Source organism: Denticeps clupeoides, chromosome 16, assembly GCF_900700375.1.
Source record: "Denticeps clupeoides chromosome 16, fDenClu1.1, whole genome shotgun sequence".
In the NCBI taxonomy this organism is placed as follows: Eukaryota; Metazoa; Chordata; class Actinopteri; order Clupeiformes; family Denticipitidae; genus Denticeps; species Denticeps clupeoides.
In genome coordinates, this window is record NC_041722.1 from 10,274,513 (window position 1) to 10,418,691 (window position 144,179).

The following is a 144,179-nucleotide window of genomic DNA, read 5'->3' on the forward strand; positions in this document are numbered from 1 at the left end:
AAGACACAGCTTCCTGGTGTTCCATCTAGGGTCCGGTCCAGGGACAATGACCTCTGGCTGACCAACGTTGAGACTAAGAATGACCCTGTAGCACACAGCCTGTGACAGCCAGGTTACACTCCTCCTGGGCTACTCAGTGACCTGCGTGCCTGAGGTTTACACTGGATTCACACAGCGCCGGCATGTCCCTCCATTAACTGCAGGGGAAAGCGACACCACACCCGGTTATTACACGATTATGACATGACAGTTCTCATTTTTCACCATTAAGAGTCGAAGAGGAGACAGTGTCAGGTTTTCGGCCGAGATGGATAGAATGATACGGACTGGAGGCAGTGGGAGGGAGAGTTGTAGAGATAGATCGACGCGAGAGAGAGAGGGGGAAGAAGCTTGGGGACAAACACTCACAGAGCAGTGCTGAGCTTGCTAATGCGGTGGCTCGACACAGGAGTCGCTGTAAATACGATCTCGCCCTGGAGCACGCCAGACTTTACCATGGAAACGGGGGGTCAGATACACAACAGAATCAATAAACCACCCTGTGCCCAATGCCTTTGGCACGCAGGCAGACTTGAGCACACAGTGGTCCAAAATAAGTTTCTGGCTTTCAGGTCCAGCATGTGGACTGCAGAGTGTACGGTGGGGAAAGGCCATAAAAAAAGAGACTTAGATGTACCCTGCTCAGAGCAGCCTTCAGTGATCTAAGGTTTGTTTTAACCACACATTAAAAAACAAGACCCAACAGGGCTGAGAATAAAAATGTGCACTTAGATCTTCAACGATCTGTAGACAAAACTAGAATCATAGGTGATGTCCAGAAAACTATATGTTTGCTGTTTTCAAGCTTGTATATCTTTCACATTTTCTAGTGCAGTTCAAAAAATATAATGAATATAATGAAAAAGTTCATTTTTTCTCATGGAATAATTCAGAAAATGTTACATATCCACGCATAACTTTCAGATGGTTGATATTTTTGTGTTGTTTAGGTTTTTTTTTGTTATTGATTGTGCCAGATTTCGGACTTCCACGGGCTTTCGACCATAATAAACATAAACCAAATATATTTGTTAAAATGTAAAAAAAAATGTAAAATGTGTTATGTCATGAATATAGCATGTGCAATGATTTGACTTTCTGAATTAAATTACAAAAGGTAATTACCCATGAATTCATGATAACATGATAATATGTTAAATAATAATAAAAATATTGCCAGACCCACTTCTCAATACCTGAATTCAAACTGAATTCAGAACAGAATTCTGAACAGAAACAGAACTGGAACCTATGCTGGAAGCAAGGCTTTTCAGTTTCATGTGCATGGTGTATGTGTGTGTGCTCGTGTGTGTGTCTCTGTGTGTGTGTGTGTGTGTGTGTGTGTGTGTGTGTGTGTGAGACTTACTCGGTTACACAGAAGCTCTCATCCCTCATCACAGTCTCAAATGTTGTGTAAGCTCAGCATTTTTTATCAGATCCCGCAGAAATTAACCTTCAGGCATAATTACATTATTAACACCTCACCTTACCAACAATTACCAGGGAAAATATATATCCACCTTCTGCTTCTATTAATTGCGGTTTGAAGCAAGATGTCATGGCGTATGGATTTTCTGCCAAGCGAGGCGTGTGCAACTGTCCTTATCCCGTTCAGAGAGGATTCCGATCTGAATAATTCATTACAAGGTATGAGCCAGGGAGGAAGCTGGGGCTGCTGGGAATTTAAAGGCATTTATGTTTGTCACCCAAATCAGGTCGTCTCTTCACCATCTCAGGCAAATCCGAAGCGACTAAGGGGAGTGGACGATGACACTTCTCACAGAGGATTCAACGCCTAGAGGATGCTTACACTGCCTGCCTAGAGTTGCTAGTGGGGGGCAGGTTTGGTGCATGAGTCCCAAGACAAACAATGTCTGGAATACTATAGAGAATATACAAAACTAAATAACAGAAAAATCAGGGTAATAAAATTAATATCAGAAGAAAAACGTAGATAATAAAGAATTGATGTGCTTTGTTTTCGCATGATTTCTAAAATGGTGCTTATCATGAAATACACACAAATGATATGACACAGCACAGCCCCGGATTCTCCGCACGTTTGCCATAGCTGTCTGGGGCTTGTCTTTCAGTGTGGAGGGGAATGGCGTGGCCAGGACAGCTACTTGCTGGCTGGCAGAAAAAGACGGGGGTAAGGGATATTCAGACTGGCCTTGCTGTGGGGGTGAAAGGCCACAGTGTCGCTGATGTGAGCCACGGAGGTGCAGACAGACATAGAGCAGATCACTCTCTCTCTCTCTCTCTCTCACACACACACACACACACATTTCATCCATCATGGAAAAACACAAACACACACACACAGTTCATACATTTCACATTTTAATAAAAACCCATTTTTCTGGTCCTTAGACCAGGCAAAATTTTGCTGAATTATTTTGGCTGTGAAAAACAACACATTTATTTAATGGTAGTCCATTTATGGAGATAATGTAAATTAATAATTATACAAATTACACATGACACACAAACACACATGACAACACATGGCCTGTGTGGTAAAAATCCTATCCTCTGAGAGAACTAACTGTGGGTCCTTCCCCCAGACACTGATCCACAGTCCCGGAAACACTCGGGGTGATGTGAAGGGTTAAATGATTATGGAAAAGCGGGAGAGTCGGTTCTAAACTACTAAACTCACTCTTCTGTCACACTGTTCCCCTTGTCAGCAGCTCAGTGGTGTGTGTGCCACTCTCTCACATACCCACACACACACACACACACACACACACACACACACATATATCTGTGGCTTTCATCTGAAGAAGGTCAGAAGCACTTAAATGACATCAGCACTTGAATCTTGACCCCGACTCTCCCACAGCAGCACAGACACCATCGCTAAGCTCCCCACTCAAGACGACCTTACTGATAAACACACTTCCCTTTCATTTCAGCTCCTGTTCTAACGGTTTATTTGTGGCAACAGTCTGGACCAACCGTCTGGACAGACTCCAGACGCTGCCTTTAGGGATGAAACATACAAGAAATAAACGAAATAAATACATATATACCGATGTGGTCGTTCTGACCCACACCCGGCGAGAACATCTACACAAGCCCAGCCTCAGTGTTTTGTCTGAAACTGTTGTCTACACATGTTAACGACGCACTGGCGAGAGGAAAGCGTGGTGTGAAGGTGGAAAAGAACGGGGGAAGAATGTGCGGGGGCCGCGGCGGTGCAGGGGAGGGCGAGACAGGGGTGGATACTCCTTATTTGAAGATTACAGTCTCTGCTGTCTGCTACAGATTTGCAGCACTCCCTGGCCCAGGAGGCCCAAGAAGCACTTACATTAGAAAAAAAGTTAGAAAAGAAATATATATATATCATAAACAAACAAAACCAGGAAAGAGAGATAAAAGGAAGGAGGGAGACAGAGCGAGGGGCTTTGAGGATAAGAAAAGGTGGGGTATCGAACAGCCATTGACAAACACAATAGAAATTTTATACGTGATGTGAGAGGCTCATCTATAATTTATCATCGGGCCAAATGTGAGTGACGGCAGTGTGGATGGGGAACACACAATATTGATTAGAGCGAGAGAGTGAAAGAGAGAGAGGAAGAAGGGAAGAAAAGGGGAAAAGTGCGGCCTTCTAAGAGAGCGCTGCCAGGGGGACGCAGCACAGGAAAGCCATTAAGGATGGCAGTGTTACCAGACACTGGCAGACGAGCCGAGGGTGCAGGGTGAGGGGGGAAGAGAGAGAGAGAGAGAGAAAAAGAGAGTGCAGTCACACAAGTCCCAGCCCCCGCCCTTCCACTCCCTCTTGTCCCCCAAATCAATACTACCATGTCAAAACATAAAATGCATGCTTTTGCTCTTAAGTAAAAGGTGTCTAAGATTTTTAAAAGCATTGATTTGAGACGGGTCGATGGAAATCAAGGCATATTTCCCTGTGCAAAGAGGGGCAATAACACTCGGCTGATAATGGCCCGACAGAAGGGTCCTGCACCGCCCTGTTAGCGCAGCTCTGTTCGGATTACTGCTGGAGGTCAAACTGACGTGGGGTCAAGGATTCAAGTGCTCCCACTCTCTGCTCATGCCTCTGCCCAGATTCGTCTGGGGAAGGTGGAGGGGGTGAGAGAGGAGGTGGTGCCGGATCTTGCACAGGTGCCTGGGAGAGAGACACTTTACACATTAGAGTAAGGAAACGTCTAGACGGCCATGTTCACCTTGGCCTCCGGGGACGGGTGAGGTAAATGGAACATGGCCGAAATGGATATTTACTCCTCTTCTGTTCACCTCAAGTAAGGAAAGACACCAGAGTTCTAAAAAAAAAAAATAATATTAATAATTTCAACAATATGTGTGTAGTCTCTAAATCAACGTGTTGCAGATTAATGCAGCATTAGTCATTAATAGTGCATCTTCACTGGGTGACAGGGCGTTGGCCTGCTTAGCATTATGGGCAGGCCACAGCCGCTAGTTTTCCAAATGGTGCAGAGAGATACAGCATCACATACATTTAGCTCATAAAGCATATAAAAACAACCTTGTGCAACACTACTTTTTTTTTTAAACTCAAATAGACAAATATAACACAAATAAGCCATTTATGATAGTATGTTCTCATCTACTTTACTATGTAATAGCAATAAACTGCATATAATAAACTTTTATATCATAACAATAAAATGAATAAAGGGAAAATATGATAAGATATAACAACAATAAAACATCTGTGCATCAAACAGCTGTAAGAAATAAATGGTATAATCATAAAAGATTAATCAACTTTAATGTTACAGTAAAAAGGACCTTATGGCCTGCTGGCCGTATGGAATCCTCCACTAAAATGATGGAGACCATCACCTATAAACAGAGGAGATGCTCAAAGAGAAAAAAAAAAGAGAGAGACAAACCAAAAAAACAAATCATGTCCCATAATCAGAAACAAATCTCCTACCAGCCACATCAAGCACTCTGCCAGCGTGCATCCATGTGCCTCTGGTTGCGCCGCCAGTTAGCGGTGGAGCCACAAGAGCCAGAATTTGAAGACAATGGGAAACATGGCAGTAACTGGCCGGGCCCTGGGCGCGGCTCGGCTCCAGAGCATGGCCGCCGAGGAGCATGACAGCATTCAGCAGTTCCTGGAAAACAAACGGCGGCAGGGTGCCCTCTGTTTGGTGGCTTCCTTTTCCAGAAAAGTCAGGCTGCGACCTCCTGCGAGACCCCGGCAGGGAGCGAGTGGGAGCGGGCGAAAGAGAGGGAGCTTTCTCCCAGCGTACCTAAGAAGGGACATGAAAAGCATTCTTGGCTGGACGCCTGTGCTTCTTGTAACCTGACCTTGTTTCGAGCGTTCGGACGGCTCGGAAGCGTTGTTTACTTCGGTGACCCCTGCAATTAATAGCTGTAGCCGCCGTGATTCGGCCAGCGCGCAAGGAAGCGGGAAGAAAGAAACGTGACTTTGAGCCATCTGACTCTGGACACCCGATCCGGGCGCGGGCGCGGTGATGACGGGCGGCTGTGCCACTGTGTTATTTGATGAGGGGCTTGAGCAGCGGGTTCCTGACTGACTCACCGTCGTCTCGGCAGAGAGATGACCAGAGCTGACAGGAGGGGAGGCGGGGGGGGAAGGACCCCGGGGGTGGGGTCTAGCTTTATTTCCTGTCCGCTTGCCGTGTTAAGTGTGGGTTTCGTGGCAGGGAAACGCCGCGCTCTTTCTTTCTCTTGCGCGCAGTCTCACACTCACACACACACACACACACACACACACACACACCAGATTTTGACAGCAAAGCCAGCAGGTACATAGAGGCCCAGTGTGTGTGCTTTATAATCATTACCACACACAACAGGGGAAAGCAAGTAAAGGGGAAATGGGTAGAAACTGGATTTGGAAAACACACGTCTCCAGTTCTTAAAGACGATCCTACGCAAATAGCTTAGCGGGTGGAGGGATAGAAGAAAAAAAAAAAAGCTTAAACAAAGAACAAAGCGTGCCAGGGCCCGTTTATTTCAAGAATGGACGTCTGACAGCCTGCAGCCGAAACCAAGTTCCACCATTTAATCCAAAGCAGAATGACAGTGGCTGCCACCGTCGAGTGGCTCCAAACTCCGTATCCATATTAATAGAAGTCGTTTCCAAAAAAGCCACAGCAGATAATTGCCCGGCCGCAGATAAAGGCCGCGTCTGCTAGCAGGCTCATGGATGCAGATGTTGCGTGGGCGATTTAATCGCCGCAGCAACAGACGCACTTGTGTTGCACCCCCTGTCATTAAAGCCGTGCCCGGTGGATGCACGAATCAAAGATTATTTGAGGAATTAGGATATGAAAAGCGAGTTAGCTCAATTAAGGAAATGAAATTGTGTACATTAGACGGCTCGTGTACTACCAGCGGTGAGCATTAAGCCGGCGAGCCCGAGCATAATAAAATCTGAGAATCGCTCTCTAATTGAAATACACTTAAAAAGGATCATGCTGACAAATGCGATTGTATCGGGGGTAGTGGGAGTGTGCATAATGCGCGCACACACACACACACACACACACACACACACACCCTCCTCTTCTACTCGTTAAACCCAATGAAATTGAAACAGCAGCTTCCTGATAGCATCTGCGGGCAGCGACGCATTCACGAACCAGGTAATCAATTTGGAGCAAGCTCATGAGGAGCAGCGTTAAAGAACACTTAAAGATCAAAGCAAATGAGGGGCAAAGTGCAGATAACAAGTCGTCACGACGTTATCAGCACGCACACTCCCACCGACTATTCGTTTCCCGGGTAGCTAATAATACCGAACATGCAGCGGTATTATAAAGTTCGCCGGCGTGGGGGGGGGGGGGGGCGAGGGTGTGTATAGCCTGTTCGGCACACTGGAGTAACATTTAGGACTAATATAAGACACGGGGCCTGCGGTGAGACGAGTCGTGTGGGGCTTGTATTATTTATGTGGAGGATGGCTGCGTGGCTGGATGGGGCCGTCTGTGCTCTTCTCCAGCAGTGTGGATCGTTCCTGGCTGTCTGAGCTCAGCGGTTCAGAACTACGGCTGATTTACTGCCGGGGCCACACCAATCTGACGAATTGGGGGGGGGGCATTGGTGTAGACAAAGAGAGAGAGAGAGAGAGAGAGAGAGAGAGAGAAGCATTTCTTACAGGCCATGGCTTGTTGTGTGTTATTTAATGGCCACCACCTATTTACTATTGTGTGTCGAGGAATCAAAACCTGCGTGAAGTGTGAATGGCAGAAATTTAGGTGTGGCGGATCTAATCATTTTCTCTACTTTACTTTTCTTGGCAGACGCTTTTATCCAAAGCGACTTACAAGAGGAAGACAACCTCTCTAGCACATTATCATTATTATCTTAAATCCATTTCAATGCCACAGAACTTCCTAAAGCAGTAAATGCTTTTATTCTGAGAAAATACTCCGTTATAAATAAGATATAATTTGTTTCTGGAAATATGTTCTGACTTGTCTAACATCTCTGTGAGTTCTTAGGTGCATTAAAAATGTGTTGCGCTACTTAAGGTCACCACTAGGGGTGCTCTTTGTTTTACTTTAGCGAGCCTGTTGTTTTTATTCCTGCTTATTCGATGCACACATAAGGGTAGAGCTATACAGCCATACTGTACAAAGGTCCTGGAAAACACTAAAAGGAAGAAGCATTTCATAAAGCACATTGTTTGCTCTCACATGAGAGAATCGCAGTCCCTTATTAATGAGCTTCAGCCTCTTTACACCCCCTCCCCGCCCGCCCTCCATTATATTACATTGTTTTGTGATGTGTAAGAGGGAGATTGCCAGACAGTACGCTACCGCATGTGCTGCTTGGGAATACTTCCCTCCAAAGTACAGAACACACCTCAATTATGCATTACACAACTAAGATATTTAAGCGCTTTGTAAGAGTTAAGTCTTGGAGCCGTGCGGTGTCATTCTGCTCGGATGATAGTAAGGTTTAGTAATGTCTGCATTAGCGGGATGACTTCCAGAGCTTCTGGGATGTAATGTTACAAGGGCTCTACATGTGCCATCCTCCCAGTGAGAAGTACTTGTCCCTTAATCCCGAGAGCAGAGCCAGCGCAGGCGAAGACTTATGGGGGATCAATTTTTACGACAGGGATTGCAGCGTGCTTGTTCAAGAATAAGGGCTCGGATCAAAATATCTTTTTTTTTTTTTTTTTTAGAAGGGTTTAATACGAAGTAAAAATAAACAAAGCCCACCTCTAAATAAAAGGCCAAACCCCTTGTCCAAAGCAGATTTAGCCGGAATAACGTCCAATATCGCGGCTTGCCGTGTTGGTTTGGCTTGCTCCTCTGTGCTACGCACAAGTCACACTCACAGGATTCCACGGCGAGCGTTTTCACACACGCCCCGCTCTGAAGTGGGAATGCCGTGTTTTCCTATTTGCAGAAACGAACATGATTATAATTATAAGATAAATTCGGCCCATCTGTCTGCCTCTCCAGGCTGCTCTGTGCCAGCTCAGAGCCCCTGCAGGAGACACTTAGGTCCGGGTGTATATTTTCGCAGTCTGATTGAAGTAAAACACAGCCTTTAATGTAGCATTTCAAGTGAACACAGCGCCCAAATGAAAACACACACACCTACAAGCCGAGCTTAATTGAAGGCTGCAGGTTTCCACATGGCAGCTTTTTTTTTTTTTAAGGGGAGAGGAGTCCTCTCTGAAATCAATATTCTCAGCTTGTTTTTCCTCTCTTCAAATTAAAGCTGCCATTCTCGGCTCGCCGTCGCCAGGGAGAGCTGGTGTGAGACAGGCGAGGGGGTAATAAGTCAGCAGCGAAGATTACGGCGCATTTTGTTGTAGGTAGAAATTAAAACTACCGTAAGGCTGATATATAGCCATGGCGTCACATTAACGCACATTAAGAATGAATAAATCCAGGGAAGAAAGAGTCGCACTGGCCAATAAGGAAAAGCGGGAAGAAATGTGAATCATGAGGTCCTTTTTTCCTAAACCCTGGTAGTCCGTTTGTGTCAACTCATTATCCTTTTATACTTTATCTCCATTATCCCCACAACTGTACCTGGTAACAATTACATGTGCTTACCATGTAAAACATGCAATTTACACATGGTAGCGCCGTCTTCCATTACACTTTAGATAAATGCTTGGCTTTGGTGAAGAAACACACATTTTCAGCAAGCATGTTGAACGTAAAGCTTCAATTAGGGTCATCAATATTTCATCCCGCTGTCTCTCATGAGCTTTCCCATCGAGAAGCCTTTCGCCCCACTCCAATACCCCACGGTGGCTGATATGTTTAATTGTTGGCCCAAAGCAGTGGAGGCAGACAAGGCTTTGTTTGCTCAATAATAGATGGCCCCGGTCCTTAACTAAATATGGAACTTGGCAGTTTTCAATTTGCCCCGGTCTTGCCTGCAGTAAAATGGAGGGAAACCTCCTTTAACACACATGCTCGCCTGGCGGCCCTGGGGGAAAGGCTTAATTGAAGGCCCCCCATACCCACTGAAGCAGGTGATGAGTGAAGGGACCGGCTCCCACCGCCCATCACTTCATGCACACATCTCACAAACTTCCCCGAGATGGAAACGAGACGAGAAGAAGAAGAAGAAGAAAAATACACAGGGGATAGAAATGTTCACTGCTTCATGACATGACTGAGTCAGACGAACAGGAAAGGGAAACAACAGAGAAGCATGCGCTCGAGTTATTTTCACCTTTGCATGCTGGAGGCACGACAGGACCGCTGACTCCTGGCTCCTCAGCCCGCTATTGCTTTCCTCTGCCGGCTAAATTGAATTTAATGGCGAGCACTCGCGGCCTCCTTTCATTCTGTGCAGGCTTCGTCACGCCTTGCCATATTCCTACACAACAGCGTCTGGGCTATTTTCCAAGGTTATTGGAATAAGAACTGACGAATCCCTTTCAAGGTCCCAAGGAGATAATCTCCCGTCATTTCTCATTTGCATAGCATTATTTAAAATTTAATGTAATGGCATTAAGCTATAGCCTCCCCTCCCCTCTGAAAGACCACATCTGTTTGTGCTGTGTTTTTTTTTTTTTTTTGCTGCTCTCTACTGGACAGCTCGGTTCGGGATTAACAGAAATAGATTGCGATGCAACTTTGGAGGTTCTGCGCACAAATTCATCTGGTGTGGTCGACTTAGAAATTAAAAAAGACAGAGGAACATGTGCACACACAGCTTTGTTTTACCTCTAATAAGTTAAAACAAAGCTGCGCGCCTTGTGGTGAGAAGCCAAGAGACTGCCCTGAGGAGCCAGCCCCGGATACCATTCCATTTGTCTGATTCAAATGTGTCCTACTTAGAAACTGCAATGGGACTCAATTAGGCTGGAACCAAATGGAGCTGATGATTAATTTATTAATGAATACAATCAGAATTGGATGTTATGATGAGACGTCTCATTTGTTAGGGCTGGTACGAGCCTTTACAAACAGGCCCTGGTTCAGTAAGGGGGTTAAGTATGCAGCCTGCATGGCGTTCGTCCAGACTGAGGCCATTACAGAAGGACCAGTAATATTGCAGCACTACTGACTGACAAACCACACCACCAGCCTCAAAACCTAGCCAGACATGTGTACATCCAGGCAACTGTGCAATAAAAAAATGTGCTCAAGCACACACACACACGCATATGTACACACTCCCTTATTCTCCCCGGCAGAGCGGTGGCATCACATTAAAAATAAATTCATTCAAAGTCAATTTGTGAAATGTTTGGAGATGAGGGGCAACAATCCCATCTCTGCTCGGGGAATTGCATATTTCTGCCCTGCTCCCCAAGGCATTTCTTTGTCTATCTATTTTTCTGTGATTAAAAATACAATGATGAATGCATATTTTTTCCAGATGAATAACTTGAATGAGTTGGCAGCAGATGAATTGTGCGGCTGCATTTAGCAGCGACCCCGCCAGATAGCTCCCATCCGCGTTCATACGTCCATGTGCCGCTCTCATTACTGCGCTTCCAGTTCATATGGACGGCAGCCGATGTGGCGACTCTGCAGGAAGCTTTGTGATCTGTAGCGTTTGACTCAGTGCGGTTGCCAGCATGTGAACGTTTTTACACCGCTGGCTGATGTGACTGAACTGCGTTCCAGTGCTTCTGGTCAGGCAGAGGCATGCTGCATATTAAGCACTGTTGTTAACAAATAGCTTTTTTTCCATTATATCAATCTATTTTAATGTGTGCCAGCGTGCCTTGTAAAACCCCTGAATTTGGTTTAAATTGGAGCATGCTGCTGTCAGGAAGAGCTCTAGGAATTCCCCCTGGAGAAACTGAGAGGTGTCCCACTGCTGCCCTGCAACCTAACAGTTAACCATCCAGCCAGTGTCTGCTCTGCAGCCAGAGCAGAACCAGAGAATGAAAGGAGAAGAGACGTGTTCGAAATAAGATGCAAGGTTACCACTCTCCACCTCGGACCGAACGTCAAGGGACACTTTAACCCCGGGAATCTCGACCTTGCCAGCCCAGCCTTTCCCTTGCGGTTCCCTGTAGACTGGTCAAGCCGTGGCAAAAAGGCCTGCGCCTTACAAGCCAACTTCAGAGAGTTAGGCCCTCACACACTTGAGGCTTTGAAGCCAAAAATACCCAGGCAGTTCCCATCCTGAGAGGTGCCTCACTGGACCATGAACCTGGGGAGGCAGAGTTGAGGAGAGGAAGCCACAAAGAATGGGGTAAAACAGAATTTCTGAGAAAAAGAGTGCAACGAGACCTCTAACAATGAAAGATATACTGTATAGTACAGCACATGTATAGGTAGCACTGATGAGCTCTTGCTGTAGAACTCATCCTCATTCCAGGATCTCACCATGCAAACACACTCCTCTAATCTTTCTTCGCTTTCCTGTCTGCCCATCCTTTTCTTCCCCTCATTTCCATTTTCCCATTACGGCATTTATCAGACGCTCTTATCCAGAGCGACTTACAATCAGTAGTTACAGGGACAGTCCCCCCCTGGAGAACCTTAGGGTTAAGCCTCATAGGTGAGTGTGCTCAGGGGTAGTAAGTGGGATTTGAACCTCTGTCTTCTGGTTCATAGGTGAGTGTGTTAACCACTAGGCTACTAACAACCAATTCTTTTGAAGCTATGGAAAACCGCCCCCACTGCCTAACTTCAGGTGAGAAGATGCCAAGAGGGTGAAAAAACTCATTGCTTTGGAAGAGTATTGTGTTATTTCATCAGTTTTTAGACTTCAGTGTTCAATGACGCAAAAAAATAGTCAGAAAAGGATGAGGAGCTGCACTGAAACTTTAGACTGGTAGTGTGAGAATGGCAGAAGACACCGACCGTGCTGAACCTTTGGTGCTGAGGTCATGAATGAGAAGAGGAAAATGACAAGGAGAAGAGGTTAAACATGACCCTCCTGCCCTGGAATGACCATTATGAAGGACAGAGGCCAGATAGCGGCTTCTGGTTCATTATCGGTGGCTGAGAGTTACATCTAAAAATCCTGAAATGGTGACTGTCTCTGTGTACTACTGAAGCTGAAAAGAATGTGTGTGTGTGTATGTGAGAGAGAGAGAGAACGTGCTCACCACGTAGCTGCAAGATGAAAGCCGCTGCACCTGTCAAACAAACTGCTGGAACTGTGATAAATTAATGATCAAATGGTTTGGTGAGATGAACAGTGGCGCTGCCGAAACCACCAGGCCCTGTGCTTTAGAGGTGGGGTTGGGGGGGAAAGACAGGAGAAGAAGACGACAAGGAGGAAGGAGCAGGAGAAGAAGAAATGCGACTGACATCAAAACATCCCAGTGCAGTGAGGAGTTTCCTGTGCCTTCAAAGGAAAGGGAGGGACAGGCCTGGCCTCCACAGGGATAGTGGCACAGCCGGGGGGGCGCCATTGAGAACCACTCTCCTCTATAGAGCAAACAGGAGACACGGGGAGCAGCAGATCTCGCTGGTGGAAACCGTATCCGTGCCCGTTTGAAGCTTTCCCGGTTCCTCGAACTCCACTGCGTGTGCAGTGTGGAGTAGCCTTCAACCGCCAGCTTCCGCCTGAGACACCAATGGCCAGTGCATTTCAATGGGGCTTGCCGGTAGAACTGAAGTTTGTCCATAATCAAGCGGATGAAGAGATAATTAAATTGCATGAATGTATGTAACGTGTGCACAAACTTCATAAGTAAAATGTTTTGTAGGTCTGACTCGGTGGGTGTTAAGGGAGAAAATGAGTGAGCAAGTAATGTGTCTGACAGCATACTGTGTATACTGTGCTACTGGCTGCTTTTAAATGTGGTTGTATGGTGAAAAAAAACACATATATCAGTTTTTCTTTAGTAAACAACGTGCACAGTTTTTCATTTTTCGGCTGCAGAAGTTGCTCTTCCCGTTGTTCCGATGTCACTTTCTTCCCCCACACTTCCATTGCTATTATGTAGTACAGGCAGGGTGACTGCAACACCTCAGCTAATCTCCCATGCAGTTACTCGACTAACGACGAGCCGTTCCGGTGCTCCTCCACTTCCTTTTGAAAGAACAGAGGGAAATTAAAATCACGGGCCTGAATTATGGATCCAATGACAAGATGGCCTTTGAGGCTCCTTCTCTTGCCTCTCCTAAACAAAGTTACTAAGGATCTGCCTGCTCGTGTATTCTCTAAGAGAAGGAGGGTGAGCGAGAGTGAGAGAGAGAGAGAGAGAGAGAGATGGTGAAAAAAAAAAAACTTTCAAATGAAGTTAACACACAGTTTGATAAAACCGACAAGGGACTCAATTACAGCTCAGTGTCAAAGCCGCAGTGATATTTTATTAAGTGGCAGCGTGCCGTTTGACGGGCACATCAAGCGACACATCTGCAGATGAGCTGTGTTTTTTTTTTTTTTTTTGAGGGGGTGGGGGAGGGGCGGGTTGGGGGTTCAGGATTAAGAGGGGACATGTGTTGCCACTTTCAGGAAACATCAGTCAAAAAATTCACTTCATCAGGTCCACTGAAAAATTAAGGAGCATGGTATTACTAAGTGCTGATACACTTTTATCCGCATTAATCGGTTTGTTTTGACGGCCTGCTCCTTTCGCCTTCATTACGACGCGGCTTGAGCGTTTCCTTTAAGACGCACTATTCTGCACTTATTTATACCCATGCAATCGTCTCAAAACTCCCAGTCATCTGATTAGTTCACACAGCCCCAGAAATTAGCACTGGAAATGGAAGCATGCTACTGTAAATGATCTTATGCTTCTTTGAGGCTCCACACTGCTCATAAAACATCTTCAACTTGTCCTCTATGTGTTTAAAACCTCCCTGGCGCCAGAGACGCAGAACTTTGAATGAAGCTCACATCTGGAACAGGCAGCAGGAGACGTCGGCACTTAAAATTCCAGGCAAACAGGCAGAGATGAGAGGGAGGCGATGAGCCGGCAGAGTTCTGACACCGCTGCCTGTCTCCGCCGACTCAGGGAGCGCAGCCGAGACACAGGTGCCTAACGCCATCAGAGGGCTCCGAGACGGAGGAACGGAGGCAGGGAGCTTGGGCACAGAGTATACATGTGTATGCATTTGAGTCACTCATACACTGTGTGTGTGTTAGTATGTGTGTGTGTGTGTGTGTGTGTGCGTGTGTGTGTGGGGTGGGGGTTGGATATAGAGTGAAAGTTAGCAGCTGTGACGGAGTTTGCTAACGTTGCACTATACGCTAGATCTGGATGGGTATCGATACCATTACTAAAAAGATATATTGCTAAGCTCCTGGACCAGTGGTGCAGCTCTTGGTGTTTCTGAAATGTTCATTTGTTCTTGTATGGCCTGTTATCTGTTCTCTAACAATGACCAACGCCTTTGCTTCTCGTTTACAGAGTTATTTTTTTTCAAGATAGAATGTAGTTCTATTTAGTTCTATGTAGTTCTATTTAGTCAGCCTACATTTCAACATGTTAATTTTACCTGTTTAAACAGCAGAGCTATCAATAATTTCAAATGACAAAACATTGAGGTACAAACAGGAGGAAACAACTCAAACAACTTTTGCAAGCTTCCGCATTGTTTCATTTCATGTCTTTTTAAAACCATGCTGGGGAAATCAGTCTTGATATGGTTGTGATAAGAATTAACATTGATGAGCAGATGAGCAGAATCAGTATCAGTACTAATGATTAAATGTCATACTTTTGATGTCTGGATTTACAGAAGTTCACGTAAACTCATCCGAAGTTTAAAAGAATGGAAAGCATTATTAAAAATTTATCTTAAATTTTCAAATTTCTCAATATTGTTTTTTTTATTATTATTAAGCATACATGTTTCTCTTTTTTGTGACTATGTACTTGTGAAAGTCAAAGGTTGTGATGTACAGCAAGCACAGCACAATGTCCACACAATGAAATGTGTGCCCTGCTTTTAACCCATCGCCCCTAGTGATCACTTTGTCCACTAAAAAATAAATGATCAGTATATATTTTTTTGTGGTAGGTTTATTTGTACAGTGAGAGACAGAACAATAACAAAAATTACATTACAAGAATGAAATTTTTATTTTTATTAATAAAATAAAAAAAAAAACATGAATAAAATAAAAATGCTACACACATCTGGGATGGGCTACAAGACCATTTCGAAGCAGCTGGGTGAGAAGGTGACAACAGCTTATATGATTATTCGCAAATGAAAGTAAAGTGAATGTAATTGTGAAACACGAAATGTGTCCTCTGCTTTTAACCCATCAGCCATAGTGAGCAGTGGGCAGCCATGACAGGTGCCCGGGGAGCAGTTTGTGGGGATGGTACTTTGCTCAGTGGCACCTCAGTGGCACCTTGGCAGATCAGGATTACGGGACAGCTTCCTTAACCACTAGGCCACCACTGCCCAAATGGAAGAATGATAATAAGGACAGTGTTGTCAAGGCGTGACTCTGTTGGCTGCTCTGCCTCCATGTTCACAGGTTCATGTTGTCTATGTTGTCTCCCAGACTTCTTGATTGTGTGAATTTTATTCCAGCATAATAATGATCACTGCCAAAGTAAGAAAGGATTGGCTCAAGAAGAAGCATCTTTGAGTGGCGTCATCAGTCTCCAATCCTTTAAAAATCTGTGGAGGGAGCTGAAGGTTTGAGTTGCCAAAAATAAGTTACAAAAAATGTGCAAAGAGGAGTGGAACAAAATCCTCCCAACGAAACCTCTGCAAACCTATTGTCACGACTACGGACTTACGGGGGAAGGAAGCGCAGAGGTTTGTCATGTTGTGAAGGGGGTTTTATTAACAAATAAACAATAAATACAAATAAAGACTGGCGCGGTGGCCGAAAACAATTTAACTACAATGAAAAAACACAAACTAACCCGTAGGCGTGTGGCGATTGCCAGAACTCAAATTACAAACACTGTTACCAACTGAAGTTCACGAAAATGCCGGAGATCTGGAAGGGGCGGGAACATCCGGCATTTAAGCGCTGTCAGGATTGGCCACCGGTGTTGAGCACAGCTGCAGTCAATCCTGACACCGATATAGTGTATGTAGATATGTAGCCAACTACAAGAAATTTCTAACCTCTGTGATTGCTGACAAAGATTTTGCCACCAAGTACTAAAGCACATTTTGCAAAGGGATCAAATACTTATTTCATTCCTAAAAATGTGAACTAGTTATTAATAATTAATTATTATTATCTGTTTTACAATTTAATGAAAGCATTTTTCTGGAATGTATTTGGTTATTGTTCTGTATCTCACTCTTCAAATAAACCTACATTTGAAATCATACAGTGATCATTGTTTTTTTTGTGGCAAACTCCACAACTATATGTTCACCAGATATTTAAATCCAGATTACTGCAAAAGCAGTAATCTGTAAAGTTTTTATCTGCTTGGCCAGAGTTGGTTCACATACTGCAGAGGTCAGAGGTCATTTTGTTATGTGAACTGCCTTATTAAAAGTGAATAAAATGTGACATTTATTTTAATCCTAACATGCACATGAAATAATATTTTGCCCAGGAGAGACACACCATCTCAACCTTCAACTGTATCTTGACTCCCTGATAGTGTATGAAGATCAGGTGCTTCCGCGAGCCTGACTCGAGAAGAAAGACAGCAAAGGAAGAAGCTGAGAGAAGCTGTGGCCCCAGAGAATCATGGGAAGTCATGATGCAGGTGTCACAGGGTCTTGCTTGCACTGGTGTGTCAAATAAACACAGGTCTCCCTTGGGTCTCAATTCCATCCCTAAGCTGAGAGGAGGATCGCCGGCCATCTCTGGGAAGCCAGCTCCTCTGCCTTCCCCGCTTCTCCTTTGACTGTCAGCCCTTGCATTGCCTGTTGGATATGCACCACCAACAGAACTTTTTTTTTTTTTTTTTTTACACACCGTGTATATTCATTAGTGTTGTACGGCTGTCACAGTGCAGTCTTCAGGAACTTTCCGGCAGTAGTAAGGTCTGCTTCAGCTCAGGGTGTCTATCTGAATAACACGTGTTCCAGCAAAACAACATTCTGTATGACCTGATTCTCTTCCGGCACAAAAACACTATTATATCAAACGCAGCTGAGAAAAGGAAAAAAAAATAAATCACAACAAACTTTTGATGTGCTTCAGTTTTAGTCTAGTGGGTGCAGCCTGTTTGAGGCGGCTGAAACCTTAATCTTGACATCCAACACGCAAATTAAGTTTGAGCTTCCTGGACGCGGCGTGTTGTGGAAATAGAATAATCAAAAGCCCTGTTCGGCCCAGAGTCCCACGCGAAGGTGTGTTTCTCTAAGCTCAACGGACTGGCACACCGGCCCAACGCTGACCATACATAGTCTGTTTCATCTAGAACAAAAGCACTGTCAGTGGACACAAAAGACAGAGTTCAAAAGGAGCGTGGACTCCAGGCTCGGCAGCCGAGAAACATGAAACAATCAGTGTAGGCTTGTTCACAGATAATGGTGACACGCTACACAAACTAACTGCAGTTTACGCAGCGCCCACGGCAGGCGACATTAGTGCCATTTAATTGTTTGCCTGCGGTTTGGCTCGTCCGTGGAGCGGGAAAGCGTACAGACACGGGAGTTGGATGTGTGGTTCACAGAGAAAGCAGCAAGGCCAGGAACAGCAGTAACGTGTCCCTCATCCCCTTGACCTGAGGCCCTCAAACGTTGATGCCAACCCGGTTAACTCTTGATCCATTCAGTCAGAGGGCCAAGGTCTGTTTAACAAGCTAGAGACCTGCAATATCATGCTAAAGTGGTCCCCTCTTTTCAGAAAAAGCCCACGGAACAACACGTTTCGGTGCAAAAGGGACAGGGACTGTTGTGACTCCAACCCACGACCACCCTGTGTGGCAGGCAGCCCAAAAAAAAAAAGACGTGCTGCTCATTTGAAGAGACATTTTGTGGTGACAGGCTCTGGTGAAAGCACGGACGGATTCGGCACCAAATGAGGCGAAGAGGCGCCGTAATGAAGCAGGAATAAGCGGAGGGACGGCGGCGAGGTTCTGGCGTTAGACTCTCCCCCTCGCACCTCCTGAGTCGAGCCACCGATATTCTTTGACTGATAGATCAAATTAAACCGGCCGCAGCTTTTATCGCGGTTCCGCCGGGCAGGATTGAAGTGGGCTCCTCTTTTTCCTGTGTACCCGCACCGAACTTGATTAGTTGCTGTTTGCAAAAAGTGACATTTCCATTCAAGCTGCTGGTTGTACCGAAGGCGCGTCACTTGATGAGAAAGCTGTCAGTTGGTGGGCACCCACGTTTTAATATATTCCCAGTCGTGCTGTGGTCTTCATTTCCATTTCTCTTCTTTGTCGTCGGCGTTCTGCTGTTTTCATTACTGAATATTAATGGAAGAAGTGGATGTTTCTGACGATGTGCATTTACCTCGAGTTATTGCAGACAGACTTCTCTTTAAAAGGAGGGAGAAAGAGTTTTGACTGTAACATGGTGAAAATGTATTATGCGCGTAGATGTGACAGGTTTGAGACAAAAAGCTTCTCTCCTCATTTTACTCAATCTATTAGGCAATTAAGTGACATTTTCTAATAGAAAATCTAATCACATGGGTTCGTTCCGTAGAGCTTCCCTGGTACCGCCCACCCTTCGATCTTTGCGCTCGCTCTCGATTTTATGCTCCTTTCGGGGAGCCCAGATCTGTGTTCACACAAGGGTGAATCCCGTTTCTATGGCATCTCTTCCTCCTGGGTCTCCAGTAAAGAAGGGAATAAATAATAAAAAACAGGGGTGCACAGAGAGAGAGAGAGAGAGAGAGAGACAGAGCGTGAGCACACAGGAGCACCGTGAGGTGTCAGTGCTGTACCCCCGTCAGATGACACACAACATGGCGGCGCCTCGGGGAAAGACCCAGACAACACAGAGAGAGCCGAAGCTGCACCGGAGTCGAAAATAATGCACCCGGCGCCGTTCTAGAAGCCAACGCGTGACAGGATGAAGTAATATCACACCCCTACACCGCCACTCGGATTTTCCTCAGCTCTGGAAACATCCTGGTCTGGGAGCAGAAGTCAGTTGCAGGGAGGATCGTGTCCCCCGAAAAAGACGGCCGCCCTTTAATAATGTGCAACGAGAGACTGAGGGTTTCAGCGGGTTTGTGTGATTAAAAGGTCTGGTTAAGCAGCAACTCATTTCAGCAAAGTAATAATAATTCTCATCTTATTTGTAAAGTTTCGCTTAATGAACGAACTAATGACGCCAGTAAAAAAAAAAGTGAGTTTGCTGGGAGAAGCAGCGGTGCAGACGGTTCGTCGGGATAATTGCGCCGTGGCCCAGGCGGCGCGGGCGGGTCAATTTGGCTAAGCTAAATAAACTGCAGCGCCGGCTAAGCCTGTCATCTGACCCTGTCAGCGCGTTGCCCCGTCACTGTCTGGCGGCGTCGGGGCACAAACACGTGTGTACCCCGACGCGTAAACAGGCTTAATCAAAGCGTTCCACTCCGGTTCCACTGACAGTTTATTTTAGCGAAGAGGAGCGGGGAGAGGAAGGCAGGACTCTGGCTTAGCATGCCTGGATATGAGCAGAGCGTCATCATCATCGTCGGAGGAGGAGGAGGAGGGGGAAAAATAACAAATAGCGAAGCGGTGATGTCACGTAGGCCGAGAGCGCTAATTGGTTACACATATATTTGTGGACTGGAACTTAACGGCCCCTTAAATTATGCATTAATCAAAAAGGTTCCTAATGTGAGGTGACAGCGAGCCGGGCAATCTGGCGGCCATCTGGAGGAGAGCGCTGTCAGTCATGGCGAGGTGAGAAAGAGGATTGGCTAAATCGCGGGTCAGCGGGAAGAAGCTGAGAACGGACCGACATGCACACGTCGTGCAGAGGGAAGCTTTCAGCGCGGCGAAGCCCGGGATGGATTCCACAGCCGCGGAAAACAAGGACGTCGAGACAGGCACGTCCCGACACTGGCAGCCAGATGTCTCGTATGATTTAATAAGGTTTACGAACACATGAAAAATTAAAAGAAGCAAGAAAATGTCAGCCGTCTAAAATATGGCATTATGGTGAAAAAAACCAGTAGGCGTTGTCATGCCCAGAGGACAGGAACATGTGTAGTGCACTTCTAGATAAACCACTCGGTTGCAGGCAGCCACTCTAGTCACGAGCGGAACAAGAAGGGAAGATGACAAGACTGTGATACACACTTCCACTAGCTCGCTGCACACTTTGATTTGTTCCCTATGGTGATTGTAGGGATTTTACAATATCTGCATACTTACATACTTCTCTCCCCACTCCTCCCATCTTAAACCAAGTACCATTGCTCATTGTTATCTGTGTTAGTAATGTATGACAAATGCCTGGGGCAGAATCACCATCAAAGAAGCTGATGGGGGGAACGCAGCTCCTCTAAGCTTCTTATGGATGACAGATGTCACTTTTGAAGTGAGGGAGGGATGAAAGTGCCTGCGAAGTGAAGGTCTCTGTACGGACAGTTATTCCTGGGCTCCAGCCATCACTGCTGCCAAGGTGTAATGGGGAGAGAGTGGCAGGCCAGAGCCACTGGTAGGTGTCTGGTCGTCTGGCTGGGAGCCTCTGATCTCTGGGGCCTGAACAGCAGACATCTGCCTCACCTGTCTGCTGCAACCAGATCCACAACCAGACACTGCTTCCCCATCAATTATTTTATCTATATTTTATATCGGTGTTAATACAGTGTTATATACAGTAAAAAAATAATAAAACAGAAGAAAATGCTTTGATAATATTATATATATGGGTTGAATGGCAATTAGCCAATAGTACATTCATACATAGTACAATAGTGCTCAATAGTACATTCTAAATGTTATTGAACTATAGATTAAAGGCAAGAACAGTTATTGAAATAACAACATTTTAATTTCATTCCACCAAAGTATTTTCACTGTAAAATTGATGTAAACGTGCACAATAGGTAGCTGAGTGGCAGGAATGAAAAAGGCACAAAAACAGACTAGTTCAGAACAACAACCTGATGTTAGTACCCAAAAAACTGTGTTCAATGTTGACCACGAGTAAAGCGGTAAAGCGACAGGAGCGATCTGGTGAAGGCACCCTGGTGCTCTGCAGCGCTGCTCTCTGGCGCGTGAAGACGCGATAATCCTGAAGACCAAAGGCCCACGCAGTAAAGGGACACTGGCATCCACTGATACCGTACACAGCTCGAGCGAGGAGATGCGGAGGATCATGTGGCAAACAAGGCACCGCGGCGCAACCGTTAAAAAGTGTCCGCGTCGCTGCACAACAACAAACTCTCGACTCGAATTCACAGCAGCCCCTCTCCACCGTGGCGGAGTCTTTATTGTCGCTTGATATGTCACCACTGTCTACAGTTCCCGCTCACTCTAGACTTCACATGCTTCTCTCTATATTTCTCAGCCATAAATTATTCAGAACGCTGAGTCTTCTTCAGTACCTGCAGATGCATTGTCTAGGTATGTATTCACTGTTATGAAAGGGCTTTTTCTTTGAGACGGAGTTTGCAAAAGGTGAAGTTACTTCGGCAATGACAACCATATTCTAAGCAGGAGCACTTACAAAGAAAATGTCATTTGCACAGCTACATGCCCACAAAAATAATTGATGACGTATTTAGACTCATGTGTGCAAATGTCTAAAAAAAAAAATTACACGTTTCTTTTATTTTCGCGACAAATTCTCTTTCAGAATTACCGGGACGTATTCGATTTTCCAGGCGTGGTACTGTACTGTGTGTTTTGCATTTCACAGCCCAGATTTTAACTTGTGCACGAGGCACGGGGAGACTATGTAAATAGCCATATGAGGCTGCATACGATTACTGTCCAGACAGAGAAGAGGTGACCTGATCCCAATTAATCACAGAGTCCCGGAGAGAGCTGTCAGCTCCCATCTTCATCATGACTCTTCTTCCCGCTCCTATTTTTTTTCCCTCTACACTCGCTCTACATTGCTTTATTAAAACCTAGTGTTTGACAGATAACCCAGTGCTAACTCTCCCGCCACCCCCAATCCCCCACCTGTCCCCAAGTTTTGTCCCTTAGGTGGTGGTGACAGGTTTGGGGGAGGGGCTGGGCATTCCTTGGAGGGCAAGAGCCACACCCCGAGCCCTTAACCCATCAAAGAACCACAGCCACCCACGCTACGAGCTGCCACGCTGGACCGACACATCACTAAAGAAGGGTTGAGATCAAGTAAGGACTTTCAACAGGAGCAGGGCCCTTTATTTATTCTGTCTGTGTCTCAGGGATTCCTCTTTCCCTTTGGCTCTCAGATCTTCACATGGAAGAGGAAGTCAAGGCGAGAAGCTGAGGCCCCCATGCTTCCTGGCCCTTATACTTTTTCATGCTCTCTGCTGCGTTGGGAAGCACTGATCCCAGACCAGCTCCATTCATGTGCTGGCAGCCTTACATGTTTTAGCAAGGGCTTGCCTCAGTGCTCAAAGATGGTGTGTCATTGCGAAAGTCATCTTGTGCTCTCGAAGAAACAATTTTAAAGGGCATACTGAACTGAAAGGAAGAATGGCATTTTTGTGAGGTCATATTCAGTAGAGGAAACAAGACAAAAAACATACAAAAACAATGCAAAAAGTGCTGAAATAAAGATATTCCTGTGTGCATTTCAATCACAATTTTGCATTCAAATAGATCATAGTTCATAACTTTCCCCACATTGAAATGTGTTACCGCTTTCACTATGCAACAAAACATTTGCAACAAAACATTTTTTTTTACTATGAGTAATTTTCTGGCTGCACAAGTTGCAACTAGTGTTTCATGGGAGTTTGGATAAGACAATAATAACTAAAATTCCAGTACGTGTTGGCTTAATTTAAGTGTAAGGGTTAAATGGTACAACACTTTTGGCACGTGCTAAGCTTGAACCTTAGTGTTGTCACTAAGTTTCTTTGCCCTAAGAGTATAGAGTCCACTTGTCAGATATACTGGTAATGTAATGTGTTTGATCGTCGTGGCTTGGGGGTATTCCGGATCCGTGTACTGGGCCGGGGTTTTGTGGTGTCGATGTTGTCTGTCTAAAATTCCAAATTGTGTTCACCTGTTGTTGCCTTTATATAAGTCGTACTTTGTATCTCGTCCTTGCCGGGTCATTGTTTGTCTGTCTGTGTTGATGCTTGTAGTCATGTATGATGTGCCTTTGTTAAAAGTACATCCCCTTTCCAGTTCCTGCCCCCCAGATCGCCATCCCCCATGACATTCTAGTATAATTTGTCCTGAAATTAGGACCCATTAGAATTTCATCCTGTCACGTGATGGTAGGAATGTGGAACTGGGTGGCGTGTTTCCTATTTAAATTGGTGGCGCCCGCTCTTTGGCGCTCAGTCATTGAATGCCATGTACTGTGCGACTCGGCTCCACTTCAAATCAAGTAAGCCCAATCCTTTTGGTTGTCTCGCTTCCTAGTCCCTGTTACCTGAACTGTGCCTTCTTGTTTTGTGTTTGTTTTGCAAGCATCCACATTCGTGGGTGTGGCAGCATTAGCTGTATCACGCTCGGAGATAAAACAAAGGTGATTCACCCTCTCCCTATGCGCTGCTCCACATCCGGTTATTCGTCTCACCTGCTCCTTTGTCCTGTCCCGTGTCAACCTGTGACACATCCAGAGTGACTTATTACACAGGTTCAGTTCCCCTGGAACAGCAAGTTTGATCTGAATTGACAGGTTAGTTGATTGGGTTTGTACGCTATCCTACAACATTGATAAAAATTATGATAAGCATGATATTTAGTCCTGCAAGTGGACTGAATATAAAGCATAACTGTGAAACCTGAACATAACAAAAAAGAAAACATTACAGCGTTAACTTTAACTGAAGAGTTCATCATGTCGAATGATGTATAAAATCAATCCATCTCTGTGTATTTAACTTTTGAGAGAGAAAAAAAACTTTTCCTGCAGAAAAAATATCAAGTTAAGTGAACTAAGACAGAACAATTCTTTTCATCTGACAGAGATGTACAATTAATGAGTGTCATATGTCCAAACATGAACAATGTGTTCCATATTTTTAAGCAGGAATTGATATTGCTTGAGATCAAAATAGTGCACATGCCGATGAAAGTGGCACACAGCATATAAAAGTCATGTTTCAGCTTTGTCTTGATTTAACTTGATATTACGATTTGAGTATTCCCTTTGAAATTGGAGAACTGGCATCTACAAAAATCAGAGCAGAAGTCAAGAGACTGTATATCATATGCAGTTAAATCTCTGGTGTTCGCACAGCTGTTCACAGACGTTCTCATCCAAACTATTTCCATTGTTCTGTGTTTCAGAGCTCAGAGCCATGACACGTGCAATCACTCCACAAAAAAGTTACGAAGAGCATGAATCTTAACTTGAGTTTTTTACTTGTTTCCATAGTCCCATATTTCAAATGAAAAGTCTGCACCAAGACATTCATTGTTAAGAATACGTTTAGATTTTTTACGTTGGTTTACACCAATCCTTATATCAAAAAACTGATTTTTTGACTTAAGTTGTAAGTCAAAGTAAGTTGTTCATTAGTATTTCTATAGGTGGAATGACTGCCCCCCCAAACTCCCTCTGTCCTAAAACCTCTCAAATGTTTTCACAGTTCCTCATTAGTGGTTGCATCTGTACATGATGACTTCAATAAAGGAGCTGTTAAGGCTGCAGAGTTAGCTGAGGGTCTGCCAGGCTCCTGGGCCAGAGAGTGACTCAGGGGGAGGAGAGTCCTTATTGTTGGTGTTCATCCCTAAAGAGAGCAGTGGGGAGGTCTGTACCCAGCAAGCCTCCATCTGAACAAGGTTGGTAGCCTCCTCAGCCCTCCACCCCCCCTTGCTGGGTCTCCTCCTCAAGAGCAGGCGTGGAGAGACAATGAGGCATGGATGTTTACCATGGTAATGAGCCCCCATGTGGCTTACAGCTCTTTAACTCTTCCTAATCATCAGGTGAAATCACGGCGTGTGAATACACAGAGGACAGAAAAACTGAAACAACATTCGCATTTTTAATGGGAAGAGGTTTTTTTCCAATTTGAAGGGCTGGCTGATGGTTCTACATGCTCATACATTGTCCTACTTCCTTTCTCTGTTCATTAGTCTTTGCTTTGAGTAACTGCTTTAGTATGGTTCAAAAGTTCCATGGCCATCTCAAGAACTCAACAGATTGCATTGTGATTTAAATGTTGTTGGCTTTTAAAGCAATGGCATGACAGCTTATTTTACAGTCCTGTTATTAATTTATTTCTGGGGGGTAGGTGTGTGGCCAACTGGCACCAACAAATCACAGTGAAGAAAGATCACTGCTCCAGGATAAAGTCATTAGATTAGTTCTAGAGATGTTTTGAAATGCCATTACGAGGGACCGCACTACCACTACAAGATGACTGTGATGCAATTTCCATTCAGATTATTACTTAAACACCATGACCAGTCATTTAACAGCCCAGTAGAAATCCAGCAAAATGCAAAGATGTCAACCCAGCACTGGTCTATGCTTTCAGCATTATGCCCGGCACTCTGCCATGAGGGGTCCCAGGTGTTTGCTAAAGCTGGTCAATGGACCTTGCCGGAGATGGAATTACAACGATCGAGAGCAATCAAAGCCAAAACGATTACAATAGTAACAGAGCTATCCAGAGGCATCTGGGGAGGGCTGGCTTTCAATTAGGGGGTCAATGAAGGTGCAGACTATCACAGACCGCCCAGCAGACATCCAGAGACAATGAACAGCCCCCACTTAAAACAAACACAGCCCCATACATCGCCTCAATCATGCACTGAACCCAAACTCACCTCATACACTGACCAGCATCCTGCACATTGACCTTGACCAATACGGTCGCACTGACCCAGCCAAGATTTTCAAAAAGTGGTGAGAATTACAGATGGCACGCGTATGCACATCATGTGAGACAACCAATTAAAATCACTTACGGATGGAGTCATACCCACGGATTTAGAGGCAGAACAAAATGGCTTTGGAGGGGATTATCCACACAGCAACCTGATCTCATTCTCTTAGGCCAAGATCACAGACTTGAATCGGCAGGCTGGCCTGGGCCGAGCTGTAGACGAGGCTAATGGGCGTAAGCCAAGGAGATGAGCACACTTCCACCCCGTTATCCACCCAGTTACCCTTCCAAACAGGGCTGATAAGGTATTGTCATTGTCTATAGGTCGTCCACCTTCTTCACAAAGAAGAATTAGCTGAAGAAACATAATGGAAATAGGTGGTCTTGCATTTGCAGACAGACACACCCTATAACATACAGAGCTACCAAGAATATACTTAGTTTGCTTGACTTACCACAACTGGCTGAAGCTTACAGAAGGCATGAGAGTGGAATTAGGTGGATTACTGCTAATGTTAGATCTGCACACAAGGGCTCAATGCACTAGCCATCCAGGTGACACCTGTTTGACACTCTGAAGTCCTCTTTGAGCTGCCTCATTGTGAGGGTGCAGATGTGGGGAAAGTGTTGGACAGGCAGCTCTATATTTAATAGCCTGCAGACTTGAGATACACATGACACAGTGGGCTTAAACTCCCATGGTTTCATTTCCTGCAAATTGCTGGCCTTCAAGAGCAGGGCTGAAATAGTTGTTTTAAGCCCCGGTCAAATAGTAAAACAAATTAAGAATAACGCAAAGGTTAAGAGTCGACAATGCCTCTGAGATCACTGGTGGCTTTAAAAAGCATTTAGGATCAAAAGTCACGCGCTGTAAAATGACATCACGTGGCAAGGAAAAGGAGAGCAGACACAGAGGTGGCTTTTTTCTCCTTTTTTCTCAGCATTTGCCTTCACAGCAGTATACTGGCAGGCCCAGTGGTCATGCAGAGTTCTAGTCCCGCTAACCAGGGACTAGCGGTATTTATTCACTTGACTGACAGCCCCAAACTGGAAGCCCCGCTTGCCTTTCACCTACTTGTGGCTCTGTGGTACCAGAAGCACTGGCATTAATTCTGCTGTTAAATCCTTTTTCAGACTTCTACACAAAGAAACCATCAAGAGGAAACCAAAACCTCAAATCGCCATGTCAATCTTGGCTAAGTTTAAACTGGCATTAGGGAATGTGTTTTTCTCATGCCTTCCTCCCTTTGAAGCCAAAGCTCTCCACACAAAGAGGGCACATTTGCAGTATGTCATCTCCTTCATCTGATCCATTTCAAACCTTGCACAGCATGTAGGAAGCATTGTCAGGTTGTTGTGGTGAGTGGTGTGGTAGCAGCAGTCAACGCGGCTCTCCTACACCATAATTCCATGGCGCTGTGGGGGTTATGGGAAGACAGCTTGTCCACCAAATGATTGGCTGTGGCTGAATTTTTTTCCCCATGCCAAAAATGCAATAAAATTTTAATAAAATGTGTGTCTGTAATTGGCCAGGAATTAATATTGCCATTCCAGCAGCCCAACTGATAAAAAATAACTCAGAAAAACAGTCTAGATAATAAGGGCCTATAAAGGTACATACCATCGTGTCAAATTTTCATTTCTATTTTGCTCTGAGTGCAAATGGCTGTCAGTCCAACGTTGGCAGTAGAAGGCAATCTGTGATTTCAGCAGAGTGCACAGGGGCCAACTTGGCCAAAACCCATCTGGAGCAGATGAAATGTCTGCTTTGCTCAGGCACAGGGCGCGTCAAAAATCATCCTAGCTGATGTTGCAGCAGTGGTCATGGTGGTGTGGATATAAATATAAACCCCTGCATGTTCCCCTATGTTCATAAACAGAGGTTTGGAGAGTCTGTGGAAACCCAGCACCGATCTCTCGCCAGCGGTCAGCTCCGGCACGTCCCAGAGGCCTAGTCTACCTAGTTCCCTGGAATGGATGGCAATCCAGAATAGACTCTGAAACCAGCTTTTTGAGTTGGGAGACACTAGCCTGCAGCCTTGAGGAAAGAACTGACCAATCAATACAGGTTTTCACCAAAGCACAAGAATGGATATGCAAGCCAAACAATGAGAAGATGTCTTGAGGAAGGCCAAAAGCAAGTCACACGACTGGCAGTCAAAGCTGAAGGTTTGTTGATGTCTGTATTGTAAGCACATTAACCTTCAGACTGCATGCCACCAAGGCTGCAACACTGCAAAGCACTTGGACATCTGGTGCTGTAACCTGGCAGCGGTGGGTTAGCTGGTGCATCCGTCTGTGGTGGCGATGGGCGCCCTCTCAGCAGATCCGGCCTCCACATTAATCCCGTTCCTGAGAACACCGCGCTGGCCAGTGTAGGATGCCCAGTCTCTGAATTACCAGCAGGGGTTGAGGCTGCCAGCTGTGCACTGCCTCCGTGCCAATCCCACCAGGGCAGGAGGGTGGAGACTGGGAGGGGTGGTGTTGGGGGGGGGTATTTAGGCCCCCTGGGGGTCAGCGTGATTGGGATGCCCTCTAGTGGGCAGGATCTAGAGAGTGGAAGTGGAGCGGGCCGGGCAAGGCTGTGACAGCGGTTTCGCTCTTAAACAGATAATTGGCCTTATTGATGTATAAAAGATGTCCCACTGAGCCCTGTGAAACACCATTAGTAGGGAAAGGCTAAATTGTTCATGAGCTGCCTGTGAATAAAAAAATAAAAGAAGATTAATAAGACTCCTCCTGGAGAGGGGAGATTTTTTTTCTTCTTCGCACCCATTACAATTATTCTGCTCACAAACCAGAAAAAAAATAGAAAAATGTTTCATTTGAAATGCAAGATGAAAACTGTGATGTCAATTAGTGTACAGGGCAGATTTAATGGTCAACATGTTTAACCCCAAGCTGTGATGCCTCTTTGACTTAAATGGCCTTTACACACATTATACATATTAGCTCACATACAGTACCATGACAGCAGTATCTATTATTTTCCATTTTTTTAACTTAATATTTATTATGAACCTAAAGGCAGGACTGGTCATATGCTAACATGAAAATTGGGATAAATAACTGATGGACAATGGACAACTGATGGATTTGTGAGCTTCAGTCTTGAAAAAAAAAAATCAAAGACTAAAGATTAATAATAAAAAACATACACATAAAAAACATACCTTTGGCAGAACAATCCATAGTGCACAGCCCCAATAAACCATTGCCCAAACAATCCTAATATAATTCCAAAAATAATTTACAAAATTTAGCTTGAAACATTCATGATTGGAATGAAAAAAAAAAACACATGTATCTGGTGTTGAGATCTACGCTTGTGTCTATATATTCAAATTCATTCCTCATAATTATTCAGAAAGCAGAGCGGTGGAAATGTTGATGGGGAGTTATCAATGAAAAATGACATCTTGTTAAGTTAGGAATTCTCTTTGTGTTAGCGCGGCTCCTCCAGTTAATCGTGCACCTTTCTCGCAATGTCGTAATTGGAAAGCGCGCTGAAAACGCCTGTCTCATTTCAGCTCTGCCAAACAATGAAAGAAATAGATATCACACCAGGCGTTAGCTTTCTGATCAATTCTGTGTCTCCCTGCTCAAAAGTAAAGATTGTACTTTTTAATGAGGACAGGGATCTTTTTTGTAACTTTCAGCTTCTGAACCAGGGAAGATTATAGTGCCAATTAAATGAACTTTCAGTTGAGTGGCGAGGGCCGCTCCTCTCTTGTTTTGGAAAGGCCTGTTAGTTGTTTCTTTAAGGTAAAATCTCGACAAACATGTAGCTGTGCATCCGGGATCTGTCAGTCTGAGTGAGGAAGAGGAGCGATGGAGGTCCCTGTAGAGCGCTTGTGTTTGCGGTGGTCTCGTTCTGTATTTCTCGTGCCTGCAGGACACTAATGCATGCACGTGTGGGTGTGTGTGCGCCTGAATGCCCGTGTGTGTGTGTGTGTGTGTGTGTGTGTGTGTGTGTGTGTGTGTGTGTGATGTTGTGGACGTGTGAAGGGCAGATAGAGAGAGGAGGAATTCATTGTTCTCACACAGAGGAAGGTGGACGGGGTCAGGTCAGTCCCAGTCGTGACCCCCTTAGGCTCTGCAGAGGGGTGTCAGTCGCTCCGGCAAAACCAAACAAACATGACTAGCCCTCAGGTGGTTCTGCTCCAGCAGCGTCCAGCGTGGACAGACCCGTCCAGTGATGGATGCTGCTTGTTGTTTTCGTCCCAGAATAGGAAGGCAATTAGAAACAGGACAACTGCATCAGAATGTAGGTCAAAGGTTAAGCCCAGCAACTCTTCATGTCTTACCCAGCACGGGAGGAGAGGGAGACGGGCGGACGTTCACACATGGCAAAAGGGCCGAGGACTGGGTCCAGGGCAAAGAGCAGCTTCAAGTCGGTCAAGGCCTCTCCTCTGACTGTCCCAGTCTGCTTCGTCTCTTACAGACCCTTGGTGGTCAGCGAATCCTGCAGTAATTCCAACATGACAAATCTGAGCGCTACTGTGACTTTATCAGATGTATAATCAGCGTGCTCAGGCTAATTGCTTTCAGCCAAAACGGCAGCACAAGCATAGGCACTAGAAACACGGCACTAAAAAAAACCGAAGATCCTTTTCTGTGTTCTTTTCCCCCTCTTTTTTTATTCTTTCCATATTTTTGGTGTGTTTTTGATAATTTAAACAGACTGTGAAGGAATGAGGGCTGTATGTCATAACAGCTCTCTGAACTACCTATATTTACTGGTGAAAGTGAATTCTTTATGAGTCCACAGATATCAAAGACAGCAGGATCAAAGCGGATTTAATAAGCTACCCACTGTTCTTAGAAAACTTGGACTTTCATGTAGCGCATTCTCCTTGGTTTTCCTTCATTGGGATTATGCAAAAGAAGAGACACTAAAGGCAAACATCTGTAGTCACATTGTCATCATCTACTCTTTAATTTGTTCATATGCGCACCTTTGTACAAGCAAACGTCCCAGCAGCATCATGTCCTCTTGACTGCTTTTTTAAAAATAAAAAAACAACACCGAATTTGTCATTTAGAAGCAAACCTATTACTTCATCCTAGGTGTGGTGTGTGTTTGCTCTGCTTCGTTCTGTCTGGGAATGTTATCGGAGGCTGTGATCTAGGGAGCCACATGAGAAAATGTGTCACCATACTTGCCAGGAACAAACTACAGCTTATTACACGTATTACAAACCCATTCATTTCCACATATAGAGCTGGATAAAACTTCACTGATCTGTGCAGTTGGGCAGTTTTGGAACACAAAAAACAAATAGTAACCTTTGCATACTTTGAAGCATGGCAAAAAAATTATTGCCTTTTTTGTTCATATATATTTTGTAAGCTTTCACACCCTTTTTTCCTGTGATGTTCACTTTGGTTCAAGTTTTAAACATGAGAAATAATATCAAGTTTGAAATCTTTGGCACGTTCAACTCACAAAGTATTTTTAAGCAAATGTGAGCATGATTTGTGTCACTCTTTGGAACATTCATGTGGAATATTTACAGTCTGCACAGCTGCAGCTCAAGACCACACTGCAAATACAAATAAATATGAAATTCATGTTATATTAAAGCATTAAGAAATATGTGTAAAAAAAAGTTGATCACGTCTGTAATTAAAGCACAATAAACATTTACTGGATGTGCTGCTTATTTCTGTTTTTCAAACATCCAACATCTGACAACTCACCTGACAAAAGTTTATTTCGACTGCCCTTCCTTACATGACCCCCAACATTTACCTGGGCTTGGGACCAGCACCGCTCACATTTAATCCCTATATATTACTAATTACTAATCTTCTGGAATTTCCAGAAGCTGTTTCATATTCCTTGTGCCATGCTCCGCCCAACACACATTCCAACTAGTCACTTACCTGCCACATTGTCTCATTCACTTGCTCTGGTCTGATCACAGTGGAATTCAAACATAATTGACTGTGCCATGCAGTCTTTAAGCGTTGTCTGTCGCAGGCGTGTGCGTGATTACGGGCATGGGTCGATTAGAGGCTGCGTGGCGCGGGGAACGCACCCTCCTCCATGGCTGCGTGGATGATTAAAATTTAATGCTAATGATAGGGTTATGCATGGGGCAATGTGCCGGGGTTAAGTAATGATAATAACAGTCCTCCCCCTAGAACCTCTCACCAAAGACATCTGTAATAATGTTGTCTGCTGCGCTACATAATGACAAAATTACTAGTTCTCTTCAGAGCATTTACAGAGGAGACAAGAGGATGGGCAGACCTACCATTTCACAGTGGTGATTTATCTCTGATGAGACGCGTGGTAATGATGAATGAGAGAGATGGCATATGTATAATGTACATATATATATATATATATATATACACACACACACACACACACACACACACACACACTTGATTATATTGCAGTGTACAGTAATATGCTAATGGTGTCTACTTGAGTAATCCTGTTCAAAACCTGTCCTGGTACTTCAGAAGAAGAGCCAGTCCTTCCCAGCTGAAGCAGCGCCAAGCTTCATACCCACAGCACCCTGAGGGCCTGTCTGCTGCTGCCCACTCGTCTCAGGAGCAGTGGCCCCAGGGCCTTCAGATGGGTTCCAGTCTGACCTGTGCCCCCCAAAACCCTAACAGACTAATTAATCCCACGGGCCACATTCATACGCTGACGCACAATGGAGACACAGAAAATGCACACAGCTTATGATATTTCAGCGCCAATCATTCATATCTCATGTAATCATGATACTACACGTACCCCCCAGCCACCCACCCACCCCCAAAAGCAAGCAAAAGGAGGACAGTCGATTTCCCAGCTGTCCCCTCTGCTGCTGTTTATTAGAGAAATGCCCCTGAGTAACTGGGTGAAATTGGTCTGCGCTCTGAGCGAGTATGGAGATGAGGAGGCCTATCTCTGCCAGTCAGCCTTTAATCATTCATGCCTCTGTTTGCTGGACGCAACAGGTCACACCAAAACAATAAGCAAGGGAGAGAAGAAGGGATGGGTTGGGGAGGGGTGAGACTAGAAAAAAAAAAAGGAAAAACGTTGCTGCCTCTGCCGGAATAATAAGCCGATGCTTTGTGATAATGATTAACTATGAAAAATTGATGAACAAAATTCTTTTTCTGAGCTCCTTGGAGAACGCCGACTTCTTGCATGGCGCTGTCACAAAGCTGTACCTCGGCTCAAAACACAGGGACTTCAATTGCTCGTTAATAATTAACACAGTCACAATTAGCTGGCAAAATACAATGTTAGCATGATTTATAAAATGAAAGCTAAACATTTTTGAAGATTTGTACAAACCGCCTATGCAAATTCATTAGGCAAAGATGAATGATGGCGCCAACGGAGAGTATATGCCACTCAAACGACTCCAACGCTGTGGCGTTCTCTGCTTTCGGCAGAATGCGCAAAGTTGAACGTTCCACTGAGGATGTGACATTTGGTTCTTCATCTGTATTCATCTGCTGGTGCCTCCTGCCTTCCCCTGATGCCACACGGCCTGTACTTTAATGATTACAGTGTTGCGCTTCATTAAATTTTACATATGAAAAACCAAAAGACTCTCAAGCTCGCCTTTGCCCTTAAACGGCCTTGGTCACAATTTCCACTAACCACCCGTCTCTACGCTGCCCTACACAGTGACCTCCAGCCAGACAGATCTGTCTTCATCGGAGGACGACTCAATGGCCTCTGGAGTCATTGGCGCACCACCTAGAACAGAGTTATCTATGGACAAAAAGCAACTGGATTTAAGTACATTATGGTAAATAAGCCAGTTGTTTTCTGTTCAAGGAAACGGATCCATTGTGAGGACATGAGCTTTTGAGAAGGCTTCATATCTTGCTGGAACTCAGCAAGGCTGTCAGTGCTGCAATCACGAACAAATGGTTTTAATTAAGTATCACAGTTTTGAGGGTTTTCTTTTTTGCTGGGTGTCCAGATGCAGAAGACCCTGTTTGAATTCAGTGATTACCTCATAATTAATTTATCCTAATTCATTTGTGTGACATACAGGAGGGTGTGGGGGTGGCTTAGCGACAGGGGCCAGTTGCCGGATGACAAATAGGTTTCCATCACTGGACCTCTTCCCATAAGTTGTTGATGTGGGTTGGGGACATGTGGGTGGAGCAGGAGTGAGAACAGGAGGGAGGAGTCTCGGTCATCCACTGTGGCAGCCCACCCCTCCTAGAGAACCGGGGAGGGAACTCATCAAACCCAAACGAGAGGGAGCGTGAGGGAAGCAGATGGGCCGAGCCAGGACAGGACAGGGGCGTAAGCTCGATCCCCCGCCCCACCCTGTCGTGCCTCCAGAGAAAGTGTCAGGAAGCAAAAAAAAAAGAAAAATACACAGACTGAAAGTGTGCCAACAGGAAACTCTGCTCATATATATTTTTTTAGTCTGTTCAAATCACGAGAGGACATCTCTGCTGAGCTAAAATCAAACAAAATGCAGGCCAGGAGAATTAAAACATGTTTGTATTTATTCCCTTTTTTTATTCCCTTCATTAAAAAACTAGAGGAATTCCTCCAGGTATATTTGCTTGTTTGTTGGAGTGACTTGTGAGAAGTTAGAACCAATGGCATGTTTAAAAGATAATTTGTACATATTCAGCACAAACAAGCAGGCTTCATTTAAAATGTTAAAGGCACACTTTGTTCCCTGGGTTTGTATACTGTCAGTAAGAAGATTATAAATATATTATCGCTCATTAATCACAGATTTTTTGATAATTACTGTATTTGCACATAATTAGTTAACAGGATCCAGTTAATTAATACATTCAGGATTGTCTAGTGGCAAAATACTAATAATGCAAAAGTGTAACTATATGTTTATAACACATTTATAAACAAATATTTTAAGGTAATAGACACCTAAAAAAAAAACTCTAATCCTAGAAAATAAACCCGACCAATTTAGAATGCAAATGCATTATTTGGTTATTTTTTAACTTTTGAATATACAATATATTCATTTATGTTTCAACAATAAGTGATACACAGACCAGAGGTGTTCCTGTGCTGATTCGCAGAGTTGTACATCTGGCCTCACTATGTGTTTTACTAATTGGCCAGCAGGTGGAGTGGTGCTGGATTAAAAACCGCTGCCTCGAATTTGCTTGTAACTCTCGTCATTACGTGAGAAATCAGAACGGCCTGCAGCATCACAAAGCCCATTGTGAGGGAGGGAGACAGGTACACAGCGGGAGAGGATGGGGATGGAATTGGATGGGGGGGGTTAAGTGAAAGCGTGTGCAAATGTGTGGGCATCACTTGGGATCAAAGCAGGTGTCACGTACAGCCAATAAGCATCAGACCGCCACAATTACAACACTTATTAAGCCAAGGCAGAGGAGGAATGGTAGCTATAGTCACCCCCACCCCTCTCTCTCTTAACTGCAGTCTGCCAGGTTGGATGTAATGGCATGACACACACACTCGCTCTATGTCTCACACACACTCACACACTTATCCCCCCACCCATCCCTACCCACCCCGTCCTTACAGCACAGGTGCTGCCTCGTATGAGGTCTGTACCCAACATCAAAAGGACACCTTTGACATTTTGGATAGCTCGCAAATGATGATGCACAGAGATCTTTTGCCACTACAAAGAAAGAACAAAAGAACTGACATGAAAGAGAAGTCAATAAACATATGGCAATTAATAAAACATTTTTCTGCTGAATTAACTACAAAGGTTTTTTTTTTGTTCATACTGCAAACAACAAAAAAAACAGTCAAATCAACAGTTGACTCAGTGTTGGGTGGAGGCAGGTTCCCTTGGTGTAAAGTAGTTTACCTTTTGAGGAGAGACTGCATCATGCTGGTGTCACTTGTTTCCTATCTCATGGTGACTAGGTGAGGGGTTCAATGGCCCCCAATAGTGCGTTTACCTCAGGCGCACACAGAACGAAGCACAGGAGAAGGCACTGAATTGAAAAGTTTTAACGGCTGTGTGCGTGTGTGTGTCTGTGTGTGTGTGTGTGTGTGTTAGAGAGAGAGATTGAGAGAAAGAGAGCTGACTACGTCTGAGGAAGTTTCTGGTTGGGTTACAGATGTTCGGTGTCCCACAGAGGTTGTAGCAACCACAGTAAAGTGTCAACCTCCAGGTTCTCACCAGAGACTGAGAGAAGCACAAGCCCCCGTTACGCCACACTAGCTTCATTCCACATGTCTAGTAAGAAGCTCCAGAAAAGCAGACAGATACAGGTGCACTGGAGTAACCATCTTATCAAATTAAATAATGATAATCAGATATTGTCAGGGTTTCTATTTTTTATGAATTTTATATTTACCTTTCATAAATATTCTATATTAACACATTTATAATTTCAGTATATTATACACATATAATACAGTTAGCACATAATTAGCTATGTTTTGGCACATAATTAGCTAAGCTATAATTAAAAGTAAATCAATTGTGTTATTTAGAAAAAAAGATCTAAAGTGAATTTTTTTCAATTACTTGTTATTATATTATATGTTTATAACATTTTTATTACCACTTTTCTGTGAGCAAAAGGCCCACAAAGTGCGATTTTGAATTTGCCCAACACTACTCTCATTGCCATAATCACAAATGTGTCACTGAAACAGAAAAAAAGGTTAAAAGGGAGGTTCAAAAATGTCTTTCCTCTCGTGGTGCATAAAGCTGGGGTTGTGAGTGAGTGTGTGCGTCTGTCTGTGTGAGTGTATATACGAGTGTGAAATTGTATGTGTGGGGTGTGGGATCACACACACGGCACCATGAATATTCCAAAGCCCTGGTGCTCTCAGTGTGCATAGGGAAAGGCCCTAATAGTGCACCCTGGGACCAGAGGGTGGTCTCTGGAGACACACACACACTCTACACCGTCCTCCTTTGTCAACAGCCCACATGTTCCATATTCCTTTTCTAAACTTCATTAACTGTAGCTACACCTCGCACACACTGGGAAATTTTCCTGATCATAGCATTGACGTGTGTGCATAAGAGTGAGATAAAGTGTATAAGAACAAAGAAGAAAAGGGGTGTGCATACAACCCAGCCCCTCTCCATCAAATTCAAGATCTTCAGGCTCCATCCACAACAGTGTAGGCCTGATGGATACTGTATTATGTAAGTAATGACTGTAAAGGGGAGAGGCATGATAAGGAGGGTCATGTTTTTTTACCCTTAACCCCCGGGCTGGGCAAAAAAGGCTGGAGGAAGGTGTAGGTGTGCTAGAGTGTCATCAAATGCCAAAACTCATTCTCTTCTGACATTCCTCTTCCTACATCAGAATTAAGCAAGATGAATGCTTAGTAAAAAAAGCAAACATCATCAAACATCAGACTTTAGTGGAGAAAAAAATTAATCGCATCCGGCATCAAGTAAATGACTGAGAAGGTGAAGTGACGTAAAGTAGTACAGCTGTACTAGTATTGCAAGACTCATTAACAAGTGCAGAGTGTGTGACTGCGGATGTATGAATGAGTGGAGCGGTGTGATCTTTGATGTGTGTGTGTCCTGCGCTACTGACAGGGAACACTGCGGTGACCAGGGCGAGTTAGAGAGGCCAACTGCCCCCTAATCAGCGGCACACAATGGAAAGGGCTAAAGCCGCCTTATCCTAGCGCAATCAGATTAGAGGGGATTGCAGCGCTGCTAAGCGCCACAAAGTAAAGCTGGCCCGGGATCAAGATGATTTGATTAATATTCGTGATCATATTATCCTTTAAGCAGCATAAATTGTTTTATTCTGCCTTATTGATTTATTTCCCGAAGCTGATTTAAAGATTGCCTGCCTTCCCACCTATGATTGCCTACCCACCCTTCTTAACCCCATAATGCTTACTGTCTATTTCTCTCTCTCTCTCTGTTTCTCAAACACAGACACACACCACCCCCACCCCTCATCCTTTAGTTCCCCAGTCTGCCAGATGGGGGTGCCGTGCCCTGCTGCACACAGAGAGACCCCTGCACACCTAATCTCATCAAAACAAACATGGCAGCTGTTGTCAGCTCCTCGGATTGGAGTGGAGGCGAGGGGCAGTGGGGAACGGGTCAGGCTAATCATGCATATAATTGCATTTTGACATTCGGGACAACTGGGACCAGACCTTTGGATATCGGGTTATCCTGGAAGCACTTAAGTGATTAACAAATGAAAATGCAACGCCCAAACTTAATTAGGTAAGATATTCGGCAAGTGTCTGGCCCTAGGATGGTCATGTATTTTTTTCCTTAATGGAAGACTTCTACCCTGGTGTATAACAGAATCAACCCGTAAAAATTTAATACCACAAATTTTATGTATGTGTTAAGGTCAGAACCACTGCTAGGGCAAGAGAATGTATATTACAATATTTACAGATAAATTCACAACAGTTGTATTTTACAATATCCATGACTGCCATATTCACCTTATTTCTGAATATAATGATGCTGATTGTACTGTAAATGTAAAGTAGCCAGTAATGTAATTATAGAAAGATATAATTATGCCTTGATAGTGTATTTTTGGAATAATGGAAAAATATTAACTAAAATAAAACAACTACAAACTATACAAGATCATCTATATTCAGAGTGCATTATAGTTTGCATGATATTCAATTTGAATGACAATATAGATGGCATTTTTGGACCTATTGCACAGCCCTACTCAGGACGCTAATCTCTCTCTAATGGGACATAAGTCTCAGGTCTGGCTGCTTTTTAAGCAGAAGTGTGCTACATCATTAGTGCTTTCTCACTTGCTTGTTTGCTCATAGGTCTAATTAGGACCATTACTTATTCCCAATGGCAGAGGCAAGAAAAGGAAACATTTGCTCATAATTTTCATCAACAACCACCCCTGGGCAGTAAATAACATCCTTTTAATAAAAACCGAAGGAAAGAAACAGAAATGGTGAAGGGAAAAACATATACAGATAATCAATTAATGAAATGAGCCCAGGGCAATAAATTAATTCTGTAATGAGTTTTAATATTTTTAAAGTTGTTTAAATGTTTTTGGTAAAGTTCTCACTGTTGAATGTGTTGCAAAATACTGACAAAGAACATTCTTTGTCATTCCAGCAAGATTCTCAGCTCCCTGTTCTGCGTGCATTTATTTTCCGACAATTCTTCTAACTGAAATGAAGTTCTGGTGGCCAAGTGGCACACACATAAACACACTTCCCTGTGAGTTCCTGAACATGGTTAGCTACTTTTCCACTTTACTTATTCATACCAAGTTCTTTCGGTGCAGTGAGGCCACCAGTCTTTCTCTGTTCATCCCCTTTAGACCTGCCACTCTCCCCAGACACACACCTACACACACACACACACACACACACACACACACAGGACTGATCCCTGGACTCTCTTCAGCACCAGGGAGGCTGCCCTGGTGAAGTTCCTCATTTCCAGAGCGTTTGTTTAATCTTGGCCCACCATGTGAATTATTTATCCCTCTGTCTGCCTGACTGTGAACCCCATTCTGTCCGGCCCGGAGAACGAGCACCTTGTGATTTATTATTTAATCATTTGTATGGCCAGTGCTCCTGCAAAGGCAGAGAAAGAGAGAGACTGGTGACTTGGGGAGAGCTCCAAAATCACACCTGCTTAGCTGTCCTTTTTATCTTTTTTTTTTTAGCGTTCTCATAGATTTTTTTTCCTCTCCACAGAGTGTAGGTATAACCTGGGAATTCTGGGCTAGAAAGGGCCACTGATCACAACACCGGTGCACATCTGAAGATAACAGCACCACATACAAAACACTGCATGATCCCCACGCACAGCACTGCTCCAGTGGCCAGCTTATCTGTGCCGAGGGTCACAGGCGGCCAGGCCTGAATGCTGAGGTACACCACACTGGCTCATGCCAGTGGGGATAAATCCCTTTACCCCCGAGAGGATCAGCAATTTAACACAAAACTGACCATTTCTGCGTTACACAAAGGCACATCAAGCAACACCCACATATCCCCCAAATGGGGCATCGGCCTGTCCCGTCAACTGAACAAGTAAACCACTGGCCAGATGACAGGGAGACGAGGCAGGCACGCCTGCTTATCTCTTACATTTTGCATAGGTGACGCTCTTCATTATTCAAAGCTCCTTTCTGGGGATGTGGCATGCCCATCCAGAGGTGACATGCACTCTATCCAAACAAGGCGTCCCTTAATTATGCATGCTGGCCATCGCATTTCATTGTGATGTGCAGAGCTGTGTCGTGAATCTGTGGCTTTTGTAAACATCACACGGGTGGAACATCATAATTTTATACGCTATAAGTCAGGGGGCACTATTTTCGAACTGACATTAAATGCAAAGCGTGGGGCTTGTGTTGAGTCAGACGTCCTCAGGATTTAGACAAATACAGAAAAAACAGGTAAAAATCTCTTGGCAGTCTTCTGTATCTTGGAGAAGAATAAAAAACTACTTTTTTGTTGGTGAGTAAATATTTAGGCGACTCTAAACACAAACTGTAATGATGACAGACATTCTGTAACCCACTCCCACCAAAAAGTAATTCATTTAAAGCCTGAGGATGCCTCGCCTCATTACGCTTAGTGTGAAGTGCTGCGTTCAGTGCCAGTTCAAAAATAGGGCCCATACAGGCACATGCAGACCTGGGACCAGGACAGTATTTTCTCTCGCCAACTGTGAGAACCCGCAAAAGAATGAGGAGATCACGAGGAGGCGAACGAATAAAGCCAATGCAAGAATTCCCTGCTGACCTCCGTCACGTCTAAGTCAACTTATGCTGTGTGCTTACAGCAAACACATCTCCACCGTTGTTGTTTGCTCAGACTATTTATCTGCATGACAACACTCAGAGAGCTCCCCGAAGAGACAGGCGCACGGAAAACAATTAAAAGGCGGCAGGTTCGCCGTTCACACTGCATTACATCTCCCCGCCGCACACAAGAGGGCATCATTTAGAAGATTAGACCAGATTAGAGTTTCTATTAATGTTCGGCGAGTGTGTCTGCTCCAAGTGTCGACACAATCAGGCGTTAGAACAGTGAGCGCCACATTAACCGTGCTTCAGTCATCACAGAGGTGCAGCAAGCCGGGGATTTTCAGCTTGATTGGGTTTTCATCTTGGAGTGCAGATATGAATTATTTATTGCAGGCGCACGCATGTGTGTTTGTGAGTGTGTAGTTGTGTGTGTGTGTGTGTTTTCTGTTTGTGTGTGCACACGTAGCGCTTGAAACCCCCTCCTTGAAAAAGAGTCCTTAAGGATTCCATCGTTGATGCAGAAAAAAAAAAAAACAAGCGCTAGGGTCAGAGAGGAGCGTTCCCAAATGTGAAATTCCAGCAATTATTCACAGGAGATCCGCGGCGACTGCTCCCGGCAACATGTCCGCACCCTTGAGTGGGCAGTGGAGACTGACAGTCCCATTATAAACGGCCCGCGTGACAGATAAATATTTCAGACCAAAATAAATAAAGGATGCCCCACGTTTTCCTTCTGAATGGTTTTTTACAGCCCAATGCTCACGGCCGCCCCGAGATCTCCTGACGCCCTATACCCCCCCTCCCCAGCCGAGCGTCTCGGCCTGCTCTAGGGCTTGGAGTGGGACAAGCTCCCGTCTCCCACAGGGCCTTGGTGGCCCTGCCAGCAACACACAGGTATAATGCTCCGTTCTACATCAGCGGGCTACAAAGAAGCAATTAATGTGCGTTACTGGAAAGACGGTGTAGAGGAGAGACCTGCCATTGTGTGAGCGCCTCTCCTCTGCTGGGCCCATAACTTGCCCATTGTTGGAGAGTAATTACTGTAATGTGTGGGATTCATGTTGAATTTTAATGAATTCTTTTTTTTTTTTTCCCACACCCACCCCCATCTTTCCTTGTATGGCAATCTATGAGGTGATTACCAGGGTCTTCTCAGGGGACGTGTAAAAATAATACATTTCATTTAATACGAGATTAAGTGTACTAATCGTCCGGGGCTGTAATTGCCAATCGTCTTCTTGACCCTCCTCTACACTTTCTTATGGATTACCTCCCTCAACTTTATTAGGATGCCTCCCGTTCGGCACAACGTGAGTGTGATAATTCAATTACACCAGTAATTATGCCGTTGTGCAGTTTCCATCTAAGGAGGACCAGATGGGGGTCCGTGACGTACATTTCCCAGTACATAAGAGGAGGGAAACTGTTCCTGAACTTCACAAACCTTTTACAAACTTCTGAATGCAATTGTATGAAAAACATCCAATCTTCCAAAGACAGGAAGTAATAACTGGTGAACAAATACAAATGCATTAGGATGCTAATCATTATTAATTAACGTATTGACATGTATTAGAGTGTGTGAGTGTACTTTGAGATATTTTATTACATACAGAAGGAATGAGCAACTTTATCTTACCTTTAACTGAGCAAAATTAATTAAGATTTTCAACCTACATGAGTGCCCAGTTAAGGGTTGATTTGAATGCAGGATGAACGGGAGAAAAGACAGAGAAAGAGAAATTGGGACGTCTTTCATCATCACAGCGGAGCTACAGAGGTACCCTCTCCAAGCTATAGTAACAGACAAACACAGGAGAGTGCTGAGAACGGCAGTCCCATGATTTCTCCCCCCATATCTTTCACGATATCTGCCCCCATATCCTTGACATCACTTCTTCATTTCTGCTTAGCTACGCTTTGTAAGTTATGGAATTTTCTGGCATCTCCTGTTCTAACTGTAGAATGTTTATTTTTTTCTACTTACGCTTCTGCAATCACTGGTGTTAAAGCCATGTCCATTTGTAAAAAGTGTAGGTTTGTGACTAGTTTGATGGCGAAAGTGGTAGAATTATAAGAGCGCATTCAGACTCTATGCATGTTTAGCGAGGCTGAGGCATTCTTACCCCTGTCCAATCACCACTCAGGCTGCTGTCTGTATAAATAGTCCGGATGTGTCACACATTAGCTGCCCAGAGACAGTGGATATTGTAGGTAGTCCTGACATGCCCAGAAAGTTAGTGTTTAGATCTCTGGCAGTTCCAGAGCCTGAGCAGCCAGGCACCTGGGTGACTGAACTGGGACCTAGTTGTGTCATAACCAACAGTACTCACAAAATCTAACCAAACTATAAATAATAATATATAATCTCTCTATCTATATCTATATATTTATTTCATGGACTAATTAAGAGAGATTAGGCATCCATCCCACCTGAAAAGGTGCTTCTGTCATTTCTAGTAACTTGATCTATAGTGACAGTGAAAGTGAAAGTGAGGTGATTGTCATTGTGATACATTGCAGCACAGCACACGGTGCACACAATGAAATGTGTCCTCTGCATTTAACCCATCACCTTGGTGAGCAGTCGGCAGCCATGAAACGTGCCAGGGGAGCAGTGTGTGAGGACGGTGCTTTGATGACCTTCCAATTACGAGTCCGCTTCCTTACCCACTAGGTCACCACCACTTTACCAGATTCTGCAGAAGACCTACAATAAGTAACAGACAACATGGATGGCTTACTTCAACACACCATGGATATGGTCGTTCCAGTAAAAAAGAAATGCATTAATGTTCAAAAGAAGGCTCCATGGTATAACAACCACACCCGTCAACTCAAACAGAACTCAGGCATATTGGAACAGAAACATTGTTCTTCAAACATTGTGTTCAGACTTTCCTGGAAAGACAGTCTCATCAAATATCGAAAAGCTCTCTCTTCTACTAAAGCTGATCATCTGTCATCTTTCTTATAGAAGAAAACAAGAACAATCCTCGATTCGTAATTGACACCATTGCTAGATTGACAAGAGATGATGATAAGTCCATAGAGCCAACAGGTGCAATAAGAAGCAGAACTTTCATGGATTACTTTGACAAGCTCAATCAGATGAGACGGAGAATTATAGGTAATAACCCTGCGGATGAGCAAAGTTATATGTATCTTCCTGAGGACCTAATGGATCAGTCTGGACCTACACTTTATTTTTTTGCCCGATTATACTCTCTGAACTTGTTGCCTTATTCTCCTAAAAATAGTCATCAGAATGTATCCTCGACCCAATACCTCCTAGATTACTGAAGGAGCTACCACCTATGTTAGGTGAATCACTCCTGAGCTTAAGCAACTCATCCATTGGTCTTAGCTATGTTCCTTTATTTTTATAGAAATCTGTTTTTCAAAACCACTGCTTAAGAAGCCTACTCTTAATCCTGGGGTTTTATCGAATTACAGACCTATTTCTTACTTTCCATTCATGTCTAAAATCCTAGAAAAGGCTGTAGCACAACAACTTTTTTGACCACAGATAAAATGTTAGACATTTTTCGGTTGGGTTTAGACAGAACCATAGCACAGAATCTGCCCTACTGAAGGTATTAAATGTTCTTTTTTATCTTCTGACCAGGACCTTTTTTTCTGTGCTAATGCTCTTAGACCTTAGTACAGCCTTTGATACCATAGACTATAACATTCTACTAAATTGACTTGAAGTGTAAGTTGGAATACTTGGGATAGTTGTCTCCTGGATCAACTACTTCTTATCGGATCACTTTCACTTGGTTGGCTTGGGCAGTGATTACTCTGCAAAAACCAGAGTGAAATACGAGGTTCCACATGGCTCAGTACTGGTCCCTTTGCTTATTTCATTGTACATGCTTCCACTTGGTCAGTTAATTCGTAAACTTGGGATAAATTTAAATTTTTATGCCTACAACACCCAAGTGTACATCTCCGTCAAGCTGGATGAAGTTCACCACCTTCCTAAACTAGAAAATAGTCTAAAGGACATCAGACACTGGATGAACCTCAATTTCCACGTGCTCAGCATGGATAAGTGTTGCTGATCAGTTCCAAAGGGGTGAGACATGGTTTTAAGGAATATAGATTGGAGTGTGCTGGTTTTTCAACTGATCTTAGTACATCTGTAAAGAATTTGGGTGTGACTTTTGATGCTGATTTGTCATTGGATTGTCACATTCAAAATATTTCCAGGACAGCGTACTTCCTTCTCTAGTTTATAAGTGTTGGAACGAGGTATAACTCTAACAGAAACATTGTTAGAAAGTTCCTCTCCATCTCTGTTGCAGAGGAATTAGTTCACACATTCATAACATCTAGACTAGATTACTGTAATTCTCTGTTTTCTGGTTGCTCCGCTGCTTCATTGAATTGAATAAACTTGCCAGGGTTCTTACACACACTAGATGGTATGAAGGAAGAAGGTATTTCTGATTACTTCTGGTTCAAATCTGTTTATTGTGTGTTCAGCGTACTTCATAAAAAGACACAACTTTCGCTTCACTATATTATTTAATTCTTTATCTTGCACAATTTTGTCACTTGCACTTTATATTGTCTAGTTGTTTTTTAATTTATTGAAATGTATGCCTTAATGCCATTGTTTATTGTCTGTCCACATTGTCTGTATATCATGTTGCTGGAAAATCACCAACTGCTGGAACCAAAGTCCTTGAGTGTGTTACACACTTGGCCTATAAATACAATTCTGATTCTTATTCTGATCACATTATGCCTGTATTGTCTTATTTGAATTGGCTTCCAGTTAAGTTCTGTATTGACTTCAAGATTCTGCTTATCACCTATAAAGCTTTGTACAATCTTGCTCCATTTTATCTTAGTAACCTACTAGTCCCTCATAACCCACCACGCTCTGGGAGACGGCTTACTGGCCTTTTTCCTTTTGGAGCCCCAAATCTTTGGAACAACTTTCTAAGGAATGAACAATGACAATGTATCAATATTTAAATCCCAAAAAGTAGGTCTTTAACAATACTCCCATTACCATTAGTACCTGGAAATATCTAGATCTCTGTTCAGTCATTTGTTGCTAGCTAATCAATAGCTCACTCTTCTCTTTTCTCTATCCTTCACCATCCACTACACTGTGGATGGTAAATCCTGATTGGGGAGTTTCCTGGTTTGGAGTGAACATGTGATATGGCCGACATCCATGGACTGTCCTACTTGGCTCTTTGCTGACCCCATCTGATAGTCACCTGCTGGGACACCTGCCCGGATGCTAATTCATTATACACAAGTGGACTGCAATTACCCTTATATGCAACATGGTATGTATTTCTTTGTAATCCAGTGCTGACCACAGTAGAATTGGTTCCCCTTGCTGAGTCTAGGTTCCTTTCATAATTGTCTTCCTGTCACTGTTGCCTCTGGCTTGCTCACCTGGGGCTTTGAGAACCATTCTATTTGTTAGGTGCTTTGTGACAATGTACATTTTAAAAAGCGCCATATAAATAAAGATTGATTGATTGATGGATGGATTGATTGATTGATTTACACTCCCTCTACCCCCCCCAACAAAAACCATGTTGAGCGGAGATAGAATTGAGATAAAAAGAGCGCTAAAATATTAATAGCAGTGCGCTTTGTTCTTGTGGTGCACAGATAGATAGAGTTCCTGAGAGTGGATTACAGAAGCCAGATCTGATTAATTAGGAGTGTGTCTGTGCAGGAGAGAACTCCAGAGAGGCCTGCTCCTCTCCGCAGAGAGTGTTGGGTCTGCCCTTCTCCTTCTCTCCCTCCCTCCCTCCGCTGCCTCCCCACTCCACGCTTCCCCATGCCGCTTTCTCTTCCACGTCCCTCCTCTTCTGTGTCTCTCTATTCTCTCACGCCCCTCCTGTGTGTGTTTTTCTGTTCGCTCTCTCCCACTGTTCGTAGGGCTCTCTATGCAGCCTGCTACCATGATGCCTTAGAGAGTTCTTCGCAACGTGCCCAACGTTGTGTGGTTCAGAGCTGCAGCAACCAGCCCAGCTCTCCACTCTTGAATAAACAAGGAGGGCAGCAGTACTGTTCTTTACCCAGGGCGACTGCCTTTGTGGGGGGAAATCGCAACACGTTTAAACAAATGTTTGGATTACGCTTGTGTGGAGCGTGTGCGTTCGCAGGCTCATGAGTGGAGCGGGAGTGTACCGCAGGGACGGTCCAGTCTTTACTACTCTCTCTCATCCAGCGTTTGGCTCCCTCCTTCCCAGTGCGAAGACAGATCAAATTCGGCAGAGTGGACGAGCTCTCATCTCCAACCTGGAGTCGGGTAAAAGCACAAGAGTCCGCGAAACCAGGCCCCAGAGCGCCTCGTAAAAAAAGAGCAAGCGTGAGATAAACAATGCCTTAAAAAAATCCCTCTATTCTCTCGTACTCAGAACATCAGTATGAACAGACATCACACTGTATCAGATGAACAGAAAATAAATTATTTTAAAAGGAACTGTACTAGGGTGCACTTTGAAAGAACGTTTCCTCTTGATTTACTCAAAGTTACAATAACAGCACAGTTTTTTGCACAATTATATTGCATTACAAGCATTGCCAGAGAAATTGCTATTCAGCAGAAAAGGTTTCTATAGAACTCTTAAAAGCAACATCATTACATGATTACTATGATGTGCTTCATTGGAGCACTTTTGATAGGTACACAGCACATTTTCATTTTAGGAGATACTCTGACCCACAGTGACTCAGATTTGTATTCTGGCCCATTTTTTCTGCTGTTATTCAAACTCCCTATTATACCTCCCTGTTATTTAAATCAGCAGTCAGTGGTTTAAATGGCTCATAGATGTAATAAATCTAATATTATAGATTGCAAGTTGGTCTCAATTTATTTGATATAATGAGTTACTTGTAGGTATAGATGGGAGACCTTTATGAATTTAATTTATGTTTTTTCATGGTCATTAAAAAGCAAAGTAAAGATGATAATGGAAGTATGGGTCCTCCTAAATGGCTTTTGAGTATGAAAGTGGTCATATGATGATCAACAGCTCTGAACTCAACACTCCAAAATTAGGGAATGGTTTTCAGAGGTGAGACATGAAGACCCAAAATATAACGAAGATATCTGATTGATCTGAAAGTAAATCGACACTTTACTTTCAGCAGATGGACATTTCCATCTAAGCAATAAGGTCACTCTTTGGTTCAGTAAAAAGTCATTTCAACAGCCACTGTAGTGTAAGTACACGAACGTCCTTTAAATATTATTACTGAGAGCAGCAGATCCTTAACAATCTTGAGTAATTATTCTGTGGCCCTTCTTTAGCTTTATCAAGAGACCGCCATGATGTGACCCCTGTCCAACTGTAAGCTCATGGCATCAATCACTGCGCCTGTCATCATGCACCCAGCATGACTGATGACTACAAGCCCGCACACTAATGAATGAATGTCAAACGTCACACTGGTGGCGCTCTCACTGACTAACCAGGCTTACCTCAAGGTCACCTCAATCTCTAATGTCCTACAGTTTGCCTCGGTGTTCAGCCAAGTCCGGGCTGGCTTCCCCGACTGATAAGGACTCACACTGCGAGCAGTCTGGAGACGGCAGGGTGCTCAGACTGAAAGGATGCCACGTGAAATGTTGGGCTGAGTTGTGGAGGTGCCCCTGAGGAGGGAAAGCCCTCTAACATGGTGGTAAAGTGTGTAAAACACGTGCCACGATCTTTCATGTTAATGAAATGCTGTCAGCCTTATTTCATGTGATTTGTGCAACTTCCTTAAGCATTCTGTTGAACTTTAACAGTAGTTTGCAAGGCAGTATAGCCATATGGCAGATATTTCTAGCTATTTCGATTAACAAATACATAGAAGGGACGTAATTGACATACACTAAGAATGCCATTTTTCATTTCACTTAATTAAAAGTATTTTTAAAAGAACCTCCTCATTATTAAATAGATGCTAAAGTATATATTAAAAATACTTTATTATTCCACATATAGAGCTAACTGCCTCAAGTGAATATATGTTTATCCATTGCTTTCGCCACATAATTAAAATGGAAATATTTATCCATCACCTTCGGTGTTTAATTAGAACCGAAAACAGGATTAAGTAGTATTTCATAATGAATCACATTAAAACAAGTTGTCACCGTTGTTTTTGCCAAAGGAGGGGTGGTAGTAGGTGGTGGATTCTCCTTTTCATTGAATTTCTCCATCCATATTCATCTTACTATTTAAATCTTAAAAAAAAAAGTAAAAAATAAAAATGGGTAGCATCAAAAGACGAGAGCAAACAAACAAACGTGCAGATGAGATTGAACAAGTCATAAATCCCTTTATTAACTCTGTGAGTGAGAGCAGGCCTCCCCCTTGTGCCGACTTCTTCTCGCCTTGTGTGTAAAAGCCCCTTAAACCCTTGTCACAGGCCCGACTCAAAGGCCAGCGCAATCTGTTAGCAACCCTGTTCCCGTCTGTGAAGCCTGACGTCCCCTCCTCTTGTCTTTGTCCCCTGGCTCTCAGGGTCTGGCCCGCACGCCCTGCCTCGCTTCAGGCGTTTATTAAATATGCACCTTCCAGTCGGCTCATGAAGGAGAAAAAAAAAACACAACACACACACACAGACACAGGCTAATCTCATCAGAAGCCCAAGACCTCCACATATGTAAATCTACATCTGTTCCCTTTCAAAGGGGAGCTTCTCCTGGATTACCCGGCACAGAAGTGCCTCCCCACCCGGGCCACCACCAATCAAGCAGAGAACATCTCACCTCCTCCACCCAAACACCACCTCTCTACTCAAGACCAACACGGCCTAACACAGGACGGTGGAGATATTGCACCTTTTGTTGTCGCTGCTTGATGTTCTCCTTTGTGAGAAGTGACAAACAGGGGAGCTTAGCGCTGCTCGCTCGCCTTGGGCTCTTCCTCGAGAGCTGCGTGTGTGCAGGGACAAGATAAGCATCTCGTTCCGAGCCCTGATTATTGTGTTCTTGTTATGGGGGGGAGGGCGCCTGACATTAAACCCAATATGTTTAGACAACCTCAATGTTCTGGTCCAACAGAGGCTGGGCACGCCTCAACCAAACCAAAAAAAAAATAAAAAATCCCCAGCGCCACCCCTTCTTCCCTCGTTGCCAACCTCTCCCAGTGCCAGCGTATTCACCCCCATATTCTCAGGCCGAGGGAGGTGACTCTTTGCTCCAACATTAGCAGCAAATGGCGCTAACACGCGAGCATAATTCAGACACGTACGTAAAACTCCTGTCACCTTGACTGGGGAGTTCAGAGCGACGGCTGTGACAATCACAGTGGGAGAGTAATCTCCTGCTACTGAGCCCAGCCTGGCAACCCTCAGCACACCTGAGCTCTTCCCCTCACAAGCCCCCAGCCCGCGCACCAAGCGTGTCAGTGATGTCTTCTTCAGCACTCCAGATAATACTGCACACAACACGGAGGAATGGGGATGCTAGCGTCTCACAATTTCAATAATTTAACACCTTTTTTTCCTGCCAAGAATAGGAATAGCATGCTGGAATTTTAATATTCCAAAGCTTGCACGAGTCTCAGATGAAATACAAATAAATTACTTTTAATTTAACCAAGCAAACTTTAGTAATATAAGCTTGCATTTTGTAGAGAAAATGAGTGTGAGTGAATGAGTCATTTAAATGAAATTAACTAAGCAAAATAAAAGCCAAAAGTAACTGATAAGAATGATAAGATAAAGAGGTCAAGTCTAAAGGTTCCTGTTCCAAAGGTGGAGACCTCAGAAACTACATGATGACAAGCCTTAAATTTTTTAACACAAAAAAACGCTGTCAAATGGATAACCATGGACCCGGCAATGTTACCATTACATTGCTAGATTTTTGGAGAGGCACATCCAAATTTTGAGGTGACATATATTATAATAATTATGGTCTTACTACTTGATTTATATAAAAACATGAAATGATGTATAAATGGGTGAAATTTTCTGGAGAAAAGTCTCCGACATCAGAGCAAATGTGAGACTTGAAGGGCAAACTGGGAATGAGAGAGCTTTTGAATTTCACGGTAATTGAAGCAAAAGCGAAAGATGTGTGGGGATAACAGATTTGCATGTTTAATTAAGATATTACTGCACAAAGCAGAAGCTAAAGCCGAAAGCTGCAGAGTCAACAGTGCTGATAATAAACCACAGGCCAAGTGGCTAACCAAGTGCACACACACACGGACTGAAAGAAAGCGAGCAGCGCTTTTATTAACACCCTGTGAAAGACAGATTCACACTCCGTCACCCTGATAATACGGGGCTGACTCTTTGTTGTTGACGGTATCAGGCATGTGCTCCGAGGGAGAGTAAAAAGAAGAGCGAGGGACCAGGAGAGGGGTGTCAACATATGGAGGAGAGAGTAAAGGAGTAAAGAGAGACGAGGCACGAATAAAGAAGAATGAATGAGGGAGAGGAGAGGGAGAGAAATGAAGGGATACAGGGGGAGGATGAGGGTGGAACCCGCACTAATCAGGGTTTATTTAAAGTCACTTCTTCTTACCCAGTCCAGCAGCCCTCATTAACTCGCCCCTGCCTGGCATCATTGTTCGACGGTGTTTGAAATCCACCAAAGGAATGGAGATTCACTTTAATCCGCCCCATCAAAGGTAACACACTCATAGACTCTGCCACTGGCTTAGGGCCTGTCGGAGGGAACAAGAATCCACTGCCCCATTTCAGCCGCGCTTCGTTCTTCTTTCTCTTTTTTTTTAATTTTCTCCCCCAAAAAAGTGACACGTCTCAACTGCCACTGGCACACCAGAGATGACACATCTAGCGTGCATTTAAATAATCTGGCAAGGTTTACGTTACATAATTATGCCATGACAATTTTGGGCGCGCGTGTCAGGGAGCGCGCCGGCGGTGGCGGCGGCGGAGGAGCCTGCGCCAGCCAGGGCTTACTGGAACAGGGATAAGCACCAGTGGTCTGGGCCTGTAGCCTTCTGATTTTGAGCAGCATTTGCAATTCAAAACGATTTTCCTTCCTTCCATATCTTTTTTTCTTTTGAAAGGAATACTCCTCCCTTCATGAATAAGGAATTGTTTTTTTTTTTTTTTTTTTGTACCAGCCTCCTGATAAACTGTGAGACCTCCAGTCGCTGGTGGGGTAAGACCGTCGGTGCCAAGGAGAAAGGTTGTTTCCCATTCTGCATTGGCAGAGTTTCTGTGCTCTACTGAGTCCAGGGTTAGGGGCCCGACGACAGTTCAGACAGCAGAGGAGACTGACCGTGGAGACGTTGTCATTACCGGATGAGCTGATACACCTATCGCCCATAAAGTGTGCATGTGAACGGCCTGACAGCTCTGATAAGAGGCAAGGTTTTTTGTTTAAAAAAAATACTTTTATCACATTCATATCTTTAAAAAAAATCATTTTCATGAGAAGTGACTTCTCTATCAAACTACACATGGGTGCCCTTCTGATGTCCTGTTCCATCACCCTGCCACCTTAATACTTTTCAGCTTTCAATAGATAGTTTTTTCAATAGAGTTTTTTTTTCCTATAAAAAAAAAAAAATTGAATCAACTGAATTTTCAACTGTTTTGGTTTAAACCAGAATTTTGTCTGACGTTGTCACACTTTGCTGTACAATCCTGTCCCTGTGTGAGAACGTTGTGTCTGTAATGACAGCAGCCTTCACATTAAACGAGCATGTGTTCCCCATGTTGTGATTTCATGGCCGCGTGTATTGACATGTAAAACATAAGCCCTTCTGATAATGTCTCCAGCTGTTTCCCAGGAGCCCTTGCCACGCCCCAGTGACACGGCTTGTCCTAGAGGCCTGAGGGGCAGGGGGCCGAGGGGTGAAGGAGGGGCGTCGGGACTGGAGGGTGATCCAGGTTAAGCCAGTTAAGGGCATTAGACCTCCACACTGATCAAAGGGAGCATAGGGCCCGAATATTTGTGCAGCCAGAGTAAATAGAGGGGTCTGTGGGAACAAAGACAGGAGGGGATCAGAGGCACGGGCTTATGTCAGCACAGAGATCACCGGCGTCGCCTCACAAATACTTTACCACCCCAACGTTTGATACAACAAACCTACAACTTTCTGGTTTAGGTCCAGTTCCAGTTATTATTTTTGTTAGTACTTTGATACACACATGACCACAAAGTCCAGCAACTCAGCCACTGCTTATTTGCCTGACATTCCAGTCATACAGTGTGTGGCATCACATACATGTACACAAAAGCTCACACGGTTGCCATTTCTGCCCATTATCAGCAGACCACGCAATGGTAAATTTAATAAAAAATGGATCCTTGGATGAATGAAGAAACACAAGCCTCCATCACCATCTGGACAGCTTATTATGAAGCTTATTATTCAGAGATCCGGCATGAGCTGGACGCAATTAAAGCAGGCCAGAAGGTTTTTTTTTTTTTTTTCAGTCAAATATATTGCATCGCCCAGGGGAAACTGGGAAACCCAGATCAATGGCACTTAAAAATAAAACATCTCATTCCCGTATTCCAAAGCACCAAAAATGAACTAAAACAAGAACTACCATGCCGCACTGTAAAAGCACACCTGACAGCCAATGAATGGGACTGAAAAAACACACACACCTGCAGTCCCTAGTGGCGGGGTGGGTGCTACCATTCCTGACAAAACCGCCATTATCTTTCAAAAATTACAAAACTAAAATAAAAAAATGATTCCAGCTGCACAGACAGAGGCTGACAGGGGTTGATGCTGCCCTGTGGGGACAGGGAAAGGCCTGTCAGTATCCAGTCTGTCACACGGAGGTCGGGGGCCAGCACTTGGCCCATAAAAACAGAAAAAAGGAGAGCAAACAAGCACCTTTTGTGGAGACGAATTATCACCTTCGTATACATCCGTACAGCAACGGTGCTAATGACTTTAATTTGAAGGGTTTCAGAAGCCCTCGGCCCTTTCAATCACTCACCCTCGCACAGACACCGGCTGAACTTACAAAAGGTGTTTTACATAACCCCCATCAAACGCTGCCACTGATGCTGGAATAATAAGCTTCATACCCGTGGGCTTCATTTTCACTTACTTCACAATTATCAGGAGGTCACAACTCGCCACTTTCAACGTGGTTTAAATTATCTCCGGAAAAAAAAAACGCTTTATTTGTGCCAGGTTGTTTTTCTTCTCCCCTCCTCTCCTTCGCCCTGTCCTCCGCTCATTCTAAAAGTTTGGCAAATTGCAGCCTCAATGTGTTTGAAAGCCTCTAAAGTGAGTGTCAGGTACCATTAGCATCAAGGTCCGCTCACAGCGCCGGAGAGCAGAAGCCCGGCAGGCGCGGCGCAGAACAGCGAAGCCCTGAGTCGCTTCAGTAATTATCAGCCCAGGAAATGATAACAGTGTTCACACAACACAGGAATGCAAAGACAAAGGAGCCATTCAGGGCGCTAACACCCAAGGTGTTTTTCATGAGCTCCGCCGTTTTGTCAGCTGACACACACGCCGAACGGAATGAAAGATAACGACCGCGGGCTACCAGGTGGTTCAGCCTCGGCACGGCACTTCCAGGGGGGGGAGATGTGGAGCGGGAGAGGAAGGGAACCAGGGGATGTAAGGCCCGGCGAGCCTCGGAGCCTGACGCACAAACACACGCGGATCTCCGCACGCTCGCCTCATCAAAGACGGGCCTGTCATGTTGGCCGAGGTGCGGTGAGGGCGGGCAGCGGGCGCGTTGTTACCGCCGCATCCTGCGGGTGAAGCGCTGGGCTTTGGCATCATGGGTAACGCTCATGCTGCCTTTAGACCCCCATTAGAGGGGAAGGTTTCTGGGGTTACGGGAGTGGGCTGGCAGTTTGGAAGGCAGCACCTCGTAACGATACCTCCTGCCGGCAATGATCTCCGAAGGGACGACTTTTACTTCTCCACCCGGTATTTTCCTCTCCTGCATCCTTCAGGAGATTCCTCCATCAATTTTGCACAGACACACATCTGAGAATAAGATTATACCTGTGTACACAACTGTTAGCAAGATTAACACGTATTTGGTGCATATTGCATATTGAGATCTGATGCCCATTATTATATGAGTACAATTTTTGTAGATGTAGTACATGGGGAGTGTAAAGCAAGTAAGCAGTTGTCTGTATCTTGGGGAAGAGGATCTTACCACCAACCCAGTCTGTTTGGTTGGTTGTAAATACTTCTGACACCCAGGAGACGAACTTCAACGATGTTTTCATCAACAAAGTTTAAAATGGGAGGAGTCCATTAGGACAAATGACAGCTCTCACCCACCCTACTTCATCATTCTGGATGATCTAAACCCCCTCCTGTCAACACGTCTCACACATTTAAGTGTGGTGCAAGGTCCCATATCCCACTTCCTCCTATAGTTCTATTATCACTTGTTCACTTGCCCCGGATGAGACCCCGGTTTGCCTCTGGCAGCCGTGAGTCTGTTGAGTAATAAGTGGTTATGGCTTCTGAATGAGCAAGAAACCAATGAATCTGATATTGTCACCAGTCTTACTGTGGAGAAGCGTTCAAGTGAGAATTTACTTGAAGAATTGGCATTCGATCGCTCTGCTCCTCTGTTCAGAAACTCGCCTCCTCTTGACATTAGGAATGTATTTTCATTTCCTATATTCATGTGTCAGCTCAAAACGTATTTCTTTAAAATGAGTATTTGCTTAAATTCTGATTTTTATTGTTGTCAATTCATTATTGTGCTGCTTTTTCATTGTTATTTATTTGTTTGTTTTAGAAAGGTTCCCTAAAATAAAATGTATTGTTATAATAACAATAATAATAATAATAATAATAATAATAATTACAATAACTGCTTGTAATAATAATATTTATTGTAATAATCATTATTGTAATAACAATAATTATTATTGTTGTTGTTGTTGTTATTTCAATGTCCACTGTGCATTGTAAATATGGCCATAAAACTTTTTAATCACTTGAATCTGCCCAACATACTACAGTGCCATTGATTTACAGGTCAAAACTAGAAAAGAAACAAGAGACAACAAAAGAACATAGCGACATAATGTCAATGTTGAGAAGGAAATTAACATAAATGAGGGGTTGCATTAAGAAGAACGCCCATAATTGCTTCTGCCCACGCTAAGTGAAATTGGTATACGAGTGGGTGAGTCACAGACAGCACTTTCCTAACAGCAGAAAGGTAGAACAAGCAGGTGTCAGTGTTCGAATGGAAACAGCAGGAAGTCAGACGTGTGGAAGAGGGAGCAGGCCTGCCTCCGTCCATGTACATCATGGTGCTGCGGCAGCTATTTTCTCGCATGTTTGGATAAAGCTCCCATGCAGCAGTAAACTCCCCCAGCCCTGGGCAACTATTTCCACCACACTCAGATGCTGTTTGTCTGAGGACTCTGTAGGCCGCATCCCCTCTTTGTGGCCTGAAGCTCTGTGCTTTTTTGAACCCACCCATTTATTTTGGTTTATCCAACAGCTATATTTATCCACCAGGGTCAAGTGGAGCTTCAGAAAAGAAACAGAGGAGGTTTTAAAAGGGACGCTTCGAGTGGTTCTCGATGATGCCACCAACCCAAAAGTCAGGTCTACCATGTCCATAGAAAGGGACTGCATGAATGCTTATTATGAACCCAAAATGCATCAGTGCAACACTCACCGCAGGGTTTAACCGCCATCCACAAACCAGCTGAAAAAGAAACTCCAGTGTGGCATGGCATGTATTTGTTTTATGCTGCTGAGCGGCACCTTGGCCAAAAGTCTGCAGTTCTACACAAGATACTGTGATTTGTACAAATGTGGAAAGGAGGTAGACATGGACAGGATAGTTGTTTGCACCTTGTCCTCTAAAACCACACAGGCCCCCTTAGGCCATTGCCTGCAGCCAGGCCAGTGATGGTCTCAGTGGGAATGGCACTGAAACGGGCTGGTGCAAGGCTAAAGCTATACGCTAAGCACAACTAAAGATAGCAATTATTACCACAGCCTCTTATTGGTCGGATCAGAGCCAACGGGTTCTGGCCAGACCACATATGATGAGCAATTAGCGTCTGGCATTATTTAAGGTCGGTATTCCTGTAAAGAAACACTGAAGGAAAGTCCGAGCCGCAGCCGCAGAGACCTCACTTACCACTGAAAAGGATAAGTCATTTTCGACAGCTGCATTTAGCGTCTCTCAGCACAGTAACAAACGCACACCCACACACATGGACACACATACACCTTCACAGAACATTTCCACATAATACCACAAATGAAAAAACAATTGGTGTGCATATTCCCAAGAGTCCAGCCAGAGGCCAGATCAATGTAGTCCATACCCTCAGTTTGTGGCCTTGTTGCTTTTAAAGTGGCATGTCGTCAGAGGAGAACAAAGGTCCAGTTAGGACCTTTGCTCATCTGCAGCACTGTTTCCAACTCGGGCAACGCAGATGGACCTGAGCGAGCAACGGCCAACTCTGCAGCCTAAATGATGCAAGATGCGGGCAGTCGGTTCCTTGCAGGATGAATCAGAATTTCTCAGTGCGTGGGCAAACACTCTAAAAATAAATTATTAAAATGCTATCAGGGCCAGATAGTATGAAAATAAACACACGCAGAATAAGAACGAGAGGCAAAAAAAGGTGCCGAGATGAATGCTGATATCTGCTGTGAACTGAGGACCTCGGTAATTTAGCGAACGTTAGTGCTCAAGCCCAAAGTCCACTATAAAAGTGAAGAAAAATATACCACCAAGCATTTAACCTCTGGCAGGCTGCACTCTGCACAGTAAAAATGTATAAAATCTCTTCAGATAGAGCATCTCAAGAGCATCCCAATAACATTTTCCTACATGATCCATCTGTGCACACACCCTCTGACAAGTTTTAGACAAGTTTTATGGACTGGAGGACAGCATGTTGAACATTCATCAACATTTACCAGTCCTCAGCCAAGAATTCAGGCTGGAGTCCAACTTTTTTTCTTTAGCTGCTCCATATTTCAGTTTTTCAGGGGGAATTTCATGTGTATGCCACAGAGCAGGTGTGTCCGAACCTTGTTCTAGAAGGCAGCCTCCCTGCACATTTGTGGATTTGCGCTCATGTAACACACTTGATTCGACTTACAAGCTAATTACCACCCAGCTGAGTTGAATCCGGCCTGGTGGAACATGGGCAGAACTAAGCTGGGCAAGGCTGGTGCCCGGATGGACTGCCCATAGAAACTGGACATGTGTAATGACTCAGTTATTTTACCGAGTGGATTAAAGCAATTGGCTTTAACACTACATAAATAACACTGATTGATAGTAAGTCTGATAAAATATTAAAAGTAAAATAAAATTAGCAAAATCAACTAACCCATAATGCAGGTGGAACAGGTTCAGGACGTTGGCCACTATTGTCCAGCAAACAAATGCGATCTCATGTCTAATTAGCATTTTCTACTTGGGTTCATATGTGTTTCCTCTGAGGCTCAAATTGCCTCTCACCATCAAAATGATGGCGGGAGGAAACCGAAGAACCCAAAGGAAACCCGTGGCAGCATTGGGAGAGCATGCGAACTGCACACACAAAGGGTTTGAGCTCATTTGTATCAGATGTCTTCATGAAGACATTAAGTTTCCAAGCAAAAACAACATTGGGCCCATTCCTCTATTTTATCCAATTTATTATAATATCTTATCATTATTAAGACAAACTCCCAAACCTCAAACCGTGGGTAGGAATGACTGCCACGCAAGTCAAAGCATCTCCTTCTGTTATTGTAACCCGAGGGCCAGAGCAGAGCTCTCCCATGCAGAATGAGTGCCCCATTTGGCAGCGGCCCGGATGCCTGTCTGCCAGCCAGCCAGCCAGCTGCCTGCCATGAAGAATAGCGAAGTCCTGGCCTCACAGGTGAAGGCCCAGCTTGTATGTCTTAGGCTGCTTTCCATCAACACGCATAAAGTATTCTCATGATTAATAGCAGAGATGGATGCTAGGTACATGTCTGCAAGCAATCTGTTGGCGCGGACTTGTACAGAGAGTTTTTTTTTTCCTTTTCCACTGAACCACGGCAGACATTAAAAATGCAGTGATTATGCCCACCACAAGGGGGTGCCGGCCTGAGCACAGAGAGCCCATAGTGACATGCCTGCAGCCAAGGCACCACAAAACCCGTGTATCCGTAACATTCAGTGAGATTTAGGTCATGAAACAACAGTTCCCACCATCTCTCAAGCCAGTTCTGCCAACAAGCCCTGGAGTTTCGTTTGGACTGACGGAAGGGAGGGAGGGAATGAGGGGAAAAAAGGTAACATGCACACATCAAACCGGCTCTCTGAGAGCACAGAGGGCAGGTCGACAGCAGAAATACATTTCATGGGCTCACCAGAACTAAGCTCAAACATTTTAACACATCACACATGATCATATCACCACAAACACAACCTCAGACGGATCCTGCGGCCCAAGGAGGGGCGAGATGGGGGCGTCCAGAGTACAGCCCGTTGCCCCACGTGTTCCGCAGGCCTCGATGACCAACCAGACCTCTTTGAGGGACAGTTGGGGGTGACAGCACGCCCCCTTTTCTGATGAAGCTGATATTCTACACTTGAAAGCGGAGAAACCCTGACCAAAAACATAGAAATCAGAGCAGTGCTATGATAATTTATTGCTTGGGCATATAGAGCAGCAGTCGTTTTCATCTTGGTAGGGTTCCCTCAAATCTCTTTGTACATCTCTTGTCTGACAGAGCAGGAATACTCCAAAGCTAATAGGTAACAGTGAGCAGTATAAAATAATAGGATATAGTGATTTCACTGAATTGATGAATAAGCTGTGACGTGATATGCTTGAAAATCTTATTTCTCTAAAGTGAGAGACCACTGCTGAGTCTATGGAGTTTAACAGGGGTAAAAAGACAAATAAACCATGTTGAGGGTAATACTACTACAGTGCAGGTGATACAACAGAAAAGAGTGAAATAAGGTAATGGCTTAAATGAACGTGAACACACAATAATGACCTTCTGTCTGCTTTTACTTATCACAGACTGATGTGATAGATGGAGAAGGTAACAGGGCTGAAGAAAAAAAAATCCACTTGATCCACAGGATTTGGGAATCTAGGTTGGGCCAGTGATTTTTTTATCAATCAGAAGAAAAAATAACACCTACCTTCAGCATGGAAATTGTAGTGTTACCGATTCAGCTTTCAACACATTACATGATGCATACTCAAAAATCATGAACCATCCGTTCAAGCACAAGTCTGCTTAAACGTGGAAGGGTTGTTGTGCGTAAAACAATGGACCCCAAGCACAAGGTCGAAGTGATGGTGACAGCCCAAGAAAATAAATTTGACCGCTGCACAGCAGACTGAATCACTGGCTTCTAATGTAGACCCTTCAGCACAAACACAACAGATGTGTACCTGTGTTTAGACGTCACAGCTTTAATCTTCCAGCGTCCAGTAATTTTCCGGCCCACTCCTAGAGCAAAACGTTGCATCAGCTAAAATAACGGCCTTTTACCACGTCAAAACGATTGTCACCCCAGCATTACTGAGAAGAGCTACCCGTTTATCTCAAATCATCACTTGCAGTTGTTGCAACCCAAGGCGACATACAGTATTTACTCCCTGAGCAAAGTGGGATTTGCAGAGTGAAGCGTTGTAGCCCTGCTACTATAAAACATCCTGCCAGCAAACACAGATACTCCTAGATTACCAAAACACATTTCAAACCACGGTGTCCACAGTATTACCTCTGTGACAAGGGCTCAGTTTATCTATAGGTCAGTGCAGAAAATAACACTGTGGCAATCCTATCCAATAACGTATAAAAAATAGGACTCGATTCACTCGGCCAGCGCAGAGGCGGCTGCAGTATTAGAAAGGGGTTAGGAGAGCCCTGTCCTCTGATAAAGACATGCAGGGTAAATGCAGTTTGAGCCTCTCCCACCCCTACTCATCGCCGAGCTGCCGAATGAGAGGTGACTGGATCTTATTGACTCTGGGGGAATGACAGGCACTCGGAGAACAGCCCTCAATATCCGACATTCTCCAGCACTAAGCTAACCTGTCTACCATGATCCAATCTGGCCCAATAACTGGCATATAACAAAAAGCTCCCGGGAACGTCGGGGCGAGCAAATGCAACACATTATGGAGATCCATCCTCAGTTATTCCATTTTCAGCTCTAAGGCAAGGACTAAAAAGGGAACATGATAAAAGGAAATCTTGCTGCTGGAATCTAATTGGGGTTTTTCAATGTAGCTTCGCTATTGGCTTTGACCTTAAACACCTTTTACAACCCAAAACATCTGTGCAAGCTGTGCTTTTTCAGAGCATGTTCCAGTTTCTCTCTTAATGGAGGCCATTTATATGGCTTTGACAAAGGTCAAAGGTCAACAACATATTATTAGTCTACATTACAAGCCATCAGTGGCCACCTACTGCATATACAGGGAGCAACATAGCACAGTACGCACAGTAAAGACACCAAGCTAATGCAGCGTTAAACTTCGTGGCTTAGCTGTCACTTAGCCTGATGCACACTGACGCGGGACGCTGGAAAGCAATCCTCCCGGGTCAGAGAGCCCTCCCCATAAAATACAATCAAACTTTTTCATCACCAGCCTGTATACACTGCCTGTAAATACAGCAGGCCCTCCTGAGTAATCTGTCACATAGATTCCCATAGTAGAACCAGTATTGATTCCCAATTATGGCTTAATGCAATGCAGGAGGCTCTGCCGGCCGCACATTCCTTATGAAATGCTCTATTGTGTTAGAGCTGTGATGAAACTGCCCGTGCTGCTTCTTCAGGCCTGTTGGGGCCCTGATGTTCAAGGGCTTCACAAGTTTGTTTGTCTGGATTGGAAATGATGGCAAACTGGTCAAAATAACTGTAAACACTATCTAAATGAATCAGTAAATTCAAAAATAAAATATAGGGCTGTCAAAATTAACAGGTTAATCACTGTGATTCATTTATATTTCACATTCTGTGTAATTTTGTTGGCTTCCTGCATTTTTCTGAGTTTGTTTACTTCATGTGGGGTCTGACCTATGACATTTTTATAAAAATTCATTCTTGCCACAGACGGCTTGAATAAAGATGGAGACGGACGTTTTATGATCAATTCAAATGATGCATGTTTTTCATTTACATCATCATTTTCAAATGAAGACACATGGCTGCCAAGATGCTCAAACACAGAAGCAACATGCTTGCAGGGTGTCTGTGATGTGACTGCATCTTTTCAGGTGCGACGTGAGGAATTTTTTTCATCGCACACAGTAGCACAAGGCACATATTTTCAGGAATTAATTGCAATAAAATTTTGACAGCCCTAATTAATAGCCAATACTTGTATGACTCCATTCGTTATACTTTATACTTTACGATGTACTTTAGGCAGGAAATAGTCCTGTCTTGCACGCTGACATGCTACCAAGGTCTGAATACAGGTCTGTCTGTAGTAATCATGTCTGTGGACTTGGCTCTTTCTCGTTGAAAGCTCCCATAAGGGGACTCTTGGGGTTCAGCAAGCGAGTCCATATACAGTAAATGAGATTTCAGCTACAGCCCTGTTTCCGACATAATAGAGCCTCTTCTGCCAGACTGCGCCAGGGTGAACAGAGTTGTGCACTCTCTTAATGAGGGCACTTTGGCACATCTCTATTACCAGCAATGCCAGACTACCCTCACCCCAGACGGCCAAGTCGAAGAGTTCAGAATAAAAGTTCTATCTAAGCATGTGGCAGCACAAAAAAAAAAAAAGCCTAAATTAAACACTTTGCCAGACCTGGGAAAGCTTAAATATTCACCAGTAAACAATTAAGAGTAATTGGTGTCATATAGAGTAATGAGAGTAGTAAATGACTCCCGGGCGCAGCAGTGGAGCATCAGAAAGAAAAAAAAAAAACCATGCCGGAATAATCAGCCAGGCTGCCACATCTGTGTTGGATTCCTTCTGCTCGCAATGACGTGCCTCACTTGTTTTGGTGAAGAGGGATTTTGTGTTAATTGAAAATCAAAAGCATGAGGTTTGCATGTCGCCTCTAGTTACACAACACTGAGAGGCTAACAAACGCACACAAGGAAGGAAACCGCGCGTGGAGACGGCCGGGCGAACGGAAAGATCAACAGACAAATCCCTCGCGCAGCAGCGATACTCTCCCTGTAGCCGGCTTCGCCCCAGGACACGGCCTTGGCCTTCCACCTCCCAGCCTGGACCCCTACTTCTGCCCTGCTAAGTGTTCTGTCACTAAGCTGCCAGGGGCGGCAGGCATATGCCACCAAATCCCTGGTGGGGCCCAGGCCCAGGGTAAACAGAAACGCTGCTAATGGAAGAGTGCCTGCTTCTGACCTTGAGCTGCTCCACTTTCTGTCCCTCCCTCGCTCTCAGTTTCCTTCTTTCTGTCCATCCTTCCCCTCGAAGAGTTTCACGGCTGACTGCTGGCGCCAGCGGCATCACCATCACTTCGGCACCGCGCCGGCGCGGGCGTCAAGCTCACAGCATCGAGCTCAATCACGCTCTTTCTCTGCTGCGGCCTTTCTGAACCCCCAGGTGAGATCCATGAACTCAACTCGCGCAGGAGCCCGGCGCACGTTACACACCGGCGCACCGGCGCTATCACAGACAAGCGCACACTCAACATGCAAACATGTATACAGTCAAAGCGGCGGCTCTGAGAAAACAAAAAAAAGCAAAGCAGGCAGCTCAGTGACAGTCGCGCAGGTACCGACACCTTCCGCAGCAGTTCACTGTGGAGGGTAACTTTCCTACTTTCCCTTTCCCAGGCACGGGCGATGCAATCAGGAACACCGTGCGCTGGGGAGTGGTGTAGATGATAGAGAACATGGAGACAATCCCTGTGTGGTTTTCAGCAGCCCACCCTTCCACACTTCCACAGAACTAGGATTTTACAGTGCGCAAAACACTTGCAGAAATGGATGTCTGGGTAAATTTAATAGTTTCATATTTTCATGAACATATTATCACTCGCCAACTGGTATTAATTTAAGAAACTGACACAATGACCTTTTAGTCAGGTTTGGGCAAAAATACATCTATTTTAAAGATGAATAAAATATCAACATGAATATTATTTATTATTGACTGTCATCCACATCCGCATTTGAGCATGTGAAGCAGAAGTGCGCCCTTGTAAGTGGCCGCATCACCTTCACGCATGTGGGTTTCATGACTAATTAAATTTCATTGTGGAGGCCCAGTTAAAAGAGATGACAAGAGAAGTCTCATGTGGGACTAACCTATTAAGTCCAAAATATGGGACGTCCCTGCTAATATACTAAAGTTGGCAACTGGCATATCACCATCAACATCCATTTCTGTAATTTAGCACATAAAAGCAGATTTATATTACTGTAGATATTCGTTTATTTATTCTCAGCATTCTTAAGTCCGTAAATTATATTTTAATTTTAATGTGTACATAACACAGAATACATAATTTTCACGTTCTAAATATGTATCAGCATTACTGGTGTTTTCTGCTACATTCCAACCTTATTTATTATGGACCTAGTACAATGCCTAGTACTCCAATCTTCCCATAATAGCACACATCATATTAGTGCACACACATCATCATATTATCACACTGTTAATATCTTGTTTTTCATGCTGTGTGTACCCCTCTGCAAACCCTGCAAGAGATGTTATGCAAAGACCTAAAAGACACCAATGAAGAGCAATAAACAAGGGGGGAATAAAAGCCCCCGGGTGCTTTTTCCCTGGAACTCAGCCCCAACCACAATGCCCAGCGCTAAGCTGGCATTGCTCATAATTACTGGCTTTCAGGTTAACAGAAACGCTCATACCAGATAAAGCTGTCATTAAACAAACCATTGTCCATTTGGAGCGCTATGCCAAGCACAAAGGAGTCAGTACAGCGGATTTATCTTTCCATTACAAGTCTATAATTAGTTCCTCTCTTGTTATAGAGTGGGCATATGTTTCATAAAAGGAAGATTACTAAAAATGTTAACCCTGTACTACTTTGCGAAGATAGTCTTGTAATGGGCGATAGCGCAGTCGCCGTGGGAAGTGACAGTTTAATGTGCCGCGCTATCAAAGCACAAAAAAGGGAGAAGCCTGAGGACACTGAGCTTTTCCCAAGCTCTGCAAAAAGCCGCCAGTAAGCACAAATATATAAACGTGATGGCTTCATACTGGCACAGGAGCGTAATTATGGTGAAGCTGACTGTAATAATTGTGCTGGTGGCAAAAATAAACCCCTCTATTGGGCGTATATCCGTGTATGCTGGCGCACCGTGGCAGAACTCAGTCAGTGTCATCTGTGGCACTTTCTGGATGGGGGAGAAGATTCATTTTCCTGCTACAACGGCCTTTCATACCTGCAGCATGGTGTTCTGGGTGTGGGCTTTATTGAAGCATTCATTAAACATTGGGGGTCACGTTTAATTGTGAGAGAGAAAAGAGAGGAGACAAGACTAATTATCTTTTACGGCTCAACAGTAATATTTTATTTAACTTTGGCGGGGGTCTGTGCCAGCTTGGCCAACGGGCACGGGGCAGGGAGATTTATTCCCGCAGGAACCTGGCCAGTTCGTGTGGTGGCTTTGATTTCCCCCCAATCGCTGCTCCAACTGAGGTAATTCACTGCAATGATTTATTCATTCTGTTGTTTTATCCAAACACAAAGGGGCTGTGGAGCGCCCGACGTCTCTGCCACGGCCTTACGTTCATCTCCCGGCCCCTACGATTTATCCCATCTTCTCTCCAGCTTCTCCTCCTCCCACCGGGCTGCTTTATTGCTTATTGCAGTGACAGCACTGACGAATGCCAATGGAGTGTTAGGGAGAGAGAGAGAGAGAGAGAGAGAGGCAGCCAGGTGGAAGAGAGGTGCACTTCCTGTAAAAAAAAATGAGAGAGAGAGAAAAGAAAAGGGGGAAAATGGAGCGAAAACAAAAGAGGAGAGAGAAGAGGGGAGGTGTCTGGGGAGAAGTGAGGAGGGAGCGAGAGAGGGAGGGAGGCTAAGGTACGGCTTGCTATTGAGCGCCTGAAAGAACACGCTCTCTGATTTTTTCAAAGAGCACTTGAAAGCCCTTCTGAGGTATTGAACAGGTGAGTGGAGTACAGAGAAGGGAGGCGGAGGGGCTGGCTGGGTCTGAGCCGCTCTCTCGATGAGCCCGATGCGCACCCAGGAGCACCGCATGCACCCCCCACCCCAACCCCCCAGAGGACGCCTCCTGGTCAGACGCCGGCCAGTTAGCTGACCTCAAAAACCCGTTTGAAAAGCCCACTTTATGTGTATTTGCCTGTGATCTCCACTTCAATATGAGTAAATATTAAGTTGCTTGCAAACGCTCACAAACAAGCGCGATGTGGAAATCTTCACTGGCGTAGGCACGCGCTTTGCTGCACGATTGCCCATGGCACTTTTTCAAAGTGGTCTGCAAATATAGCGAATAAGTGAATAAAACTGGACAGGATAGCAGTCAAATTTTTAAGCACCAAGCTTTATCATAATTGATCAAAAAAGCACAGTCTCTTTGAACATGCCGGCCATCAGGGATCACTTCAAACATAATCAATTATAGAAATTTCCCCCAAGGACGGCAGTCAATTCTTTATCAATGAAGTATTCATTCCAGAGCAGCAGGGGGTTTGCAATGAGGGGTTTGACTTCTATTGCATGGGATTGTCTAAGCCTACTGCTCCATAAAAAGTCCTCCAAACCCTGACTGAGAAACACGATCAGACAGCTCAGAGTGGGAAAAAAAAAAGCTAAAAGCATATAGTATACAGACAGGAAACTTTACTAACACTTTATTATATTTCTGTATATATACTCTTTAGTCACATTTGCAGGTGCCAGCATGGAAATGAAGGACACAATTGCTGGACTTATACACATAAAGTGGGATTTATTAAAAACAATGAAACAAAGCATGCATTGTAAGACTGGAGAGGACACATAACACACGCAATGACCCATGACGACATGATAAGGGAAGATTTATACATATAACAGCGGGTGCAAACATTCAGGAATTTGGGAAGCGCTGTCCAAAGTAATCAAAGGTCCAGACACGGCTCTGGAGCACCATGCAATACCAGTCCTTGACATCTTTTTAATAGTAAATATAGTAAATATCAATGTTTATGACTATGTATAAAATTGCAAGTTGTAATATATTATGAAGGTACGTTAGTGTACATAATAATTTGAAATCAAAATAACATCTATTATACTTAGATACTACTTCCAATTTTATCTTGATGTTTCTCTCACATCCATTCATCTCATGGTCTTGCTCCCTTCCCTCTTCCCCTGACATTATCTTCCCTGCTACAACTGCTACACACAGCCCTGCCATATCAGTGACACCTCCGATCTTTACAGTCCCATCTCCCAGCAATCCTCTGTTGCGACACAATCATTACAAATTGATTGCAAAATAGCTAACAATCATGATTAAATCGTTAAATTCTTGTCTACGCTTCAGAGAATGGGAAGAAAATTAACTTCCCACCAACCTAATTTTTTCCTGAACACGAAATAATGATTTTCTGCCAGTCTAATTACAAAGCCAACATCTGATCAAGCCAGCATCCAGAGGGGATTATCACATGCGCGAGTATTAGACCTCATTACCAGCTTGAGTGCAGAATTATTACATCTTGTAATTGGATGGTGAGATTTATATACAGATCAGGCCGGGTTCTGTAAGATCGTAATTACAGGCTTCATTGGTTAGCTACTTATCACTCAGCAGAGGAGAAGAGGAAATAAGCAACCGAAAGAGCATTTTATTAACCTCTCACCCTATCAGGGGAAATCGCTGTACCTTCCATGTCTGTGTTAGGGACAACAGCTAAATTCACACATGAAACAATTTATTACCCCCTATCCGCGCCCCATCCGCTAAACCCCTCTTCCGAACAAATAAGGTTTCATTTTGTTTAACCTCTAATGAACAATTTTGGTAAATTTGTTTAAATAAACCATCCGTTTTACTCTTGACTGGGCTCCATTTTCTAATTAGCAGGAGTAACAGTGTGGAATAAGTACTCATCTGTTTAGTGCGGCTTTATGGAGCATTGCACTTTGCAGAGGAGGGCCCAGGGGTGGCTTTTTCCCTTCATGCGCATTCAGATAAACACACGCACAAACACACACACACACTCACACATGTTTTTACATGCTCTGTGTAGCAAGACTGATATAAGCCTGAACCTACATCTCTACCTAAACTAAAAAAAAAAACAGAGCAAATATTTTTACACTTTTTTAAAATTATATTTAAACAACACATATTTTTGTGTGTTGTTTTTACATAAAAAGACATTACATAAAATGTTTCAATAAATTTTGTAATCTATGTATGTATACTACTGTATGTGCAATAGCTAGGCTTTTCTTTTTATTTTCCCTCTCTACATCGATCTCTTGCTCCCATTTCTTCTTCCCCCCCTCTCCATCCTCTATTGTTCAGGCTGGCGCCAGGGAGGGAAATCTCCAAACCTCCAATGATTTGCTTGATCAGGCTGTAGAGATCACCTCCATTATGGAGGGAGGCCAGCTGCCTACAGTAGGCTCAGCTAAATAATTAACCACATCCCCTCCTTTTGGTGAGCTAATTAATAGGATGATGCTTCCCTTAAATACTTCACATATAATGGCACAATTTTGCCAGCAGAGAGGGCAATTATGCTCCTATTCATCACTGAATTGGGGGATGTGTATGTTAGTGTGTTTTTGGAGGGGTCGTCAGGACAACGGGTCTTTGAAGGCAAAATCATTTTTAAATCAAATGCTCTACTGTGACAGTTCATGGTGTAGATTTATGCTATGTGACCGACCCAATTTATATAACCATTACTTGTTCACACTATTCTGGAGCAGGGCAATGTGCATCTGTTCAAGTGACTCACCAAGAACAGCGGCAGTCGTGCTATTAGGGGAGGGAAAACAAAACGGCAGCGGCGGAGGAGACTCGATCTACAGGAAATGCAGTGAGCACAGGCCTGATGGAACAAGACTCATTTGCGGCTTCTTTTCTGCAATTCAGCAAGAATGGCTCCAGCTGAATGTCACCCTGGTATCATCCTGGGGTAAAAAAAAAAAGTAAAAGGGAAACATCAGCACCTCCTCAGTTTAAACAACTTTCTTTCTTCTGCATATAACAAAGCTCACAATCAATATGGGCTTACATTTTATGAGACAAGGAGTTAACTTGTTCAATTATGCCACAGACAGCTCTATTCTTTTGTAACAAGTAATCTGGGTAGTGAAATCGATACTGACAGGCTCACTGCACGCTGGCTAATTTCCTATTACCTCCAGCCAATGGGCTGAGGCTGCAGTAATGGAGCTGTAGCTGCAGTTCATTATGGAGAGGGAGGGGGATCAATAATGACACAAGCAGAGGCCTAGCAATGAGGCCGGCCCGTGGCCGAGCCCCGGGGCGGGGAGGTGGGCTGGTAGGGTCTGTTGGGTTACAGAGATGGTCCGGTGGGGTTTTTTTTTTTCTCTCTACGTATCGGTTCACTTTACCTCTTTCAGTTGTATGTCAGAAGGGTTACATGTCGGAAAAAATGAGCAATTTTCTGTAGCTCAGAAGCGTGTAATGTTTTCAATATATGAAGTGTGGGGAGGGAGGCATCATACAAAAATGACTCCAGCCATGACTCTAGATGTATGCAATTTTTTCCTTAAAAAGACCTCCCAAATATTTAAAAAGATGCATGGGTTCCTTTTTTGGAGAAATTCAGCCATTCACTTAAGAAAAGATTTCACAGGCTAAACATGAACAATAGCAAAAGTGTACAACGCTGCAACAATTACGAAAGATGCACAGCACAAGCAATAATTGCAAAAGGTAAACAATCCCAATTCTCATTAGAGCTCATGACATTTCTTTTTCATAACTTCTTTCATATAATTTGGTCTTATTGCACTCATCAATAATCTTTACCATGTTATGTTTAGAAGAGTGTGACAGCAATATCATTTACCTTAGCATATAGTGCCAAGAGAATGTGCAATTCATAAAAGCAAATCTCCATTGCATTGTGTAAAAATCCCATTAAATGCAGTTTAATCCAAATATGTTCAATACAGTCTATTTTTCATTAAATTCTCAATTTCAGCACAGCAGTGCATTTGTGTCACAGGACTACTGTAGATAGCTATTTTGCAGATGCTGTTCTGCTTTTTGTCAGTTATTAATTGCAATTAATTACAAAAATGTTTAGTGTTTTATATATATATATATATATATAGTAGAAATCATTTAGTGTCTTACTTTAATTGTTACTAATTGGAACAGAATAACTCATTCTGTTTGGCATAAATTAAACATTTATAGAATGGCCAGACTAAATACTCATTGGTTGGAACAGAAGATGCGCAAGCCAGAATTCATAACATTATTATCATATTTCACTCATTTTACTAAGATGTGAGATATTGTTCTGGCCTTCAGAAAACCATAGAATTGTTTTATTATTGTTGTTCATTTATGAACATAAAAAGCAAGTGAGTGGAAAATGTCCATGTGATATAATCCATCCAACATAGATGTTCAGCAATATGCTAAAATCCCCATTCCAGATTATACCTTGCTTAAATAAAACTGCCAAATTAATTGCAATCGCACCATCAAGCAAAACCATTACGATTATCAATTTCTTCGTAATCATACTCCCCAACCACATTAGCTATTTTATCTGCCAGGGGTAATGGAGTGTGTAAGGATGTTGGGGAAAGTACCAGCAGTAATTAGATGGCATCAGGCTCGGTGAATGGGTATAGCATATTGATTGGTGCCCATCGGTCATGTGTATTACAGTGGTACAGGGGTGTACAGTACGTTCTAACTACATGTTGCAAGGGGACCAGCCAGAGCCGGTATCAGCAGGATCCAAGCAGAAATGGTAAGTGTGGACAGACCCTTCTGACAGAGTCGGGCCGTTTGTGATATGAGGAGGTGGACGTGGCGCCAGTACCGCAACACAATTTATTTTCCACAATAACGCTATGCTACAGACACCTCTCACCGGACAGCAGCTCTCAGACATAGCCAGAAACAACTTCAAAGCTGACCCCTTTTTGATCAATACAGGTTTGTGTCTTCATTTTTTGATGTGTTTCAGTGGAAAGTCTGATTCCCCAATGATGCACTTTATGTTTTACAGAAGCAGAGGCTGAGTCTATGTGTCTTTACACTAAAGAAGAAAGCATAGTTGCTGCACCACAATAGATCTAATTTAAAGCAAAATGGCTACACTGGACTGTCCATGTCTTCCTTTATTGACCTGGCAGAGAGAGAAAGCGAGAGTGGGAGAGACGGACAGACAGAGAGATTGGGTGGGTCTTCAAGCAGGGTAAAATGTTGGAAAATAAATTACACTAGTGTTCTATGCAAAGTTGACAAAGCTGAATTGGCTACAGAAACTGTAAGGGGGAGAAGTGTTCTACAAATACTTTGTCCTGGAGAACCAAAAAGTAATGCACTGTAATCTCTCCCTCAACTACCTCAAATGTAACTGTGCTGCTCAGTGACATTATGTGCAGTTTTCAGCTGCATATTCAAAATGACCAGAATCTACAATCATAAGTAATACTGTAGGTTCTAGGTTCTCTTTTTCATGCATGGTGACATTTGTAAAAAACGTACTTGAAACCAGACCAAAAATGATCAGTCCTATTGTTTAACTAGCAAGGAATATAAGACCGTATGAAGGACCGGCAAAATCGTTCCTTCTTCCTGAGTGTAAGATATAACTTTATTAATTATTATCTATTATATATTGTTGTTTACTCTTAATTGTATTAACATGGTTAACGTTATTGATAAGGATTTTTTTCATGCAAATAAGGAGATCTGCATATAAAAAAAGATTGCAGTTGACAGGAAAAAGAAAAGAAACAGGAAAAAGACTCAAGCACACTTTTTTTTCCTGTTTCACCTCTCATTATCTAATTAACTTCTCATTTCCTGTCCTTCAGTGCAGTGACCTGGATTTGTGCAGGGGAGGGCGGGGCCTGGCAAGCAGGACCAGACACAGAGCTGTAAATAAACAACCGGGTGAGAGAGAGTGATACTGAGAAACAGATCAAGGGGCATGACAGAGGTGGAAACGAGGGAAATGGAATTGAAATGTGAGCGAAAAACAAAAATGAAATGATAATGCGTGATTTATAAAGATCTGTCGTCCGTGTGGCCCAATTGTGGACACCATGATTAATTCAGCCCTGTTTGGCCGAGCCAGACTACTTCATTACAGTGGTGTCCAGTGGCCATTAATCTCACAGGAAGGCCAGACTCCAGCAGGTTCACCAGTCCAGGGAATGTATTCAAGCCTGCAGGTACCGGGAATCATTCAATTTGTCCCCTTCTGCTTTTGCCTACTCGATGAAGAAGCACGCAAATAAACACCCCATGCATAAAAAGTGGGGTTAAGTAAAACTAACAGTCACCCTAAACTAGGGGTAATGTTCTAAGTGGATGAGTGTTTAATAAGATCTATTGTGGGGTCAGGTGCAGGGGCGTGAAATGGCAGTTGCGGCCCCCACGGGTGAACTCTGAAATTTACTGATGGTGTTATCACAAAGGCCAACTGTTTCAGGCCAAATGCCACCTCTTAAGGAATCCCCTGCTAACAATAATTTATTCATGCCCATCTCCCATTGCATAAACCCCCCAAATATGATACTCATTTCAGCCCCTCGGTGGCTTTGAGGAGGAAAAACAAACTGTCGGGTCTCCCGTTCAGAACGGATTTGGAGATTTATACTGTATTGGTTACGTTGAGTTGTTCTCATTCTGAAACGTTTTTACACCATTCAGTTCACTTTTCCTCTCCCGTATCCAATATGTGTGGAATATTTTTCATCAACTGAACTTCATCCCAGTGGACCCCTCCACTTTAAACACTTAACAACTAAATAAATAATGACAGCACCACATTCAATGGAGCAGCAACAGCCACTAGCCCCAGGTCCCAGAGCAGCAGGAGTCCTTAAAGCGAGTCATTGGCTCCTGCCCGGGCCCCGCTGCAACCATTCAGCAGAGGATTATGGGCCTTTAAGTACCAGCCAGGCCTGAAATGTGACTCTGGGGCTGCAGGCTGTCAGGAAACGATGACTTGCAGAGAGGCCGGAGAAGTCGAGGACTCTTCATCATGGAGTTGTGGACCAAACGTGCCTGCATCTCCTGCTCTTTTCCCCAAAATTCTCCCAGAGGGCTGCTATAAACCTCATACAGCTATAAAAAAACTTTATTTCATATAAAACTTCATTACAGCAAGCACATAAAAGGGCACATTCATCTTCCACTATCAGCATTCTTTCACTGCAGGAGCTTACAGTGATAACCCATTAAGTCTGTATTCATCTAAAGAAGCTTTTTTTGGCCGTGCAGATCAATAGAAAGCATTAATGTAAGTCCTGTTGTGTAAACCAAGCATGACCGTAATTTGCCAGTAGAAACCCTTGCTTCGGTTTAACCAAACAAAAGCTTCTGTTAACTTTGCATCAGAGAAGAGAAAAGGACAAGATCAGTTGATATATTGTGCCGCATTTGCTGAGAGGAGGGGGGATTGAGGCATCAGATTCTCTCACAATGACACATGAACATCAATACCGGCCATCCAATGTGACAGTAAAAGCTCTATTGATTTTCGTCAGATTAAAAACACTGTTGGGAGCCATTTAAACGTACTACCTGGAGTGTCCTCTTCCATTACGACTGACGGCGCTAAGGGTCCATAATCACCCGATGTTTGGTAAGATCATTCTCACTACGCCAAAGATGACAGTCCGCTTTTAAAGAAAATGAAAGTAAGGTCACTTAGTTAAACGTGGCGAACAGAAACTACGCTTTGTTTGCACTGACATTACTGCCCGTTGTCTACTGTAGCCCCATAAAGCTCCTTGGCCTTTGAAGGTGAAACCCGAAGTTCTCTAGAGACTCCAGGCTGCGGGGATTCGGTAATAAATGGGTCTAGCGTAGCGAAGTGAGCAGGGTCAGGTGCGAAGCGTTTAAAACACGGCCCGTAGCCTGACCACGGCTGCCCCTGCACGAAGTGCCACTGCGCTTGCACCGGGTATTGATTAATCTATCACGTTCCTGTATCGACCTTCACGGGCGGAGGACCAGGGAGAGAGAGAGAAAGAGAGACAGATTTTTCACCCTGCACTGTAACTACCGCACATTATGCAAACGAAGACAGGAGCGGCGGCCGGAGTCGGGGCCAGTTGCTTGTCAGTGCCTGTGCCCTTGACTCGGATTTGCCGTGTCTGCATATATGTTATGTGTGTGAATTTTTTTCCTATTACTGATTATATCAGGTTCATCATCATCTTCTATAACCCAATACTGCAGCTTTCACTTAAGCAGGGCAACAATATTTGCTCATTCATCTTTACTTACTGTTTATGGATTGGCCATTATGAGTGAGTTAATTTAATTATATAAGTTAAATCAATTTATGGTGACATGCTAAACATAAATTCTGACCACTCAATAAGCAGGGAAAATATAAAAATCATACAGTCAATCTGTCAATTCTCAATAAATTAGGTTATAAGAATATCAGGAGATTAAGTCTAAGTCGTAACAGAAGTGTAGAGAGTGAAGTCACATGATTTCCATTACGTAAAAGAAAATGTCAGAGACAAATCTACTTATCTTAATCATGACTCAATGCATTAGTATAATAACATATATGGATCTTATTCATATTAACCTATTAAATCTAGCCATTGATCTTTTATAACAGGCAAATCTACATTCTTTCAGCTGTAAATGATTTTTTTGTCTTTCATATCGGCCCAGCTCTCCTCCATCCTCAGCTGAGATCAGTCATTAAGCAGTCAGTAATAAGGCACACTACACACTGTGCTGTACATTATAATGAAACTGATGCATTTCACATGACGGAATGAACCTTCCATGCATGCCAAAGATCAGTCGACAGAGCAACCCATTACAGATACTACAGGTAAGCAAAACAGCTCTCCACTGGGAGCCGGCTTCATTGAAAGGGTGACACTTTGAAGAGACTCTGGGTATTCCGCCGGAACTGGGGAGATGTATTTATTTAAATAAATCTGTCTCACACACTGGTGAGCTCCATAAAGGTGGGAGGAAGACATGTTTTAATTTCCTTTTCTGCCAAAGAAAAAGGTTGGTGAGGGGGTTGGGATAGAAAGGGAGAAAGGCGAGAGAAAGACAGCACAAGCAGGGTGTATCAGCTTCCTGAAAACATTTTGACACATAAAACCTATGGCAGTTTGGAAGCAGTAAATACTGAGAGCTGAATCAATAGTAGTCAGAGCTGCAGAGATAAAACAGATAAATATGAAATACAGTTGTACAAAATGGTATGGATTTCCAATGGGGCCATGAGATATAGGACTCTTTGAAATGCAAATATTAACTTATGCACGTTGTCCTTCAGCAGCCACGGCACATATTGATCTACTAAAACAAACTCTATTGATCATTGAATATTTAATGGAGATAATTAAATCTCCAAAGTACATTAGTCAGAGCCATTTCATGATTTCCCCCTCTAATTGAAGATGTGAAGAACCTTGATTGCGTAAGCCTGTGGCTAAAGATCATTTATTTAAACACTCAGTGTGTTTATTTTGCGGGTGAAAAGTGCATTAGCAGATAATAGCTAAGAGGACATTGTATTGGTTTCTGTATTCTATTGTAGCAGGGAAACCTTTATAATTAAGGTTTAAAGATGCTCGTATAATGCTGGTCTATTCCTTAAGACAGACAGCATTCAACCCAGTTCTGTCCTGAGACCGTCTGCTTGGTGCAAGCAAATATCACACTGAAGCAGTAAACAAAGAGATGTAAATATGCAAACAGTCTAATTTCACTTAAATAATGCATATTTGCAGAAGTGTATAATAAACTAAAGCAGACAAAATCTTTTTTGAGGCTGATGCACCTGCCATTCTGAGATCAGATAATTGGTATCTTTTCAGCTCTGTTTATTGTGCCTAATGTTGCATCAGAATTGCACATGTTAATGAAATGATTGGCGGATCTGTAATGTGTAATAATAGATGATAAGTACTCTACTGCCAATTAACTTATGATTAACCTGCCTCTGTAATTGCAGATGAGCATATTTAAATCATTTAGCCGCCTTGTGGTTTCTGGGGAACAAAGATCCAAACGTAATACACAATCATGTAATGCTAGTGCATCTTGAACTGGAACAGACATTCTGTATTTGAAGGGCTTCCCACGCTTATCACACATCGACTTCTATGGCCCTTCGGCGGTGAGAGAAAATAACTGTTGTTCTTCCCAGTGTCTCTCCAAGAGAATCCAGGAAGCCTGGCTGCGACAGGCACAGGCCTGCGTTTATCTTTGTCAAGTGTCCTCTGCATGTCTTAAGAACGATCTCTTCAAAGCCTTTGAAAAATGGGGGCAAAAAAAGAGAAAAAAAAAAATAAAGAATCTGCCTAATCGACCACCATAATTTATGACATTAAGAAACGTTGGAAACAGGGGAAGGTTGCTGTAGTGATAGCATTAGAGGGCACTGTGCACGGTGCAGGCCGATGTTAAACAAAGTGCCAATCAATAACTCTTTTATTAGCGGCCACAATCAATGTGCCGTTGACGGAGCGGGCCAATTAACACTATCGACCAGCAATAAGGGGAGAGGAGTGGATAGAAGAGAAGAGAAGCAAGGATGAGATGACAGGAAGAGAAAGGGAGCCTCCACATCCTCTGGTTTTTATTTTTTAAATTCCCCGGGGGTCATTTTCAAACGCTGGACTCCCGTATCGGCAGACCCCCAGGGGTCCGGAGTGGAGGACACCCTGACAGAAAGCAGAGCTCCTCTATTTCCCAGGAGGAAGTGAGGGTCGGGGGCGACTGCCCTCTGTCCACATCTCACGCCGACGACGGTGACCTGCATTGGGAAAGCTGCACATCTCTTCTTCTCACCACTGGGCCAGAATGGTAATGAGGTCGCCACAGCAAGGTCCCCCTCTCCTCGCCCTGCACCCCAGGAGGCTGTCTGCTGTCTGTTGTGTGCGTGTGTGGTTGTATTTTGAATAGGAAACAACAATCACAATGTGTCCTCGGGACCATGATTCCAATAATAGCTTTTTTTTTTTTTTTTTTTTTTTTAACCATGAATCAAACAACACCCTTCAATGATCTGCCTTCCTTGCTAGCAGCAGCATTTTATCTAAACGGCATTCGGTCACCTCCGGTTGGCAGGCCGGACTTCTCAGTTATCAATGGCTGTTTCCTTTCCGCTTGCTGGTCCTGAATCCTTGCAGACTCTTCCGTCCCTTGGCACCAAATTCAGCCGCCTTCCGCCACGAGTCCCATTCCCAAGGAGAGAAGGTCACCGGGACATCTGCTTCATGTCATCTCACAGTGCAGCTCTTCAGGAGGGTTATCACCGCGCTGCTCTATCTGACCCTCGCTTTTAACACCGACCACCAAACCAGTGTGCAGACAGCACCAGGAAGCATTTTGTAGAGAGCAGAGAAGTGGGGGAGTTCCTGGAAGTGACAGCACTGTGTGAGAACTGATAAGGCTTGGGGGATATAGTAAGGGCCTTCAGGCACTTTGGGGAGGCAGGGTGGGGAGGTGGTGTTAGTAAAAACAGGGTGACAAAGCCTCTCTTACACTATCCGCCCCAACTGTGTCCCAACAGAATCCCACCAACCACCGTCTACATTCTCGCTGAATACAGTTCATTTTCAGCACAAGTACACAGATACTATTTGTACGTTAGGTCTATTTGCTACTACAGAATTGCATGGTTCCTTGTCTTTAAGCAAAAGTGATTGCTTTTTGTCATTGTGCTACACAGCATAGCACAGCTTTTAGTGCACACAATGTAATGTGTCCTCTGCATTTAACCCATCACCCTAAGTGAGCAGTGGGCAGCCATGAAAGGCGCTCTGGGAGCAGTGTGATTAAGGGGTCCTCAGTTTGGAATTTGAACCCGTAACCCTTCAGTTCCGAAATCAGTTCCTATGTTAGGACTGTCCGCTGTATTTTGGATGTATCTTAACCTCAATGCTGAGTAACGAAGTGTCAAAATGAGGAATCGATTGAACTGCAATTGGACAACTAATTTTTTGGTTGTGACACAGGGGAACTGACAACAATCACACAGTTGTCAGTGAGGTATTTAAAGAATGACTGTCTGCATACAAAAACAGTCATATTGAGAGACACACTAACCTTACGAAATGAGGGGTTACCTTTCAATCTGTCAAACAAGGCTCTGGTCATTATTGTTGTCTTTTCTTCCATCTGGCTTGAAGGCCTCTGCAACCTCAGATGGGCCCAAAAAATCCCAAAATTTGTCTGTGCAGTTCTCCTTGTTCACCCCATATAAAAGTTTAACTCAGCCCTTCATTTAGAAGTGTGCTTTGATGAATTAAAGAAGATTGAGAGTTTACGCTCCCCGATTTCTGAGGACTGTTGAACCTACGGTATCCATAACGTAAAATATTCAGTGGGTGGGATCTGCTCCATTCTGCTGGGCTTCAACTGCAGTGTCAGTCCATCAAACAAAGAGATGCTCTATAATCTGAGACTTGATGCACGATTCTCCAAGAAAATCTTTACATCTCTTGTATTGCAGTGCTATTTATTTATTTATCTTATGCTTGCTTTTTCAGGTTTGGGGAGGATATTATTCCCCAGAAAAGAACAAACCAGACATGCACCATTCTGAAGACCAGACAGTTATAATGGAATTTCAAATGCAATACCCCCTGCTCTATTCTCAACATACGCAAAAAAAAAAATCAGTGGTCAGTGCTTTTAACAGAGTGGGATTTTGACTTTCAGCAAAGTTTTACTAGTATTCTACTTTGTAGCTTTCATGAGATGAACTAAACAACTTTGCAGCTCAACTTAAGAGCCAAGGTTATGTTTGGCCCTGACACTAAACACGTAAACCTTCAGAAGCAGAAAAATGGAGCTCTCCAAAGAATTCTTCAGTTGGGACAGAAAGCTCAGACAGACCTGAGCATCTCTTTTATGCATTATAAGAAACATAAAAATATTTTTTAATTCATTTGCAGAGAATTTCTATTCTGAGATATGTCCTGTGGCCATTATTTCAATAGAATCAAATGAAATAATGCAACTAAGTAGTTAATGTGAAATTAAATCTCACTTTAAATCTCACTAACTGCACATTATTATTTAAAACAATGCAATAGAATAATAGTATCAATTTCATTTTAAATTTAACCACTTAAATACAAAATGTATGTTTCATTTAATGTATAGATTATAGAATTTCAGAGGAATGGTGAATTATAATAATAACCAGATAAATTGATAGTGTGTGTGGTGTGTTGTAAAAATAGAAATAAAGTTGAATTCTGGGAACATGTTCATGTACTTCCAAGCTGCATCTGTGTGTGACATAAAGAATGCACAAAGCTATTACTTTCATCCATTCCATTGTCATGCTGGCAGAGACTACATACCACAGCACAAAAAATTAAATAAAATAAAATTATACAAGAATGATGCAACCATTACTTAACATAACAAGTTACATTTCAGGGGAAAAATCTGTTGAATTAAAAAAATTGAATGTTTATTATTTATTATTCATACAGAATAATTAATTTCACTACTATCACATGTTTTTAATAAAAGCAATAACTTGCAACCATGAGTGGTTCCCGCACTAATTATTCCTTGGCGTTAAAAAAACCTGTAAAGTCACTGTAGTTCACTGCAAAAAATGTGCCTTTGACAAAATGTCTTCAGCATGTGCGCTCTATTCCTGGCATATGTTTTACTTTGCGTTTGGTTAGGCCCGATGTAATAGTATATATTTACTTTCAACACCTTGCAGTGACACTGCCGTGTTTGACACCTGGAATTCCAGGCCCTGTGCCGTCCAAAAGGCTGGTTTACAACTTGCAATGACTTCTTCTCTGTCAGTTTGTTTTCTCGTGTTCAAGGTAAACATGACACTTGTTGAAGGACCCTCATTCAGCATATTCTAAAGGAATGCAGCCACCCGCTCGATTTTTGCCCACCCTTCATGAAGCCCTCCACTAACAGCCTGAAGATAAATGAGCAAAATGTCTGCAAACTGGCTGTGTGTGCATCAGAGGGACTGTATACGTGGGGTGGGGGGTGGGAAGAGGTCTAAAAGCCTGGTATTGCGTTTCATAGACCTGAGCAAGTACCACCAAAATAACTTCTCCATAACTCGTTTAGATGCAGCCCCTTAAAGCAACATGAACGGCCTTGAGATTTGATCTAAGCCCCCTGTTCTCTAAAATAAGCGTGACAATCTGTAAATCAGAAATTAGTGCTAACAGCGAAAAGCTGCGGCTGGTTTTGAAATATGATGATGCATTTGCTGCGTCCGGGGTCAGAGCCTTACGCAGCAGCAATGTTCAGAACTAGTTTACAATAGCAAGCAACTTGAGCAATCAAAGGTATTTCATTTCAACCTCTGTACAGTTAACAAGAGCTTTTGATGCAGACTGCTACGTAACATCTGCTTTCGGGTTTCTGGGGTTTTAGCTAGATCCAGACACCGATTCAAGGAAAACAACCCCGTTCAGGGCTGTTCATGTGACCTGAGTCAAAAATTAAAAGAACGGCGAAGTGAAGCGAGTATGTGAGGACCAGCTTGATATAAAGGCCAGTGTAATTGGTGATAGTATAAGGCAGCAAGTACAATACAATTCATGTTTAAATTGAAATGTATCAGATCAACAACTAAAATAATTTTGACCAACATAGTTCTCCTTGTAAGTCGATTTGGATAAAAATATCTGCCAAGTAAAGTAAAGTAAAGTTTAAGTCATGAATTTATGAGAGCGTGAGGCAATGCCAAAGAACATCATTTAAAAGGTCTAAACAGGACACTATCATCAGACCTCCTGAACCCGACAGAGACCGGAGAAGAAACCAATCACAAGGATGGGCGTATTTTTAGGCCCATCTGGGATGCGTTTGAGGCTGACCATGGAAGGAACTCTCCAGTGCCTGTGCAGCAAACGAAGAACAGAGGCCTTTGCCAATTGAACTGTCACTGGTGGAAATGCAGCTTCATCCCACATGGTCCAGCCAGACTGCAGGCATTTGCAGGGGCTTACATGGGGCCAGTCTGTTACCAGTTATCCCTCCGCCAGCACTACTACCTGAAGATGAAAGCGGTCAGGTCAATTTAGCTAAAACTGCAGAACAACCATGGCTAAGTGATGATGACTTCCAATTGGTCCCTTTCACTTTTCAAAATCCCAAGAATGAGACCCGGAGTAAAAGTGTGCGTGTTATGATGGATTTTTTTAAATGTAACCCAGGTCTAATTCTTCATCCATCACATTTCCTTACTAAGGCATTAATCCAGGACCACATTTTAAATGTGTTACTTTCTCCTTATATGGCAGAGATCACTGATTATTTCTCTTTTATGCACTGTGATGTTAAGGGAATAATATTTCTACAAAAAGAAAAGCTTGCACGGCAAAGACCTTGTCTGTCAGGACCCACCGGTGATCCCAATCAGATTAAACTAATTTGCAGCAAGAAAACAGATCATTTTTTGTTGCTTGCACTCTGCCACTGAAAAAAAATGAGTTTTGAAGAATTTAAATGCAGTTTATGCAAACCAACATCAAGTATTCTATTTGTATTGGCACCACTTTTCACTTCACAGCCCTCAACCAGTAGCAGATGGGTTCTCGTACCAGAGCAGAAGGTACATCTGGAGAGATTTGTGCAGCACAGCAATAAAATATAACATTTGTAAATAGAATAACTGCGCCATTAGTGTGTACTGTGTTTATAGATATTCATGGTGATAGTGTATAGGGATTTGTGCAACTGAGCATATTTATTCCAGAAAGATGTAGCGCATGTTCACTAGCATGTCTTCAGGATTAAAAGAAATAAACATTTTTAAAAAAGGACTTGTATCTTGGAGACATACCCAGCCCTTTTTTGGTGTGTAATATTTTTTGACGCCGAAAAGATTAACTTTAATGTTGTTTTTATAAACAGAGTTTCCGGAAGGGGCTACTCCGGATCCGGGTTCGGACCGCAATTTCATATTTGTCCTGTGTTATTATGGCTCCAGATTGTTTTCACCTGTGTCTGCCTGTATAAAGCTGCCCTGTTCATGTCTGTTCTCCATCGGGTCGTTTGTGATGTTTCCCTTGTCCTGTGCTCCATGTAATAAACCCCTGTCTCGGGATGCCATGCGCATGCGTCCTCCTTCCTCCGGCCACTATGACAACACCAAAATCTCTGTTAGTCATATTGAGATCACATCCTCTTACATACATGAAGATTAAATGTTTGCTCTTTAATTAGAGAGTCTTATGCGGCATTTCCAAAATATCTCAGATACCCAAGTATCTGAGATATCCTGCTGGGATCACAGATTTGCGCAATCAGGCAGCTCAAGTGCATGCTGATATTGGAAAACAACATGCCAAATATTCTGAACTATGTGTACAGTTTTTTGACCATTAATAAGGTGTCACAGACACAGTGATTAAGGGACCACAGGTCACATGACTGTTGGTTGATGAACTGGTTGATGAGCATTTTAGACATATGTACACACTAAAACCATAACGACAAAGCAAACTGTGTGCCAAAATATTAAACAGACAATAATTAAAGTTATTCATTATTTTGAAAAATTAAAATATACAATCTGATTAGAATTTTCAGATCTTGATTTATGAGACAGCTCTTTTACAGCAAATGCACCTTTTAAATATTAACATTGACATAATTAAAGTAAATGAAAATTAAAAATATAACACACATGCTCTGTGTGCATTGTACACTGCACACACACAAACAATGCTGCAGTCTCACTGTAAATACAGTACAGACTCACAATGAAAACAAAAACTCATACAGTTTGTGCAAGCAAAAAGAGGTACGCACAAATTCCCAAGAGCTGGAATCCCTCTGAAAAAGAGACAGCGGAGAGGTACACACACACATACACACACACACACAGAGCAACCTTCTATAAGCAGTTATTTCCCAGAGTCACTGCCAGGCCTCTCGCTATGTGACAAGCTACAAATCCCTGACATCACCACTGATGATAGCTTTACAGCGCGGCCTCCTGAGGCCTCCGGCAGCTCCGCTAACTTCCATAAGGTCCCATGAGCATGGCTGTGATGTGTGACTTATTATAGATGCCAACACACCCTAAGCCGTACCTGCAGAAGCACATACAGTTCATACAGAATTTAGAAACACACAGGTCAACAGGAAGCTGTTTGTGTGTGTGTGTGTGTGTGTGTGTGTGTGTGTGTGTGTGTGTGTGTGTGTGTGATTGATAGGTAGGTAGGTAGGTAGGTAGGTAGGTAGGTAGGTAGATAGATAGATAGATAGATAGATAGATAGATAGATAGATAGATAGATAGATAGATAGATAGATAGATAGATAGATAGATAGATAGATAGATAGATAGATAGATAGATAGATAGATAGATAGATAGATAGATAGATAGATAGAAAAAATGAGTAAAGAATACACAGTTTGATGGGCGTCATTTAAAAATTAAGCTATGAATGTCTGAAAGCTTTTCCTGTCTATTCTCTCATAATAATTACAGTACTAGTATTGCTTATTCATAAGCTGATGATGAATTTCTGTTTGCTGCACCACTGTGGACAATTCTACCACAGCACAGATAGTTTGTTCAGGGTTTAACTGGCCAATGTTGTGACCACACTCGTAATAATTTTCAACATCTCTCATTAGAATATTTATTACTTTCTTTCAATTTTGGATAATTTAGCAGTATTAATGCCTCTCCCAAAATGAAGTCTGAGTAATAAGTCATGATCACAAGCAGTGTGGTTTCCGTGGAATATATCACTCCAGCTTAATGAGATTGCACACCTTAACGTTTCCGCACTTCCCCTCCCCTGCCTCTGCCTCTCTTTCTGTCAGACCTTATTATTATTTCATAAAAAGCCCTGATCTATCTTATGAAAAACCAGCAAAGCTTTGTGAAATTCATTAAATGAGCATGAGCAATGTATTAAATGAGAAAGTGCAGCCTGGTGTTGATCTAACCTTTCCGCACTGTGACTTGGGGTTGACTGGCTAATCCTAACGTGGGGCTAACTGAGCAGGTAGACTTCAGAAGTAACCAGTTCAGGTCTTCAGACTTCTGGCATATTTCATCTTTCTCTTATATTACCAATAATTGTAAAAATTCCCTTCATGTCCATATTTTGCCAAGATAATGCTTGGTGACTAAATAAATACAGCCACCAAAGGCTCATAATGGCCAGTCGGGTTTGCCATTCCAATTAGTGTTGATCTAGGTTCCATTCACGGAGGCCCTCTGTGGCTGCTGCCCATACATTATTCATGAGTTTGCCCATATGCTCTTGGGCCGCGCCGTATGCCCATGTGGGAAACCCAAGCTCCAGTAAAATATTTGCACCTACAATATTATGGCACAATGCTCTCCTCTGGTTACTAATTTCATCTGAATGTGACAATAGAATACGAACATGTCTTACTTTATTCATAAATATGTTGGGGGGTAATGTAATGAATAATAAGAATTGCATTTTTTGAAATCATGAAGGTGTGGATTGATGCTTCATAGTCCATTCAGAAACCGGTGAACTTGCACTGCAGGCCAGACCATGCATTTCTAACGCAGATCCAGAGGCCACCGCGACGGGGACTTCTGTCCCTCCCCAGACGCGACGCTTGCGTGTAATATGAGCGATTAGGGCTCTTACCAGCGCAAACTTCGTGTCAACATGCCACCGGATTAGAACGGCCACCGGCCGCCATGAAGTTTTAATGAGCCGCCGCCATCGGCGCTCCTCCCGCGGCTCTCTGGCGCCGCTCGAAGAAAGAGGTCGTAATCGCAGAAAGGGCCGCCATCGCGGGACTCGTTCGGGATTAAGGACGGGAAAAGCATGCAGAATTATTATTATTAATAGTGTGTGATAAAGAATTATGCACATGACATATTATGCACACACACACATATATGTGTGAACTTTTGCAGATCTATATGAACTTTAACAGAACGCTATTCCACATTTTCCTACGTACTTTTTTTTTTAATAAGACCGCTATTTATTTCCCGACGCTTTCAAGTGAGCGTCTTTCAATTAAAATGCGATTCCCGTTGCCTCCTTCCACCGCTGCGTAATTGGACTTGAGAGAACTGCTCCCAGTCCCCCCCTCTTCCCAACCCGACCCAACCCTTCCCATCCTCGCATTTTCACCTCCAATGCATATTCTCGCAAATGTTAACTCGCTGGTTAAACAAGGCGCGCCCATTTGTTAATTGATGCAATTACGCATTACGCGCAGTGGTCACGTAGGTCCCGAGACAAACATCAATCACCCGTCTATTGACCTGCCAAAGCCTTTACATCCATCCCCACTGGGACAGCCGGAGATGGAAACATCACCATCATTAACTTCTGGAAGGACCTTTCATCAGAAGGGGAAAAAAAAAAACAATAATCATGATTTTTAAAAAAAAGCATAAGCCTCTCAGAATACATTAGACTACAATGGAATACAAATAAGACTTTTAAAATCATCTGTTTAGTGATCCAGTGGATTCTCTGGACATCTCCGTCCGTGCAGCGCGCACAGAGGACGTATAGGTGTTGGTAAAGAAATCCCCCCCACCACGTCTGCTTCTAGTGTGTGTGTGTGTGTGTGTGTGTGTGTGTGTGTGAGTGAGGGGGGGTTGTTAAACGTGTACTTTTATTTATTTATTAAAACACACACAGACACACACACACAGTTTAGAGATATGCGCGCGGCGCGGGCGCATTACGCAGCGAGCACCTTAAGAAAAAAAGGCGATGCCGGGCTGGATGTGATTGGTAAAGACTTTACTCCATCCTTGCTGTCCTGCCGTTCCGGGATTACTGTGACGTCACGCCGATACCCTTGCATGGATGAATGCTAAAGAACTATAGAGGCACAAATAATAGCACAAGCAGAGTCCATATCTTGCAAGTCTTACGTTATCCTTTAAGCTTTCTTCAGCCGTAAGACAACAACATTTTTTTTTTTGCACTTGATGAAGCTTAATTTTGTTTCCTTCTCATTTCCTTAGGGGGATTATTCATACATATAAAAGTCTCTGCAGCCGTAAACACCCTCACTTCTCCCTCTCTTAAGTGCTATCATCTATTATTGAGCGAAAGGCCGTGCGTGGAAATGTGGGAGAAGGTGGATTTGGAGTAGATTTGGTTACAATCGATCAGGGCAGAGCAATATTGCTGATGGTAAGAAAAGAAGCGGCTATGTCTTTCTCGCAGTTTGGATACCCTTACAATGCAACGTCACAGGTAAGATTCTTCTCATTTCATCTCTGCCTGCATTTCTCTTCTGTGTAAAGTCTCCTGGCTTATGCGCCGTTTTTTTCTGTCGTTGTTCTTCCCGTCTGCACCGTCGCCAGCAGTCCTGGTTTTACCACAGTGTTACTATAGTACTGTAGTACGGAATGTTGTTATTTTACAACAATGCATATTTTGAATAATGAATGAACTCACGTGCCGTTGCGAGATACGAGGTGGCACCAAAAAAAAAAAAAAAACCTCATGTGTACATTACTTCTAAGGTGGAATTGCACCGGGAGGATATCCCAGCTCCTCCCTTTGCCAATAGATTGACTTCTGTCTCGGTGCCTAAATTGATTTGGCACTGTGGGTGACAAGTGTGTTTTTTTTTTTTTTTTTTTTTTTTACCCCCTACGGTGCATATTACATTATGTTTACTGACGAAACAAACGAATCCGGGAAAAAAAACTTTTTAAAAGTTCCCCGTTCCCCAAACTTTTTTTTTCTGTAGAAATGTATTATTGGTCATCAATCGATCACCCTCGCGATCGATTCAAAGATGTCGTCTCCCCGATTTAAATTGGCAATCTATCCGCCCCCCCTACCCGTCCCTTATCTTACCTCGATCTCTCTGGCGTAAAATCTTTATTATGATGATGATGATTAATATTCATGCAACAGATGTAAAAGAAACGAACACGAATGACGCTGTCTGTCTGTCCACGGTTCTCTTCATGCAGTTTTTCGTGTCGGCAAACTCCAGTACGACTTGCTGCGATTCGATTTCCAGGTCGGTGTCTGACGGCTCCGGCGCGGCCGCCGCCGCCGCCGCCTCCTTCTGCTGCCCGTCGTACGCGCGTCCGGAGCTGAACGCCGCGCTCGGGGTGTACGGCGCGCCGTACCCCGGCCAGAACTACGCCAACTACTTCCCGTACAGCCCCGACCCCTCCGCCATCTACTCCACGCTGGTGAGTGCGCGGGTGGGGGCTGCTTGCAGTAGGTGTTCGTGAAATGCATGCTTTATATATACATATATATATATATATATACATATAAAATAAAAAAAAGTAAAAAAAAAACGCGACAGTGTCGCTTTAAATGCGAAACGGACGTGCCGTCGCGTCGTCTGAGTTGTGGCGTTTTGATCACCAGAACCCCCAGTACGACATCAAGGACAGCGCCAGCAGCTTGCACACCGGCATCAGCCAGCCCGCCGCCTACTACCCGTACGACCACTCGCTGGGCCAGTACCAGTATGACAGGTGAAAAGTGGCCCAAACTTTCCCTCCTTCTGCCCCTCGGCTTTTACAGCACACTTTTATGAGCCCATCAGCGTTGGGTTAAAGTTAGAAAGCCATGGTGTGTTCGCAGGTACGGCACCGTGGACTTTAACGGGTCGGCCAGGAGGAAAAATGCCACCCGCGAGACCACGAGCACGCTGAAGACGTGGCTGTACGAGCACAGGAAGAACCCCTACCCCACCAAGGGCGAGAAGATCATGCTGGCCATCATCACCAAGATGACCCTCACCCAAGTGTCCACCTGGTTCGCCAACGCCAGGAGGAGGCTCAAGAAGGAGAACAAGATGACCTGGTCGCCAAAGAACAAAGCCGGGGACGAGCGGAAGGACGACCTAGATAAGACAGACCAAGACTGTGTCAAAGGTAACGTCTTCCTAGGTACCAGCAGAAATTTTTTTAAGATGATTTAGTTAACAGGGTTCTGTTGTGTTCTAAATTCCTTCCTAAAAAGATCCTAAAGATTGTAAGGAGGAGAAAGATCTCCATCTGAGCGACTTGGAGGACATTGATGATGAGGAGTGTGACAAACTGGACAGCGACTGTGAGAAAGCGGCCCAGGAGGAGCAGGTGCTCCAGACCGCCATGTCCGCCCCTCCCCAAAAGAGAGACTGCAACCCAGAGCTCACCCTTCCGGCCAGCTTTCCCACCAACTTCTCCACCTTCCCCTGCAGCCTCAAGGGCGTGACCCTCACTTCAGACTTCCTGGAGCCCATTTCCTCCAAAGCAGCCTCCACCATCCCAACAGGCGGGGTGTCCCTGTCCCATTTCGAGGGGTCAGAGAAGCCCCGAATCTGGTCGCTGGCACGTACGGCAGCCACAGGTGTCGTCCTGGGCCCTCACCACGCCGGCGAGCTTAGGGCCGGGGCCGGCGCCGCAGACTGCCAGCTGCTCGCCGGCGCGGGGAGCGGACACTGCGGGGACGTCAGGGGCCTTCACGACGCCGCAAACATCTCCGGCGCCGAGCAGCCCTACCAGGAGGCGCCTCCGCCACCCAAAGCGTTCGCCGCCGGCAGCTACAGCCACAAGGCCCTCCAGCTCCACTGCACCTCCTACGCCGCACTCTCAGACGCGTGCCAGTACTCGGCCATGGAAGGTACACACGCCATCTGCGCATCCCGGTGGAGCATCCGGCTGATGAGACGATTAAACTCATTAATTCTGTCCGTACACGCCGCTGAACTTTGACGTGTTTTGGCTTTTTGTGTCAGGATTCTCCGGCAGCGGGAAGGCGGAGGCAGACTCCTCGGAGCTCAGTGACTCGTGTCTAACGATGCAGGACGGCAAGGTCACAGCCTTCAGACCAGTCATGAAGAGGTGAGGCAGGTGAGCCATGGCACACACACACACACACACACACACACACCTGTTATTCCACAGTTGCTTGCATAATGTGATTTTACAACTGATGAAATCCAATCAGAGATTCCGGTGCTCGGTGCTCTTTAGCCATGGCATGACAAATAAATAATGGCATTATAGACGCGATGCATGGAAACTGATACAAAAATAACTGGATTATTGCAGGTAAAGAGCTCAGCACTCTGCTCAAGTGAGCCAAAAGTGCACAATATTTTACCACTTAGTGCATTTGTGTGCCAGTACACAGAATTTCCGCGCAAATTGAAGAAAAGCAGACATTTGGGGGACATTTTCTTGGTCGATAATAGGATTTTTTTTTTAAACAACAGATTATAAATAGAAGAATCCATTATATTGGATTTTGGTGGAGGTTGGGGTGGAGGTTGGTTTAGGTTTATGTTCCGCATTAATAGTACAAATGTAGCCTGATTATTAACCTAAGTCTATGTGTGTGTGTGTGTGTGTGTGTGAGAGAGAGAGAGAGAGAGAGAGGGGGGGGGGGTGTTTCTAGGTACTCTGAGTACTTGGTGGGGAACTTTTAATACAGTAATGTTCGTGTCCGTTCAGTTGTCACTGTCACCCCCTTCAGCAGCGTGTCACATTTCTGCTTCCTTGTTTTAATTAGGTTGGAGTCTCAGCCAATAAACACTGGGACGTTTATATAACTTCAATTATGCACTAAAGACCTGAGACAACGACGAAGAATGCTAGTGGCCGGGGACTGAGGAGGACAGTGTGGACTTTTTTTTTTTTTTTTTACGGAATGAAGTTGGATCTCCTTTTCGGATGGGGAAGCAGCCATAATTTTGCACACTATCATTATATGTGTTGACGAACTTATGCAAAATTACAAAAAGAAGATGAAGAAGAAAAAAAAAGAAATGCATCAAAACTGAAAAGTGTCGATTATCTATGTCTGCACTTGGCAATCGTAGTGTAGCAAAACTTATTTATGTTATATTTATTATTTCTTGTATTTATTTCGTACCATGCGTCCACTAAATGTTTTTGTTGTGAAGCGTGTTTCATGTATGTGATTATGTGCTAAATGTTAATTTTTTTTTTATTGAGGCAGACGTGTAAACTCTTGTTCGTAATTTATTTATTTTTTTTGGTTTGCTTAATGTGTCCAAAGGAGGGAAGAAAAAAAAAAACTGTTCTTTTCATCGTAAACGTCTACTTTTCGTGTTGGTCATTTATAAAATATTTTTTAAGAATGCATTTTTCCAACCCCCTCGTTTCTGCGTAATTATTTCGACGCGCGGTGATCGAAGTTGCTCTGCTGGCCGCCGCGCGTCCAAAACTGCGCCTTGGAGGACCTTTCCAGGCCGGGGAAGCAAGGGATCGTCCCTTTTTCGCGTTATTTGATCAGCGGCTCCATCACACACTTTCTGCTGCTGTGGGACGCGCGGCGCGGCGCGGCGCGAACGCGCGAATGCGCGCCGGCGACGCGCGCCGCGTCCCCAGAGTTCATCTGCTCTTTTAACCCCGAAACGACCAAACGCGCCCTTCTCTAATCACGAATGTGAATTATTCACGTTACAAATGAAATGTTCTTAATTAACATCCGATCCTGGCTATTTAAACAATGCAATAAGGTTCTCTTAACGTCATAATCAATGTGAGAGGTATGAATGTGACGTTGGAATATTCGTCAGTATATTTCATCATTTGTCGTTACAGTAGCAGCAGTAATTCTGCTCTTCAGACTGCAGGAGTGATTTATGTACAGGGTTCATGTCCCAGGAGAGAACACCAGTGCAAAATCATCACCCTTTAATGGAACCTGTGTGTAAAACTTGCCATTTGATCGGTGGTGCTAAATATAACGTTAAAAACGGCCAACCTGGCTGCTTCCACTGACCTCCCGCTTTAAGGCGAGCAAATGAAGACAGGAGCGATGGATAAACATTATTTCAGGTCGGATTTGGCAGGATTAGGGCTTGTAATAAGAGTATTAGGTCTGGTATTAGGTCTATTCCAAAAGAGCTTGTGGTCAACTTGTGGGGCAGGGCCTTAAGAAGGGACCTGGTGGCTCTTCTTTCACAAGACCCTTGTTCGTAAAGCAGTTTTCCACTAAAATATTTTCACACAAGCAAATGGTGTATTAGTTGCATCGATTTTAATCAGCCGATGCACCTTCTTGGCTCATTTTAAGTGGCAACTAGTAGATATAGCCAGAGTAGAAGTCACTTTAAAAGGGTTTCTGCTTGATAAGGAGCATAACGGAAGCCTTTTCTCCCAAGCGCAGCCTAGATTGGTGTGTTAGGCCTATTATTACATAAATGACAATTTAAAATTCAGAGTAAAATAGAAGGGACGCTTGGCGCCCTGCTCCTGCTGGTAGTCGCCAGGTCTTTTATTAAAGGTCAACTGTCTGATTTAAGCTTATCCGTCCAGATAAGCAATTCCCCGCAATCTGTCCTGAAGGCGAGATATGTTTCTGCAAATCTCTCTGAATATAATCTTTTTGGAATCATATTCCGGATGCTGAGTTTTGATTAAAAAATAAGAAGAAGAAGAATTGGACACGAAGGCGAATAACATGGAACCGAATTTACAAAGCGGGTATTAACGTTTAATAGGACGAAGGAGGAAGAGAGGAGAAAAAATTGGGTTCGTCCGCGGTGCGCAAATCCATCTTTGCCTGGACGGAGTGACGCAGCAGTCTGGGCCCTGACCAGGTGATAAAAACAGCCCGAAAGAATTCACCAACTCCTCCCCGTAAAGACGAAGGGGGCGAATCCGACATTTGGAGACGTGTTCATTTTAAAGAGAAGTCGTAAAGAAAGGCTGCCAGACACGATCGAAGGTAATGAAGCATGCGCAATGGGATCTGATGACGGACTCATGTCTTTCAGCAGGTGTTATGGAAGAAGAAAGGGAAAGGTGACTTCATCGTGCCTGCGTTCCGTCTGAAAGTAAATCAGCGGGGGGGGGTATTTGTTTTTTAACAGCAGGTACATTGCATCCTATTTACAAGGATGCTTTATTGTGTTAACCTGAACTACCACTGCAACTAGTGAATTAAAACTCATATCAGATATGAGATATGAATTTTTTATATTCGACATCTGATTCAACACACGTTTACATGCAAAATGTAATATGTAAACAATGCTGTGTGTGTGCTAAAGAAATCAATAAGGTCTTTAAGCATCACACATGTTCTTCCCACCTCCTAATTTTTTTTTCTGGCAGGGGTGGGCCTAATCCCAAACAGATTTCAGATAATCTTAGATACCCCCCCCACAAAAAAAAAAAAAAAAACCAAGGAATGTAATACTGAAAAAAAAAAACATAATTATATTTGAGATTTGGCTAAGGTTTGAGGGATATGTCCAAGTGTCACTTGAACCCTAAGGTAGCATTAGGTAAGGCAGCATTGTGTGTGTGTGTGTGTCTGTGTGTGTGTTATACCAGTGATCACACAAGTGTGCAGTCGACCCTCCTGCTGTCAACCTCCCTCAGCCCCTTGCAGCCGTTTCTACTCCGGCAGACTGTGCACGTAACTCCTTCAAACATCAATTGGGGCTTGCTTGCAATAGCAGATCGGAACCAAAAAAGGGACAAAAAATGAACAATAATAATAATTATAATAATAATAATTTAAAGACTGTGGTCTTCATTTTGACTGCCAGGTTACAATTTAAGTACCATTGCCAAGTCTCAAATTAAAACCTGTCCCCAAGCGTACGTCGTCTTACGTTGTGTCAAAGGTCAAAGGGAGGCTTACATAAAGAAAAGTAGGTTAGGTTATCAAAATTTTCCATCCCACTCCGACTGTTTACTCGGCGAGCAAGCGCCCTGCGATGTCAAAGCAGATAAATGATTCTGACACGGCAGCAATAGCCAATTCATGCCATAATACAAACAATTATTATGGACAACAATTTGCCCAACAACAACAATTTGCCCGAGGCCTGACAAAAGAGCCAGAGTGGAGGTGCCATTTGATGTGTCCCATGTCGAGCACTGAGGGCTCATGAAACAAAGTCTTTGCGCTGATGGCTCAGGGTTCAAATGTTGATGAGGGGGACAATGTACACACTTCATTACATTTTGTCAAAGGGCGCAATGAAATGTGTGCAGGACATTGTTTCTGTTCATGTCTCCCTCCATGGAATTCCTGGTCGCCGATGTCGCTACAAGGTCTCTGCTAATGAGTTTTGTCAAAGATAATTATGGGCTCCGAAGAGTGTCCAAAGTGCTGAAGAAAAACTCTCTTTGTGTGTCTCTCTGGTGGACATTGCATTTTCGACCCCTGGTACTTCCTATGCCCTTCCAATGACCTGCTCTTCTTCCTACCACAGGGCCCCAGGCTCTGTCCTCAAAAGTCTATTCATCTCCTGTCAATCCCCTTGTCCTCGGACTGATCCTAATTCAGCCGACCCTATAGCGTGGCACTGTACAAAAGTGCCGCCAGTCACAATATGTAGTGAGGGCCGCCGGCTCCATTGGCCCTTCGGCTGGGAAAGCGAGGGACCCCGGTGCCCCGGTGGCACTCAGGGCATATGGAAATGGGGGCGCACACTGGTGTGGTCCTTGTCTTTCTCTCTGCAGTGTAACTGTCAGCGAGACACAAACTCCCGGTATAATGATACAATGAAGGTGAGGCTCGTCCCGTAACGAACCCTAATAACTTTCTGCTCCCCACGCTTGTGCCAAAGCACAAATCTCTTCAACAGAGATAAGGCTCCATTATGTGTTGTTAGTTGTTTGCGGTGATGTATTCACGCCACTATGGATTTGGCATGAACTAGCACTCAAAGTTGTTCTGACGGAATGACTGTGAGGATATGGAGTTTTTATTGACGACTGTGGGAAAACATTCGGGAGGCAATTAGACGAGATGGGGAGTTAAATGCTCGCGCATATCCGCCCCTGAAGCCATGCAGCAATAAGGTTAAGTCATTTGTGGCTACATTACAGCAGCTAAATTCAGTGCCGGGCTGATAACAACATTTGATGCATTCGTCTGCCATTTTGTAATATTTGGAATCTTGAAATATTATAAAATGGGTAGTAGTAGCCTAGTGGGTAACACACTTGCCTGTGAACCAGAAGACCCGGGTTCAAATCCCACTTACTACCATTGTGTCCCTGAGCAAGACACTTAACCCTAAGTTGCTCCAGGGAGACTGTCCCTGTAAATACTGATTGTAAGTCGCTCTGGATAAGGGCGTCTGATAAATGCTGTAAATGTAAATGTAAAATGTCACTGAATCTAAAATGTTTTGTTTGTTTTACTTGATTACTTCTGAAGGAAATTGCTTCTCTGAATTTAAGTGAGCAGTGCTGAGCAGTGGGCAGCCATGACAGGCGCCTGGGGAGCAGTGTGTGGGGACGGTGCTTTGCTCTGTGGCAACCTTCTGATTACGGGGCCGCTTCCTTAACCGCTGGGCCACCACTGCCCCAACTGTCACTTTATTGACACCCTCACGTAGATTGTGTTTCAGTGCCAGAAACACAAAGGAACAGTTCACCATGTTGTTATGTACCTGTTCATAACTTACAAACGCAGACCTCTTGCATGCACGCTAACGGTAACCTGACCCCATTCTTTATTTTCCTGACCACGCGGTCCACAATGCCACGCAGCGCCAACGTCAGGCGATATGAATTGACAAAAGAAGGTCACAGACAGCAATGAAAATGAACAGTGCGTAGGTGGCGATCTGCTGCTCGGCTGTTCTTTTTTTGTTTATCGGCTGAAGTGGCAGATCTCTGTCTGTGACCTTGGGCAGACGGCCCCCAGCGCCCACATAATCTTCTGTGTCATTTTAATACCCTCCAGTAATCCTCCCATCTTTTATTTAATCTCCCCCTCGACTTCTGTTTTTCTTCCACTTGATGTCAGTCATCTGTTTTGGTCTTTCGTGGCTCCTGTTGGAAGCCCAGTTTTACTTTCACACGAGGCGTATCGTGTCGCCGTCTGACTGCAGTCTCGCCCCGGTCTCTCAGCGCGCTGGAGGGCGCCCTCCACCTCGATAAACCGGGTGTGGAGAAGGCGGCCAGGAACACTTTGATCATTATGTAAAATGCGTCCGCTGCATTTCATCAGATGGGTGGCTCGCGACATGCTTCTGTGACGTGTCCCCTAAAAATATCCGTCCGCCTCAAAATAATGTCCGCGTTCAAACAAATGTGTAGAACTTGTGTACACTAGTAATCTTATCTGAAACAAGGGTGCTGCTAAGACTTGTGGTCCCTGTGAAATGACATGAACAATGGGCTCCCCTTACAAATGACTGAGATCACTATGACAACACATATATTTTCGTTGCAGGGGGGTTTGGGAGAGGTCAGCCTTTAACAGCCACATAATAAATGACTTGGGACAAATGTACTACTGAAAAAATAAGTCTATAAAAATCTTTTTCGTAGTTAGTTTTTTGGTAATAAATGGTTTTGGACTCCACCAATAATCAATACATCAATTAGAACTAAATAAAGCTGGTCTATGCATGAATAGAAAAAGTAGAAATGCAATGTATTGAAACAATGATGTGTGTGAAAATACACAGATCATATGACAATATATTCATAGCACAATCCAGCTAAATAAGCTTAAAAAATATGCTCAATAAATAAAGTGGTGTTTAAATATACCGTGAGTTATATATACCGTAGCATTTTTTTAGTCAACCAGTTCTGCTGCCGTGGCTATTTACCACCTCAGTTGCTAGCATTGCCACCAGAAGAAATCCTGCTACCCAGTCATTTGCGATTTTTACGTGGCTGGGCACCGTGTGCCTCGTTCTGCCCGGTGCCGGGCGTAAAGCTCTAATCTTTATTTAACACCAGGCTCTGTCTGAGTGGGATGGAGGCAGCCACACAACACACTGGCATGTGTAAACTGTAATTATACAGTACACAGTCATATACAGCCGTGCGGTGACTGATCTCTCAGCTCTCGACAGGCCGGGACACGTGCATAGTGTGAGTGCCTTGTTGCGACATAGGGAGGAAACCACTTCTTTACTAAAGTCTTCATTGAGCATGAATGTCTCATAGCAGGCTAAGAATGGATGTGGCAGAGCAGGGTGTGTGCGTGAAATTTACGGCCATTTTCTTTCCTTTTTTCCCCTCTCGCTTTTTCTTTTTTTTTTTTTTTTTGTAAAGGAAAATTGGGAAATAGCAACCTATATAAAAGTACAGAACCTGTATTTTGCCATCCTCAGCTATCGGCTGTTCTAATCACTCCGGGTATTACAGTAATGAGGACAAGAAGGGCCGACAGACCCGAACACGTTTACTCTGCATTTATTTCAGCGGCGCGGGCTGGCGGAAGTGGGGCCGACTCTCAGCAGGTTTATGTAGCAGTATGGCTTCAGCATGTTCCTCCTCACTTCTCTCGGCTTGGGGTCTGCCTCACCCTGGGAGCCTCGCGCATTAGATCCCTGTCTGGTATGCAAGTCAAATGACTATTATTTCCAATAGAGATAATTCTTCACTTTGAAGAGTTAAACGTGAATAATATATTATTGCCTGGAATTTTTGACTGAACCCATCTACACTTTTGGATACGTAGTATTTAAAACAAGGGGGGAGAAATACATATGTTGATGAGTGCGGCAGTGAAAACGATCAAAGCTTTTAAGTCGCCTGGATTTATTTTAAATGAAAAAGAGAACGTCTACGTTCAGAAGTGCCACGCCGCAAGAAGCTGACGTCGGCTTCTGAGAAGCCTGCAAGGTGGGCACAGAAGGAGGCGTTGTCGTGGTTGCGCGCCAGTTATGACATTGCTTTAGAGCCATCTACTTGAGCCGAGGCAGCCATCAAAGCGGGGCAGTCACAACACGCTCCACATTCTAAAGCAGCAAGGTAAACAGTGCGCCAAAGAGGCGCGGGGCCCACACACAGAGCGCATTGTCAGGCTTCACCCCTAAACACAACTGCCATAAAACAGATCCCATTATTCACGTGTGGGATTTTTTTTCTCCCCCCTCCTCCCCCCCCTCCAGCCTCGGGGCTGTGGCCAATGACAGACCATCATAATTACGCATTTTATTGGCCGTCTCATTGCAGCTATGACTGATTCGCCTCCCAAAACCCAAGCGTTCCCATTTGCACTTTCATGTGGAAAGTGAGCAAAAAAAAGCCACAGCTTGCCTGTTTCAAAGGTGGGCTGACAAATATTTATGGCCTGACTTGAAGTCACTTTTAATCAGCCCTCGTGAGTAGCTGCTAAGGAATCTGTTATTGGAACACGCTTATCTCTTACATTATGAATGGTCCTTCAGAGCGCTGCGCCCCTTGATGTGGTTGTCTAAAAATAATAAGTGACACATTTCTTTGGAACTATTCATAATCAAGGGCTATCAGCAAACAGAGCTTTCTTTAGCACATGGGATGGAAATAAAACAGTGGCTTCCCTCTACTGGCCAGAATTTGAACTGCAGTCGGGGCCAGATGCACTGGGCCTCCGGGGTTCTACTCGGTTCAACCGTAAAAAAAATGAAGAAATGTTCACAAAAAGGTAATTCTGGAGGACAGCGACAGGAATTAGACATTTAGGTCACAAAAGCCGTCGTCACCCTCAACTCATGTCCTTATTTTGGGGGTATATATAACATATAACAAGTGGTATCAATGTCTAACACGAGAAATACTTCAATTCTGACTGATAAATATAAGAGGGAAAAGTTTCTTAAAAAGACGATTGAGAAAGGAACAATATGTGAAATCAGCACAGAGGAAAAAAGAGCAGATACAGTATAAAAGCGGATTAATAAAAAAATTAAAATAATCATAAAACCTAATATCAAGTTAATATCAAAGCAAGTCACATTGAATCCATTTTTTTGTATTTCACTCATTCACAATTGTCCGTGTTCAAATCCAGCCACGTGTTTGAAGCTGTCTAGTTTGAAATGTAGATTTATGACACCAATATGTTCTTTTCCATGCTTTAACAGCCTATAAGGCATTATGGGAGGGGGGCATTACCGAAAACACATATTTCCCCTGTATTAGGAGTTATGGGGATAGCAATCCTTAAAATGAAAGCCATAAATCACATTTCCCAACTATTATACCATTAACAGGAGCATGGTGCTGTCATTTAGGTCATGCTAATAGTTTGGATGGAGGGCTGCGGCTATTCACAAAGCAAGGGAGTAGAAATGAAAGAGGGAAGTGTTCGCTTCTCCATGGGAGGAAGGCATTGTGTGCACCGCAGCTTGTGTTGGTGGTCCTGGGTTAGTCAGTTCCTCTTTTTTTTTTTTTTTTTTGCCCGTTTTAGATGCTGTTCGCATCTGTTCCGCATTTCACCCGCTTTTTTTCTCTCTCCCCCTTCTGTCTTTCAATTGAGTTTCTAAATTCTGCCTCTCTGTGGTCTTCCAGAGAGACCCCAACGACAAACTAGTGGGCGCATTTTTGCAATATCCCAGGCACTGGATGCCAGCGCAGAACATATTAAATTTGTTACTAATTTTAAACTTGGCACGGCCGAGCGCGTAGCTGCCACTGGCTCACTGGAGGCAGCGGGTTCGGGCCCGACGCAACCACAACCACAATACAAACAAAGCGTGAGGAACAGCAGCTCCCTGTGTTCTACTGACAGTAAATGTTTAGAAAAAGCCCTTTTTAAAAATAACTCGGCATAATGGAATTAGTGCCGAAACCGGAGTAACGCTGAGTGCTCCGGTCCCCCCCCCACCCAACAGATAAAAATACGCTGTGGCGGCTTAAAGCGCAAAGAGCTAGACGGAAATATCAAGATTTTTTAAATAATTGAGCATCTTTTTCACCATGGAGGAATGCAGGTGGTTCCTGGTTCAGAAAGTAGGAAAGTACGGTTGGACTGTTACAGGAATGTTGGGTAGTTTGATCCGAATTTTGCAGGACAGCGCCTGGTTAGCATACGGCTCATTTACATTCCCACTACTGCTCTCCAGAGCCTTCGCCACCATTTTTGGTGACAAGGTCAGAGGGTGAGGTGTGTGTGTGTGTGTGTGTGCGAGCGTGAGGGTGTGTGTTTTGCTTGGCAGCGTGTTGAGGAAACACACATTTGATCCTTATTTTAATTATTTTCCCCCGTGTGGCCATGTTGGAGCGGCTGCTCCATTCCCCCACTGCAGCTGTCACCCGTGGAACTGCAGTGACCTCTAGAGACCGTTCCGTCCACGTACAATATGGAGGCTCGGTGACAGCTCTGGCGCGGGGCTCGCAGAGGTGACAGCGTGTGATGGCAGCCAGGTTGGGTTGTAGTCTGCCTAAGCCCAGGCATGGTTGTGCCATAAATCCAGGCCTCCCCCTCCAACACACACACACACACACACACACACACAGAATCCCAAAACAATGCGAGACAAGTGAAGTGAGCCGCCCCGGTGCGCCTCTGCACTGCGAATCACCCCAGGAGCGCGGCTCCATCTGATCTAATGTGTTTAGCAAACACTCATTTATTCTCCCCTATTCCATAACACTGAGGAGCCTTTGTTTATGGCCATGATTACTCTCAGTTCATCCACAGTTCACTCGCCGTACCCACCAGTGTACAGGAACCAGGTGGATTTATAACGTTTCGTCTCGCCGGCAGTAAAATGTTAGATGGACTGAGGGAATTCTGTGTCGTTGAGAAACGGCGGCCGCTTTATAACCAGCGAATGCAGAAACGGGCTCTGATTGGATGCACATTAATCAAGCAGGTTTCTTTTTTCTTTAGATATTTTCACACTAAATGTTGCTGTCTGTGAGTTGCTGTTCTGGTGCAGTAGGAGAGAGGCCAAACTATATTTTTCTTCTACTTTCTGTTTTGACTAGCAAGTAGATGGATGCATTGATATTTCCAGCTCAGTTTAATGTGTAAACCCAACAGAAACACCGTTAAACTCGTGGCAGTAAGACAGGGACAGTAAAAAGAGACTGAATTTGATACTTTAATCTTTATGCGTCTCTGCCGTTCAGTAGTATGCATATTTAATAAACGGTGCGTTAATTATAAAACTTAATAAGTAGTTCGAAAACACTGTTAAAACGGTCCCCAACAAAAATAACAACACCCCTAATAAACACAACATATCATTATTCATATTATTAAAAATACCAATACACTACACTGCAGACTACTATCTAGAAATATTCTTTATTTTTATATATTCTATATGCATTCTATTTCTGTATTAAAAAAAAAAAAGGTAATAGAATAAAAATAATAATAACAACAACAATTATTTCTATTGTTGTTGGTGGTGGTTTTATTATTAATTATTAATAATAATTCAGAATTATATTCTCTATTTTTAAATTATAATTCACCAGATGCTATACCAATGTGTCACTTTAAAATACAGCATGAATTGTTTTAAAAATATTGTTTTATAGGTCTGTCTTGCTGCAGCTTCAAGTAGAGGTCCCTCAGACACACAGTTTACATGTCCTTATTCGTCCCTGAAGCCTCTCTGCATCTCTCTCTGTGCGTCAGGATGGAACGCATGTCCTCAGATGCATGTGGCGCAGTGCAGACACACAGATGCACGGGACCATACGGCCAGTGGCTCATTAGAGGTCTGTCTAATGCATGAATCAAAGGGTAAAACGGAGGAAACGATCAATCTGCCTAATGGGAATCCCTCGTGTGGAATGTGGGCGTGGCATGCCCAGCTGTACTCTCCCAGTGTGACCTCCCAGCGCACAGCCAGTCTCACGGCTCTGCCTCCCCCTCCCAAACCACCGACTATGGCCTGAGCGGCGGTTCCCCCCGCGCCCGCCGCCACTGCCCCAAAACAAACTGTTCACGTTTGGCCCCAGGTCCCTCCTCTCCGCCCACTGTCTGCCTGCCACACGGTGGTGATGTGGCTAGCTCACGCTGGGCTGGAGGACCTAACATATCCCATGTGTCAGCTGTCCGCTCCTGCGCCGGGCGCCTACAGTGCTCGCACGTGACGGCCACATTTGTCAAGACACCGGGACACCCTCTCCAGCAGGAAGACCTTCAGATGGTAGGAAGATGGGGGCGAGACAATATTTATACACGTCCAAGCTCCTGTCAAGTGCGGGCATTTATTTTCATCAGAACAAACGCTCTCAGCATGGGAACGCTGGAAGTTCTCAGTCGAGGGAAGTCCTGCCAGAGTTCAAAAATACCCATCAGGCCTTCAGAGAACGTCCAGCTTTGAATTCTAGAGCCTTTAAGTCAACACAGATCCGTGCGACCCGCACAAAACATGGCTTATCTACACAGACGTGGGCTGCCCAGCAGAATGAAAGATGAAATTATGTAAAACAGAAGTTCATTTAAACCAGTTAGTGATCCTTGATCCAGCCTGGGACAACGATGCTGGAGGCGAGGAGAGAGAGCGACGCTGTTGCCGTACATGAATCAGGGTCACTGCAGCCCTTTGGAAATTATTTCAAAATTGCTTAGTTGCATAGAACTCCCTTTAGTGCTGAACAGACTTTCATAAAATTGATTTTCTGAGTACACCCTTTTAGCAGCTATAAGCTTGAAATATGAACCCTTCATTGCTGAAAGCATTTCATTTTTTTCCCCCTGTAACTAATGATCTGGGGAGGGAGTGTGTTTGAAATTCTCTATGGCAGCCATTTCCATAATTAAACAGTGCTAATTATAGAGCTTTGCCTGACTTTAAACAAACAGGCGCAGTCGTAGAGCAAGGTTTGACTCCTTTCATTAGAACTCAGCGCAAATCACCCCCCACCCCAGTTAATCTGCTCGCAAATGAAACACAGGCGACATTTACGCACACACTCCTCATTACCGAACACACAACTTACATGCATTTGTTTGTAGAGGATAAAGCCGGCCTATCACAGGGTATGGTCAATCGCGTGTAATAAATGCAAGTATTTAAACATTTGTAATTTAAAATTACCCCCCGCTTCGGTGCTGTTTGGTTCTTTAATAAATCCCTATACTGCAAACAGGCACCTCTGCAGCCTTAATGATCCTGCGTGGGTCGGAATGTATGTTTTTAATAATGGTGGAGTGTCTGTGTGTGGTATTGCCATTACCGAGGTCCTGGCACGCAGTATGGCCATTGCTTCAACGCTGCCGAATTGACACATTAACACCACAGAATTGTACTGCAAACCATAATATCAGAGAAAACAAGAAAAAATACAGACAAAGAAAAAAAGAGAGTGTGCAAGGCGGTGGAAAATGTCTGGAATTGTCAGTAATTTACACATCAACAGCGTCTAAATTATTGAAAGGACGGGAAATTATAATTGACTGTGCACCCTGCACGGCCCATTCTTCACAAACAGCTGGAGGTACTTGACATTTACGGGCAGTTTGTAATGTAAATGACAAAACTGCATTTCCCCCGTAAGTTAACAGCGGATGGAGTGATGGACTACAGTCTATAAGGCAGCTACAGGTGGGGGTCAATTATCATTTGAATAATCGAGCCAGGCGCAGGCAGACGAGCACCCGCTCTGAAGTGTGACACATTTTTATCTCTATGCATTTCAATGAAGTCGGACTGGTACATAAAAGGTTATCACCTAGGAAACATATTTGCCTAAGCACAAGTTAAACAGGCAAGTGAGATCAGCATAGATATTCAATTTAGCCAGTCAATCCTGACCTATAAATATTTCAACAAAACCCAATGAGGACGCTTCCTCTCTTTTTTCCCCTTCAACATCGCCCTCTCTTTTCCCTCCCTTCTTTGATCCAATTCCATTCGTGCTGAAGGAGATATGGACAGGGCGTAGTGTAGAGGGAAATGGGGAGCAATGGAGGGAGCGGAAGAGAGAAGGAGGGGGTTTCAGAAATTCAAGAATACTGTAGCTTATCTATTAAGTGGATTGTTTAATGCATCTGGCATCTGAGCACCCAAGGGGTCGGGGAAAAAAAGTGGATGGAGGGGGGCGGATTTAACAATCGAGCTGCAGGCACCGATGGCTCCAAAGTTCAGGAGACATAAAATAATCTATAGTTGTGAGCTGACAAATCTGGCCTGACACCTTGCTCCATCTCACACACTCTGGAGATGCACATTAATCACGCCACACACACACCGCACGGTGCACTGGGGACGCCTCAAAGTGAGGTGGAGGTTATACAGGCAAGGGGATTAATCAATAACATACACACACACACACACACACACACGGTAATAACAGCCTGCAGTCACTGCTAAAGCCCCTCTGGTATATCACACACACACACACACACACATGCACGCAAGGGGACATACACCAATCCTGAAGAACATCGGTGCAGAAGTGCACATGTTGACCCACATGTGATTTACACACATGGCACAGGACTCACAGTGTACTGGTTCTGGGGATTTATGCTGACTGATCCTGCATACAAATACAGACACACACACACACACACACACACACACACACATGCACAGAACAACAGTATGACAAAGCTACACTAAGATCAGAAATGACTGAACACATCAACTCAAACACCTTTAAACACCTGCATCCCTTTAGAAAAATGTGGAGGAAGCCCTCCGGAGGGGAGCCGGTAACAACCCAGTACAAACGTAGCTCTGCGTCTGTCACCGCGCCACGCTGGCAGAGACAAGCAGAGGGGAAGAGTCCCGTCATTTCTCCACCATCGGCGCATAAAAAGGCACAGAAACAAAAGGCGCCGCTGTAATTACAGCTCCTGTCTGCGGGAACCTCGGGCCGAGATTGACACCGCACCGTCAGGGGAGGACGTGATGCAGTCATCGCCATACAGCAGCTAATTAAACATGGCATGTCCACAGAGCCAGACCTATGGGGTGCCAACGAGGACGAGTTCACCGGCTTCTAGCTCAGATTACATAATTGAATTACAGGAAAAATAAGTGCGCGCACTACACTCTGCCTGGGCCTTTTTTGGGTGTCCAAACAATAAAAATTGCTGTTTACCCCCCTAAATTACCAGGGTAGAGTGATTCCCAGCTGAAGAAGGAGGCAGGTACAGGCCTCCTTCTCCATGCAGAACTCCAATTGCGGTTACCACCCCAACACAAAGCTGACAAGCCGTCTCATCTGGGAATTAAAACTATATCATGAAGAAGAGGGAAAGAAAAAAAAAAACAGAAAGGAAAGGGGGGAGTGAGAGATCTTGACTGTCCAAGCCCTCTCTGTTGGAATAAGCCACCCAGAGAGACCTCGATCAGCACTGTGGCCTGACAGGGGATCTGTCACCCGCCTCATACGGCATCCTGGGGTTGATTTAGCGGGGAGCAGACAGTGTGGCAGGAGGTGAAAACTCCAGCTATTTGTCAACGCGCCGCCGTGTCAAAATGTCAGGGCTTGGGACATCCCTGCCGCAGCTGGGCTGTTAGCTAAAGAGACAGGCCGTATGGTCCGAGCCGGAGCAGCCTGTCAGAGGAGTCAGTCTGGACGTGAAGGCCCTGTGGGGGGGGTGCAGCCACATCTCTCCTTCTCTCCGGTGGAAGAATTGTCTTTCTCTATCGCCATCCTTTTGTATTTGTTGTTAGATTTTTTTCCTGTGAAGCTCAGGCCTGGCACTCTGACGTAAACACAGCATCAAATCTCAATTCTGGCCTCGTCTATTTCTCCCCCAAATATTGCATGCATATAAACACATAAAAAAAACAACCTCCTTAAAAACAACCAATACTGAGACAAACAAAAAATGATGAATGGACAAATATCTGATTATGGGACACTGCAGAACGGAAGACGTTTACCCAAGAGAATTCAAAGACGTAAAGAGGAGCAAAAATAACGATAAGGCCAAATTAGATCATGGACCATATGAAATCGTAAACAACTGTAAATGTCCTCACAGTTCACTTCCTTAGTCTTTCTTAAGCTTCTTTAAGTCTAGAGGAGTTCCAGTCCATGCAAACAGGGTATTTATAGGTCAAACTCCCTATCTGGGTTTGGTGGAAGATTACGGATCAGCTTATTGCCAGAAAAGAACATGAATTCACCCCGTGAAGACACACACACACACACACACACACACACATACACACACATACACACACATGTACCATCATGTATACGTTGATTCAGAGAATGATAGAGTGGCCAAGGTTTATACTTCCAAGTGTCTTCCTTCCACGCATCTCTTTTTTTTTTCTGGGCTGTTTTGTTTCCCCATCTTAACCCCCTCCCAGAGTCCATCTGGTACTTTCGCGCCCCCTCAAAACAAGAGCTCATGGACTAATTACCGCGTAGACACACACAGACGGCCAAAGGCTCGAGTGTGTCTGTCTCGCTGCACTCTCCTCCCCCGAGAGCCTCAGACCTTTAACAGGGCAGGGAAATAAATGAACCCCAACTGACCATGAATTATCTAAATGATCTCACTATGTTAGAATATTCTTTAAAAAAAGTTTTAATTTGTGGTTAATTGTTGCACAGAAACACAGAATGTGCCTGCAGTTCATGGAACCAAGAGGAACCGTCTGGTGACAGAAGTTTGCCAGGTGTAGGCGAGTGAATGGTCAGGTCCTGCTGGACCTGCTAAAAAAAACAGCAATCGTTCATCTTCAGCTGATTTATATGTTGTTTGATGCACTGTAGGTGCTACTTTACATGTTCAAAATTCAGATTTGAATCAGTTCCTCTTAATTTAATTATACATTTTTTCATTTTAAAACATGCCAGTAAATCTAGAATCGGAAATGAAATTATTTTGTTCCTGGAGTGAATTTGCTCACTATTTGTCTTTTTTTTTTTTTAACCAAAATGTAGCAATTAGGTTCACAGTGTATTTAACATACATTTAACATTTCACAGCCTCCTGTTTTAAACATTTAAATGTGTTTCACATTTTATTGCACAAGGAAATGTAATGAAAAAAAAAAAAAGATCTCTCGCCCTCATCCACACCAAAAAAGCCTCAGTGTTCCCTCTCTCACATACTTTTGCCTTTTCAGGCTGCCCTGTAATCCTTTCCCTCACTCTCACTAAAGGCAACTTTCCTGTCGGGTCTGGATTCAATCTGCCACGAGTGCAATATCACATTTCCCCAACCTTCACCTTCTAATTCTGCCATCAGCAACATTTATGAACTAATAACATTGTTTAGCCAAAACTTTGTGGTAGACGGTTTAAGTAAAGGTTCCTTTCTTTGCACGTGACAAGCATCTTATTTTCCAGTGACCTAATTCTCTAGGTGCATAATAAAAAACAAAGACTCTAACTCATATGACAAACCCCAAATTCACTGCTTGCATGACTGTGGTTTTAATTAGAATAGACAAGAGGATCGTAAAAATTATCCATCAGTTTCCAAGGTTTATCATGGCTGACATCTTGCAGAGAATTACTATATCAAAATACATTTATTTTAAATTTGTCACCTTCACATGTCCGAGAAAAATGCATTTTGGGTAGAATTAAACACAGCTCTATCAGACTACTATTAAAAAAAGATATTACCATATCACGGTTTCCGCTGTTTTATAACGTTTGAAGAACACCAGATAAAAATGACATAAAGAACAATTTTATCATCCATACTAACTGCAACATGTGACATTTACAGGTCTTCAACAGAATGAACGCTGAAAACAATAATAAACTAAAATTACGCATTAACTGTCACATTATTAGGCTGCACTCTACATCCATGATATAAAAATACAATCAAGGAGGATAAGTCTCATACAGAATTTCACTGTGGCATTTTAGCTATTTAATGTGGGTTAGACTTTATAACTAAAATGAGAAAATGTGGTAATTCTAGGAAAGAAAGGGCTTATCCTTAGTTATTTTCACTAAAGATTATGTCCACCATCCAAACCTGGATTCACTGCAAATGTGGCTATTTAAGGACACATATAAAAAACTACAAATCTGCTTTTATGAACACATCCGCAAGAGAATTCAGAGAGAACAAAAAAGCAAACACACTAAATCAAGTAATATTGACATATTAGTCTGCGTTAGAATATATCATGTAGAGGTTAATGGCACATTCCTCCCATAAATATTTCAGTTCCTTTCCAAAAAGGCAAGTAAAGGCCGTTCCTGTTCTGCAGCTGGTTGAGGAACGGGACTCGGCCATGCCAGGCGGAGCCCATGTGGGCTTGCCGCCCCCTATACTTTGATCTCAGCTGGTGTAACAGATAGCTTTGGGCCCAGGCCTGGCCCAGGAAGCCGGGTGCAGAACGTTCCAGAAAAGCACAAGGCAGCCGGAGCCAAGCCACGGGAGCAGCCTGCTCCATTCAAGGCGCTCCAGTTGGAGTTCTAGTGACACACTTTCCCTGCTAATGGGGACACCTGCAGGCCTGCTCCATCTCCGTTTGAGTGTCAAAGAGGAACAGAAGGATGGAAGCGGTGCCTTGACCGTCAGCCTGGCATCGGTGGCTGGCGCAAGATGACGCATCTTTTCATATCGAGTGACAGCATGGGACCACCAGGCCCACTGAGCTGACTGTGGGCATCTTTCACGGCCCCTATAGGTTTAGCATGGAATGCAAAAAAAAAAAAAAAAAACATAAACTGAAGTCCTTTTTCCACAAAAATGTCCACAATTTACTGTAAATGCAACACATTTTACTAATATTTTACTAACAATTCTAATAGTTATGGTTGCTTATCACTGGTGCAAGTTCTTAACACAAACACTGCAGAACTTTTAAAAAGTATATTCACTGAGCAAGCAATTACAAAGAATTAGCTACAGTAGCTACATGGCCACATTGTTAGAGATGCTTTACAGGTGTACAGTTACACGCTGTAGCCCATCTGTGGCTGTGCACAGTTTGCCTGCCAGCCACCCACCCACCATTCATCATTGTTCACGTTCAGAGCCAAGTAGCCCTGCTGCCGTGATATTATTTGTACGAGGGATCATTCTCGATGTAGCGGGGATACTAAGGTTGAATTTGGAAGCCTGGAGTAGACGGATCATTTTTATAAAAGCCTAATAAAATCTGTACATGGCAACAAATTGGTAATAGTTTTTAACCCAACAAATGCGTGGAGCAGCTACAGGGTTGATATCTCTATCAAACCGTTCAGTGAATGTATGCTATATTGAAAAGGAAATCACGTAAATGCTGCACAGTCCATCTGATAAAAGAAAGTGTTCAGCAGTTCAACAGCTCGTACCTGCAGATCATGGAAAAGACGGTCGGTTGCATGTGCACGTAGGAATAATTGCTTTTTAATGTTTGCACTTTAAACAGATAATTACAGAAACAAAGTGTGCAGCAGGAGTCCAATGGACAGCGGCGATGAAAAGGGCATCCAATTACCGGGGAAAAGTATTGGTACCTGGGGTGTATTTTCCTTAAACACGATCCTGGGCAGTTTAAAGAGGGCTGGAGGCAGACGCGCAGGGCCGAGCAGCGGCGGCGGGAGTCGGCCTCGAGCCGGCTGAAATTTATGGTTGCACTTTTCTCATTACACCAGAGGATAATCAACCTTTAAACAAACCGATTATTTCCCAGCCCTCTGAAGTCCTCACGTCTAATCATATCGTTTAGCCTCATCCTCCCTGACAGAGAGGCCGGCCCACATGCAGACACACACACTCACTGGCTGAGTCTCACACACGCATGCACACGCAACCACACACACACACACACACACACACTGTGAACGTTGACCTCCTGCTGCAATAATATGGCAGTTATTTCACGGGGACAGATTTATAGAGACAAGACACTCAGTTAGTGTCCAGAGGTGGCATGAGGGATGACTTACTGACTGAAGGAGGGAGGGACACACACACAGACACGAGCACTTTGATCAGCAGGAATACACCAATGAGCCTGACTGTCAGCATGTGTGTGCAATGGCCAAAGGCTCATTTCCCAGCTGGTAACTGCTGCCTGGTCCTACAGAGACATCAGCAGGCAGACCGTGAAAGCAACTCGCCAGACACACATTCACGCACAAACATTTTTCATCCAGTCCAGTGCAGCTCTGGCAAAATACTCAAAAAAAAGCCAAGGTGTTTCTGATGTTGGGATGTGATTATGTTAAGACTTCTAATTAAGTAAGTCTGCCCAGACTCTCTTTTACTGGCCACCCCCCTTCTGTCTCGTTCTCAGGTACGGACATCTGACCCTGGGTGCAGAACAAAGTGGAAAAGCTCAGAGAGTTAAGAGGGAAATCAAAGGGACAGCGATGCCGAATTCAAAGGGGATCAAATGCTGCCTTTATTCCAGGGCTGGAGCCCCTGGATTGGCCCAGCAGTGAAAGGCTGCTCTGTGCCAGGGGGAGCCGGACTGGGTCAGGTGAACCAGCACCTCCCCACCCAAACCGCCACCACATACACCTGACCTCCACAAGACGACTCGAGACACGGGTGTCACTACGCTCGACTGCCCCGGCACACAACAGCCCTAATCCATTAATGAGTGGTTACAGCCAAAGGGAAGGTGGGGAGGGGGAGGCGTCAGGGTAACGTTACGCCGCCCGTTGCAATCGGGGTCATGTGGCCCCTTTAAATTAGGGACATATTTTCCCTCAGGCATTGTCTCAAGGAGTGTATTCATGAAACAGCGCAGTGATAAATGACACAGTAACCGCATCTCCATAGTAAGACCCAGGCTGGAAAGTGATTTTCAGGTAACAAAAGGTCTGGGTCAGGGATTATCGCCGTTTACTAAGGTGTATGGGATAATCCAATTTTCAACAGGGGGGGGCCAAACAACAAAGGCCATTGAGCAGACATCATTAGGCATTACCACATTGGCTCAGCACAGGCCCCACCAGTGAAAGCAGCACAATGGAGTTAATTACATCTTTTTTTTCCAGCCCTCGTCTTCGCAAAATAAAGAAATAAAAATGTGACAAAACAAAACCGTTCACAGTGAATTTTGGCAACGAGACTGAGGCTCACGGCTATCTGGCGCATGCCAAAACAAATCATATTAAAATGTTAGTACAAAACACTAACCTTGTTGGCTCCCTCTGTGCCTGTAAATGCCAGCAAACTTCATTAGACTGGGAATGGGGGGAAGGGGGTGTATGACGGGTGGGGCTGGAAAAGAGGGGTGGAGGGGGTTTGGGGGGGTGAATATGCTTTTAGGAAACCTTGCTTCAGTAGCAATTATAAATAAGTTCCTTCATGAAGTTCGCGTCATGGGTGGGCTGCTGGCTGGGAGCAGGTTGGCGCGTCGTCAACTGATCACTATTGTGACTGTAAAGTAAGCCCAGGGAGCCATCTCAAGTAACGGCTTTGTTACCGAATAAATGTCGCCTGTAACGAAGTTTTCAAAGGGCCGTTTGTCAACTTGTTTACAGCGTCGAGCCTCATAGCTACGAAGACGAGAGTCAAAGGGAGGGCAGACCTGGGAAAGCGGCGAAATGAAGAGAAACCTGAGTTTTTCCTCTATCTTTCACTTCCCCTGTTTTACAGATTCTGTTCCTACAGACAGCTAGTAAGAACATGTGAAAGTTGGGTAAATTGCTGCGAGGGCACCAAGGTCAGATCGGAGCAACGTATCATGTGTGTCAATGAAAGAGAAAGAAGGTGTGTGTAATCCACTGTACTGTTCATATACCTATATGCCCTCAGAGTTTCACTTTTTTCATGGCAACTGTGTTAAAAAATTCCAAAAACAGCCATTTGGGGTCAGATATATATTACTTATAATTTAGCCAAAAGCAAAAGCTGGCAAAAGCAGCTTAAGTTACATGACATCATCACTTCATCACCACCCTGCCCTTATTTATACTGAAAGCTCAAACCAAAGTTAACAAACACAAAACTCTTTAGTTGCATTCTTGCATTCTGTTCCATATAGGCTGCCAGCCACTGAACCCAGTCGTTCAAAAAACGTAGTAGTTCCAAAAAACACATGCGATGTTTTCTGCACAATGCAGCAAAAATTCCTTCTCTCCCCAGCAAGTTTAAGACCCCGGAATCTGTCGTTTGAGCTTGCAACATGAACTTGGCCTTCACAGCCAAGGATCGTAATCCTGAAGACAACGCAATGACTGTGAGTCTTAAGCTGCTCTTGGTCTTGCTCTGTTTTGACACGCATCGAGTCTTTCGACTTTAATTAGGAATAATTACAAGACAATCTGAGGGGATTTATAAATGTCACTCACGCATGTGAGAATTAAGCCAAGATGCCAGCTGCAACATGGCAGACGTTTCAAATGTCAAACTTTCATATAAAAACATGTTTGCGTAACTGTAGCAAAAGCTAACAAGTTCGTAATTTATGGCTCTAAACGGAGTAGAAAAATGCCTGGTGTTATTTTTTAAACAGATGCTCGTGCTCCAAGCGAACAAGCAGAGGAGATAAATCCTCTCTGACAAGTGAGCATACAGTTATTGAATTTCCAGTAATGATACATCCACAGCGGTGACATTTCACCAGAGCAGCAGTTTAAGGGGTTTTGGGGGAGTCTGCAGGGTGTAAAAGTGGTGAATGTGGGGTTATTTTGTGAAAGGGAGAACTGCACAGGGAACGCAGATCCACCGGGAGGAAGGGTCGCCGAGCGAAACGGCATAGCAACCTGTCTCGCTACAGCCCCATCACTCACTCAGGCCTCAAGGAGGAGAGGAAAAAAAAAAAAAAGGCCTGTCGAGTAACTCAAACGGTCGCTCTGTGCGTTCAGCAGAGGGGGGGAGGGGGGAGGGAATCACTTGACCTGTCCCATGTGAAATGCAACAGGTCTCTGCGCACCTCCCCACCGGCGGGCCTCGCCCCCGGGACCGGGACCCTCTTTTCAGCAGCATCATTAATCTTTCTCCTCTCTCCTCCCGACATATGAGGCGGCCCCGCCCAGCCCGGCCCAGCCCCGGCAGTGGCTCCTCTCAGGCTACGATAAGATCTAAGGCTCACGGCGGGCGACCCGTGGAGCGCCGCTACCACAGATATCACTGCCAGCGCCCCCTTTTCACTAAAAGGCAACAATTTAAGACTGACTCTGCAGCGTAACCCGAGCCCCACGCAAACACACTTACACACACACACAGGCCCATCACAAGCCTCTCTCCCCAATGCTCTCCCCTGATTGTAGTCAGATGCCAGACAGGAGTGAAAGGAGCACTTATCCCACCTGACGCCCACCTCCAGGCAACAGAGAACAAAGGGGAGTTAACGAGAGGAATACGCCCGGAGAAGGGGGGGGGTGAGGTAAAAATAATTATAATAATACCAAGTTCTCATGTTTTGCACAAACAGAAGCAAACACGTCTTTTGCCATCTTAACAACAGAGCTTCGGGTTTCAAATAAACAGGGATACAAACACTGACGGGGAATAAGAAGTGATCTGACGGGAAAGAGATGCTGTGATGTCTGCGGGTAAGTGATGAGACACAGTGCACCGTGTTCACACGCCCACCTTTGTTATAAGGCAACTGGACCTTGGTGTAGGGTTGTGTAGCCTACGTTTATGTGACATGATGAATGTTTTCACTCTGGGCTATTGCCGCCCGATTCAGAAGACGCCTGTCATTGTTTTAGAGCTAGGCTTTGAAACGCTGACATGGAGCAGAACAATGTCCTTAGACTGTGTGGGCACCAGTGGCTGCTCTGTTATGACACTGCGGTGTCTGAAAAATATGCTGTAACAGGAGCAAATATTCTGGTTGAAATTACCCCTGTCTACGGACAAAATGAAACGGAATTAAAATAACACATTTCTTTCAAATCTATGAATGTGATATTATTAAAAACAAAATTGCATCTAAATTATTAAGCAGAGTGTTAATTGCATTATATAAGTTTCATAAACTTTGGAATGCTTGCTTGCTAAGAGTAGCTAAGGCAGGCGAAGGGCCAGCACCACGGCACACTAGGCTTTCGCCCAGAGGCACAAAAACAGCAATCGCCCATCCAATATGGTGAGAGACTGAGAAAGTGCTTCTGATCGGGATCAAGAAAAGCAAAAGGAGCCCAGGGGATTAGCAGCCCTCCCAAAGGGGCCTAAACTTTCAGTCTTGGGCTGAGGTCTGAGCCATCAGGGCAAGGCCTGGGCCATTTGGGTTAAGGAGCCCACAGGGGGCAATGAGGTGTCCCCTGTGGGTTTAGGCAGCTTGTGCTGCTCACTCCTTTAATTAAAGCCCTTCCATCAGGGCAGATTACTGCAAGCCGGGCAGCCTGTAGATTTCAAGAGACTAATACCCCTCATTGTCTCTTAGGGTGGGCTTAAATATGTCGATACAATGGCATAATTGTGCTTATGTATATATATGTGTGTGTGTGTGTATGTGTGTGTTTGAACACATACACACACACACACACACACACACATATATATATATATATATATATATATATATATAAGCACAATTATGCCATTGAATCTACATATTTAAGAACAAAATGGTTATACATACCGCTGTATACAATGGCATATACAAGATATATTACAAGATATATTGTGCATGGGACTATAGTAAAAAATTATTTGGAGTATGTTGTCCAAAAAGGCAGGATGTTAAGCAGCATTACAATTTTTAATTGACCTTTTTTAATTTTGTTATAATCAGGTTTGGCAAGGTACAGGATGGTGCACCAAATGCCACATTCTGCGCACCCTCCCTATGCAACCTCCTCGCACAAGCTTTTTGACCCATCTCAACTCTACTGCAAGGGCTCTGTGGTGATTTAGATACCTCACTCATGCTTTTTTTTTCTTGTAGGAAACATTAGCAAACAATCGGTGTGGTAGTGGCCTAGTGGGTAACCCACTGGCCTATGAGCCAGAAGAGCCAGGTTGAAATTCCACTTGCTACCATTGTGTCCCTGAGCAGGACACTTAACCCTGAGTCCAGGAGGAACTGTCCCTGTAACCGACCTCTGGATAAGGCCGTCTGATGAATGCTGTAAATGTAAATGTTAGCATGGCAGCACTAACGCTGTTAAAACAGAAACCGAGTGAGGAGCCACACGGTGGTGGGGAAGGGGGAAGGGTGTGACGGGCATCAATGCTGCCATCTACTGAAAGAGTTATCTTAATCTCGGAGTCAGACCACATTCGCTCTGATGTATCTGCTGGAACCCGGGGAATAAGAAGGCCGACTTCAAAGGGCGTGCACTGCTGCTAATTTTTCTGGCCGGCGAGGACGGTGCAGAGCACGGATTTGAGGCTCTCGCTGCACTTCAAAGCCGGGCGCCTTAAAAAAAAAAAAAAAAAAAAAAAAAAGGGGGCCTGGCTGTGTTTTGACGCGGATCTGCAAAGGTGAACGGGAATCAAGCAACCGCTGCAGACCCCGTCTGAAGTCGGGCCTCGCTGTCTTCGCCCAACCCCTCATCGGCAGCGCAGACGCACGCACCCACCCTGCGTCTGCCTCGACAAAAGCGGGAGAGCAAAAAAAAAAAAGAAACAAGAAGATTCGATAATGCCTCTGAGATACGGGATTACCTGACGAGACGCCTGCTCTGCCACGCCGGGAGTAAAATCTCAAGTGCCCCCCATCTCCAGCTCGGCTAAACACAACCCTCAAAAAGCACATCAAACCTCGCCTTTGAAGCAAAGCAGGCAATTAACCCCTCGAGTCCAAAATTACAGATTGCTGGTGGATGTGACACTTTTTTGGCAGGCGCGGGCTTGCGTGTGGGAAGGGAGGCGTGTTTTTCCGGGGGTGTTTGTTTTAAAGGCAGGCTACTCCTCTAATGAAGTGATGCGCCGTGCAGTGGAGACAACCCATTTCTGTCAGTCTGAGAGGCAAACTAGGCTAAACCTCTAGAGGAGGGCTAGCTCCGCGCCGGGAAGTGTTTGCTCTCCATTATTTGTACTTCTGCTCACTTCTGAGGAACAATGCGGCGAGATGCTGGGGGAACAAAGGAGCCTGGCTCCTTGTGAATTTTAATTAAGCCGTGGGCGCGGCAAAACAATGATGAGGTCTATCCCCATTTCAAGTGTGTTTGTGTGTCACCCCGTTCGCTTGTATCACTTTGCATAAAAATAATTAGGCGAGGGGGAAGAGGGTGCGGGTGGAAGGGGGAAAAGATTGAGATCAGCGATAAGGAGCCAACGATCCCTTGACTGATGTCGTTGATGAGATACATTATATGTTTGTGGATAGGAACAGCTTGTATGGAGAGCTGTGCTAGACTCCAGGAGATGGTTTTACAAAATGTCCCACTTTGGAGAGGCAGAGAGGCTCAGGACGTGGAGAAGCCCACGTTTGATGAGCCCACGTTGCATCTGAAAATGGGGAACCTGGCGGTGGAACGGGTTCAGCGGAGGGAGCTCAACGCCTGTTGTCTCACATCAGCCCCGCTGCCGTCATCGACTTCCAGACTGGCCATGCCTAAAATAACCTGCTTGTATCCCAACTCCGCTACGCTGCAGAGCAATCGAAGCAAGCATGCTCCAGAAAATGTCTCCCCAGCTGCAAAACACACACCGTACTGGAGAATGGTGCCTTTTTATTTATTTCTTCCCCTCTTTCCTTTTGGCAAAGACCAATGGCGGGCTACACTGGGGATCTGCTAGGCCCTTTTATCTTGTAAGATGGAACAGGGTCATTTCTGATCTGTGCAAGATATTGTTTTACGGATGGATTCTGTGCCACCCTCCCTGGCAAACAGAGATTACACAGTGATTATAAGCAACTCAATACTGTATGACAGCCCCTTCCACGTGAGGGACTTACAATCATGTTTCATTAATTCGGCTTGAATGAAGCCTCATTTCAAGCATCAAGGAGCTTAAGATTTATGTGAAATTAATAACAGAACAGATGTCTTCACAATTTCACCCCTTTGGAGGGAAGGAGAGAAAAAAGAAAACACTGATTACCTAAAAAAAAAAAAAGAAAGAAAAGAAAGCAGAAACTTGATTTCAAAGTCCAAAGTAGAAAGGCCTATGCAGGAGAGCGGAGGTGTTATTCGCTCACACCAGTCGGGGCAGAGCACCACGGGGGATATTCAATTGACAGATTTATATCAAATGGCCTCATTGCCTTAATCTGAGCTGCTCTGGATCACAGCGCCGTATATTTCAGTGGAGTGCACCGAGGGGTAATCTCTTTGAGAACAGCCATGAAACGGGACGCGCAGAAAATTTTCAATTAGTCGACCCGCCGTCTTCTTCCTCCCCCTGTCTTCCTCGCAACAAAGAGTGCATCTGTGTTCACAAACATTTTGACAATTCCTACCGCTGGCCCTGGGAGTGATAGGGCTGCCTTAGGCCAAACACACCCACCCTATGAGCTGAATACAGAGACAAGCTCTGATGTCTTCCATGCAGACTCAGCTAAAGGACTGCATGTGTGCACACACACACACACACACATTCCATCCATAGACTGGAAACACTAAGAAATAATGCACTAGCAAATCCCCCAGGTTGGATTTTATTTCATTCGCAATCCATTTAGCCCATTTCCCATTGTTTAAAAATGTGATTGGCAAGGCAATTTCTCCCCTTCGTGTTTAAGCTGATCCATCACCTTAATTCTGCCAAATTGAGATGACATCATTGCCAAATTCCGAAGGAGGAGAACGGATTGTTCCGCCGCAGAGAGATCCGCGAATGCTGCAAGAGCTATTTGCTTATCAAATAAAAATGCACCGTGACACAGAGTTTGAAACAGTAGTGCTGGGTCCTGTGGCTTTCTTATAAACACACCTTTCATCACCACGGAGGAAAGACTAAACATTAGTTAGTGCTAAATGGCCAAAGTGCTTCTATATACCAATACCTACGAGAATGTAAATCAAGCTCCATCTCAAAGTCTTTAAAAGTCCCGCAGAAGTACCCCGAGGAGGAGAAGGAAAATAGGGCAAATGGGCATTGGCTCTCCAACAGCAAAACAATAGCGAGAGTGCAGATCTTTCACGAAAATTCAAAGACAAACCCTGAAACGATAACGAAATACTTTGAAAGCCATCTTGGAGACACCGCTAATATCTCACCCATTCCGTAAATTAATTTAATCATATCTTCCGCCGCCTTCACCGCACTGAACTATGAATCCAATTTGCCGTTGAGGAGCTGCTGTATTTATTCATGCCCGCGCACCACGTCGCACTCGCTGGTGCCGTGGCGATGAATGTCTTTGTTAGCGAGGCGAGGCACAGGCCCGTCTGTGTAAGACAGCCAGCTCGATTCAGCACGCGAAGGCCGTACAGCGAAAAACAGAAAAAAAGACAATAAAGGGAAATCCGAGTTATTAAATTGGATATTGCCGTAATGTATAATCTGACTTCATCTCAATGGATCCGGCGGAGAGTCTTTGTTTAGACAGAGAGGCGAGGTGCCCCCCAGTAATTGAAAAACCAATTCGGATTTTTATGAGAGCTGAGTCGTATGCAAAAAGTGGGTGGACGGATGGGCGAGGATGGAAGACTGCATTAATCTTGATAATGTTATTATTATTTCCCACCTCCCCCCTCTGCTCCCAGCCCTCTTCTCCCTCATCGCTGGCTCGAACTATTCTTCCTGGGCATAATGGGATTCAACTTAGTCGGCTAATAAAGTCTAAGGGAGACAGGCTTTAAGAGTGTCGCTCATGCAATCTGCAATAGTTTCTAATTCACTGTGAGCTCACAAACCCCACGCATGCTCCTGCTGGTCCGTGCACACTGCTTAACACTTCAATGGGTCCATTAGCCCCCCCAGGCTCCAGCCGAGGGAGCATTGTGCTAAAACGGCTTTTAATCTGCTCGCGCTGAACGCTACGGCGGCGCCCAACGCGTCCGCTCGGTAATTACACCCGGACAACAACCGGTACGAGTTTTTAACGTTCATTCGCTACATCTTCTCCGCCGTGTTGCACATGGCAGAAGTTGTTCGACTGTTTAACAGAGGAAAGTCTCGTTACACACACCGTGGTGGGCGCCCAATTACCTTGCTAATTGAAGGTGAGTTTTGAAGAGCGGGCGGGGAATTGAGACGGCGTGCATGTGCGTGTGAGAGACAGACAGACACTCGGGCACGGGAGGAGGGGTGGGTGGAAATGTATCTCTGACAAGGTGTTCATATCCTAATAAATGGGGGTCATGACAGGGTCCAGGCCGGTGATGCTGGCGGTGTCAGGCCCGGGGGTGATGCGCGGGTGATGGGGGGCGGAGGGGGCCTGGCCGGTGGCCAGCGCTAACTGTACCACTCCCTCTCCTCCCAGCAGAATGGCATTCATCTCCCGCTCTCCTCTGACACCCGCTTTATTCCCACATTCATTTGTCATGTCTCCAATCAGCGTAATGAATAGCAAGTCTCCAGCCATGATGGATGGCGTTTCTAATTAAGACCAAAGAAAAGATCGGCACTCAACTTGAGACGCTATTTTCTTTCCTTTTTTTTTTTTTTTTTTTTTTGTAAACCCCCCCCCCCCCCCCCCCCCCACACCACCACCACCACCACCACCACCATCCGTTTATCTAATAAGAGCGAGTCTCTCCTTTTTTTCAGTGCTGGCTGAGTAATGTCCTTTGTAAGTGCCGCCACTCTGCTGTAGGTCATTTGACAGGGAGGTGGAAGATGGAGCAGGAGAGGAAGAGGAGGGGTGGAGAGGCAATCCTTCACCCAGGACGCTTTTGTTTGTTTGTTTGCTGTGTTTAAAACAAAGACCGCGTGGCGTTGAGAATTTCATCTGAAGGAAATCCCCTCGGAGATTAGTTATTCAAAGGCATGCAAATGACATTGCCATGTGCTGGTTTACAAGGGGGCCGTATTCATTTTGGAACTGCTTAATTGCTTCATTTCCAAAATAGCTTCCGCGTTGTTTACCAGCGCGGTACGTACGGAGGGCCATGGACCCGGCATCTGGAGCCGCCGGGATTGCAAAGCGGTTGCGTTATCTGTCCACCGTTGCCCTCTGCGTGCCTGAAAGCGAGGCCGTTTGTTTGAAAAATTGTGACAGTGCAGTCAGCCCAGTAGACAAGGGAGCGTAGAGTTTTTCCCAAAAAAAAAAAAAAAAATCTAATCTATATGAATTTCCAAATGAAAAATGCTCCTGAAATTGATACGGAAGGATGAGGTGTTGGCTGGCAGAAGACAGTGCTCGGCCCTGTAGCTTTCGGTCCTGGCGGGCTTTCTGCATACAGAGATGTAAGATAAAAAAAAAAGGAGGGAAAAGCAGTTTAAAAAAGGCGGGGGGGGGGGGGGGGGGTGCAGGTGCGAGGATGTGACGCTGGATTAAAAGGAGATCAAGAGACAGCGAGCGCCACGCTCGGCGAGGCAGCGGCAGGATGGATGATGGGGTGGGCAGGAGCCAGTGAGTTAATCGCCTGCGTTAAGTGTGAAAAGGCCAGGCGGAATTACGGAGGCGGCCGTGCTCTCGTGACACGCGGTGGCGGCTGAGATGCACACAAGTTTGTTTAAACACGCAAGACAGAGGAAGGGCGAGGAAGAGGCGTGCGATGGGGGGGGTGGTGTGGTGAGGGTCTGAAAAGAATCAATTACTGTAAAATGCAGGGAAGCCAGCCATGCATGTAATATGCCACATATCTCCACATTTCAGCCCAGGTCAGCAGCGTAACTCGGCAAAGTATTCACATTTCAAATCTAATGGCGCTACATTATAAGCAAACAAATCCTTTAAACATTGCATTAAGATGAACTGTTCGAGCATCCGACCCCTTATATATCAGGCATCATCTCCACAAAGAGGACCCATCATTTCCTATACGGCATGCACAATGCCGCGTTCGCCACGGTGAGACAGAATGTTATTTAAAGTGGGGAGCCAGACGGTAAGCCCGGTGTTATCACCAGCATAAAATGGATCCTGCTTTGCACTACAAGTCACTCAGCATTTTAAGCAAACAGGCATACGCTAACATAGCTCATCCGCTGCATCCGTAAAAAAGCCGGGGGAACATTTAAAAACATTCTTCTGTCTATTTCACTACTTAATACGGTGAGGCAAAGAGCCCATTTTTATATATATTTTTTGTCTTCAATCTTGCAAACATTGCAAAACCAGTTGCTAACATTCGCCAGAGTTGCATATGGCGAAAGGCTTCGTATGCGTTAAGTTGGTAACGTTTCGAAGTAAGAATCAGTGAAGAAAATCTCCTTCTTTAACTTTCTAACATCTCACCATGTAAGGCTCATAACCTGCATTGACCCAGATAGGCCGAAAGCCTTTCTTTAGCTTCGTATCAAGAGTAACATGCGTAATCCAATGTCTACTGGAATGACACGTAATAAAAAAAAATAAGTCTTTTTTTTTTTTTTTCCTTCATGTCATCCGCGGGCGGACAAGCAGTGTTTATTGCTCCGTAACAAGGCGGAGACAAGGATCACAGCCGGGGACTGAGCGGCCGAACGGCTGTTTTCGTATCGCCCACCGGTGTAGACACGCTGTAAACCCAGGCCGGCATGGCCGGACTCCTTTGTTAACACTTGTTTGTTGGTCATTCGCTTTCCCCCGATAGCACACAAATATTCACCGATACGCTTCGGCCCGAGTCTCGCAGGAGAATGGCACGCGTGTCAGGAGGAAAATCGGCGAGGAAGATGGCATGGGATTACCTCTCTAGGCAGGGCCCGTGTCCTGTGAATGAGATAGACGTTGAGGGGAGCAACACTGCAGAGAGAGCTGCTGCCATCACCGCGGTGGCCTCGTCTATGGGGCATTACCTGCCCATTCATTATTGGCTTACGGCCGTCACACAAAACAATAGATGGACTGCCCAGAATTGATGACTCTATGGAAGTGCATATGGGCAAAAAGGCTTCCATTTCCCGGCCCGACCGGCATGTAGTCGCTGACAGGCATGATGGATATGATACTGTACCCCAGATTTATCTTGGAAATGGAATAATTACGCACTCAATGCATGGCTGGTGGTCTGCATTTATACTGATAGCTTACAGAACCTGAAGCAGGCCAACTCCCCGAGGCCACCTCCACCCGCCCCTCCCCAAGCCACTTCAGAGATCTTCGCTAACTACGGGAGGAACAGATTGTCCCGGTCAAGGTTGCGTCGCAGCCATAAGTCTGCGTGCTGCGCGGCTTGTCTCTGAAGGGCAGCCTCATTACAAGGTGACCTGATGAACACGGCATAAGTCTCTAAAGCCAAAACGCAGTGGCGGCTACGGAGAAGAGGCAGTCGGAAAGCTGCTGAGAAGGCGTCTATCATTTAACGTCCCTTCGTCCCGACCGGCGGAGTTTGATGTAGAGGTGGATGAACATAAACCCCACGCACAAACATAAGGCATGCAAATGCGAGAGCGGCGCTGTCTCAAAAGAATGGGTTTCCATTAAAAGCCATCACCCTCCTGTTCCGCTCCGAAAACACAACAGCCCCCCAAAACACACATTCATAATTGAGCATGTGTTTCTTCACAAAATGACGCCGACACCCGTCTGAGGCCCTCTGATGTTTTCCATTGTTCCATTTCAGATCAGCTTTACTGTTTTCCCCACATCTCCCTCTTTACTTCTTTCAACCAATTCTTTAAGGAAGAAGGGAGAAGAAAAAAAAAAAAAAGCAATCCCTCAGTTGTCACCGTAATGTTTTTTGTATCGCGCTTGGAATAACTCTCCCTCTCAGAAGTGCGAGTGTATTGCACAGGTATCCGTCATCCCTCTGTCAATCCTGCCAGCGGATTTCACACTCCGCTGATGGCTGCTCACCTTCACCTCCTCTCCCCGGAGTTGCACACGCGCCCCGAAAAAAAGAGAAACCATAGCAGAGGACTGCATCCAATTTCAGCGGCGCTCAAAACATTTCACGCAAGTACATGCACGAGCCATCAGCGGCGGGAGAACGTTAAGCAATAAACAGAGAACCGCACCGGCGCTTGCCGGGAGCTGCGGCTCACAGGTTGGCACCCCTTTGCTGACAAAGTGCAGCTAGGGCAGATATAATGAAAATAATGCAATATTCATTACATCGCGTTTTCATGCATGGATAGCAATCACTTGAATTGCTCAGTGAGGCAATTCTGAATTAAGTGGAAAGAGAATATGTATTGTGCAGAGCTGGAAAAGCTGGAAAATGTTTTTTTTTTTTTTTTCTTTTAAACCTGGTCTTGAGAACACATATACACACACGTATAAGTATGGCGGCCAGAGTGTGAGTGTATATGCGAAATATACACTCACTCACACACACCCACACACATACAATAAAAAAATGATTTAACTAACTACCGGAGAGAAGATAAATCCACAGCTGAATAACCCTGACATAAGCTTCTTATGGTCTTATGCCAACATATGCATGTTAACAATAGGGCTGTGGTTCCCAAATTGGGGGGCATGCCCCCTAGGGGGGGCAGTCTGCATATGAAAACAAATATGTTGGAATCAATGAATGCAGTTAAACTTAAAAAACGCTTAGATACATGACGCATGTCACATAATAATTCTGCTGTACAAGTGTTTTATTTTGTTTGATCAGAAGGTGCCATTTATACAATTTATAAATATGATTGCAATTTTTAAAAATCCCCAAATTTTTCTACAAAAGGGCAGGTCTGGGAACCACTGCAATAGAGCAATATGACAGAGTAAATTTGGAAAAAATATATTATTTTAATGCAAAATATTAATTTCAAAAATCTTAGAAATAAAATGACACAATAGCATTTAATTTCACATATTTAATACAAACGTTCTTATCATTTTTTTCATCCTAAAATGACATGTAACATCTGCAAAACAATGTTTGAAGGACACAGGGGACTGGCCAGGGTTCATGTACTTGGGTCAAGGTCCCTGCAGGTTGATGTTGATGTCACATCAGCCCTTCTGCAATAGACAATGTAGGTTCCTCATAGCAAAACGTAGCCAGATGAATGCGGTGACATAAAGCAGCTTTCACCTGCCGCAGGTCTCATCTGACGCGATTCGCAGGCGGTGGTGGATTTCGGTCACTGCTGTTCACTGCCAGCTCTGTGGCTCAGTCAGCCAGCGTGTTTATAAAAAAATGGAGATGAGTTGTTCGCGTGGGTGTTCCTTAAAGCACCAATACGACCTCCAAGCTTGACTTGATCCATGACTGGGGAGGGGGTATATCTACCTCTCAATGAATCCCTTGTAGTACACTTAATTCCCGCAGGAACATGGCGCGCAAGGATGCCTCATCTCGGAAACTGAAAGGCATTTGGGAGCAGATTAATATTATGAACAGTAATATTCCCCTGGCGGCATCTGCATGCGCCAGGGATTACAGAGCTCTGGGGTGATTACCGGTGGGGGAAGAGGGGTTACAAGTCAAAAAAAAACTTTTCATCTCCTCGCCCAGAGCGTGCAGCACACGCATCGTGGCACACACGCAGATGGCCGGATCTGCAGTGACGCCATGTTGTCGGTTGTATGTGTTGCATGTTACCATGCATGCAAAGATTTGAGAAATGAGAACAATTTCACAAAGTAATTTTGAAAAGGGTGATATGTACACTTCCAGGGTTTTCTACGCCGCAACATACACAACGTTTCCCATAATCCTTTGTAATACAAGTGGCATGAAATTCTCAAAATGTCTACAAGGTAGCAGACACATGTAGAATATTGTCCGATTTGGGAGTGTGAGACATCTGATCTCTAAAGCCAGCGAATCCCAGCAGGCAGACAGGAAGGATCCCTGGAGGCCGAAGCCGCAAGATCTAGGGCTGAGCGCTGGGCGCAGACGGCGGGTATCGGGTTCCTCCTCGGCCGGTGCATGTGCGCCCGACTGCCAGGCTCAATCCTGGGCTTTTGGGGGAGAGACGCCTTATTTCCCCTGCCACTAAGCAGACGTCAAGCCACGCGTGCAAAGCAAGCAAAGGAAATCGGCCCCCGGGAATCGCCTTACGATGGGAGGACTTTGGCAATTTCCTCCACACACCTTCTCTGTGAGGAGAGACACATGGTCTTGTTTATAATTCGGCGGCCCATGTGCAACCGATCAGACGCATAATGAAGGCCAGGCAGGGGCCCGAGAGGGGCGAGCGAGGGCCTCAGACAGGCCTCTCACAGCTCAAAATTATCCAGAGGAAACTGCCCTGACACGCCGCGCTGGGCTCTCGCCAGGACAGTTGAAAAATACATAAATACTTTTTTTTTTTTTTTCAAAAACGAAAGAAAACAAGTGCGGGGGGAAAGAAAACAGCAGTGTACCCATTTAAGACTAAGCCAAGAATCACAGAGAGGCAAGAGGTTGCACGCACCGGCGAGGGGAGAAAGCCAGCGGGATATTTCCACCCTTCCGACGCAAACTGTTGCCTTTGTAGATACCGCCCGGGGTCCCAGGGAATGGAAGGAGGAAGGAAAGCGAGTGGGCGCACCGCTGCTCCCTCACGCAGAGTGCAGGAATGCCACGGCAGGCCTCCTAATCGCCCACTTCAAAGAGAAACCTGAGAAGGAGGGGGCACCAGCGGAATACCCCCGGTGGATTCTCTCGCAGGGGCTGCTTCCGAAATACACCCACTAGTCATCAATTAGGAACCTGAAGGGCGCCGTCAACACACAAATGTGCCCACTGTTCTGCCACTTCCATGGTTAATAAGCCTTGATACCAGCCTCTGATACCATCCACATGGAAAAGCATACCAGGATGCCGATCCTACAGATGTAAGGCCCAGGTATACAGAGAGGCCTGGTTTCATACAAATAATCAAAACTACACATGTGCATTTATTACACGCTTTATTAACAGTAAATAAAATAGCAACAATTATTGTAATAATAATGTAATAATAATAGAGCAGCGCATCAGAGATAGGATTAATTTTTTAAGAAATTGTTGGATGTTGCACAGAGGTTTTGTGGGAATCAATTTTCAAAATGAGAGTTTAAATCGAGGAAGCGGCAGTCCCGTTAGACCAGAGGGAACGGGCAGGTGAAGAGTAATCAGAATAGCTTCAATGTCTGGTATCTTGTGGAAGGAAAAGGAGTGTTGGAATGAAGGAATGATGATGATACAACAATACTGCAGAATAAATCTCACATCACTTGATTTCCATTATTTTAATCAGCCCTGTACCTAGAGCCATCGTCATATTAGAAGACACCATTCCCATCATGATAGAAATCTTACATCAAATAATAAAGGTGATCACTCACAGCAATCAAATAATCATTCTTAATCCAAATTGTTCCAGTTAAACCGTAGACATATTTAATATTTTTCTTTATTTTTCCTGTCACATTGTAGATTTTAGCAAAATGACAAAAAATAAATCAAATGATGACAGAGAGTTTAATGCGGTATAGCCATGCGCCACATCGTCATGCTACAGACAGCCCCGTTTTGCAATGTCTCCTGCTCACCTGGGTGATTATATGCTGCAAATTGCTCTTTACATTTGGAGTTAGATTTGTGTGCAGGTGGTGCAGACGGCATCAGCAGGATTAAAGGGCAAAAGTAATTCTAAACGCCGCGCGAATAGCATTCACAGCGCCGCCGGTGGAAACATCCCATTCTATAATTCCCAAAATGCATCATTATTGCGATAATGCCGTGGATGAATTACTTTGCATATGTGAGCCGAGCGGGGCCTGACCCGAGCCCAATCCCAGATGAGCCTCCTCCGCAGCAGAGCCTGACGAATTCGTTTTCATTTCCCGGCGCCCGGCTTAATCAGCACGCCTCGCCGTGGTCCGGCTCTCGGCCCACTCACCCCACACACTGACAGCAGCATCCGCCCATACGCAGGTACTGCGCCACGTCCGGCCAGGAAATGTCAGAGCCAGAAAGAAAAGAAAGAAAGAAAGTGATTGTCACTTGTGATACACAGCAGCACAGCACATGGTGCAAACAGTGAAATTTGTCCTCTGCATTTAACCCATCACCCTGAGTGAGCAGTGGGCAGCCATGACAGGCGCCCGTGGAGCAGTGTATGGGGACGGTGCTTTGCTCTGTGGCACCTCAGTGGCACCTTGGCGGATCGGGATTCGAACCAGAAACCTTCTGATTACAGGGCCGCTTCCTTAACCGCTAGGCCAACACTGCCCCCATACTGCCAGACCGCAAGGTGATGCCTGTTTTCCCATTTTCGTTGTTTTTACAGAACATCAGATATTATCTGCTGCAGATAAATGGGTCCTACACTTTCCAGCTCTCCGGAATCCAACTGTCTCCTCCTTCCACTGAGGAACTTTGGAACAGCTACTTCATACTGCGCCAGAATGAAGCGTTCCACAGCATGTGACTTCCCTCTGTCCTGTGCTGTAGTATCAAAGCGAGAGACAAGGCAGGTCGAAGAAATAAAAGACTCAACATAAATGACATAGCTTAAGTGCATATGCAGGACGGCCACGGAGATCGATGCGGGCCCGGTTCTGCGTGGCTTTGATCACGGAGGAGCGAACAGGGAGATTAAGAGACGTGAGCTCTGTCTGACAGTGGGATCGTTAACACTCCCCAGCTATGTGTCTCTCCCATTTTGGTGTCTCTGCTCGATTGCACGCCTTAGGAAAGACAAAGTGTACAACACGGGTGAAATTAAAAGTGCTGTTGTAAGAACCAGGGCGCTATTGAAAAGGCAGCGCATCAAAAAGAAAAGCCTCCATGCCGCAGCCCTATACGCTGTTGGCGACACCCGGCAACCAACACCTGGCTAATACCGGCCGACACGTATTTAAAATGGGGCGGGGGGCAAAATGGTTCAATTTCCAAGCCAAATAATTACAGCGGCCCACGTTATCAGGGTAGGAATGTGGGTCACTGATAACAATGCAGAGTATGACCTTTCTTTGGGAAAACGAGGCAGCACCCATCATACCCTCATAGCCCCATTCCCAATCCTCTGAGCCTGATCCCCATTCAATGGGACCGCCTCTTAAATGATTTAGCACTCTGATCCGCGGACATATAGAGCAATTTCATACGCCACTGATATTCACAATGCCGCACATATGAAATTTCTGGGCATTTTCCACCCCCACTGTCACCACCGGACATGCACACACATACGCACACACCACGGCCACAAAAGCGAGTCTGACATTGCTATTAGATAGGGAAATGAGAGACCCTGATCTATCATTGAGATTGTGAAAATAAATAAAGAAAAGAAGGAATAATGCGATAATGCCAGGGATTATGTCTTGATACTCGCTCTTATTTACCCATACTTGCATTAGAAAAAACACCTGCCTCATGCTCCAATAGGATCATGGGATTAATCTTAGTAAGTCTTAATACATACAGATGGTCAGACAGGAAAAATTAGAAAAATATGAAATATGAATACATTCGTCTTGTATAATATGAAATATGATTCATCTATTGGAGAGATTATGGCTTGATGTATTGGTGTACTTAGCAAGGAGACAAAGTTAATTTCTTTATAGGCCAAATGTTGCTGGCAAGATCCTTGGAATAATAATGATTCTTCTGGGAATATTATATAAATTAAACTTAAGCCGCCTATTCGGTTTGCATATTAATAGCTCGGGCCGGCTGGCTGGTTGATTCATTCGCTGTCACATTCCTGTACGGCCAACAAAATGCACTGTGTCTGATGCAGGCCTCGCCTGGAAAGTTCCATTTATTTGTTCCACATAGAAATACATTCAACACCGCAAAACTAGAAATCGGCCTCATGCATACATCCATCCTGAAATGGGATCGAGGCAATATCATTCGGTAGCCCGCAACAGCATCCATCCATTCATTCATTAAATCTCACGCCACAGTAAACGGCGACCCAGGACGCAACGTTTGAAGCTGAATGGGAGCCGAAGGAGATGTCGTAATTAAAAGCAGCAATGCAGCGTTTTCACCGAGGGGCCATGTGGGTCTCCACTCGCGTGACAAAGGTCTTCCTCTATATCCCGAAAACACGGCCGGCCAAGAGAGGTGGCGTGCTAAGCAGTGCTTCAGGAAGGCTTTAGGTCGGCCTCCAGATCACAGGGCGCAGGAATAAGAGGAGCCCCCCCCCCCCCCCCGCCTCCACGGTCCCTAACACCTCCGCCAGCGCGGCAACGTCTTCTGCCGGCACGCATCACAACACGCGTTCTGCAACCCACGCCACACACTTCCGACGGCAGTGAAAGGAGCGCCTTCTCGGGAGTGTGCGTGACACGCCGCACAATGGCCCCGCTGTGCGTCCCGCAGTGGTTACCGTTAAATGAATTCCAAAAAATAACAAATAAAAAAAGCCGGAGTGAAACAGAACACCCTCCTGTACAGACAAGGTCCGGGCGGAGAGTGTGGATGTCACAGCTTTATTAAATCATGCTTTCCCACTTCCAGAGGTAACGCTGAGATTGTAATTGACAGTCTGTCGGAAATTCACTTTTGTCTGGAATTTGTGACGAAGGTGGAAAGAAGCCATAACAGTGCCTTATTGAGCTGTACATTTGATTTTATTTTTTGACATTTTTTTTTTCCACTTTCCCAGGAAGCAGATTCCGCGAGGTGACTGGGGGGATTTGTTTGAACCACTTTGGATATGAGGAGATTTAAGTACACGGAGGGGGATGAAAAAAAAGGTCAAAACTCATACTGAGCCCAGCTGTTGAAATTTGCTGTTTGATGTAAAGCGCCTGTGTAACAGATACACATCAAAATCAAATCAAATTCGGTGCGCCCTGTACCGCACACCAGAAGCAGATTAAGGGTGCTTACCTGGGTGTATTACACTTTCCGTGCATCAAGGAAGCTGGGCGGGTCTGAAGAGACGAGCACACTTTCAACAAGAGACAGGAGAGCACGGCTCCCTCGCTCGGGGCTGGTGATGAGGCAATCTCGCTGCCGTGCACACACGCGGCATCTTATTAAGAGGCCGCACGCAGGCGCGCATACATTAGTGCCAGGCAGGTGCGGCTACAGGCGCTCAGAAACGGTCCCCCGGAGAGACGGGAGCATCTCCACCCAGTCGTGATCAGAAAAGGGTTTATTCATCCGGGACCGGACCCTAAAAATGCTCCTTCCTCACAGACGGGCTAACGGAGCCCAGGGGCACTGCTTCAGACAGGCAGGGGGAGGGAGGGAGGTGGAACAGCAAAGGACACACATCTTCAATCCAGACATCTCCACAGAGCTCCACTTCAAAACTAGCAGGAGACAGAATAAGCTCGGGCCGCATACTTGACATGATTTCAAACACACGTTACAAATTTCTACTCAAATCCTTACTGCTGGAGAGCCGCTTAATTGCTTAAATTCCTCAGCCAAGACTCTAAGATTAGATAGAACGTGGACATAATTTATCACTAAACATTTTTGAAATGTTTTAAATGCAACTTTTCCAGTCCATTCTGTCAACTGGATAGCTTTGTGTTGAGACGGCGTGTGACTGTATCTTCTATTCTGGAATGGCAGAGCGCGTCATTATCTGAATCCGGACTGCAAAACTTCCGCGGTCCAAATCAGAGCTTCGCATTTGTGCAGTGGACAAATCTGAACACTGCTGAAAAATTCATCCGCCGCTGTCAACATGGGGCACAGGAGAGCGATTGCCTTCCATAAATACGTATGTGAATATTTTACAATAACTAAAAGCAATTCGAGGTATCCATGCATATTTCATTCCCACTTCCACACACTTTGAGATATCTTCGAGAGTAATTTGTCGGCAGATTGAAATAGCATCAATATTTCAATTTCTTAAAGTAAACACCCACGGTCCAAAGAGGCCTATATCAAGCCAGTTATTCACCGCTCCTCTAATTTATGTTTAGATCATCTCTAAAAAGGATTCCTTTTTCAATGTGTATCAGTTAGATATAATTCAAAAATGATTTAAAACCTTAGTAACTCTTCACCTGATACTCCAGCCATCTTATCCTCAAATAAACCCCAAAATAATGCATTACTGCAAGCGATACGCACATGTAAAAATCTTATAATTGCTTTTATCTGCTATTATTGTAATAGAATAATACATGTTTATGTTGAGCAATTGTTGATACGAAAAAGCAACAAGCTACTACATGCTCTTAGCTTAACGATAGACATGGCTTATGTGGTTTTAAAACCGCAATTACTCTGTTTTGTAATGATCTGCTGAGGCTTTGAAGTGCACGGTGTTTTTGCAGCTTTTCGCCACAGAGCGGCGCTCGCACAATTATCCTCTTGTAAGAAGGGACAAACTTAAATAGACAATGTTTTTTATTGTTTTTATTGGACTGCTTGGTTTCGTTACACCTTTAAAGTCCATCAAACTGTTCCTGTCATATCATATTTGTATAGTTATAACAGTATTACAGACAGACAGACAGACGGACGGACGGATGAATAGATAGATAGATAGATAGATAGATAGATAGATAGATAGATAGATAGATAGATAGATAGATAGATAGATAGATAGATAGATAGATAGATTTTTTGGAGAGCTGGGCTTCCTTTCCAGGGACCCGCAGGCTGCATGTTTCTCTCGCGAGATCTGGCAACAGAGACGCGTGTCCCATAAACACACACAAATCATTTACATGCTGTTCTCATCAAAGGCGCCACTTCTCATTTCCTCCGAGGTTTTCTGCTGATCCGCGGCTCCAAATTGCGTCTCCGCGCGGCGGCGGCTAACCTTTGCGAGTGCCAAGAAGAAGTGATGAATTTTTTAAATGCCGCTGTTGACCTATTACTGAGGTGGAGACGCGCCGCGGGAGACACCCGTCCGCCCATCGGCGGATAGCGGAGCGGGTTATTTCATCACGGTTCACCAGGCGCCGCTTAAAAGGCAACGAAGGGCCGAGGACACAAAAAAAAATATATATATATATATATATATATATATATATATATATATATATACACACACACACACACACACACACACGAGTGCTAAATAAAAATGAATAATAATAATAATTCCGCTAATGTCGATCAGTCGGCTCCATCCGAGGTTTAGCGCACCAATAATCACGCTGTTCTGTTGAAGCCACTCGGCTGCCTAATGCACTCATAAATAAACTATGCGGAAGATAATGGATTGATGTTCAATAATTCATCGTGATATATCGCGGCGCGATATGTGTCTTGCCGCGCATTAACAGAACTACTTAGCAAAATTAGTCTTTATTTAAAAGCAGATTTACTGTGCGGAGCCGGGCGGCTTTTGTTACAGCGTTTCCTTTTTAATAGCCACGCCAGGGTGTGTGTGTGTGTGTGTGTGTGTGTGTGAGAGAGAGTGTTGGGAATTGGAACTTTGCGAAAGTGCCACTACTCCGCACCACTCCAGCTGGAAGCCGAGCGCTGGGCCTCTCCGAGAGCAAGATGGTACAGATGTGACCGTACATTCGTGATCACAACGGAGCGTGTAGAGTGCCTCCCCGCTACTGATCTAACATAACATCTGACCGACTGCGGAGCGCCTTCTGCGGGGGCCAAATGCGACGAGGGCCTCCGGATCCGCGTCCAGCCGTCTGAACTGTACCGGGGCCAGCTGGACTTCGGCGAGAGGACGCGGCCTTCATGTCCTGCCTGTTCAATTCCCAACGCTGGGGCGACACTGAGAATAGCTGAGCGAGGACGGCGGCCTGCTCCTGATCCTAATTATGTGGCATATGAACAGAATAGAGAGCTGGCAACGATCTGTTACGAAATGGCAGACTCTTTACAAACTTTCTTCACAGCGGAAAAGCGGAGGGCCTTACAGTAGCACGGTGCGAACTTGATGCACCGAGAGTCCCATCAAAACAAGCAACGTGTTCGTTTCAAATTTGCATACAAATGCACACGCGAAACACACCCTCACAGCGGCAAAGCCAAGAAAGCACACGCACACTCGCACAGTTTCAATCAGAAGGAACCCCGGCAGTCGCCAAATGCAGAATAAAAGAAACAATTTACATGCAAATCAAAGTTTATCATCGCAATCTCCTTATGCCTGTTTCTCGGGGCAAATTTGCATTCATGCGCACAAAAGGCGTTCACTTAACCGAAAGCCAGGTTTACACATCTCAGCATTTTCTATTTGGAGGGGAACAGGATGCGCGTTATAATCAGCGGCCGCACCGCACTCGGCCAGTATGGGGGATTGTTCTCTGTCGGTCTGCATGTATCAGAGCATGAAATAAAGCCCTGCTCCAAAGTGACAAGGCCGGGATATTAATGGCAAATGGATGCTACATTCACTCCGAGGGCCGCGAACAGCAGGCTATGAAAAATGAAGAGCTCCCTGGCTCAACGCGGGGAAATTGGTCGCTGAGGCGTGCCGCAGAGATCCTGCTTGAGAACCATCCGTCCGTCAGATCCCTCTGCTAAGTCCACGGGCTTTCTCTTATAAAGGGTCCGCGTCGATTCACTGTCGAGATTAATCCCCCGTTGGAGGGAAGAAAGAGAGATGTCAAATGGAGTTAAAAGAAATCCGGGGCCCATCTAGAAGCCTGCTCAGGCTCAGTGAGCTGCACTAAGAACTCATCAAAGGGCGCAGGGCTTAATGCTGCCACCGGAGGGCACTGTTACAGTCACAACTTCAAATAAATAGGGCCTGCTCCGGCCCAATTGCTAAAAAAGGCAACGAATGGAGAGATGTAAGGGTATAAGGGGAAATGTTCAAATGAAATAAATGGCAAAGCCTTTGATTAACACGTTGCCAATACTAATTTGAAACAATACTCTTGGTTAACTTTATTTGAAAACACTTAAAAAAGCTCCAATACTTTAGTTAAAGTGAAGTGATTGTCATTGCACCACAGCACACACTGACAAAAACGAAATGTGTCTTCTGCATTTTTAACCATCACCCTTGGTGAGCAGCCATGACAGGCACCTCAGTGGTAACCTTCTGATTATGGGTCCATTTTCTTACCCACAAGGCCGCTAGATTATGTCGTTTTACATTTTATAAAAAAATAATAATAATATTTTCAGAATGGTGTTCAACCTTAATTAAAGGTTTTTCATCTCCCCAAAAGTAACTTATGAAACGGGATCTAAAATGGTAAACCGCATAAATAATATGGGGCAGTGGTGGCCTAGCAGTTAAGGAAGTGACCCTGTAATCAGAAGGTTGCCACTTCTTGAACAATAACTTAGAAAATGTAAGGGTGTGGTACGATCATTCAGTCTCTGCTTCAAGTGGTCCCTGATGTGCTCTATGGGGTTCAGGTCAGGGAACATTGATGGCCATACCATATGACAAATTGGGGCAGTGGAGGCCTAGTGGTTAAGTAAGTGCCTCCGTAATCAGAAGGTTGCAGGTTCGAATCCCAATCTGCCAAGTTGCCACTGAGCAAAGCACCGTCCCCACACACTGCTCCCTGTGCGCCTGTCATGGCTGCTCACTGCTCACTCAGGGTGATGGGTTAAATGCAGAGGACAAATGTCACTGTGTGAACCGTGTGCTGTACTGCTGTGTATCACAAGTGACAATCACTTCACTTTCACATATGAGGCACTCCAACTTCCTGAATTCGAGCTGTGACAATTCTGCCATGGAGCATTATTATCCATGAACAGAAAGTTGGGGGTGTGCTGGAGGTGTTGGGGGATGATGATGGGTTATATGATGTCTCTGACTTAAGAACGTGCAGTGACTGAGCCATGTACAATAACCAAATCTGTTTTGCACTGTTGCACCTCCTCCACCAAAGCAAACCCTGGAGACCATGTTGACCTCAGTGTATCACTCACCTCGCCTTCTCCAGCAACGCTGATGCAACACTTATCCGTGAACAGGACGGTAGACCCACTGTTGCATTGTCCAGGTCACATGGTCTTGTGCCCACTGCAAATGTTCACGGCGGTGTCTTGGTGTCAGTGGAGTCACCTGCAACGGTCGTCTGGCATTCAAGCTAAAGCGTTGGAGTCGGTTGCGAATGGTTTCTCTGGAAACCCTAGAATCCCTCGCATCTCGTAAATGAGCCTGCTGCTGTGTGGCAGTTACATAACGATGTCTGAGTGCATATGTTCTTAGGTTCTGGGCATCATTGCGGTCTGTCACTCGTGGGGCTGCTCTCCTGGGTCTGTCATGAACTCTGCCAGTAGTTCTGTGTCTAGATGCAAGTCTGCTGATTACAGTCTGAGACACACCAAGTTCACGAGCAACATCTGACTGCCTGCCACCCACCCAAAGTCCTGCCACGTGACGTCTTGTGTTCTTGGATGTTTGAATGATGGACTTGGAATGACTTACTGATAATACCAGCTGATAATGACTTACTGATAATACCAACACAGAATGCTGAAATTGATGCCACACCGAGAAAGGATGTCTCTTGGTATTGGCCCCGATATAAGCCACAACTGTACACAATGAGACCATTACATGGAAAACTGAGGTGTGTCTATCACCCCAATAGAATTCCCTCCCTATCCCAAAAATTTCTAAAGTGAAACCAACACCATATGTATGACATCCATTGTAAGTATAATATCCCTAACTTATTGTGAGTAGTGTATATATAATATATGACTATAATTTGACTTTAATTTCAGCAGACGTAGAAGAATAGATACTATTTTTACATTACATTTAAGAATTGGGACTAAAAATGCTATGAAATGTTTTACACAGAATGTGATGTTGTAATGTTATTACAAGACTGTATTTGCCCAGCTCAACCGCTAGAGGTCAACCTTGCACTTACTTTCATGCGTAAGAAAAAGTCCTGGTTTATTTAGATTTGCACATTAACTAGGAGTGTTTAATCCCAACTCACGTGTGAAGAGTTTTGTGCCTCTGACTGTGACACCACGTGTGGAAGAAATAAAAATAAACGCACAGATTTAACAGAAGAAAAGTATAAAACGCCACCGCCCAGTGGGTTTTGTCGGCCTTTCCGGACATCCTTGGGCCTACTGAGTGTCCCACGCATAAATCTCGGGGAGAAAACCGCACTTTAAAAACTGAATTCTAAAGCGAATTTAACAGCATCAATTGATCGGCGCGTGACGTCACGTGAACGTTTCAATGAAGTGCAATAAAAAAAAAAAAAACAATAAAACCATATTAACTTATAAAAACATTAGTCATATTGCGAATTTGATTTTTTCTTCTCATTTAAATTTTATTGAAAGTTGATTGATTTTTTTATAAATTTATTTATGACCGTGCGGCAACGTTCTCGAAACCAACCGACACGCTTGCCCATAACTTTTAAAACAAAGTTTGCGGCGTCCCGCTGCTGCGTGAGTCTCGTATTTCATCCCCCTCCAGCCCGCCGCCCACCCGCAGCCGAATTCCCGGAGCGGAGACTGCGCAGTGCGTCCGTGCCGCGGCGCAGGGAGCTGAACCCGGAGCAGGGGGAGCGGGATGTGCCGCTAGAGGAACCTCAAATTGCAGTGGGGTGGCTGAGAGGACTGGCGCGTCGAGTCTCTCCGTTCCCGTAGACGGCTTCGACATGGGGTCCCACCAGCTTTTCAGCTCCAGGCGTGTTGTCCTCCAGCTGTTTCTGGCGCAGTGCGTCCTTCTTCTGGAAAGCTCGGCTGCTCCCTCGCCTATCATCAAGTTTCCAGGAGATGATTCAAGTCCTCGAACGGACAAAGAAGTGGCGCTGGTAAGTCGTGGCTCAACAGCGTACATGTTATATGCAGTGTAGCATATGAATGATATTCATATTTGTTGTTGTTTTCTTATTAAAAACACTGAATGAATTCATTGACCTGTTCTAAAGTGGTTTAGAAAAGGACTTTTCTGCACCGGCGTGGTGGTGGGAGACCAGTATGCAATGAGAATAGACAGGGAGGGGCCGAGGAGCTTGAATTAAGCTCTACCTTTGGTGTGTGTCCCCCCCTTTAAACAGCACTACCTGAACAAATTTTACGGATGCCCCAAAGACAGATGTAACCTCATGGTGCTTAAAGACACCCTCAAGAAAATGCAGAAGTTCTTCAGCTTGCAAGAGACCGGTGAGATTGACCAGAAGACCGTGGAGACCATGAAAAAGCCGCGTTGCGGCGTTCCGGACGTGGCCAACTACAATTTCTTCCACAACAAGCCCAAGTGGGAGAAGAAGGACATAACATACAGGTGGAAAAACACAGCTCTCTCTTGTGTGTGTGTGTGTGTGTGTGTGTGTGTGTGTTTTCTGTGCGTCGCCCAAGCGAAAGGCTGAGCCAGGAAAACTCGCCCCCTCCGCCCCCCTGTTGTTTGGTTAGCGTGATGGTAACTTTGACCGCTTCCAGCACGAGCTGTGATCTCGTCGGCGTCGGTTTATTCTAAGAGGACCATGGGAAGTGTGCAGACGCAGGATCAGACGGGCATGACACAAACAGGGTGTTAGCAGCTGGGCGGGCAGAGGGCTCCAGAGATGGGAGTTAGTGGCCAGACTTGCACTCGGCGCATTTCCAGTCGGTGACTCACGGCTTAACGCATCTACCAAGGGTCAGAGGAAGCGTAAGCAGGGCATTTACATGTATGCCATTTGGCAGACGCCCTTGTCCATGGCGACTTACAACGCGCTTTCAGTGTACCGTCGGTGAACGTAATCAATTCTGGCTTGTTAGGACCCCGACTATGAACACAATCGATCTATGAACTCTGTTTGACGTTTACATTTACATTTACAGCATTTATCAGACGCCCTTATCCAGAGCGACTTACAATCAGTAGTTACAGGGACAGTCCCCCCCTGGAGCAACTTAGGGTTAAGTGTCTTGCTCAGGGACACAATGGTAGTAAGTGGGATTTCAACCTGGGTCTTCTGGTTCACAGGCGAGTGTGTTACCCACTAGGCTTCTTACACGAAAGGCACAACCTGTTTTTAGCTTTCTTCATTTTACTTCTAGGATTTTAGGCCATTCTCCAGATTTGGACGAGGAGACAATCGATGATGCTTTCTTCCGAGCCTTCAAAGTCTGGAGCGATGTCACCCCACTTAAATTTTCCAGGATTATGGATGGAGAGGCCGATATCATGATCAACTTTGGGCGTAACGGTATTGCCTTCATTACGTCTCTCATGCTGGTGGATGGTTATTTGAGAGACTGAACATTCTTAGAAATTAGCCCCAGAAAACCTCAACCTTCTTCCCAACGTGATGTCATACCCGATGCTTCTAGCACGGCTCCGCCTTAAATACTGAGACATCTGTGGACTGTTGTCGTTGGAGATAGCTGCTAGACTTCTCAAGGCAGAGCAATTATTACTCAGTTGCACATCATCTTTCCAATAAACCGTACAATGTGCAGAACATTGTCATAGTGTGGTCATAATTTGGCTTTTGTTACAGTAGAGTGCGTAATTTAAAGGGGGAGATTTTCCTGGATTTCTCAATCTCCGCGTTTTTCTCATCTGCAGAGCATGGGGATGGTTATCCTTTTGATGGGAAAGATGGCTTACTGGCCCACGCTTTTGCTCCTGGCAAAGGCATTGGTGGCGACTCCCACTTTGATGATGATGAACACTGGACCCTGGGAGAAGGCCAAGGTCTGTAACGCTCAGGTTCAAATTCAGTTCATTCAGGAGGGTTCTTTTGTCGACTGTGCCTCCCTTTCTACCCCCACTTTTGTGTGATTTTAGTGGTGAAGGTGAAGTTTGGGAATGCTGAGGGTGAGTTCTGTAAGTTCCCATTCCTGTTCATGGGGCAGGAGTATACCAGCTGCACATCCCAGGGTCGAGATGATGGATTCCTTTGGTGCTCTACCACATACAACTTTGATGAGGATGGGAAATATGGATTCTGCCCCCATGAGTGTAAGTGTCTCTATTCATTACTATTCATCACTGACTTGACTCCACAAAAATTCACAAAAATATCTGAAAGGCTGAAAAAGGTCTTGTGCTGTTATAATAAAACTATTTCACATTTTAAACTATTTCACATTTCACATTTTCACACTCTAAGCTGATTGGTTGAAGTTAAAAATATTAAAATGAATGCAAATGTTAAAATTGCATTTATTACACAACAGAGGGCACACATGGTTCACTGTACTTACTATTATCAGTCCAATCCACGAGGTTCCCACCACTTTTGCCTATTAATTTGAGGCAAAACAAACAATGAACATGGTCACCATTGAGGTATCTTGTTTCAGTTTGTTCCGTCTGTTTATGTTGGCACATAATATACCAAATTTCATGTTGTCCACAAGTATGACAAGGCCCTGAAGCCACTGTTGATTGGGCACGATTTATATGTTGGTTATGTGTTTGTCACAGTGCTGCTTACTCTGGGCGGGAATGGCAACGGAGCACCCTGCAAGTTTCCCTTCACATTCCAGGGGGATAAGTATGACGGATGCACCACTGCAGGCCGAGACGATGGTTATCGCTGGTGCGCCACAACAGAGGACTACGACCAAGACAAGACATACGGCTTCTGCCCAGAAACAGGTGGGTTTCTACCATGCACAGTTCAGCTCCCAGAGATGAGGTGAACCCACAGTTCTTAAAACTGACCACAACCTGACAGCTTCCCTCCCCCCACAATGTCCCTAATTCACTGAAATCGTATAGAACTTAACCACTAAGTGTTTCTTTGTCAAAGCTTACCCAAGTTCAGAAAAAGGTTTTCTGTATTTGAAATTGTACTCTATGTGTGTTTTTTCTTTTTTTTTTCTGTAGGAACATTCCAAAAAACTGTGGCCTCCATTTTTGTGGTGGATGCAATAAATCTTTTTTTTAACTGAGCGCTCGCTGAGCTTGTTTTCCATTGTATCAGGGAGGCTGGTTTAGGGGGAGTGGGCAGGGGGAGCTTTTCATCTGGTTCTTATTCACAGGGAATGCAGTCTTGTAGCCGGGCATTAGTGTTGTTTTGTGTGTTTGAGAGTGTGTTGAGAAAGCTTCCTGTTTTAAAAGCAAGAGGCTAGCTTCTCCACAGACAAAGATCACCTCCACAGGACTAGAAAACCACTTAGATTGGTTTTTTTTTTTAGATCTTTACTTCTGAAAATTAAAATGTGTGGTATGCATAAAAGATTAAGTACTTAAATCATCATTTAAAGATATATTATATGATTATATTTTGAAAAATGTGATTATATTCTTCCATTATTTCCATTCAGCCTTTTCATAGATACCAGTATCAAAAATAGAAAATTAGGTCTTCATTTGCAAATCATAATTTTCATTCTTACCACATGCCTTCTCTCGTAATAGTAGCTGACTGTAGTGCCACTACCACAGAACCTCTCGGACTGTTACTGCGTTCTGATCCAAACATTCCATAACCTACCAACATTATTGTCTTTTTGCATTTTATCTATATTTATCTATAAAATTGCAGGTTTGTATTTTAAACTTTGTGTTATTGTTTATAGACTATATATTGTTCTACTTGAGAGATAGCAATGGCAGCCTACAAATATGTTTATGATTGTAATGGTTCCAGCCATGTCCACTGTTGGGGGAAATTCAGAGGGAGCCCCATGTGTTTTCCCCTTCACTTTCCTGGGCAACAGCTATGATGCCTGCACTACGTCGGGTCGCAGTGATGGCAAAATGTGGTGTGCTGTCACCAAGAGCTTCGATGAGGACCGTAAATGGGGCTTCTGCCCTGATCAAGGTACCCACAGGCACAGCGTATTTATATTTGGTGTATGGTCACAGGTCTCTGCAGCAGCCTTAAGTTTATTTAGTGGGTTTAGATGAATGAATCTCTGCCTGCAGGATACAGCCTGTTCCTTGTGGCAGCTCATGAGTTTGGTCACGCTTTGGGACTGGAGCACTCTCAGGACCCAGGGGCTCTGATGGCCCCCATCTACACCTACACTAAAAACTTCAGACTGTCCAATGATGACATTAGAGGCATCCAGGAACTGTATGGTAGGTCCGAGGGCTTGTGTGTAAGTCATGAATTTTTAAGCCTTTATGGATACCCTTGAGATTTATTTTTTCTTTTTAATCTCCCATGACATTTTTTTAGGCGTTCCTACAGATAAACCCATGCCTCCATCTGAAGGCCCAGTCACACCTATGGACATATGTAATGAAAATATCATCTTTGATGCTGTGGCCCAGATTCGGGGTGAGACTTTCTTCTTCAAAGACAGGTATGTTTGTGTGGATCTAGTTTTTATTTTTTATTTTCTTAAATTCCAAAAGTCTCCTATAGCATAGTACATACTTTTATATTTAATAAATATATGTAGCCTGAATTATGACTATTGCCTTTAGAAAGTAGTGGACATATTGTTCTGTTGCAGGATTTGAAGGACGTTTAAAGTGCATATCTCGTCTTTAATTTTCATTAAAGGTACTGTTCATAGCAATTAATAATTTTAATGCTCCAAAACTACATTGCCGGAAGTGTGTGTGGTTGCAGTATGAATTTTCTATTCATCCATCAGATCAGCTAAATATCGACTGTGCAGTTACTGAAATCTGAGGATAATACTATTTTCCAATGCCTACCATTTTCCATGCTAACTTCATCAAGCACATACAAATACATCTGCTTTCAGAATAACTGTAAAAGAGCTCTGCTGTAACCCTGAAAGATCTGCAACAGCTGGACTCTTTTTAAGACACATCATCAGAGCGACTGCAACAGTAAATTGGCAAGACAAGTATATGAGCTGTCTTTTAAAAATTCATTCAAATTCATGTACACTCCACAAACACACAGAAGGTGGCTCCCTCCACACGGCCTTAATGGCATCTCTGTGCTGCTTTCTTCATGTCCTAATTTTTCAGTTTCTGAAATCATTTGGATTTCAGCATATGATTTGCGGTTGCTGTTTGGGACGGCTTCCAACACAAACAAGCTCAGTGGACATAGCGCTCAAAAGACTGCTGTCATACTGATGCCAGGGGTCCTGTTTGGGGGTGGAGGACGACTACCCACAAATCCTGTCCACAAGTCTGACATTAATTTAGAATTAGCCTTCCTTACTCTGTGGTTCTCACGGTATTATTATTGATCATCACAGAGCCTCTCATAAACAGAGCATTTGTATAGATTTTATGGAGGCCTTTTGCGTCACTAGGTTGAGTAATGTAGGGGCTACACCTCAATGCAGAATATGTGGCATATTCACTCTGAAATTTACTACAACACAATTTCTGCCTCTCAAAACTCACTTATTCTATAACCGCACTATCACACCGTCGAGCTGAAGGGGGAAGGAAGCGCAGAGGCGGGACATTCGGGAAAGGGGTTTTATTAATAAATAAACACAAATAAACACCAGCACGATGGCCGAAAAGGGAAATAAAAGGGGATCATCATAAACAAACCCGCAGGCATGTGGCGATTGCCAGAACTCAAAATACACATGTTCACCAAAGTTCACAACAGAGTTCACTAAAATGCCGCTGCAGAAGGGGCGGAGTTACAGTCTTTTATAGGCGGTCAGAATTGGCTTCAGCTGTCACGATCACCTGGAGCCAATCCAGACACGCACAGTCATATACAATATAATATTATTCTAATTTAATTGTATGCAACATTCATGCAAAAAAGCAGATCTAGAATTCCAGAATCAAAATCGCTGGAAAGGTTTCCACCCCCTAAAAGTAGTGGAAATTTCATTGCAGAACAATTCTAATGACATATTGCAGTATTGCATCAAGTATTGCAGCAGGATGCTATGTTTCCAAAAAGCTACTTAACCCTTGACATTATCCAATTATTCCTATGTTTGCAACATTCAGGTTCTAATGCAATCTTTAGATTTTTAAATAGCTAATTGCACAGTGTAAGACTTTCTTGTTAAACTTTATTTATTGGAGGATGAGATTTATCTGAATTCAGACTGAATTCTGTTGTGGTAAAAACTGCCCTTACTGTCCTGTCCAAGCATGTTTTAAGCATCAGAAAGGATGAGTTCTGGCTTCCCTGCAAATGAGCTGTGCACCACACTCTCAAGACTCTGGGTGTGGTGTCTTGGAGTCAGTTGACAGATCACTTCACTTGACAGTTTTATTCCCCAAGAAAGTGGTCCTGAATTGGTGTCAGCAGAAATTTTGTTTGGGAAAGCAAATAACAAATTCATTTTGTCTGTGTGGGAAATTGAATGGGAAGTGCTAATTTCAATGGAGAAAGGCATTCTTTAACATTTGTTGCACAATCTATAGAGCTTTTATTTTGCACCATATTGGTGATTAAAATGTCAACTCTTGAAGAATGATTTAAGAAGCTACAAAGCATCCTCTGTTTTCCATTGAAAGGGTAAGAGATATTAGCATGGTTTATGCATTAGCAAGGATTGTCTTCTTCGGAAATTGTTTGGTTTTTTTGGAAAATAGGTCAGTGAAAAGTAGCAGGGGCAGTTGGTGCTCCGTATTAAAGAAGAAGAAGAAAAAAAGCCTGGGCGAGTGCAAGCTTGTTCCACTGGCGTCGGCACCTCTAGCCAAAATGAAAACCAGATGCTCAGGATGAATCACGTCTTTGTGGCCTGCTTTGGGATTCACTGTTGCTTGCCTCATGCTCTTGCCTCTCTCTCTCTCTCTCTCTCTCTCTCTTTCTTTCAGCCTGTGTGTTTGCCAATCTTTTTGTTTGTCTTAAATTTTTTGTTTTTTTCAGATTCCTTTTTAGGTCTGCTAATTTTATGTCCAAGCCTTCTGGGCCCCTGCTGGTGGCCACTTTCTGGAGCGATATCCCAGATAAGATAGATGCAGCCTATGAGAACCCATTGGAGGAAAAGACTGTGTTCTTTGCAGGTACTGGTTTTCCCTCTCAAACCATTTTTCCTTTGATCTTGTTCATACAGTCACCAATCATTTTACATCCTTACATGACAGGTCTGCAGTTTAAGGCCTGTAATTGTTGTCCCATTATTGGAAATTCATTCTAGAATAAATACACATATATCAGTTCAACCAAGTAATTAGTTCTACTGCTGGTGTATGTCCATTTTAGACATCGAAAGTATATCTAGGGTTATAATAACAAGTTCCAGATATTGCAGCAATACCGCACTTAACCATCATCCCAAAAGCACTGAAATCTGAGCTCTTTTCTCATATACTGCATCATAAACAAGATTTATAGCCATAATGTTTTTTTTTAGTCCAATAACCACAGATTTAAATCACTTTTCCTTCAGTCCCTTCTGTACATTTTACAGGTTTAATCCAGTCCATTTAAAACATTTAATACAGGTTTAATCCCCTGTATCCAGTATTTTATGGTGAGAAGGATCTCTGTAATGTTTAAAGAGTTTCAAGCTGTACTGATGTACATTCCTGATTTTACCGTTTGTTGGAGGGACAGCTCCGTTGACTTGTTTTATTTTTGCAGGCGACGAGATGTATATTTATTCAGCCAGCACATTGGAAAGGGGTTATCCCAAGAAGATCTCCTCCATTGGTCTTCCATCTGACCTTCATCGTGTAGATGCTGCCTTCTCTTTTGGCAAGAGCAAGAAGACATACATATTTGCTGGAAATAAGTTCTGGAGGTATCAGTTGTCTAAAAGCTGTCTGTCTTTAACCACTGGTGCCTAAAGATTTTGTAAATCTCGACCATTTTATGCTTTTTAATGCCACTAGGTTCAATGAAGCCAAGAAGAAGATGGACCCTGGCTTCCCCAAGCTAATCGCAGATGCCTGGAATGGGGTCCCAGACAACATAGATGCAGCCTTCAGCCTCAACCAGAATGGTACGTTGGAGTAAGGGGGCTGTGAAAGTGCTGGCTGGAGCCTCACTGAACATTCCTGGCAGTTTATTCTGGCACATGGTGTCTGCAAAAAACGAAACGCCCCAGAGATACCGTAACCCTGCTGGAACTGGTGTCGTTCTTTTTTCCAGCACTGAACTGGGTCATATTGCAGAGTTAAAAACAAAAGCTAGTGATGGAAGCTCGAGAAGATGGGGATAATGTCATTTTTGTGCAAGATGTTCTTGAAATTAGCCAGATTTATGAGGACATTCTTGAGCTCTCCCCATTTTTACGACCACTTTGCTTTCAACACAACCCACCACACAGTGAAAACAGTTCTTAGTAAAGCCAGCCTACAAAGATGCCCCTGTCTCATTCTGGCTAATCCTTGCACCGCTAAATGTGTTTTGCTTATTTTTTGCTCAATATGCCAATTTAAATGTGCTCAGCCTAATCTAGGTGTCACCCCAAATCTAAATTGTATGTGTTGTGTGTCTTTACAGGTTTCAGTTACTTCTTCAAGGATTCATATTATCTGAAGTTGGATGACAGCAGTCTGAAGATATCCAAAATTGGAGAGGTGAAAACAGACTGGTTGCGGTGTTAAGCAGTAAAGGGACACATAGCCACTGGCATTCTGTGATGACCTTTGACCCTGGGTCAGCACATCAGCACAGTACAGTCCATCCCTATAATCTATGTTATCATGGCAGTCTTGCCTAGAAACAACATAAGCACTCCTCAGACTACCTTTACACACTATAGTCTGCCCTCTAGCATGTCTGGAGGCCTGCGTTGACATTGAAACTTCTTAACAACGTCAAACACAGTAAACTAACTGATTTTAACACAGACAACTGGATGAATCAGTTGAATCAAGTCCTTCTTCTTTTAGTTTAATGTTACTGTGTGATATTTGCTCTTGATGCTGACTTCAACTCTGATAGTCTTTGTAATATTCTTGTCCCAGTTAAGACTAGACATCAGGTATGTCCTAACTGTACACAAGTGCAGACGGTGCTTTACTGTAAACATTCTATTTTATAACAGTTTTATTCAGTCATTAAGTGTTTATCAGTATAATAATTTCTGTTATAGTCCATCATATTTTGTAATTTTGTACTTTAATGTCA

The 144,179-nt window shown here is 44.3% G+C and overlaps 2 protein-coding genes and 2 long non-coding RNA genes across 9 annotated transcripts in view; 2 read left to right on the forward strand and 2 right to left on the reverse strand.

The window, feature by feature from the left end:
- Nucleotides 1-2,369: 2,369 nt before the first annotated feature.
- Nucleotides 2,370-5,246, reverse strand: LOC114765662 (uncharacterized). The gene is made up of 2 exons (XR_003742697.1): nucleotides 4,967-5,246; nucleotides 2,370-4,328 (listed from the first exon to the last, which is right to left on the reverse strand). It is a non-coding gene; the product is annotated as an uncharacterized LOC114765662 (long non-coding RNA).
- Nucleotides 5,247-26,604: 21,358 nt separating this feature from the next.
- LOC114765663 (uncharacterized) lies at nucleotides 26,605-114,238 on the reverse strand. 2 transcript variants are annotated; one of them, XR_003742699.1, is made up of 5 exons: nucleotides 114,143-114,238; nucleotides 68,798-68,972; nucleotides 30,552-30,709; nucleotides 30,288-30,449; nucleotides 26,605-28,943 (listed from the first exon to the last, which is right to left on the reverse strand). It is a non-coding gene; the product is annotated as an uncharacterized LOC114765663 (long non-coding RNA). The 2 variants fall into 2 exon arrangements; XR_003742698.1 differs by lacking the exon at nucleotides 26,605-28,943 and having other exon boundaries at nucleotides 29,562-30,449.
- Nucleotides 85,728-90,024, forward strand: irx6a (iroquois homeobox 6a). Of its 5 annotated transcripts, none has more exons than XM_028955930.1 (7): nucleotides 85,728-86,239; nucleotides 86,971-87,198; nucleotides 87,383-87,492; nucleotides 87,602-87,894; nucleotides 87,983-88,624; nucleotides 88,740-88,854; nucleotides 89,516-90,024. In XM_028955930.1, the coding sequence occupies exons 1-6, from the start codon at nucleotides 86,174-86,176 to the stop codon at nucleotides 88,847-88,849; spliced, it is 1,449 nt and encodes a 482-aa protein (XP_028811763.1). In that variant the 5' UTR covers nucleotides 85,728-86,173; the 3' UTR covers nucleotides 88,850-88,854; nucleotides 89,516-90,024. The 5 variants fall into 5 exon arrangements, with proteins under 5 accessions (XP_028811763.1, XP_028811761.1, XP_028811764.1 ...); XM_028955928.1 differs by having other exon boundaries at nucleotides 88,740-88,845; XM_028955931.1 differs by having other exon boundaries at nucleotides 87,021-87,198; nucleotides 88,740-88,845.
- Nucleotides 114,239-134,733: 20,495 nt separating the features above from the next.
- The window catches only part of mmp2 (matrix metallopeptidase 2), a 9,729-nt gene continuing 283 nt past the window's right edge, over nucleotides 134,734-144,179 (forward strand). The window contains exons 1-13 of the mRNA XM_028956421.1: nucleotides 134,734-135,056; nucleotides 135,303-135,529; nucleotides 136,288-136,436; nucleotides 136,799-136,927; nucleotides 137,021-137,194; nucleotides 137,663-137,836; nucleotides 138,834-139,007; nucleotides 139,112-139,267; nucleotides 139,368-139,494; nucleotides 141,969-142,105; nucleotides 142,686-142,845; nucleotides 142,937-143,046; nucleotides 143,550-144,179. The exon at nucleotides 143,550-144,179 is cut by the window's right edge and continues 283 nt beyond it. Of these exons, the coding sequence (XP_028812254.1) occupies nucleotides 134,901-135,056; nucleotides 135,303-135,529; nucleotides 136,288-136,436; nucleotides 136,799-136,927; nucleotides 137,021-137,194; nucleotides 137,663-137,836; nucleotides 138,834-139,007; nucleotides 139,112-139,267; nucleotides 139,368-139,494; nucleotides 141,969-142,105; nucleotides 142,686-142,845; nucleotides 142,937-143,046; nucleotides 143,550-143,653 (1,977 nt within the window). The 5' untranslated portion in view covers nucleotides 134,734-134,900 and the 3' untranslated portion in view covers nucleotides 143,654-144,179. The remainder of the gene's footprint in view (nucleotides 135,057-135,302; nucleotides 135,530-136,287; nucleotides 136,437-136,798; nucleotides 136,928-137,020; nucleotides 137,195-137,662; nucleotides 137,837-138,833; nucleotides 139,008-139,111; nucleotides 139,268-139,367; nucleotides 139,495-141,968; nucleotides 142,106-142,685; nucleotides 142,846-142,936; nucleotides 143,047-143,549) is intronic.

Bases quoted from the DNA above. Each gene is read 5' to 3' on its own strand.
- irx6a (XM_028955927.1), top strand. From the start codon at position 86,881: ATGATGATGATGATTAATATTCATGCAACAGATGTAAAAGAAACGAAC. The intron at 87,199-87,382 runs GTGAGTGCGCGG...TTTGATCACCAG, and splicing joins CCGCCATCTACTCCACGCTG to AACCCCCAGTACGACATCAA. The intron at 88,625-88,739 runs GTACACACGCCA...TTTTTGTGTCAG, and splicing joins CCAGTACTCGGCCATGGAAG to GATTCTCCGGCAGCGGGAAG.